General features: G+C 43.2%; 1 protein-coding gene across 6 annotated transcripts; it reads right to left on the bottom strand.

The window, feature by feature from the left end:
• Positions 1 to 32828: 32828 nt before the first annotated feature.
• Positions 32829 to 109869, bottom strand: METTL27 (methyltransferase like 27). 6 transcript variants are annotated; one of them, XM_077480653.1, is made up of 7 exons: positions 109742 to 109867; positions 109334 to 109499; positions 71200 to 71374; positions 54574 to 54702; positions 38397 to 38532; positions 34922 to 35014; positions 32829 to 33256 (listed from the first exon to the last, which is right to left on the bottom strand). In XM_077480653.1, the coding sequence occupies exons 3-7, from the start codon at positions 71317 to 71319 to the stop codon at positions 33027 to 33029; spliced, it is 708 nt and encodes a 235-aa protein (XP_077336779.1). In that variant the 5' UTR covers positions 71320 to 71374; positions 109334 to 109499; positions 109742 to 109867; the 3' UTR covers positions 32829 to 33026. The 6 variants fall into 6 exon arrangements, with proteins under 6 accessions (XP_077336779.1, XP_077336778.1, XP_077336781.1 ...); XM_077480652.1 differs by having other exon boundaries at positions 109730 to 109863; XM_077480655.1 differs by lacking the exon at positions 109334 to 109499 and having other exon boundaries at positions 109742 to 109869.
• Between the last annotated feature and the right edge of the window lie 34310 nt (positions 109870 to 144179).

Genomic DNA, 144179 nt, shown 5'->3' with positions numbered 1-144179 from the left:
AGAGGACTCCGGACCGAATGCCTCAGCTAACCTATGCTGCATGGCCTCCCTGATCCTGCAAAGCCTGCGGAAGGATCCTCGTATTCTTCGGATCAAGGAGACGGACCATTACTGGCTGGCCACTCTCCTTGATCCACGGTACAAGGGTAAGGTTGCCGACCTTATCTTGCCATTGCAGAGGGAGCAGAGGATGAGACATCTCCGGGAGGCCTTGCAGAAAGGTCTGTGCAACGCGTTCCCAGAGACTGGGAGGTTACAAACTCCTGGTCCTGGACAACGTGTTGCTGAGGCATCGGTCAGAAGGAGCGGTGGAGAAGGTGGCCGTCTGACTGATGCTTTCAGATAATTTTTTAGTCCGCAGCCCCAAGGTATCATCGGTTCCAGCAACCATCGCCAGCGTCTGAGTTACATGGTGCAGGAATACCTAGGGGCAAGGTCAGACTTGGACACCTTTCCCACCGAAAATCCTCTGGCTTACTGGGTCTTGAGGATGGATCACTGGCCAGAGCTTGCACAGTATGCAATTGAGCTACTGGCCTGTCCTGCATCCAGCGTTCTTTCGGAACGCACCTTCAGTGCTGCTGGTGGCTTTGTTACCGATCACAGGGTGCGCCTGTCCACCGAATCAGTTGATCGACTGACCTTCATCAAGATGAATCAGTCTTGGATCACCCACAGCTACCAAGCACCTGAAGCTGATGTAACCGAATAATTTTTTTTGAAATATCACATCCCTTCAAGACTGCCTGTGCTGATGCTAAGTGACTGTCCTGTTATGTTGATTGTCTATCCTCTTCCTCCTCCGCTGATATGTTGGAAGAACATTTCTGGTTCTGGGTGATGCCATTAGCCCAATTTTTCTGCCTCTGTTTAACAGGGGCGTTTAAGTACAATTTTTGATGCAATGCTTTGCAGCAGGGCTAATTCCTGCAATAAAACAAGAGTATATGGGAGAGGTTGCAGGGTCGTGGCACCAGCACCAGTGCCTAAGGCCCAATTTTTCTGCCCCTGTTTAACAGGGGCGTTTAGGTACAATTTTTGATGCAATGCTTTGCAGCAGGGCTAATTCCTGCAATAAAACTAGAGTATATGGGAGAGGTTGCAGTGTCGTGGCACCAGCACCAGTGCCTAAGGCCCAATTTGTCTGCCCCTGTTTAACAGGGGCGTTTAATTACAATTTTTGATGCAATGCTTTGCAGCAGGGCTTATTCCTGCAATAAAACTAGAGTATATGGGAGAGCTTGTAGTGTGGTGGCAACAGCACCAGTGCCTAAGGCCCAATTTTTCTGCCCCTGTTTAACAGGGACATGTAATTACAATTCTTGATATAATATTTCACAGGAGGGCCCGTTCCTGTGCCCACCCAGAGTAACTGTGAGGACTTATAGTTTTGTGGCACCAGCACCACAACCACCAAAGGTCAATTTTTCTACCACTGTTCAACAATGGCATGTAATTACAATTCTTGATATAATCGTTCACAGCAGGGCGCTCCAGTGCCCAGCAAGAGTCACTTTGAGGGCTTACAATGTTGTGGCAAAACCAACACCTTGTTCCGCCATTTCTGCAGAGCATATAGGGCAGGCCCCTACTTTCAAACATCCAACTTACAAACATCTCCTACTTGCAAACGGAAGGAGACAACAGCAAGTGAGATGAAAAAAGATGGACGACAAAACAAATTATACAGGGGTGATAACCCTTCCCTATGTTTTCCAAAAAGCTTAAAAATAGTTTTTTTGACTGGAGCTACACTTTAAAAATGTACCAGTTGAAAATTACAAACAGATTCAACTTAACACAACAAACCTACACAGTCCCTGTCTTGTTTGCACGGGCTGTATACTGCTGTTCTGAGTATATAGGGCCTGGGGACCACACGCATTTCCTTTTTTTAATATGGGTACAGGGTTCCCCTTGATATGCGTACAAGACCCAACGGGGCTGGTAATGGGCAGGGAGGGCTACCCATGCCATTTTTCTCAATGGTTTTCAACCATATTGCAGGAACCAGATATAACATTAAAACCGCAAGCAGTTTTCAATGATGTTATTTCTGTTTAATGTCATTTTGTGCAGGGACTGTTCTAAACACGGGAAACACGTGGCACTTCACAGGCATACTACAGACACCCCCCAGGCACCATATTTAAAGGAATATTTCACTTTTTTTTTTCACTTTAATCATCATTAAAATCAGTGCTCCCGCCAAAGCGGCCATTTTTAAAAACATTTTAGGCATTGACCCATGTCCCCTGGGGCAAGAGCCAGGTCCCCAAACCCTTTTTAGGACAGTATCTTGCATATTAGCCGTTAAAATTAGCACTTTTAATTTTGAACGTTCGAGTCCCATAGACGTCAATGGGGTTCTAAAGTTCGTTCGAATTTGGGGTCCGTTCGAAAGTTCTGGTGCGAACCGAACCGGGGGGTGTTCGGCTCATCCCTAGTGTCTGATTAAGTTGGTAATTAAACTCACTTGCTGCTTTATATGCATTTAATTAGCCTCAGAACATGTGTAATTAATATGTGTTCTGGTTTAAATGAATGAGGTGGCAACTCTAGGTACTTAAGTACTGGAGTTGAGAAACACTGATGTCATAATAGTAAAAAATTGAATCAGTTGGATCACTGTCCTAGAAAAAGGGCGCTCCATCTTCTGGTGAAAAGTGACCTCTCATTGCGTCCTTGGGTGAAGGAGTTGCTCTATCTGCCATAGAATCAGATTTCACATTGCCAGCAATTACGTTCCCTTATTTGAAAGAAAAAGCAGTTGTCTTGTAAATCTGTTGATAAGCACTGAAGCATTCCTTTGGCCATTCACCTTTGAATACCGGTTTTTCTGCTCTTTGTTCACTTGCAGCCTGGAGAGGAATTACTATTAAAACCAGAACAAAAGAAGTGCATGTGTTGTTGCAAAAGCATTACTTTGGGCTTGTACTATTGTCATTCCACAGGTCAGTGCAATAGGGTAACTAATGCCGTGTACACACGTAGCCGACTATCCGACGGACTTAGACTGGCGGACTTCCCGCCAGACTGTCCGTCGGACTTTCCGAACGGGCTACTTACCCACACACGGCACTTTTTCAGCGGACTAATACAGCGTACTAAGTCCGCCGTACTATCCGTCCTACTTTTGAAATGAACAGACTCGCCCACACACGCGGAGGAAAGTCCGCTCATTTCGAGTGCGTCTCCAGGTAGGCGGGGCCCGCGAAGGAGACGCCGCTGGCCCCGCCACCTGGTATGGACTTAAAGGGGAACCCCAACGCCGAAAAAAATCGTTGTGGGGGTCCCCCCCAAGTCCACAACAGACCCTTGTCCGAGCACGCTACCTGGCCGGCCAGGAAAGGAGGGGCGAGCGAGCGCCCCCCCCCTCCTGAGCCGTACCAGGCCGCGTGCCCTCAACATGTTGATGAGGACAAGGGCCTCTTCCCGACAACCCTGGCCGTTGGTTGTCGGGGTCTGCGGACGAGGGGCTTATCGGAATCCGGGAGCCCCCTTTAATAAGGTAGCCCCCGGATACCGGCCCCCCACCCTATGTGAATGAGTATGGGGTACAATGTACCCCTACCCATTCACCTGTAAAAAAAAGTACAAAAAAAAAAACAACACACAAGATAAAATAATTTATTGCACAGCTCCGGGGGTCTTCCGTCTTCGGGGGTCTTCTCGCCGAACTCCTCCGCTATCTTCTTGCAGCTCTTTTGCTAGCGGAGGAGCCCGGCATTCTTCTTCGTCGCCACGGCCTCTTCTTCCGACTTCGGGGGTCTTGTCCCCCTCTTTGGTTCTTCTGCCAGGCCACCGCGCCTTCTTATAGCTCTTTTACAGGCGGTGGCCTGGTCTTCTGTCGCCGCCGCTGCCTCCTGTTCTTCTTCTTCTTCTCCTTCTTCTCCTGGAGATGTTGACTCTAAGCTCTCTCCGGCCGCAATGCCAGGGACGCGCTGCGCGGGGACTTATATAGGGACAAGGGGCGGTGTCATCGGTTGATGTCACATGGGTTGGTGTCACATGGTGACCCCGCCCCTTATGATGTCACAGTCCCGGAGAATGCTGGGACTGTCGCCATGTGACATCAACCCATGTGACATCAACCAATGAAACCACCCCTTGTCCCTATATAAGTCCCCACGCAGCGCGTCCCTGGCATTGCGGCCGGAGAGAGCTTCGAGTCAACATCTTCAGGAGAAAAAGGAGAAGAAGAAGAAGAACAGAAGGCGGCGGCGGCGACAGAAGACCCGCCTGTAAAAGAGCTATAAGAAGGCGCGGTGGCCCGGCAGAAGAACCGAAGAGGGGGACAAGACCCCCGAAGTCGGAAGAAGAGGCCGCAGCGACGAAGAAGAATGCCGGGCTCCTCCGCTAGCAAAAGAGCTACAAGAAAATAGCGGAGGAGTCCGTCGAGAAGACCCCCGAAGACGGAGGACCCCCGGAGCTGTGCAATAAATTATTTTATCTTGTGTGTTGTTTTTTTTTTGTACTTTTTTTCACAGGTGAATGAATTTATTAAAGGGGGCTCCCAGATTCCGATAAGCCCCTCGCCCTCAGACCCGGACAACCAACGGCCAGGGTTGTTGGGAAGAGGCCCTTGTCCTCATCAACATGGGGACAAGGTGCTTTGGGGTGTGGGGGCCGTGCGGCCCCCCTTCCCCAAGGCACCCCCCATGATGAGGGCACGCGACCTGGTACGGCTCAGGAGGGGGTGGGGGGGCGCTCGCTCGCCCCTCCTTTCCTGGCCGGCCGGGTAGCGTGCTCGTACAAGGGTCTGTTGTGGACTTGGGGGGGACCCCCACGCCGATTTTTTTCGGCGTTGGGGTTCCCCTTTAAGTCCATACCAGGTGGCGGGGCCAGCGGCGTCTCCTTCGCGGGCCCCGCCTACCTGGAGACCCGCTCGAAATGAGCGGACTTTTCTCCGGGCGGGAAAAGTCCGTTCATTTCAAAAGTACGGCGGACTGGCACACACACGGCCGGATTGTCTGCCGAAATGCGAGTCCGGCGGGAAGATTGGAGTGCAAAACTACTTTCTAAGTCCGCCGTACTTTCAGGTCAAAAAAGTATGCCGGAGGCTACACACGGGGGGATTGTCCGGCGGACTTGAGTTTGCCGGACTTTTCCACCCGCTTGTTTGATCGTGTGTACGCGGCATAAGAAAGCAACTACTACTAGGCCCACAGTCCTAGGAGAAACCTTTCTCTCATCTCCGTCACAGCCAAAATGTTTATTTTTTATTTAACACAAAGTCTGTGGTATAAGAACCTCCAATTTGCAGGCTTGTACATGGTAGGTGTCCAAGAAAATATTGAATTACGCCAGAGAGGCGTTCAGCCATTACAGACCACATATTTCTCTGAGTGTTCATTTATATTAAATATTAAATTAACATTTTGGCAGAACTAGGCAGTTGTAGGAGCTGTGAATTAGCAATAGCAGCCGGAGAGAACTGTGTGTAATGGGACACGGTGCGAAACAATTAACAAAGATCCTAGTTTAGAGTCCCCTATTAGACCTGAGAGATCAGCCCACCTGTCAGAACTGAGAGACCATTGTCCCTGTCAGAACTGAGAGACCATTGTCCCTGTCAGAACCGAGAGATCAGCACACCTGTCAGAACCGAGAGATCAGCGCACCTGTCAGAACCAAGAGATCAGCGTCCCTGTCGGAACTGAGAGATCAGCGTCCCTGTCGGAACCAAGAGATCAGGCCACCTGTCAGAACCGAGAGATCAGGCCACCTGTCAGAACCGAGAGATCAGGCCACCTGTCAGAACCGAGAGATCAGGCCACCTGTCAGAACCGAGAGATCAGGCCACCTGTCAGAACCGAGAGATCGGCACACCTGTCAGAACTGAGAGATCAGCGCACCTGTCAGAACCGAGAGATCAGCGCACCTGTCAGAACCGAGAGATCAGCGCACCTGTCAGAACCGAGAGATCAGCGCACCTGTCAGAACCGAGAGATCAGCGTCCCTGTCGGAACCGAGAGATCAGTGCACCTGTCAGAACTGAGAGACCAGCGTTTCTTTTGGAACTGATAGATCAGCGTCCCTGTCAGAACCGAGAGATCAGCACACCTGTCAGAACCGAGAGATCAGCGCACCTGTCAGAACCGAGAGATCAGCGCACCTGTCAGAACCCAGAGATCAGCGCACCTGTCAGAACCGAGAGATCAGCCCACCTGTCAGAACCGAGAGATCAGCCCACCTGTCAGAACCGAGAGATCAGCATCCCTTTTTGAACTGAGAGATCAGCGTCCCTTTTGGAACCGAAAGATCAGCGTCCCTGTCAGAACTGAGAGATCGCTGATCTCTCAGTTCTGACAGGTGCGCTGATCTCTAAGTTCTTACAGGTGGCCTGATCTCTCAGTTCTGACAGGTGCACTGATCTCTCGGTTCTGACAGGTGCGCTGATCTCTCGGTTCTGACAGGTGCGCTGATCTCTCGGTTCTGACAGGGGCGCTGATCTCTCGGTTCTGACAGGGACAATGGTCTCTCAGTTCTGACAGGTGGGCTGACCTCTCAGGTCTAATAGGGGACTCTAAACTAAACTAGTCTAATAGGGGACTCTAAACTTAGAAAGAAGTTTTGACTCAAAATTGTCTGCCACACTTGGCAGCGTGGCGGACAATCCAGCCGTCTGTGTGCTAGACCGCCGGACTTTTGAAATGAACGGACTTGCCCACACACGGAGAAAAGTCAGTTCATTTTGAATGCGGCTCCAGGTAGACGAGACTAGCAAAGGAGGTCAATGTCGCCGCCTCCATCGGCGAGTTTGACACACCGCCGGCCCCGTCACCTGGTATTGACTTAAAGGGGAAGCCCTACTCTGAAAAAACGGCATGTGGACCCCCCCAAAGTCCATATCAGACCCTTATCCGAGCACGCAGCCCGGCCGGTCAGGAAAGGGGTAGGGACGAGCGAGCGCCCCCCCCCCCCGAGCCATATCAGGCCGCGTGCCCTCAACATGGGCCTCTTCCCGACAACCCTGGCCGTTAGTTGTCTGGGTCTGCGGGAGGGGGGCTTATCGGAATCTGGGAGCCCCCTTTAATAAGTAATAATAATAATAAATTCTGTCAGTTCAGTAATGACCGGCCAACTTTTTATCCATGTAAGGGCACTGTGGTTGAATAAAAATCGATCCACTGATCGACTTCTGTACAATCGCTCTGATAGAAAATGTCCTCTTGCTCAGTGCTGCAGACTATAGCCGGCATCGCTGATCAGTGTACTCTGATGGCGGGGAAGTCTCCATGCTGTCAGAATACAAGGACACGGCGGGGAGGATTCCCCCATCCATCGTAAACGTCGGATGGGGGAATCCGGTCATTTTTTTCTGTTCAACCCACCGGTTGAGCAAAAAAAAACAAAAAAACAACTGGCATGTATATGGCAGGCTTTACTGTGAGATCACAGATGAGTTGTCCACCCTGTTTTGTGAATGCAGCATTTTATTTTTATATCAGGTACTTATATAGCGCTGTCAATTTATGCAGCACTTTACATATATATTGTACATTCACATCAGTCCCTGTCCTCAAGGAGCTTACAACCTGAGGTCCATAACACACATTCATACATACTAGGGCCGATTTTTAGACAGGACCTGATTAACCTACCAGCATGTCTTTAGAGTGTGGGAGGAAGCCGGAGTACCTGGAGGAAACTCACACAGGCACAGGGAGAACATGCAAACTGCAGGCAGATGGTGACATGGTCAGGATTTGAACCAGTGACCCTTTTTGCTGCAAGGTGAAAGCAGTGGCATAGCGTGGCTTGTCAGCGTCCAGGGCAAGGTAAGTAATTTGCGCCCCCTTGCGACCACCATACTACACTACACTGACCACTATACTACACTACACTGACCACCATACTACACTACACTGACCACTATACTACACTACACTGACCACCATACTACACTACAGTGACCACTATACTACACTACACTGACCACTATACTACACTACACTGACCACCATACTACACTACACTGATCACCATACTACACTACACTGACCACCATACTACACTACACTACACTGATCACCATACTACACTACACTGCCCACCATACTACACTACACTGACCACCATACTACACTACACTGACCACTATACTACACTACACTGACCACCATACTACACTACACTAACCACCATACTACACTACACTGACCACCATACTACACTACACTGATCACCATACTACACTACACTGACCACCATACTACACTACACTGACCACCATACTACACTGATCACCATACTACACTACACTGAACACCACACTACACTACACTGACCACCATACTACACTACACTGACCACCATAATACACTACACTGACCACCATACTACACTACACTGACCACCATACTACACTACACTGACCATTATACTACACTACACTGACCACTATACTACACTACACTAACCACTATACTACACTGACCACCATACTACACTACACTGACTACCACACTACACTACACTGACCACCATACTACACCCTAAATGTCATGCCTGGGGCCACGGCACCCCCTGCACCCCCCACGCTACGCCACTGGGTGAAAGTGCTAACCACTAACACCACTGTGCTGCCCCAGCATGCATATGGTTTAATAAATCAGGCCCAATGACTGTTTTATGGGAAAAATAAAAATGTAAAGTAAGAAAGGAAAGAAACCACGAGTATATTCACATCCAAGAAAATGGGACATTACAGATTGTAATGATTGCTCCCTTGATATGTTTTTATTGCTTTACACTGTCATTTAAGAAGGACACTCACTTGATTTGAATAAAATCTGTTGATGTTATACTGTTATTATGTTGGTACAAGAAGCAGTAAATTGTTTAAATGATTACAGTCCTGTGGTTAGCAGTGATAACGTCATGTCCAGCAAATGCTGGACATTTTTCTAATGGACAGAAAAGGGTTTTTCAGATTTTTCTTAGAACTTTTCCTCCTCCACTTTGTTTCAGTAGATCCTATAGCGCCCTCTGCAGGGAGATATCAGAAACTTTGAGCAGGAATTCTATCAATGCTGATAACTGCAGCATCCTGTTCCATCTGACATTCAAATTCAGGTTCTATTAGTTTCCAGACTTTTTTTGTTATATAATTTCATCTGATTCAGTCGTTTCACAAAAAGCTGCCAGTGATTTTCAGTATTAAAGTTAATTCCTATATATCTAATTATGTGTCTTCAGGGCTTGTTCCATCAGAGATGATGGTTCTGTGTCGATGTTAGGTAACCATTAAACCATTACAGTCAATTAGGCATTGCACGATCCTCTTTGATCCCACTACAACTATTTCCTACTCACTGGGCAAGGTAAGTTAATATATGCAATGATGAAACCAGCTGTTTGGATAAAAGAAAGCAATACATGGATGCCTAAAGCCAAATGTTGCATACTATGTATGTTCAAAGTCATAGATAATAGATTAACTGGAGTTTGCATGCCATAGACAAAACTATTTTTTTTTAAGTGTAAGCTTTTGGTACAGCATAGTCCATAAATTATAATCATATGAACAAAAAGCACCATAAAAAAATGTAATTTAAAGAAACAAATTAAGTTGGTAGCTCCCTGTAGAAAAGGACACTTAAAGTATACCTTCAGTAATTTTTTCAACTTTCCATCTATTTAATCTTCTGCCCTTGTTTTTTTAACTTTGGATAGTAAAACATTTTTTTTTTTGCCAGTAAATCCCTTATACAGCCCACTTCCTGTTTCTTGTTCTTACAAGAAGCAGGAAGCTTCTTCTTAATCTTGTGAGAGTTTGCCAGGAAGGGAGGGGCGATGAGTCATAAGAGGACCAATGAGAGCTGCAGAGCTTGGAGGCATGCCTCTGTGTGTAAATCCAGGAAGTGAACAGCAGCAGCTTCAGCTGCTCACAGTTAAAATAGATGCAGCCAGACTCAGTGGAGGGAGATTTCTGCAGCATATTTGGCAAGTACACAATCACAGTGTATATAAAATAATATGCAAAGTGGTTGGAGGGAAGCTTCAGAAAGGCAAAGATGTTTTTGTTACAAATGATGTGAGCGGACTGCAGTTGCTCTTTAATACTTACCTTTTGATGGGATGGTGTGTTACATCCCCATTCTGCTTAAGAGCTAAGGACTTTTAAAGAGATAACCTCAGGCCATTGGTATGCCAAGCATCAAGTGCCCATGATTCAGCTTAAATAGGCGGGTGCCACTGACCACATTGGGAGACTTGCAAATTTCTCTGTATGGAAGTCTACTGTAGGAAGTCTACTGTATGGTCCTTTCATCTAATTGTAGAATCAACCCTGGGGAGCCTGCAATGTCTTTTACTGCTTGGAATTGCTTGAAAATTACACTCTTGCTGTTAATCAGAAGGACTTCCCTATGATTATAAAGCATGTTTCTTCACTGCCTGGGAGCAGTAGGACAGCATTTTTTTTATACACTGCCAGCATTAGATGACCATTATGATACAGTTTGCACCCCTTCAAAGAATTTCTTTGTATCTAAAGTAAATGTGATTGCAGAACAATATAAAATACAATATACATAACCAAGGGCCCGGTTTACTGTCCGTAGGACTTTAGGGGGGCAAAACTCTGGCCAGTGGGAGTAGAAAAGGTTCTGACCTCGGCGGGAAAAAAACAATGCCCCATCGTTGGCGTCAGTAGGAGGAATGGTGCCCCTTCACTGGTGTCATTTGAGGGGGGGGGGGGGGAATTATGCCTCATTGTTGGTGGATGAAATAGTGCCCCAAGGGTCATATAAAATGAAGTAAAGGGCCACAGTTTTGAGACCACCGATCTAAACTACACATATACAGAACAAGTGGTAATTTATGTGTGGTTCAACACAGCACATTGCAAACTATTTGCGTGCCCTGATAAAGATTTACTTCTACAGCTAGACGAGTTTGTCAAGTGCCCTGGAGGTTACCACCTGATGTATAGGTAAATGAGATGCTTCCATTTCAAATACACTTTTGTGCACTGTAATTATTATTACAGATTCTGTTAAGAAGATTACTCCATTTTGCTAATGCTTGACACAGGATAACCTGTCTCTATATTACCTGATGAAAACTACCAGAAATACTTTGCAAATGAACCACTTACTGCACCTAGTTTGAAAGTGGTTAGTTGCCTTAGTGATCCTATTTCTGTGCTTGGTTGCCCGGCAGTGACTGTAAAAAATTTTTAATCAACTAGTGTGCAAGCTGAACTCTGTGTTGTAAAGAAAGGCATCACTATACTAGGCAGGGATCCTTTATCTGTCCTAATTGTACACTTAGTGGAGGGTCACAACAGCACCAGTTGCCCCTGTGCTGTCGGTGTCAAAATTTTCTCTATTCAGCGACACTTCCCTGGGCTCTGCAAATAATTTTCTACACAAAATTAAAGTCCAAAGCTGGCCATACATTATTTAGTTTTTTTTTATTCAACCAGCGGGTTGAACCAAAAAAAAATGACCCAATTCCCCATCCTCATATTCAAGGTCGATGGGGCAATCCTCCCCACTCTGTCTTTGTATTCTGACAATGGGGAGATTTCCCCACCATCTGAATACACTTGAATACACTGATCAGCACTGCAGCCTGTAGCCTGCAGGGCTGATCGAAGTGGCTAAAATCTGACAGGAGGTTGAACAGAAGTCAGTTGGTAGATCAACCCCCTGCTCAACCACAGTGCCCACACATGGATCACGCTGAAGAAGAGGAATTTCGATACATGCATGGGCAGCTTAACTGTTGTCATAAAGAAAAAAAAAAAATCAGCATAAGCGACATCATTTACAATCAATAGGACGTTTCCCTTGTGCTAATGCCTCCTCTGCTAGCTGAAATCCCCCTTCCTTAATGCCCCCCATGCCCGTCACTGTAATCTTTTGGTTAATAGAACTGAGAGAACCGTCTCGTCAAGAGTACCCGCCCAGCTCCCCCATTTATAGAATATGGTTCTACAGTATGTCTATGAATGAATAAAGACAGATTTAAGTTCTTTATACCAGCTGTATTTAAAGTAGTATTAAACCCTCAGTGTTTTTAAGTTTAACACATTGAGCACAATAAAACAATCATTCCCCAGTGAACTGTTTGGTTAAATTCTCGCCCCAGTACTTGCACTTTAAAACTTTCAATGCTTCTGGCTCTTTCACTCTCACTGCTGCTTCCCTGAACTTCCAGTCTTCATAGGAAAGACCTAACAGTGTGCAGTGATCTGCTGCCCTCTATGTGTTTGTAAACAGATTATGCTTGTAATTACTACAGAGTTAGTTGGTCACAGAGAGGTACTGTCAGTCCCTCCTAGTTGGGTCTGAAACTATGATTGGAGGACTGTGATGCTGTATAAAGGGGCTTTTCTAGGAAGTAGACACAGAAAATGTATCCACATGACATTATACAAACACAGGTGCTGTTAAATTTCCACCCAGACCAGAAGCAGAGACTATTAGGCAAATATTCCTATATTCTAATAGTTACATAGTAGGTGAGGTTGAAAAAATACACAAGTCCATCAAGCCCAACCTATGTGAAATGCATGTACAATAAGACCCCTTTCACACAGGGTGATTTTCCCTGTGCCCCCTCTTGCCAGTGTCCCATTTTAGTCTATTGAGACATGCAGTTGCACAGACAGCTTTTGTGTCCCTATATGACATGTGAATTAAGGTCCCCCAACTCACCCTGTGTGCATTCGGGGACCCACATCTCATATAGGCCAGTAAAAGACGGCCCTGCATGGGGCACAAAGAAAACCACCTCATGGGAACTGGGCCCAATTAACCAACCCAGCTGATTCACCACACCGTCAGAGTGTGGGGCATCCAGATGTGAACACACACAAGACCTACCCAAAGTGACTGCTCGGGACTGAACATTCGATTGCCAGGCATGAAAGCTTTCAAGCACAAGGACAAAAATGTCACCCGCATCTACGCTCCAAAAAATGGCAACACTGGAACTTAGATGTGATTGCTGCAGCGGGAAGAAGCATGAGGAAGGCTGGAAAGTATAAACCCCCGTAGATGCGAACAAGGTACAGACAATGAATAGGCAAAGTCACAGGGACTTCAAGTTTCCATAATATTTTTTATTGGTTAGCACTGTCACTCATGTTCAAACTATCTTGTGCTACAACCTTCATCTAATCCAAAGCAGATGGCATTTAAAATGAAGAAAAAAAAAAAACATACAAAAATGTTTATTTGTAAGTGCAGCATATTTTGCAAATACACAAAAGAGATGTGTGCCTACACACCAATTCTATACAATCCCAATTCCAAAAAAGTTAGAACATTGTGTAAAAGTAAACTCTGCAATGTTTTCAAATGGAAAAGCATCATAGATCTCCCTAAATTATAATTACGTAAGAAAGTCAATTAAAATATTCTTGTAAAGAAACCCATAAGTGTCTAGGCTAAGCAAGTGACCGCCACTATCATCAACTAAAACGAAACAATCAGTTTTGGGTCAACATTCTCTTCAAAACTGTTAGATGTTATAGAGAATAGTTTAACCGCAACTGCCAATATCTTCTTGAGTGTGTATCTAAATCCTTGTGACAGATGTATCTCTGTCTTATTGTTTTTATCTCACATGCACAGTGCCAGCTAGGTTTGTGCTACTGTACATGTGGAGTGGTCACCTTTCAGTATATTAGTAGGTGAACCTGTTTATTGCAATAGAAGTTATATGCAGACCCTGTTATTTTAGTTAACAATGTTCCTTCTGGTCTGGGATTCCATAGCTAGTTTTATCTTAGGCTTCAATAACCAGTTTAGGCTAAAGCCATGTTAGGCATCCGGCCGCCATTTCTGGTAGTAAGAGGTCTGACTGCAGGACACACGATCGAATTGTCCGGCGTACTTAGTCCAGCAAACAATCCGGCGGATAGTCCGGCGGACTTTCTACCGAACAGACTTGGCCACACACGGACACACAGAAAGTCCGGTGGTTGCTAGCGCGATGACGTACAGCATATACGACGGGACTAGAAAAAGGAAGTTCAATAGCCAGTAGCCAATAGCTTCCTTTTCGTACTTGCTTCTGAGCATGCGTCATTCTTAGTCCGCTGGACTAGCATACTGACGAACGTATTGTCCGCTGAAACCCAAGTCCGATTGGACTGCAAAAATACTTTCTAAGTCCGCCGGACTTTACGCTGAGAAAGTCCGCTGAAGCCCACACACGATCGAATTGTCCGGTGAAATGCGTTTCGGCGGACTAAGTACGCCGGACAATTTGATCGTGTGTACGCGGCATTAGAAACTACTAGGGATTAAAACGCAGAGTAAATTGGTTGACTCTGAGTTCCAATATCACATAGCGGTTTCTGCATATGAGAATCTGCGATCTGGAACTGGTTGGACAACAGTTGGAGGATCTCCCTATCACCGCTGATCTTGTCTTCAGGTCTCTGATAGATGCCGCTTTGTGATCATCCTCTTGGGCACCTGCAACTTAACTTTGCTGCAACATTTAACTGGAGGTATCTTTACTAATAAATATATGTACCTGGGTATATGTGCAGAATCCCAACAGGACTCCTATCGGGCCCTTTGCTGATAATACCAGTTTGTACATTGGATGTTTGTACTATTATTATTAATAATTTCTTATATAAAACTTGTATTATTTCCATTCGAATGTGCATTTATATAATTATGAATAATGTTATATGCTGGTTGCAGTAGTTCCTCTGCTTCCAATTACTTTGATTAGATTACTGGTTAATTTCTCAGGAAGGGAATCCTCTCTGGTCACAGGCAGGGCTTTTTTTCAGCAGGAAGCAGGGGGAACTCAGTTCCACCACCTCTGGCTCAGGTCTTCTGCTCCCCGCTCACCACTATCACTTGGTAACACAGAAGTCCAGCTTCTGCATTAAGTGATAGCTTATCTCCCAGCTCCCACCTCCCAGCAGCTCCCACTGTGCTGGACAGGCACAAGGAGAATACAGAACAGGTGCCCAGGTTTCAATGCAGTCATGGGCGGGAGAGGGAGCATGGTAGGCTGCACATTCTGTGGTCTCCATTTTTTCCCCAGTGACCAGTTATTGATGCTCCTACTGCACGATCACCCTTGTAAGTGACTGTGGTATAGTATATGATGCTTTGAGGTACTAAAGCTGGATGGGTGCTTCTGGTTAATATTGCAACAAAGGTAAGACATGTGGCAGATGGTGGAGCTTTTAAGGAGGGTGGAGAAGATGAGGGCAGTGGAGGGAGGGGGTTGTATGAAGAGGGAAGAGCTACTATTTGATGCCATTTGGCAAGTATGTATATGTGGCAGGCATGGTTGAGTTCCTGCACCTATTCTCTGAGAAAAAAAGCCCTGGTCACAGGTAATAGGTAATAGGTGGGGGGCACTGCCAATTTTATTATCAAACCTACTCTTCCACCTAGTGAAGGTTCTGGTTCTCTTATTTATCTACAGGTTTAGTGCAATATCCTGCTTGATACCCCCCAAAAAAGAGGGCTACAAATGTATAGTCTGTTTTCTTAGTGACAATGGTCTCTAGTACAAATACTGCAGAATGACGAATCAGCCCAATAGGGACACAGACAGCAAAACAACTTATCAGAGGGCCTAACCCATCCCTACTCTATCCAAAAATAAAATAAAACATTTTTGCTTAAAATTCACTTTAACCACTTGTCTACCAGCAGTAGACCAGGATTTTAAACACAATTCTGGCTGCCCAGAGATGGGCCTTTATATGGAACTGATTCAAGTGGTTATAGGTCTCCTATGTGCTAACAATCAAGTTTATAAAAAAACTAACATATCAAAATCCCCTTGCCCCCACAAACGCTGTGAGTGCACCTACGTATGAGAAAGGCGATTCTGCTATACTTGTTACATATAACCATGAGCTTTAGAGTGAGGGCAGTAATTTAAGGGCCATCGTGCATAGTTAACTCTAAACTGATAACTTTTAAAAGTTCTTAAAGCAATGGGCATTTTTGGGTTCCAAAGTATGTCACTGTTTCATATACGTGTGTAATTTTATAGATTGACATGTTAGCTATCTATTTACTCATTGCAACATCATCTTTTATATTTTTGTGTGTTTGCGTGCAGTAATTACCTTTAATGTATTTTTATGGTTGTGCTGAAATCACTGACTCATGTGTGCATGCACAGGTTGACGTTATCCCCTGCCAGCCAATCAAGAGGCTCAAAACCCAGCACAAGATGACAATGACCAGGAAGGGATGTAACTGCTGCATAGTTGAATGGCTAATGTGAGTATATTCCAGAGTTTAATATCGCTTTAAAGGTTTGAAAAGTAAAGTTTAAAGCTGAATAAACAAGGTTCAAAAAATATGTGGGTCTGAGAAAAAAAACCCCACAAGCTTGAAAAAAAAGGTTTGGAAAAAAACGCGGTTCAAAAACAGTTCTGAAAAATGCAGTTTAAAAAAATGCATGCTTTGAAAAAACAGTGCTTCGCAAAATGCACAGTTCGAAAGAAACTTACTTAAAAAAATAAATGGCTTGAAAAAACGTTTAAAAAAACATGCCATTTGGAAAAAAATGCAGGCCAGAAAATGTGACAAAAATGTTAAAAAATTGCACGGTTTGGGTAAAAAATGCAAAAAAAAAAATGCAGTTGGGAAAAAAAAGCTGTTGAGTGACAAGGAAGGGAATGAAAATTCAAGTAAGAATAAAAAAAAGGGGGATGAAATGAGGTTGGCCTTAGTTGAATTTTTTCAAATTAATAATAACTCAACATCACCTCAGGTAGTATGGGACACCATGAAGGCATTTTTGAGAGGATTATTGGTTAAGGCCATAAGCATCTACAAAAAAGCATGTAGAGAACGGGAATCGCTGTTAGCAGCAGAGGCGCAGCAGAAAGAAGTTCAGTATATTCAGAGTCCTACTACCTCTAATCGTAGGGTGTGGAAGGATGCACAATTATTATATAAACAAACTTCTATGAAAAAGGCTGCACGGTCTGACTTTTTGTCTAGATGTCGCAGATTTGAAGAAGGGGAAAAATCAGGCAGAATGCTATCAGTAATAGCTAAATCCCAAGAAGATAGTAAAATTATTTCTGCTATTCGTACAGTGGAGGGAGATATTACTTATGACCAGAAGGAAATAATGCGATCCTTTGTTCATTTTTATAGTAATTTATATCAAAATAAAGTTAATTGTTCCGAGACAAGATTTAGAGAGTTTTTAGAACCTTTAAAACTCCCCTCTCTTTCTGAAAATGATAAACAAGAACTGGGTGCTCCTCTGACATTGGAGGAATTGATTAAGGCAGTGGAAGAAAGTCCAAATGATAAAGCCCCGGGTATTGATGGGTTACCCTCAGAAGTATATAAACAATATGGTGAGGTTTTGCTTCCAGAATTATTGAAGGTCCTTAACCAGGCTTTGGAATCATTCAGGCTTCCTGAATCTATGAGGGATGCTTGTATTATTGTATTAGCAAAGCCGGGAAAGGACCCTTTGGCTCCGGAATCCTACCGCCCGATATCATTGTTGAACTCGGACGCTAAGATTTTAGCCAGGGTCCTGGCTAAAAGACTAAGTAGACATATGCAGGGATTGATTCATCATGACCAATGTGGCTTTATCCCAACAAGGTCTACAGCTATTAATATAAGGAGGCTTTATTTGAATATGCAAATACCAACTGATAATATTGGGACAAGAGCGATTTTGTCACTCGACGCTGCGAAAGCTTTCGACAGTGTCGAGTGGACATATCTGTGGGAGGTGTTGGGTTTGTTTGGCCTGGGGGACAAGTTTATAAGGTGGATCAGGATGCTGTATGCCACTCCGAGGGCATGTATGCAAATAAATGGCATGGTTTCAGAATTTTTCCCATTATACAGAGGAACAAGACAGGGGTGTCCCCTGTCTCCTTTACTATTCGCACTGGCTCTTGAACCACTGGCCGAGGCCGTTCGACAGGCAGAATCTATTTGCGGATTTATTAGAGGAACGAGGATTGAAAAAATCTCCTTGTATGCTGATGATGCATTACTGTTTCTTGGGGATACAGAAGGTTCTTTAAGCTCCTTAATGTCACTAATAAAACAATTTGGATCGTTTTCTGGTTACATTATTAATTGGGATAAATCCGTACTACTTCCCTTAGATAATCCTAGTCTGTCCAGGTTAAAAGAGGCCCCTCAAGTTAAAATAGTGTCATCATTTAAATACTTGGGAATAATTATAAACTCTAGAATAGAAAACTATTTAATGGATAACTTGTCACCTATTCTTAACAAATTTCAACTTAAGAGCATGGCGTGGACCAAATTGCCATTATCGGTGGTAGGCCGTGCAAATCTCATAAAAATGATCTGGACCCCTCAATTGTTATATATACTCCATAATTCACCGATATGGATAACTTTAAAATGGTTCAAAAAAACAGAATCAATATTTCGTAGGCTATTGTGGAAAGGAAAAACCCCGAGAATTAAGTTATCAATTCTCCAGAGGGCAAGGGATTGGGGTGGATTAGCGGTACCACAGCCAAGACTCTACTTCATAGCCTCCCAGCTTCAGCATTTTGCAGGCTGGGGGGAAAGTAATTGGGAAGACCCCATACAGGTTTTACTGTTAAATAACAGTTTTCGATATAATCTTGTGGCTCAGTTGGAATCCGGAGCCCTGGGTAACACCGGTAGGGGTCTAACAACGACACTTATGAATAGAGTCTGGAAGGAAATGAGGAGTATAATGAAATTATAGTCTCAAAATACTCCCCACTTTGGGGGAATAAGCAATACAAAGAACTATATAAATTGGAGGGATTCGAAAGCTGGCACTCTAAGGGGCTTCAATATATAGAACAGATGTTTACACATAACGTTCTGCGCTCCTTTCAGGACCTGCAAGAATCCTTTCAACTGCCTCCTAGTCACTTCTATAAATATTTACAATTACGGCATGCGATTCAAACTCAGTTTAGAAGGGAAAAGATAGTGATAAAACCTACCCCACTTATAACATCATTAGCAAGGGGGGAGGAAAAAAAGGGCTTGATCTCGTCTTTATATGGTCAATTGATGAGACTATATCAGGATAAAGTTGTCAGCCCGGGTAGAACAGGCTGGGAGAGAGACATAGGGGACATCTCAGATGAAAACTGGCAAATTATTTTGAGAAGGGTGCCCCTAGTATCATTATCACCGGCTCATTGCCTGACGCAACTATTTATAATATATAGGGTATATAGAACACCAGTTAAATTATTTAAGTGGGGCAGACGCGATTCTCCAGAGTGTCCTAGATGTCAAAAGTCTCCAGCGGATTTAATACACATGATGTGGAATTGTCCAAAAGTGGCTAGATATTGGCGAGAGGTGGTTAATACAATCAATGCTACATGTAATACGCATATCGACAGGACCCCTATGACATGTCTACTGGGATATTTGGACGAGGAAGGTTTCTTTCCCAGGGAGGTGATGATATTAGTTACCAGACTATTGTTTATTGCACGTAAGTTAATTGCTCTAAGGTGGATATCTTCGAATGCACCTTTACTTGAGGACTGGCGTCTTCAGGTAAATGAAAACATCTTGAAAGAACAACAAATTGGTTGCAATAGGGGAGAATCCAATAACTGGATTAAAATATGGAAACGATGGATATCGGATCCACGGGTAGCTCCACCCTCATTGGTAATGGGGGAGTCTGTATTGAGTGGTTAGTATAGTTTTTCTTTTTCTGTTTGAGTGGGACAGTAAAAGCAGTATTCAAAGGAAGATGTGGGTATAAACATTCTCCTCCTTTGTCAGCTTGTGATATATAACTCACTATGGAAACTACGCTATGGATTTTTCGCCCGGAGAGTGCGTGTGTTTTTTATATTTTTTTATTTATTTATTTATTTTTATTTTTTTTTGTTTTGTTTTTTGTGTTTATGTCTGTGTGTATGTTTGTAAATACTTGTGTCTAAAGGATGGTTAGGTAGTATATATGATAGTGGCAAGTAAGAATAAGAGAAAAATATAAAAAGTTGTTTTGCACGGATCAATTGAAATAAATAGGAAAACGAGAATATGATGTATTAGCGGTATAAGGAAACAAAACTGTAAAATATATACTGATATTGTAACTTGGTCTGTTATAACTTGTAATATGTCAAATAAAGAAATAAACAATAAAAAAAAAAAAAAGGAAAAAAAAAAAAAAAAAAGAATAAAAAAAAGGGTAGAAAAAATTAGAAATCCAATTTTAAAGATAGAAAAATAGGTAAAAGAGAGAGAAAAATGGGTGAATGAGAAAAAAAAGTGCACCCAGGGCTGCTAATCTGTCCATAGGTTGCATGCATACCACTGCAGCACTTCTTAGCATGTCGTTGATTTCTACAGGCTTCCTGTACACATTGTGATCCCCACTGCAGAGAAACCTTGATTCATGGTGGGGCGAGTGAGGCCTAAAGAATGCCGGTGATTACGTCTCATTCTGCCTAGCTGTCATTCCGGCTCTTTACTCTCAATAGTAAACATCAATAACTCAATTGTTTAGATAAGGACATCTTTCAGCCCCATGCACAATGGGTGTTTAGCCCTGGTACATGGGGCTCTGGCGTTTAGCCATGGAGGAGAGCACAAGTGTGCCCATCTAGCTCCACTGGCTGCAGCCTGTCAAACTCCATGAGAGGATGACAGCTGCTGTGGCTGGACGGGACAGTACCCTCAGTGGTTGCCCAGAATGCACAGATCCCAGACTTTTTGCAGCCCTGAGTGTGTAAGTTAGTGGGGGCTGTCCCAGCTGGGAGTGATGGGATTAATGCTTTTCCCACACTTTTGATCCTTTTTGATGGGTTTTCCTGTCTGAGACTGGCCCACTTGTCTGTGTGATATAAATCAGGCAGTGGTCCGGTCCTAGTAGAGTCCAACACGGGTGAGTCATCAGGGTTCCACAGGAGGTACCTTGTGAGCACAGTACAGCCTTGGGTTGTGAGACTCATAGGGGATAGATAAGGAAGAAGAGACCTGCAGGAGTAGGAGAACATTGTCTGTCATGGCCTGCAATAGAGACATTTAACTAGTAACTAACACTGGACTATGCCTCCGAAGGATGTACACTCATGTGAGAGAACCTGTAAAGGACTATGGACACTGAAATGCACTTTTTTGGGTATGCCGGGGCAGCACATCAGTCTGTAGTTATAGTTAGGGAACTAGGGAAGTATTATATCTTGCCTGTTGGACTGTAACATGTATACCTTCACACCTTTATTAAGTAAAGCATTTAAAACCTTGTCCTTGCCTGCTCTGAGGTTACTAAAGAGGTGTATCATAAGTAACCAGCATACATACTGTACAGTTAACAAATGGGTCTTTAACACATTACGATTAGGGCCCGTGCTAGACTATTTTGCACCCTAGGTAAGACCAGCTACTTGCACCCACTCCACCTAAAAAAAAGACTGAAAATGCAATCTGTTCGGGGATGCTTTCTCACCTCAACAATAACTCTGTGTGGAGACTGCCTGGGGAGCTGGGAGGAAGAGATGTTGCCTGCAGCACAGCTTCTGCGGCACCTCATTGGCCAGATACTTTTTCATGGATTGGCTGACATTTGCAGGAGATGGCTGGTATGTGGAACATCAACACAGTGTGTGGGGAACAGGATAGCCATCAGAAATGTTGGGGCCCTTACACAGGTTTAGGCCTGGGCACCACGGCCTGACCCCCTTACATCAGAGTGTACCCCATTCATTAGGGTCCCAGAAGTTCCCCCTTTACATCAGGGTCCCCAGAGCCCCCCTCCTTTCTTCAGTGTCCCCAAAGTCATCCCCTCTTACATCAGGGTCCAAAGAGTCCTCTTTTCCTTAAAGGGGTTGTAAAGGTACATTTTTTATTTTCTACATAGGTTCCTTTAAGCTAGTGCATTGTTGGTTCACTTATCTTTTCCTTCGATTTCCCTTCTAAATGTTTTTTTTCTTTGTTTTCTTTGTCTGAATTTCTAACTTCCTGTTCCTCCTCAGTAAGCTGTTCAGTAAGCTGTTCTGGCTGACTAACCACCAGCTCGGATGATGGTGAGAAGCTTACTGAGGAGAAACAGGAAGTGAGATATTCAGACAAAGCAAAAAAATATTTAGAAGGGAAATCAAAGGAAAAGGTAAGTGAACCAACAATGCACTAGCTTAAAGGAACCTATGTAGAAAATAAAAAAATTACCTTTACAACCCCTTTAAATCAGGGTCCCCAGAGTTCACCCTTACATCAGGGTCCACATAGCCCTCCTTACATCGGGGTTCCCAGGAGCCGTCCTCCTTAAATCAGGGTCCCTGGAGTTCTCCCGCCTTAAATTAGGGACCCCATAGTTCCCCCTTACATCAGAGACCCCCTTTCATTAGGATACCCAAAATCCCCCCTTATATCAGGGTCCCCAGAGCCCCCTTACATCAGAGTCCCTAAAGTGACCTTAAATCAGGGTCCCTAAAGCAATCTTACATCATGCTCCCCAGAGTCCCCCGTCCTTCAATCAGGAACTCCAGAGTTTCCCCTTACACCAGAGTCCCCCTTTTAATATGATTCCCAAAGTCACTCCCCTTATATCAGGGTCCCCAGAACCCCCTTACATCAGGGTCCCCAAAATCCCCTTACAATATGGTCCCTAGAGCCCATTCACTTTCCATTGAGTCCCCAAAGTTAGAATGGAAGAGCAGAGTGGGGTAAGGGGAGTGGAAGGGGAGAATAGTTGGGGTAGTGGAAGGGGAGAAAGAGTATTGTGAAGACCCCAGCTTACATCAGGATCCACTCCTTCCCATTGCAGCAGTCAGCTACAGGACAGGTGGAAGCTGAAAGGCTTGGTACTGGGACCGGATAGGTTTGGAGGAAGAACTTCCTCCTCCTCTGAATGATGGGGCATGAGGGAGGTGCAAACACGTGATTGGCTGCTAGGACATAGTCGGTCCTAGCAACCAAACCCTATGCTGAGAATGGGGGATGGCAGTGGATGATGTCAGTCACCGTACATTCAGGAACAGCTCTGATTGCTGCACAGCTTACGCTGTTGGTGAGCAGCGTGGCTGTGGCAGCAGATATACTGACTGGGTATTTGAACAGGATGCTCTGGGGGGGGGGTTTGGACCAGCAACAACAGGCTCTGGCTGTGCCCTAGGCAGCAGTGGCTCTAGGCTGCTGCCTAGTTTGTCTAGTGGTAGCTCTGCCCCTGACTGGGGTATAAAGACATGATCATGGATTAGAGTAATGTGAAGACACGTGTAGTTTCCAAAAGTAACAGAAGCATAGCAAGCAGGCTGTTGGCAGCGTGTAACTGTTATAGATGCCATGGCCTCTAGTACCCTCTACACCAGTGGTCTGTGTCTCACAGCAACGGGAGTGGATTGCACCACAGAGATTCCAGAAGTGTGATGTTTAAATTTAGTGCACATTTGGAGCCCTTGTAGAGTGTACAGGGGCCTCTCCACTACTGTGGATTTGTAGTAGACAACGCTGGACAGGTGGATGTGGCAAAAGGCTCGTGTGTCCCTCCTAAATGCAGAATACAGAGAAGGTGTACATTATCTCAAGAGACCGAGAGTTAACTGGAAAACAGTTGCGGCGTCAGTTTACATAGTGTAATGTTAATGGAGAACATGGAGGACGTGACTAACAACCACACAGCAGCTACCCCCTCAGACAGAACAACCCCACCAGCCCAGCCCGCCTGAAAATGCATATTGCCTCAAAAGGACAGCTAGGTGCAGCAGTTCTCATTCTTTCATGCCTACGCACTTCACCTGCAGATAAATAGCAGAGCCCCATGCAATTGGACTAAACGACTAGTGCGTATGGGGCCTTATTATGACTTCCCTAATCTACATGCTTGTTCCTCATCAATGATTCAGAAACCACTGAAGACAAAATGGATAGCATAACAGCCAGTCAAATATGATTTTCTGGAGGAGATCAGGAATACCAGCTCACATATTTCTCCCAATGAGTAATCCTGTAAAGAGATGTTGGTTTTCCTTAAATACACACTTTAATGAACCCTTACTCTACAACTCCAAACACAATGTTTCCCATGTGTGCTGTAATCACCATAGGCTGGAAACCGTGAATAATCAAAGTGAAGAAAATGTCTAGAGGGTCCATAGCTTTATTCCGTGGTCACATGATAACTATATAACAATGTTTCAGAGCCATGCAGGGCCCCTTCTTCAGGCGAGTGACCTAACGAAGGGGCCCTTCATGGCTCCGAAATGTTGCTGTATATTTATATTGTGACCACAAAATAAAGCTTTGGATTTGAGGAATCCTTGGTGTGCTGATGGCATTTTTTTCACTTACTCTACAACTGGCACAGTTTGGACATTGGCTTCTGTTGCGATATTCTGAAATGTTTCTTCCAGGTACATTTGGATCAATATACTATTTACTATAAATTATTGCCACCTCATTTCAATGAATAGTTGAGGAAGTTGTTGGGCATATCTGATAGGAGTGTACTAATCAACTCAGAACAGGACATTCCCTACATCTAACAGACTGATAACGTGGCCGTGTTTATATTTGACAGGGACTTTGGCTTCTGTTCAGATACTAATGACCTTACTGAGTAACAATAAAACATCATTACAGGATATTATCCTAACAGAATCCCAACTTTTATAATGTTTATGTGCCCTAGGGCAAATTCACATTAAACTTTAGGCCATACAAGGAGCAAATTCCTTTCCTGCAACCATGGGTTGCAGGAAAGAAATTTGCTTGATTTCCCCATCAACACAGAGAGTGTTGATGTGGGAATCCCTCCTGCCGAGTCATTGTCTTCTCCTGGCAGGGGGCAGGGGAAGCCGTCCCTGCCGGGAGAAGACAGTGATTATCCCTAGCAACTATAGCAGCCGCTACCAATAATCACAAGAGAATCCGGCAGGCTGGTTGAACCCAAGCTGATTGATCGATCGATCAACTTAGTACATTTAGCCTGCTCATTAACGGTTTGAACCGTGTATGGCTGACCTAAGTGTGGTCATAGACACTATGATCTGATTGTACAGTTTCCACAATTTCCTTTAAAATTTACCAAAACTCTGAAATAAGAGGGCACGTCTATACAATCCTTTCAATGTGTACCCAGTTGGCCCTTACATTACATGGTTGTTGGTAGATCTATTGTTCAGTTTAATTGAAATTGGTCTCCTTTCATTTGTACAAATTGTGATTAATTATCAGCATTTCTCTCTTAAAAAAAAATATTTTTTCACTGTTTGCACCCAGCAGAGAGATCATTTTGGTTTGACACATTCTAAAGGTGACCATACACTATATAGATTGTATAATCTCTGCAGGATCTCTTTTAGATTTACCAAAACTGTTTCTTTACTTTGTTTCCCTCTTCTACCTCCACCAGGCATTTGTGGCTAAAGCTAACCATATATATTAACATAGATTTACTTATCTATGCTAAACAGGGTAATAACAGGGATAGGGTAATTTCCCTGCTGGCGTTTGCATTCCGACAGCAACGATACCCTCAGCTGTCAGCATACCTGAACGGTGACTGCATCTGATCGGCTGCAGTCACTATGCAGTTGAGAATATGTCACCCACCTCCTTTGATATTCATATTGAAGTTTAGCAAGAGAGGAGGTGCCGAAAGATCTCCCACAGTTCAAATTTTGGCTGATTCAAGTCGTAGTTGGCCAGCAAAAATTCAGCAACAAAAATATAAAGCAGACGTTCAAAACCTATGGTAATTCTTATTACAGATCCCTAATATATTGCCCAATACAGGCTATCCCTACACCCCTTTCCCAGACTGTAGAAATCATCATCGTCACCAGTCTTATTAGGTACCAGTAACAGGTCCAAGCATAGGTGTGCGCAGACCATTGCATTGCACCCCAAAGCTCAAACAGTCATGTGTGTGTTTGTATGTATGTGTGTTTGTTGGTGGATACAAGTGGACTGCAAATTCTGGTCCGGAACCAACCCTGCCAAGGTCACTGGTAAAACCCACCCACCGTAGTTCTCTGCAAAGGAACACATGCGAGGTGAAACATAATGTCCATCAATCACCTTGCCTTTTATAATGTCACATATCCTCCCCTCCCCCGCTCAAGCTCCTGCAACTGAGCAGCTGTCCCAACTACAGAGCAGCTGTCCCAACCAGACAATGGACACGGGAAAGGGCATCTGTGTTCTTCTGGCATTAAACACTTGAAGGGCAAGGAACCATCTTGTCACCGACAGTTTTTCTCCTTGTTATCACACATCCATTTAAGAGAGGCATGATCAGTGACTATTTTGAATGGTCTCCCCAACAGGTAATATTCCAGGGCATCTAAGGCACATTTGATAGCTAAACATTCCTTTTCAACAATGGCATAGTTTTTCTCATGTCTGTTAAGCTTTCTGCTCAGGTAGATCACTGGGTGCTCCTCCCTGTCTCTGATTTGGGACAGTACAGCACCCAGTCCTACATGGCATCTGTCTGTACCACAAACTCCTTTGTGAAATTTGGGGTCACAAGCCCAGGTTGTGCACAAAGGGCCTGCTTCAACATTTGAAATGCCTTCTCTGCCTCAGGATTCCACCTAATCATGACCGACCCTCTAGCCTTTGAAAGATCTGTCAGCTGGGCTGATATGGTGGCAAAATTGTGTAAAAAACACCTGTAGTACCCTGTGATCCCAAGCATGCACCAGCATGCACCTGCTTTTTATTTATAGGTTGGGGCCACTTTTGAAACGCCTCAGTCTTGTTGATCTGAGGCTTGATCAGCCCTCGACCAATAATGTAACCAAAGTATTTGGCCTCCTCCAAGCCTATGGAACACTTTTTGGAGACCTGCTTTCCTAAGGGACTCTACTACTGCTTGGTGGGCTGTGGATGACGACATTGTCCAAATAGTTGGCTGCGTATTGGCGATGTGGTCTCAATGTCTTGTCCATCATTCTCTGGAAATAGGCAGGAGCACCATGCAAACCAAAAGGCATACACTTATACTGGAATGACCCTTCAGGGGTAGAAAAGGCCATCTTCTCTTTCGCAGATTCTGTTAAGGATATCTGCCAATAACCTTTAGTCAGATCCAAAGTAGTTATGTATCGGTACTTCCCAATCTGTCAACAAGCTTGTCAATCTGAGGCATTGGGTACACATCGAGTTTGAACACACTGTTCAACTTCCTGAAATCATTATAAAACCTTATAGTGCCATCTGGCTTTGGGACCAACACTATGGGACTTGACCAGTCACTGTGGGACTCCTCTATCACGTTTAATCTAACATGTTCTTTATTTAATTTGAAACTGCTGCTCACCTAGCCTTGGGCATTCTATAGGGCTTTACATTTACGCAGACTCCTGGTTCCGTAATTATGTCATGCTGCATAACACTGGTCTGTCCGGGTAGGCGAGAGAAAGTCTCTAATCTTGCTCACAAACTCTTTAACGTCCTTCTGTTGGGCCACTGACAAGGTTTCAGTTATAGGTACCTCAGTTGTCAGGAGGGCAATGTCCTTTTGCGGGGTTGGCACTGCCAGTAAAGTCTCTCTGTCCTTCTAAGGTTTCAAGAGATTGACGCGATATATTCTCTGGTTTCCTTTTCCCTGGCTAGTAAACTTTGTAGTTTACCTCCCCTACCCTTTCCATAATTTCAAAGGGACCTTGCCACTTTTCTAGGAATTTACTATCAACTGTGGGACTAGTGTCAGCACTCTATCACCAGGGTTGAACGTTCTGCTTCTGGCACCCTCATTATAAACTCTTCTCTGGGCCTCCTGGGCTTGCTCCATATGTTCCCATACAAGTGGCATGACAGCCGCAATCCTATCTTGCATCAGTGAAATATGCTCAATAACGCTTCTGTAAGGCGTGGTGTCTCCCTCCCACGTTTCTTTTGTGACATCTAGCAATCCCCTGGGATTTCTAGCATACAGTAGTTCAAACAGGGAATAACCTGTAGAGGTCTAAGGTACCTCTCATATAGCAAACATGAGGCATTGCAGGAAAAAATCCCAATTTCTCCCATTTTTGTCCACCACCTTTTTTAACATGCTTTTGAGCATCTTGTTCAATCTCTCCACAAGACCATCAGTTTGGGGGTGGTAGACAGATGTACGGAGATGGGAAATTTTAAACAACTTGCACAATTCTTTAGCTACTCTGTACATAAATGGTGTGCCTTGATCCGTTAATATCTCTTTTGGAATACCCACATGACTAAAGCTCTTTGGCAATAGTCTTAGCTGAGGTATTACACAAGGGAATGGCTTCAGGATACCTTGTGGCATAGTCCAGTATTACCAGCATGTGCTGATGGCCACGGCAAACTTTACTACTGGTCCCTCCAGATCCATCCCATATAGAGAAACAACACTCCTACATTAGGTTCAGCAGATTCGCCATCAATCGTTTTAACCTTTTCCTGGCTCTATTGAGGGTGGAGTCTCTTAGTTGTACTGTCCAAAAATCATCACTTCTAAGTCAGGCACCACAGTCTGTCCACTCTTACTATTAGAGTCAGAGATAATTTCTTGTTCATTAACCTCAAGCTAGGGGCTGGATTCCAGCTCCTTCTGCTCCCCAGCCATTACAGAAAAAGAAAAAAGGATCTACCTCTTCATTGGACACACCAACAGTTTCCCTTTCAATTTTGCAATCAAAAGGGTCTGGAGTGAGTTCCAGTATTTCCTCAGCAGGGGAGCTCTGTCCTCCCTTTTATTTTCCCATAAACTCCATAAGTGTGGAAAAACTCTCCCCACTAGGGCTCATGAAGTAGTGAGGGTACTACCCCCACTGAATGTGTTGCAGTGCCCCAAGGGTTATCAATTTCAACCAAAGTAGTCTGGTAGTCACGTGTCACCATGTATAGTGCTAGGGTGTAATGTTGCAGGTTTTACAAAATCACCTTTGACTAATATCACAACACTGCCAGAATCAAGCAGAGCAGTGACTGACTTTCTATCAACTGAAATCACACACATTTGGTTTTTCATGCATCCCTGACCTGATGGAGTACAGGTGCCTTTTTTCAAATAAGCATTATCACATAGCATTGGTTCATCATTTAGGGAACAGGTAGCAGCAATTTGACCTAACGCATGGCAGCGAAAACATTTTATGTGTTCTGTACCCAGTCCTCTAAATGGCCTCATAGACCTTCCTGACCTATTTGGCCAGTCTCCAGGTCCAGGGCCCATACTCTCATTATCTGTAGCAAGCCTTAAGCCTTTGAACCTTGGAACAGTCTTACCGGATTGTCCAGGTGGTTTTTCATCCCTATCTACATTGGGATGAGGCACTGATGGGTTCAACAAGCCCTCAGCAGCAGTATATCCCTCCACCAGGTCCATCAGCTGGTTTACAGTCTTGGGGTCCTCATGGCTGACCCACTTCCTCAAAGTGGCAGGGATCACGTGTAAGTAACAGTCCATGACCACATGCTCCACAATCTTAGGGACTGACAAAGTCTCTGGCTAGAGCCACTTCTTGGTGAGGTGTATCACGTCAAACATCTGGGAGCGGGGTGGCTTGTCAGTACTGTATGACCAATGATGCACCCGTTGAGCCCAGACCGCAATGGTGACGCCCATGCGTGCAAGCATCTCTGCTTTCAGTGTCTCATAATCCTGGGCAGCATCTGGTTTCCAGGTCATAATAGGTCTTTTGGGGTTCGCCTGTCAGAAAGGGCGCTAGCAGTCCTGCCCATTGCTCTTTTTGCCATCCTTCTCAAAAAGCGAAACTATCAAAAGTTTTTAGGTAAGCTTCCAAATAATCTGAAGGTGTCATCCTCTGCAGGTAATAGCTGGCACGCACCATTTTCCGTTCCACCGGTAAAGGACCTGCGAACACTTTCTTTAATTCCAACAGGGCCTCCGCAAACCTGCGATTCACCTCCTGCTGCTCTACAGTAGCCTCTGCAACCTGGCGGTTGGCTTCCTGCTGCTGGCGACTGGTTTCCTGCTGAATCTCCGCAAACTGGCGATTCACCTCCTGCTGATGGCGGTTGGCTTCCTGCTGCTGGGGATTGGTTTCCTGATGGGTTGCAGTGGCCTACAGTAGGGCTTTTAAGACACCCTCCATCTTTCCACTTGTTCAGGAAGATGTCTGCCGACAATTCACCTTATGTGGGGGGTTAGCTCAATGGGGGATCACCTTCCCTGGGAAAAAGGCTAGTCCAAACAGCAGGTTTTCTTAAAATCTGAAATATAGCCACTTTTATTTGTAAAAGGTTGCATGAAAATCAAATAAACAAAAGAGAAAATAAATCCTTGCCATGCAGGCACTAACTAAACAGTTCAGGATCCTAACTCACAGATGAAGGGCAGTCACCCACAAAGCAAAGATAATGCAAACATTTTTCTTTCTCTCACAAAGCAGACATCACATCAGTAGCTCTCTCTCAGGTATGGCTTCCTGATCCCAAGGCAGGGAGCAATTTTTTGCTCCAGTCCTGCTTTATTTATACCACCTGTTGATGAACTTAAGTGGACCACAAAATCTGGTCCAGAACCAACCCTGCCAATGTGGCTGGTAAAACCCCAAACTGGATTCCACCTTAGTTCTCTGCAAATGAACGCATGCGAGGTGAAACATAACGTCAATCAATAACCTCGCCTTTCATAATGTCTCAATATATACAGGCATACCCCACTCTTAAGTACTTATTTACTATAGTTGGAGAGTTCAAAATCAGACTCTCTTCTGCATAAAAACCAATGAGCTTCCAGGTTTTATTACCAAAGCTTAATTGAACAAGCTGTGGTTAGAAGCTCATTGGTTTCTATGCAGAAGTGGGCCTGAAGAAGTTGCACTCTCCAGCTATAGTAAATAAACCCTATTGTGTACTTAAAAGTGGGGTATGCCTGTGTGTGTATATATTTTATATATATATATATATATATATATATATATATATATATATATATATATATATACACACACACACACACACACATACACACAGTGAACCAGTGTGGATGAGCCCTTAATTTTTTTAAAACATTTTTACGTTTTTTACATTAGACCCTAGTGTTAATGAGCACTGGGTGATTAGGGTGTGCCCAGGCACATCTGACACACCCCATGCACAAGGGTCCAAGATTTCTATAGCTTGGTTTAACTTTACATATGGATAGTTAGGAAGAGGACAGCAAAAAGAAAGGTCTTTGCGTAGAGCAGGAAACATGCTACCTCCAATAGGGCAACAAGCTTAATGGTTATAAAAAAAAAAAACACAGCAACTTAAGCGACTTATAGTTTAAATCCTAACTCCACCAAATTTTTTTTTTTTGTTCACATCCCCTCCTCTGTTCGTTTTGGAGCTGGGCTTTAACAGGGCCCTTCACTCATGTCTATACAAACAAAAAATTCAGGGTGAAGAGCTAGTGTTGATGCATTTCACACCAATGGACGCTTAATCATAGTGATTCAGTGCATATTTGTGTGAAGCGCATCCACACTAGCTCTTTATCCTGTGTTTTGTTTGTATAGACATTTTTATACTTTGAAATAAACTTTTGGATCTTATGAATGTCAGTGTGCGGTCCAGTCTTCATGTCTGAACATTATGGCTAAATGGGACACTATAATTTCCAGATTGGACAAAAATAATAAATACAGGTACACCTTCAGTGCCTCTCCAAAAAGCAATTAAACTTCATAACATTCATTTATCAATGAGCAAACATTCCCCTATATGCCTTCACAAAACGGACAGATCATGTCTACAGGATTGGGCCAGCTTTTGGCATATAGATTTGGAATATAGTCCAACATTTCACTTTCATCAATTAGGTGACAACCTGGCTGAAAACAAACTGGAGAGTTATTTTCCCAAAACTTCAGCGACATGCTTTTTTTGTACAATAGATTGGGGTGGGGGGGTCATTGTAGCATCAATGCAGAATATTGTTAAGGGAAAGGGTTTTTTTTTTTTTATATGCCCCTGCATTGAACTTGCATTGATCAATACAGATAGATGCAGCTCAATGTACATGGTGTGAAGGAAGCCTTATATAACTATTCACAACTTCTGCTGATTCATTTACCCCTATGTTGTTAAAAATGTGAATACCCTATGCGTTGTTCTACAGTGGCTTTGCAGGTATCTCCCTCCTATTGGTGTCACAAAAGATACTAATAAAGTGCTATATTAAGAAGAGAATTTATAAAAGAAACAAATTGTGTATGCAAAAAAAGGTTATCAATACCATAAACAAACCCCTTGAAGATTGATATTAAACCCTACAAGCCAAACAAGATTTTTTTCGTGCTGGGAAGACATAAGCAAGAAAAAAAAAGTGCACCAGTCTAGAGTAACAATTTAAACACCCTAAAAAAGAATATTACACTCGCATAGATAAAAGTATGCAGAGCATATTGGGTGTGCAGTATACCGATTCTAATTCCTCTATAGACTTCAGTTGTCAGCGACATGCAATTAGGTCAGAAAAACACCAGCACCTGGAGATGGAAATGTTCAGAGTAACAGTCCAGATTGCAGTGCATGTCGAGCATCAGATGGTGCAACCCATTTCTACAGTATGTCCTAGGGCCGTGATGCGTTCTGGGTACTACTACCTTCATCAGTCTCCAGTCTGAAGATTGGTGTTCTGCAGAAAAACGTGGATCCTGAGCAGAGCCATACTGCCCATCAGGGCAAATGAGTCAACCGCCTCAGGCAGCACTCAGGGTGGCGCGGTGGAGGCACGTCCATACCAATGCATGTTCATCCCTGTGTATATACAGCCTCCAAACCGCACAGTCTCATCAATTGTTATGGTGCTTGCATCTGCCCCTGGCACAGCCCTGTTACTGAGGTTGATGTAGCTGCAGCAGGCGTACTTTAATTTTTATTAAAAGTAAAGAAAGCCACAACACAAAAAGAACAGCCTTTAGATAGAACTTTCAATTTATTTACCAAATCTCACTATAATTCCAATCCATAGTAAGACCTTAAAATGAAATAATTCCTCTAAATCTCTCTAGATGTTGAACGTTCAAAATCTGTTGGCTGTCCAAATATATTTATCAAATAGTGATAGTACAAAAATGTACATCACTGTTTACATAATGCTATTTAAAATCTATGTTATGTCAAAGGTCTCAATTTTTTTCTGTAAATATATATGACACCAGGAATGTAATCAGATTTTGAGGAGACTTCCTTTTCTGATACAGCCTTTTCCCACTGCTCCACTTCCTGTACAGAGATCTGTTCCCAGTGTCCTTTGCTTTCCATATCAGACATGACTTCCTCTAGGTTAGCTTTGTACATCAGGTTAGAGACGTTACTGCGAGTTGTCAGGCATACCAAACCACCTAGACATGACAGGGAAAACATGATAATCAAGAAACAAAATATTTCTAATGAATGAAGACAGTAAGATGCAAAGTATGATAATATACACCAGGAAACCAGTACTTATATTTAATTAGTCTTTCCACAATGAAGTAGAGTAGTAAAGATGATATTCTAATGGACTGCTGTGAGTTCTCAGCATTATTTTTACTGTGCTACTCTATCCAAAACCACTATTTCAGTTTTTAGTAGAAGTTGTAGAGTTAAAACAACTAACATTAGCTATCTCTCTGGGACTTGGTGGTGGTGAGATATCTGTACCTGGATTTCTGGCCTGCTGTGGCCATTATAAGGAGTTCTCACTCTCCTTTTGGATTTTTTTCAATTATTTTATGTTATGGAGAATGGAACAGGAGATGGGACAGGCAAAAGTAGTAATTATAGCAAGGAGACCTCACTGCTAATAAGTCAGGGGCTGACTTACCTAACATGTCCCACCTAGACAAAATTTGGGTTGAATGGTAAGTACCATAGGCATTACTAGCTATACCCAGCTAGTAATTCAAACCTAGGGTTAATTTTTTACCCGACAAGCTTGCATAACGGCAGAGATAGCAGAAAGGCAATATACAGTACTAATACTAATAAAAAGTTTGCTGTGATGTGTAAAAAAATGAATACCCACTCTTTAGCTTGCATGAAATATGTCAAAGCTAACTTTTTGGCTCATATATTCAAAATAGCCAATTGCTAGCACAGTGCTTCCAGCAGTAGAATTATGAGCAATAATAATCACTACCTTATGTAATTTACAAGCAGGGTGTGAAATTAATTATGTATCCCGCTAGATGAGCTTTTATATGACATACAACTATAGCATAACTTTGTGGTTCTACAGGTTACTATACCTCAAACATAGAAAATATATTGAGGGGAATTTATCAAAACGGGAGTAGCCAGAATCTGGAGCAGCTGTGCAACTTCTGTCTTTCATTTTCAATACATATGGCATGTAATACATATAAATACAATACATATGGCATGTAATTTTTTTTTTTTTTAGGGGGTTGGGGGGCAGGTACCTAGTTTTGACAGGTATCCAGCTCCCACTCCCGCTCAGGCCACCTATGCTCACCCGGCTGTGAAGTCGCCAGCTGTCATAGCCGGGTGCCCACACTAGTTATGCAGGTGCCGGGGAAAGGCGGGGGATGGAACCGAGGCTTTGAGCGGCCACATCGATGGATGCGTATATGTTTATTAATAGTCAGCAGCTACACTTTTTGTAGCTGCTGACTTTTAATAAACACAGAAATGGCTGGAACTCCGCTTTGACTGAAAAAGCTGAAAATAAACCGATTGGTTGCCATGCAGATTCTGGCTACTCCAGTTTGGATACATTCCTCCTAATATGTTAATTATACTTACATTCACCTCCTTGAAAACTAATGGGGAAGGGTAAGAATCTGTCCGATTTTTTTTACTGGAGCTCTATTAGCAAGTTTTACCCTCACTGGTCTGTGAGGGGAACTCCAACAGCAACATAGACAGATACAATAAATGATAAAATGATAAGTACTTCTGTGCCCCCTTACAGATTTTACCAGCTTTCATTTGTACAAGAATGGTCTGGTTGGCATTTGTCCTTACCAGCCCTTTTATGGTTAGAATAATACATTAATTCTTACCAGGTTTAGTGACACGAAGCAGTTCCAAGACCACAGACACGGGGACCTGTCCATCACTCAGAGCTCCTACTATAATAACAGCATCATATTTATCTGGTAGAAAAGACAAGGATTTGTAACATTGATTACTGAACCAACCTTACCATCATAATAATGAGCAAAATATTATAGAGGGCAGTGTTAACTGTACAAATCTGTCACAAAATGTAAGGGTCATTTTTTTTAACAGTTGAAATGTAAGGGTATTTTTTTAACAGTTAAAATGTAAGGACATTTAAAATGATTGCACAAATACATAGCATGCAACTGCTACATTCTCACTTGGAAAAGGATTTAGGATAGCTAGATATGACCTAAAAGACAGAAGAAAAAAGCAAAAGTTATGTTTCGGAGAAGGACTCTTTAGAGTTCCGTAATGGGGATGCCAGGAATAGGCACTAGGGTAGACATAAGGGAGAGTGCTGTAGAAGGAACAAACTAGGGATGAGCTTCGAGTTCGAGTTGAACTCATGTTCGACTCGAACATTGCCTGTTCGGGGGAACAGTGAACAATTTGGGTGTTCGCGGCGAATTCGAAAAGCCGCGGAACACCCTGTACAAGTCTATGGGAGAAATCTAAAGTACTAATTTTAAAGGCTAATATGCAAGTTATTGTTCTAAAAAGTGTTTGGGGACCTGGGTCCTGCCCCAGGGGACATGTATAAATGTAAAAAAAAGTTTTTAAAAACGGACGTATTTTCGGGAGCAGTGATTTTAATAATGCTTAAAGTGAAATAATAAAAGTGTAATATTCCTTTAAATTTCGTACCTGGGGTGTGTCTATAGTATGCCTGTAAAGGGGCGCATGTTTCCCGTGCTTAGAACTGCCCCTACACAAGTGTAATTTCTGCAGGAAAAAAAGTCATTTAAAATTACTCGCAGCTATAATGAATTGTCGGCTCCCATAATACAGAGAACACTCATTGAAAATCATTGATAAAAAAAAAAAAAACGTGGGGTTCCTCCAAATTCAATTACCAGGCCATTCAGGTCTGGTATGGATAGTAAGGGTAACCCCACGTCAAAATTTTTTAAAAAAAATGACGTGGGGTTTCCCTTAAATATCCATACCAGACCCTTCAGCTGGTTTTGGAAATTTAAGAGACCTCATACTGGATACTTTGGGGTAAGAAGACTCTGACTGCTCCAATGCTAAATGAAAGCATACAGCATCAAAGGGCACGGAAATGTTTCCTTCAGTTTAGGAGAAATCTGAGTAACAGGTGCATTACCCTGCTTAGAGGGCAATGGGTCCTCCCCATCTGTCACCTCCTTCTCTGCCATTGTGTCTGGTTCAAAGGAAAAATCCAAGACCAATTCAGGAGGGGAAGTCCAAGCCACATTGCTGCAACCCTTGCTCTCTATTGCTTCAATAAGGCTAGAAATTTTGCCCATGAATTCTGACATTGTGGCTGAAAACCCTTCTACAGATGGAAAAGAGGAAGCTGGTGTGGTCGATGGGCCAGCCAAATTCCCAGTAGAAGGCAGGAAGTTAGAATGGAGGAAACCATTAGAGGAAAGGGTACCAGGGGCTTGAACAGATGTTCTACCCCCAAAAAGAAACTAGAAGCTGAGCATAAACTAGCAAGCCCATCCAACCCCCCTTTCCTTGCGCTTGTGATTTTCCATGCTTGTGTACTCACAACCTCCGTAGCAATTTAGCAGGAGGAGTGATGCCTTCGGTGCCAAGGCTGCAGTAATCCAGATGTTGTGAAAATAATTACTAATAATGTGCCCTCTGAGAAGGAAGAAGGAGTCTGGTCTGCAAAGAGTAAGTTATAGGGCAAGCAGGAGCAGTAACTTCCTTAAGAATGAGGTGGCGCAGAAGGTTCTTGGGCCACACAGGTAAATCTCGAAAAGAAACCTAAAGACACTAACAAAAAAACTGAGGCTAGCTGGAAGTGGGAGGGTGTATATCGTGGGATGTCCCTGCAACTTTCCATTTTTTGTCAGTCATTTGAAAGAAACTGCGTATAACTTAGTTGTTGTGATTAAAGAGCCTGTGTCCTCTACAGTAAGACAAGAAAAAGATATTTTAGAGTATATGTCCACCCAGTAGAGTAGAGTAGGGCTAGAACCCCTGTTAATTCTTTTTTTTTGACTGTTGCAGATTTTTCCACACTTCCTGTCTGGCAAAAAAAATAAAAGCTTCTCCATTCTATCCAAAACAAAACAAAAGGTTTTGGCTAGACATGCACATTGAAGTGGACATGGCAAGAAAATTGGAGTTCTACTCTATTGAAAGCTCTCACCCCCAACGTCAAATCACCTTCAAAAGGGGAAAATAATGTTGCTAAAAAACAAACAAAAAAAACACAATGCTGGGATAGCTGGGCACAAGAATGCATCTCAGCCCATCGCAGGAACAATTACTGTGTTAATGTTATTGACAAACTACATTATATATGTCATTTTGATTTTACCCAGAATTCTAGTTTAAAAGTCATAACTTACTATGATATAAAACTGCAAAGAAAAACGTGAAAGACTTCAAATATGCAATAGTGTAGATATAAACTCAAAAGGTTCTTACCTTAAAGCATTTTTGCTGCTTTAGGGTAAACAAAAATGTCCCACTACTTTTTCTGCCCCCTGTCCCTAAACACTTACCTGTCTCCTCACACTGCAGCGCTGTCCCTGGCTCCAGCAGCGCTGATCTCTCTTCTTTGACTTGCATTTTACACTAAGCCCTTGTACACACAGTCGGAGATTCTGACAACCAAATCCGTCGGATTTTGTCTGACGGATCTTGTCCGAAACTGTTGCATACACACGGTCGGACAAAGTTGTCGGAAAAATCCGACGTGATGACGTTATTTCGTTACGACGGGACTACGTTCACGCTAGTAGCCAATAGCTTTGGTGTAGGAATTTGATCTGAGCATGCGTGGCACTTTGTCCGATTGGAATTCTCTACACATGATCGGAGTATGTCCGATCGGAGCATTTTTTGGAAAATTTTACCAACAAGTTGGAAAACTTGGTCCGTCAGAGAATCCGACGGAAACAGTCCGATGTAGACCACACACAGTCGGAATATCCGACAAAACGGTCCGATCGGACACATTCCGTCTGTATCTCCGACCATGTGTACAAGGGCTAAGAGCAACAAGAGCCACAGGCTCCTGCTGCTATCAGTAAAGTTCTGTAAGAAGGAAGCAGGGGGTGTGGCCGAGCTGCACTGTGTGTGTCTTATTTCCACTCTGGTGCCCCATAGAATGTGGCTTGTTATGGGGGTACTTGGAAGAAGGGGTGGGGGATCACAAAAGAAGAGGTAAGGGACTACTCTGTGCAATATCATTGCACAGAGCAAGTATAACATCTTTTTATTACACTAAAAAAAATTAACTTCACTTTCCAAGGTGCATGACTCTAGACATGTTAAAATTGATAACAGTGTATATAACCATTCCTCATCATACAATAATCATTTTACCAGAATCAAATGGCAGGGAATCCTGTCCCAGCATACACAGTTTTAATTCTTGATACAGCTGTTTATTCTTGGCAACTTCCAACATTCCTGCACTACCATCCAAGCCATGAAATAAGGTAAAGCCGAAACGCTGCAGCTGAAAATCATTAAAGCACAATAAATATATATTTTAGGAGAGGATCAAGAGTTAAACATATGCATTATGAAGAGTACATGGCCTATTCATTTTTCTTAGCCCAAGACTGGCTTATTTCTCAAAGTGGTCCTGTTTGACATTTCAGTACAAACCAAAAAACAATTGCACAATTCTCAAAGCTGCCCATAACATTAGATAGCAGTCAGAGGATCAAATTGCTGAACATGCATTTTCGTATCAAGTGTGAAAATGTATATCATGAGCAAATATCCTTTGGTGACTACCTTATCTAGACAGCACAGCAGCAATCATTATGGAAAATCCATTCCAGGTGATTCATTTTTTCCCCATGATTGCTTAACTAGTAACCATCTGAAGAGGTCATAGACTGCTATTAGATATACGTGAATTTTCAATTCTGACTAATTGACTGGATTCGATAACAATGATATCATATTTGGGGCCAGCCTAAAGCCTAACTCAGACATTTTTGGAAGTTTTGAATAGAGCAGAAAATACCTAAAATTAAAATACGGCATTATTGATTTAAAGGTAAAGGGCCGTACACATGGGCCGAATATTGGGCGGCATGGGCCAGTTCAATAGAAACTGTTTGGCCGGCTTCTGTCCAAGGGGCATGACCAAAAAATGTCTGCTGATTGCCACCCAATCAGCACTCTCAGACAAAGGCTGAGAGCGCAGACCTGTGTGTTTTGGTAGTGGGACTGTTCCCCTGTCAAAACACAATAGCTCAGCAGGGAGGATCGCTGTGCTAACATTGAATTGTTAGTACAGCCGTTCCTCCTGAGCTCATACGTTTTTTTTTCGTTCAGCCCGCTGGGTTGAATAAAAAAAAAACAAAGAACTGCTAGTTGTGTACCAGACTTAAGTCTCTGAAGTACAGAGAACACCAGCTTGATTTTCCATGGAGACACAGGAGATCAAATTTGGGGATTTATGTGAGCAAGTCTCTGAAGAATATTTTGATTAGGGATTGTGATGCAAGAAGTTTCTGGAATAAAATGGATAAAGCAGAAATGTTTCCCTTGAGCATACTCAGGGCCAGACACTGGTCAAAGTAAGACTGAAGAAAGGCCACTACTGGTGACAGAGTATTCCCTGGGACTTAGCTTCCTGTTCTCACATAAGGCAAAGTAAGCCTTCCATGTGCAATGGTAAATCTTACAGGAGTTGGATTTTCTTGCATACTGTAAGTCTTGCTAGTCAGAAATACCCCTTTCCTTTAGGAATTGGGTTGCAAAAGCCATGCTGTTAAAGCCAGTGACTGAGAAGTAAGATAAATAGGGGGCCTTGGGCCAGTAGCTCTGGTCTGTTTGGAGGGAGCCATGGCGCATCCACGAAAAATCTGTGCATGTCTGTGACCCACCTTCTTCTGGGCCAAATTGGTGCAATGAAAATCACCAGAACCATTTAGTGTCCTATCTTATGCAGCACTTGAGTTAGGATCTTCATCAGAAGGCTTATACCATAATGAATTAAGTCTAATCATCAAAGCTTGTACTGCAAAAGCTAGTGGATCCCAGGACTTAGCTACAAGATTGTTTAGCTAGTTGTAGAACCTGGAGGCTGAAATTTGTTTTCCCCACCTTTGCCATAGATTTTGAAAGATCTCTGGTTTCAGAAACCACTCCCCTGTAGTTTGCATTGGTGACTATGGAAGTCCATATGCCAAATGTCTACTCCAAGGATATGGATGATCATGAGAGCTGGAATATAAGTTTCTGCTCAGGAGAGTATCAGACTTGTTTCTTTTAGGGCAGCTTGGCTTCTGGTGCCCTCTTGATGGTTTGTCTAATTCACAGCTGTTGCATTGTCTCACTGTATCTGGCTGGGTGACCTTGAAAAAGGGAGGTCCAGTTTTGCAGAGACAATCTGGAGCTCTTAGTTCTAGGATGATAATGGGAAGTTTTGACTCCTATGAAGACCAGGTCCCTTGGAAAGTCAGGGAGTTATAAACTCTGCCCCAGCCTGTAAGGCTGGCATCCACTGTCATTACCTTTCATTGCATGTAAAGGAAAGACTGTCCCAAGTCTAGGGCATTGTGTGATCCAAGGATTTGTTTGCTCCACACTGTGAGTATGTTGGATTAAAGAGTGGAGTGAAACTAGGCAAGAGAAATTGCAGTGAAAGAAGCTTCCATCAAGCCCAGAGCCCTAATGCAAAAGCAAACTGACTGGTGCCACTTTGATCTGTGCATCCTTGCGTGGGACCTTAGGGAAGCAGCCTTCTCTTGGGGAAGGAAAATTCTGGCTTGGGCTGTGTCCAAGTTTAGACCCAGGTACTTCAGACAGTGTGAGGGCTGGAGAACAGACGTTAGAAAGTTAAATATCCAGCTAGAGTATTAAATAAATTGAGTTGTCCTATGGATTTTGTCAGACAAGGTTATGGATGAGGAGTTATTCAGCAGGAGGTCACCCAGGTAACCTGTGACATGATAAGATTTTTGTGAACACTTGGGGTGCAAAGGAGAACTTAAATGGTAATGCTACAAATTGAAAGTGCTGGCCTCCCACAGCAAAACACAGGAAGTAGGGCTCATTCACATGTAGAGTTGGGGGTGATAAAAAAGCAGTATATAATAGAATTATTATTTATTATCATAATTGCAGGAAAGCTGCAGGCACACTGCATTGCCTCCACGGTGTGGGTGAAGCGCAGCACAAAATGTGAAAGCAGCCCTATATGATTATGTACAGTGTATTGCTTCACACTGACCTGAGGATCTCCTCTTTTCTGCTGCTGGCACTACTTGAGAGACCGCTAGCTAGGAAAAGAGATGGAGTGCAGTTGGTATCACTCCTCATGGGACAGGAGCCAGCACTACAGGGGAGGCATCAGCTTATTTGGCTCTTGCTCCCTACTACAGCTCTAACTTTACAAGTAGTCCCTCTGCATTGCACTCTGTTTGATGGTCTGGAATGGCAGGTCAGCAAGCCCAGACCACGATCTACCAGTCACCTGTCCGTGATCTACTGATAGATAGCGATCTACAGGTGGCTGACCCCATTCTAAAGGAACTGGTTAAGCCAATTCTTGTGCCTAAAGTTGGTGCAAGATGGTCATTAAATCTATTTTCTTTTGATCTGAAGCTTACAGATTGGAAGGTAAAAAGCAAGAAGCGGGCAGAGATAGAAACTCAATTTTTTTATCCGTTGAAATGATAGCTTGGACACAGAGGTTTGGGAAGTCTCAAATCCAGACTGTAGCAAATACCAACAAATGTCCCCTCACTCATGGCACCCTTTTATTGTGAGGAGGGCTTCTGGGCAGACAGGATGCACTTTGAAATTCAGAGCTTGTTGTGATTAACCACTTTCAGACCGGACCATTTTGCTGGCTTAAGACCAGACCACTTTTTGCGATTTTGCACTGCGCCGCTTTAACTGACAATTGCGCGGTTGTGCGACGTGGCTCCCAAACAAAATTGACGTCCCTTTTTCCCACAAATAGAGATTTCTTTTGGTGGCATTTGATCACCCCTGCGTTTTTTATTTTTTGCGCTATAAACAAAAATAGAGCGACAATTTTGAAAAAAACGCATTATTTTTTACTTTTTGCTATAATAAATATCCCAGTCATTATAATGAATAGGGCCTTGGATGCACCTAGCCGCTCAGTGAGACAGCAGGAATAAGAACCGTCTTTAATCACAAGGCTTAGCACCTTCTTTATTTACAAGCCCTGGACTTCAAAGTCCACCAAGCCTGCCCAGAAGCCCTCCTCACAGTGAAGGGATGCCCCCACTTTTATGCGCGGGGGACATCTGTTGGCATTTGCGCCAGTCTGGATTTGAGACTTCCCAGACCTCTGGATCCAATCTGTCATTTCAAAGAATATAAAACACAGTTTCTATCTCTGCCTCTGCCTCACATTGTATGTGTCCAGCACAGAGCACTTCCCATTCATTCACAGTCCAGTGCAGCTGAGACTGCAGAGAAAGGCGTGTGTTTGAGCTTTGGGGAGCACACCCTAATGCAATAGGCTGCTCACACCTATGCTGTCATTCTAGTAATTGGGGTCAGTGGCTGCACCTAGCACTTAGAAGTCTCAAATTCAGACTGGTGCAAACACCACCAGATGTCCCCCCACTTATAAGAGTGGGGTCACACCTTCACTGTGGGAAGGGTTTCTGGTCAGGCTTGGTGGACTTTGGAGTCCAGGGCTTGTGAATAAAAGAGGTGCTAATCCTTGCAATTAAAGGAGGTGCTAATTCCTGCTGTGGTTCTAAATAGCTTGGTGTGGCTATGATTCTATTAATTATAATGACAGGGTAACAGCAACTGCAGGTATTCACGAGCTGTCTGCACAGCCAGTGATTAACTCCGGTGATTGCTGCCGGATGCACACAAAGTGTGCAGTCAGCTGCGAATACCTGCCATAACCCGCGACCTGTCATTATAATGAACATAACCGCTAAGAGTCACAGCAGGAATCAGAAGATTCCTGTCGTTACAATTTGCAACCAGCCTAAATCGCCAGTGAGCATGTAGCCTAAAGTCCCGTACACACAATCGGACATTCTGCCAGCAAAAGTCCGATGAGAGCTTTTGGTCAGAAAATGCGATCACATATATGCTCCATCTGACTTTTGCTGCCGGAATTTCGGCCAGCAAAAGATTGAGAGCATGTTCTCAATTTTTCGGTCGGAAAATGTTCCGATCAGAAATTTTGATTGTCTGTACAAATTCTGACGCGCAAACTTCCTACGCATGCTCGGAAACAATTCGGCGCATGCTTGGAAGCATTGAACTTAATTTTCTCAGCTCGTTGTAGTGTTGTACATCATTGCGTTCTTGACGGTCGAAAGTCCAGAGAACTTTTGTGTGACCGTGTGTATGCAAGCCAAGTTTGAGCGGAATTCCGTCGGAAAAACCATCAAAGTTTTTTCCGACGGAAAATCCGCTCGTGTGTACGGGGCATAAGGAGGGCTTCAAAACTCCTATCAACAGAATCCTGAAAAGAGGGAACATCCTCAAAAGCATCTGTAAGGTGTTTTTTAAGAATTGAAATGTCATGATCCACTACAGGAATCGCCCATTTCTTCTGAAAATGATGGCAGGAGGAGTGCTGCAATGTGCATTTTCAGCAAAAAAAGGTGGGTGTGAAGGCATCATTTCCCTGAAACCAAGTCGGGATAGGAGAAGACCGTTTAAATTGTTTGCGCCAAAACAATTAGATACAAAATGACAGGAGTTCCCACTAAAGTAAATAACACCTAAATCATCTGCCCGTAGAACTACATATTATGCTATCACTGCAGATTGTGTTAGTAAAAGCTAGGAATCAGTATAAATACACAGGGGTGCCCTTTATTACCTTATCCGTGGCTTTCAGCCAGGGCCGGACTGGGAATAAAATCCAGCCCTGGAAAAAATTTCATACCAGCCCCATAGCATTGTTATATCAGAGCAACGTCATTATTTTCTTGTTCATGAAGGGGAAAAAACATACATTTTAAAGCACATTCGAAGAGTTTATTATACTGTATATAGATAAGATTTCCGCAGAAAGAATACACTAAGGTAAGGGGGAGTGGGTTACTGATATAAGGGGGAAACCCTTTATATCAGTGCCCCCTTACATTATTGTATTCACTTCCCCCTTACATCAGTGACCCCCCCCTTCAGACTGGCCTGGTGGTGCGGTCACTGACCTCCTCTCAGGTGCACCATGCAGGGCTCAGTCAGTCGGCTCCAGCTTGGTGGCTCTGGTTTTATCCTATAGTCTCCTCTCCACAGTTCACACACATCTGACTTCTCCCACAACCCCATCCTGGCGGCACTCCCACTCTTGACTCCTCTCCAGACTCCCTCAGAGACTGCAGACATGATACAGGAGATGGTCAGAGACTGCAGACATGATACAGGAGATGGTCAGAGACTGCAGGCATAATACAAGAGCTCAATGCAGCCCCACCAGTGCCCATCAAATGCAGCTTTACTCTGCCCATAAAAGCAGTCTCACTGTGCCCATGAATGCAGCCTCACTGTGTCCACCATTGCAGCCTCACTGTGCCCATCAATGCAGGCTCACTGTTCCCATCAATGCAGGCTCACTGTGCCCATCACATGCAGCCCCACTGTGCCCATCAAATGCAACCTTACTGTGCCGTGAATGCAGTCTCACTGTGCTCATCATTTCAGCCCCTCCTGTGCCCCATGTCCCAGTCTGCAGTCCCTGTCTGTGGGAAGGCGTGTTGTTGATGCTTGGTACGGTACCTTGCATGTCAGCAGGATATCCATGATGGCCAGCAGCAGGCAGGGTCTGTTCTTGTTTTGGATGGGGACAGTGCTCCTTAAAGAGGATCTGTTTGCTGTGAGGTGGAGTGGACCCTGGTCACCTGCACCTTCAGCCATCCTTATTTTCCGGCCCCAGTCAGCCTGTCCTCTGGTCCTGGGGAAGTGGAGAGCACTGGGTGGGAGCTGGAGAGAAGGGGGGGCAAAGAGTACTAGCGGGGATGGAGAGCACATGGATGGGGACAAAGAGCAGGGGGAGTGGAGAATACAGAGGTGGGGAGTGGAGAGTGCTGGGGGGAATTTGAGAGCACTGGAGGGGGGCCAAAATGAACAGGGATGGAGAGCAGGGGAGGCTGAGAGCACTGGGGGGGGGGGGCTAAAAGTGTGGGATGGCGAAGAGCACTGGGGTGGAGCTTGAGAGCACTGGGGGGCAGAAAAACAGGGCTGGAGAGCACTGGGGGGGGGGGGTACAATGAGCAGGGGGGAGTGGAGAGCAATGGGGGGGAGAGCTTGAGAGCACCAGTGGGGGCCAGAAAGAACAGGGGTGAAAAGCACGGGGGACTGGAGAGCACTATGGGGGGCGGAGAGCACTGGCGGAGTTGGAGAGCACATGGGTGGGGGCAAAATGCAGGGGGGAGCTTGAGAAAGCACTGGAGGGGGAGCCAAAAAGAACAGGGGTGGAGAGCACAGGGGGCAGAGAGCTCTGGGGGGCTGGAGAGTGATGGGGAGAGCTGGAGAGCACTGGGTAGAGAAAGAACAGGGCTGGAGAGCACTGGGAGAGAAAGAACAGGGGTGGAGAGCACTGGGATGGTGGCTAGAGATGGATGGGGAGACCGGGAGAGCAGGGGGAGGGGGGCAGAAAGAACAGGAGTTGAGAAAACGGTGGGGGGGGGGCTGGATAGTGTGGTGGGGGGAGGAGAGCACTGGGGGGAGCCAGGGAGCACAAGGAGAACTGAGGGGGCAGTAAAAGAAGTTGGATAGGAGGAGAAGCAGGGGATGGGCATATAGAGGAATTGAGCTTTCTATATTCATATATATCTTGATTCTCCTCCTCTCCCTCCTGCAAGCATTCAGCGCCTGCATGGAGAAATATACAAAGCTCATTTTCTCTATATGCCGGTCCTCCTATCCAGGCACATAGGACGGGTGGGCACTGTACGGGTGGGCATCTCCTCCTGTGGATCATGGAGCTTGCTGGGTCTGTGTTCGGTGGCAGTGCCGAAACATGGTCCCGTCCCCCCAGACCAGCTTGTGTGATAGTAGATAGAATCAGTGTTCCGCCTATCACACAAGCCGGTCTGGGGGGGCCGGGACCGTGTTACAGCACCGATGCCGAACACAGACCCAGCCAGCTCCATAATCCACAGGAGCAGGAGAGAGGCGAGCACTGCAGATGCAAAGTGGCCCCAGGGCAAGCGGCCTACCGGGAAATCTCCCGGTATCCCGGTAGGCCAGTCTGGCCCTGCTTTCAGCTGGCCTTGTGCTCTTGCTGGGCGACCAAAGTGTTCCTGTGCCTTTAAGGAAGAGTGGGCCCTCTCCAGGTAAACCTGGTCCCAATTTATCCACTGCTATATGTCCTCGAACTTGGAGACTCTCAAAACTATACATTTAGAACCACAGTATACAGAGGAGCATTGACAAGCCACTGTGGCTTTCATATATATTCTTGCAAACTAAACCCTCTGTCTTTGACATGAACTTTAAGACAGCTAATTTGTTTTTATTTTTTTTGCGGCCTAGCTAGTAAGTGTGCTGGGACATTTTTGATGTTTGTGATGTGCTAAGTCCCTTCTGTGTGCACCTTACTATAAAGGCAAATCTACTACAGGCTGCCGGCAGAAGATTATAGGGATGGTGGGGAAAACGAGACAAGTCACCCTGCACAAGTAGAAAGAGCAGGAACGACTTGTCTTTATCAGAGAATGCTCCTGCACAGAGGGAAAGTTTCAAACTGAATTACTGCAAAGATCTGCAAGAAATACACAAAGCACACCAAAATTCATGTAAGGATACACATGCCTCTTGTATGTAGGCAAAACCTATTTGACTCTGGAGTTCAGCTTTAAGCATACAGATATTAGTAGATAACATTTCATAGTTAAGTAAGGGTAACTGACACATTTTTCAAATGCATATCCAGAGAGGCCCGTAATGGTAAGATGGGGGGGGGGGGAGTACGTGGCTAGGTTTTGTTAGGGCTTTGCTGAATAGTTTAGGAGATATGAGTGGAGCTCTGGGGGAAAGTGAGCTGGGAAGGAAAGGGGGGTGGTGTTTCAGTTGTAGGCGAAGAGCTGAGGAATCAGCTTCCCACCCTCCTGCCCAAAATTTTTGGGGAAAATTGTCGTGTTGTTCGGGGGATTTGAGAGTCCTTGGGAGCAGGAGTTGCACTTGGCGGGGCGCAAGGTCCTTTTAGGTTATATGGGCACTTAAAAAGTATGGTGTAGGGACCTGTATGAGGTACAGCTCTGGGTTGGTATGGGTACCTGCTAGTTGTTTCGGAATCGGTGGTTTTGCCAATGGAGAAGGGACTAGCAGGTTCTGTTTTATTATGCCTATTGGGACCTTGGGCTCCATTATCTTTAATAAAGCTGTATGTTATGTTTTGGAAGGTTATAGACATGTTAATTATTGGTATTTATATTTGGCTAATAAAATAGCTGCTATGGCGAATTTACTCCAGTCATGTGTGGTGTGGTCATTAAATTAAAGGGGTGGGGTTATTGGTATGGCAGATAACAAGTCATGGTTGATACCATAGTCATGTCTGACAGAATAAAGAGACATTCTCACTAGCAGTCATGGGTGGCTTGTTCTGATTATAGGATTCCCTATATGGGAGGGATACTTCATTACATGGGTCAGCAGTCCCTGTTGCTGAGGGCACAGTAAGCAAAAAGTAAGTTAGCAAGTTAGACATTTACACAAGAATTCTCTATTGGTGTTTATTACTTTATTAAAATGCAACTGCATTTATTATGTAGCCAGTAAAATATCAACTGTCTGACTGCATCAGTGCCACGCACCCCTTGTAAAAATATTCTGTGCCAGGTCCGCACATACGCTCTGCATTCTCATCCTGTTAGATACAAGCTCGTACTCTGGATTAACTCTTCCTGGAAAGCATGCTTGGGCCTGGCTGGTGTATAAACAGAAAAAAGAAGGAGAGAAGAGCATCACTACCGAAAGCCTAGTACACACGAGCTGAATGTTGGGTGACATTCGGCCCGTGTGTATGGCAGCCAGTCCGAACATCTGCCGTCTGTCAGACATGCATCCTGGAAAGCCAGCAGCTGACCGGCTCCCGATCAACGCTTAGAGCCATTGGCTGAGAGCGCTGATCAGGAACTGTCAGGTTTTTCTCTTTCAACCTGTTGGGTTGAACGAAAAAAAAACCCCGAATGGTGCGTACTAAGCTTTAGTGTAGTATTTATTAATTCAATAAATATGCACTCACATTTGAAAGACATTAAAATGCACATCAGTAAGTCTCTAGCAGGTGGGAATCTTCCAGGTCGTCGATGGTGAGCAAGCCCCTCCATGTGGATTTGATGTAAGGTGCTTAGAACCAGGAAGTGTATATAACATGTATGAGAACCACCGTCAACAGCAGGGAAGTGCTGCAGGCCCACAAAATGGCTGTGATGATGTCATGTTTGGTGTCGATGGGCATGATAAGCATTTCGGGGCGTGGACCCCTTTTGTCAAACCTTGGGCAGGAAGATGTTGACATGCGGGAATGCAGTGCTGATGAAGTCACACAGCTGATATCTCACTGGATCAGGGGCAGGCGAGTGTAAAAAACAGTGAGCTGGGGGCACTACAAAATAGGTGTGAATGCAACAAAAGTGCAGTTACATTTTAAAATGGTCAGTTCTCCCAAACCTAGTATTTCAAATTTTGTTTCAGAGTTAAAGTATATCTAAAGACAAAACATTTTTAATTTTGTATGGAGTCGTTTTTTTTTTTTCTTTTTTTTTCTTTGCTGTTTGTTTCCCTTTGGGTAAATGTATCTTTACTTGCTACCATGTAGACAGGAAGTGAGAGAAAACTCTTCAAAGTGAGGGAGATCCCCTCTTAGATAGTTGACACCAAAATAAGTGTCCCTATTGGAAGATTTTTCCTCTGATTTCTGTTGTGGTGATAATTCAACATTTTGGATTTCTTCTAGTTTTTAGTCTCAATGACAATGGTCACCAGGACACCTAGAGAGAGTGAATCTGCTTAACAGGGACACAGACAATAAAAAAAAACTGAAAGGGGTTCTAACCCTCCCCATACTCGATCCAAATGGCTTTAGAAAAACATTAAAGTGGTCCTAAAGCCTAAACATATTTTACCTTAAAAGAGAAGTATGGTAATTGTGTTTTTTTAAGCATCATACTTACCTAGATGGATGCCGCATCAGTTCCCTGCCTGCTCTAAGACTGAGAACTGAGTGATCAAACACCACCGAACGCTCGGTTCTCACTGCTCCCAGTGCAGAGAGCTGGTGATTGTCATTCACTGCTGTCTGCTCTGCCCCCTCAAGGTCACTGGAGCACTGGGCTGTGGAGGAGGCGGGAGCGGCCACATCAGGTTCTCAGCAACCCACTGATAGGCTGAGTCGGATGCCGGTCCAGGCATGTGGATGGATCCAGACTTCATTGTCCCAATCTTGCCCCAGCCTGGACTGGCTCTGTGATGTCAGCCGTCAGCGGGCTTCAGCCTGTTGTCTGCTGAAAACAGGTCACAGGAGTGCAGAACGAACTGCACTCCTGTAATCCACAGGAGAAGTACAGCCAAACGAGCTTTGGCTGTACTTCTCCTTTATTGCATTCCATGCATTAAGGTAAAAAATGTTTAGGTAAAAGTATCACTTCCTTACCTGAGCCCTGACTCGATCCAGTGCTGTGGCCATTTGCAGTGGCTCTCTTCTCTCACTTCCTGGTCTTATAGGTTTTGCAGAGGCTACGAGAACCACTGCCTATAAATAAGAAGAGCCGGCAACACAGAAATCATTAAAGTGTAGTTTATTGGTACATCAGTTGCTAAGCATTATTGTTTTACTGTCACTCTGATGTACCAATAAACGACACTTCAAGGATTTCAGTGTTGCCGGCTCTTCTTAACTATTACATTGGAGTGTGATGGGATACATTGAGCCTAGGCACCTGTGAGTGGATCTGGTATATGGATTGGGTTCTCCCTGCAGAGAGCGCTGATACCTTTCTCTTAACCACTGTCTATAGGCAGCGTTAGACATGTGCACACTGAAATATTTTGTTTGGGAATTTTGTTTTCGTCAGAAAAACTAATTTATTTAGTTACTCTCAAAATTAGTTTTTATTTATTTTGTTTTGTTAAAAAATGCATTCGTCTGAAAATCCGAAATAATTAAGGTCGAATCTGTCACTGAAGGCTTATGGTGTCTGTCGAATGTTCTAAGAAGATTCGACGGAGCAGCTAAACTGTACGATGCCGCAATTGTACATTTCCGGTCGAATGTTCCACCTACAAGCTATAGTAGAATTCTAATGTTGTATGACACTAGTAAGAATTATATTTATTAATTATTATTACTAGTCAACCAACATTAGAATTCTTCTATAGCCTATGGGCGAAGCATTTGACCATAAATGTCCACTCGCGGCGACTGCTTTGTCGATTCTTCATGTTGAATCTTTTTTCTCTATGTCGAATAATCTTGGACTAATAGAGTTAGGTTAGGCACATTCAACCCTTTATGCTATTGTCTCTATAATGTTGAATCTTTTCTCTCTATGTAGAATAATCTTGGACTAACAGAGCTAAGGTTAGGCACATTCGACCACAGGTTCGATGGACACAGATCGCTATTGTCAGCGTCATGTCAAATCTATCTATATCAAACTGTTGTCGCAATGAAAACGAAAATAAAGCATTTGTTTATGTCGGATCTTTCGGTTTTCGGATTCTGCGTGTTCATTATCGTTTGTTAAATGATAACAAAAATACCCGAAATTTGGATTAAAAAAGGAATGCACATATCTAGGCAGCGTGGCAAGGGATCAAGGCTGCAAGTGTGCCATGATAGAAAGCATCTTCCTATGGTGGCATACTGAGAAGAGGAGAAGCCAGAAGTGCTGGCAAGGGACCCAAAAAGAGGTTTAGTTACTCAATGCAATTTCATTGCACATAACGGGCAAGTATAAAAGATTAAACCCTGGGATAGATGGAGGCACCCAAAACCCTAATGCAGATGGTAAAAGAACCAGGGTCTATGACAGTTAGATCTTGTGTGTTAGATCAACTTTTGCCCTCAACTTATGAGAGACATTTATCTGCTATTTCATATTCAAAATATCCATAAATTCTGCAACATTCAGCACATTGATATTTCCTCTTTTTATGAGTTCCCGATGAATCCCCTTTTGTTAAATAAACAACACGTAATGGGGGAGATACTGGTGCACACAGAATTTGGAGCAGCTGTGCAATGTAACCAATCGGCATCTATGTTTTCTTGTCAAAGCCTAATTAATGTGATTGTAAAGGCAGACTTTTTTTGTTTTCTTGTCAAAGCCTAATTAATGTGATTGTAAAGGCAGGTCTTCTGTGTACAGCAACCCCCCTCAGCCCCCCCCCCCCAATACTCATCTGAGCCCATCTCTATCGGGCGATGTTGCAGGGGAGACTCGGTTGTCCGGGACTCTCCTTCCTCATGGCTGAGACAGCAGCATAGCGCAATTGGCTCCCACTGCTGTCAATCAAAGTCAGTAAACCAATGAAGAGAGAGAGGGGGTGGGGCCTAGCCATGGCTCCATGTCTGAATGGACACACAGAGCTGTGGCTCAGCTCGGGTGCCCCCATAGCAAGCCAGGAGTGCCAGCAAAGGACCCGAGAAGTGTAGGATCCAGGCTGCTTTGTGCAAAACACCACTGCAAAGAGCAGGTAAGTATAACATGTTTGTTATTTTTCAGCAAAAAAAAAATTGAGACTTTAGTATTACTTTAAACTAGCTGAAGTTAGAAGCAGATTGGATAAATTTGCACAGCGGCACCAGATTCTGTGTGCACCAGTTTTAGTAATTCTCCCCCAATATCACAGATACTTATAGCACTTTGCTTAAATTTTTCAGTCAATGGTTTTCTTTTTGACATTTGATAAAAACCACAAAAAAGGTCAATTTATTTAATTTTATGATAAGGGCTGGTACACACTGTATCACGGTACCGTTTGCCTAATGTTATAAGAGGTGTTCAAATCTCTGTGCTGTTTTGTAACACAATTTGGAAAGACGCTTTCTTTTTTTTTCCATTCTACAGTGTTGTAAAGTCTATATAAGTCTATAGCAGCAGTCATTTCATTTATAATGTATTTTGTGCCTACCCAATTTAGGATGGAACTCATTAACTATAGTAATTTACTTGCTTTGTAATCCTTTGTACTTGGTGTAATGAGCCAGAACAATTTCACGTGTTGAAATAGCAAGTTTGTGTTTCTGGAGAAAGGTGGGGTCCATATAACCAGGACACTTGCTGCTGAAAATTTAAAAAACTATAAAAAAGCAAATCAGAGACTCATTCCATCAGACTTCATCTTTAATGCCGTGTACACACGAGCGGAATTTCCGTCTGAAAAAATTTGGATGGTTTTTCCCAACGGAACTCCACTCAAGCTTGGCTTGCATACACACGGTCACACAAAAGTTCTCAGAGCTTTCGACAATCAAGAATGCGGTGACGTACAACACTACGAGCTGAGAAAATTTAGTTGAATGCTTCCGAGCATGCGTCAAATTGTTTCCGCGCATGCATGTTTTTTTGCACGTCGGAATTGCATACAGACGAGCGAAAATTTCCAATAGGAACTTTTTCCGACGGAAAAATAGAGAATCTGCTCTTAATCTTTTGCTGGTAGAAATTTCCGCCAGTAAAAGTCAGATGGAGCATACACACAGTCGGAATTTCCGACCAAAAGCTCACATTGGACTTTTGCTGGTGGAATTTCCACTCGTGTGTATGGGGCATAAGTGTCATATCACTTTTGGATGGGTTGACTTCTTATTCTGCAAATAGAGATTTTCTGTCTGTTATGCTAACCTAGAACAAATAATGAAGCCAGTGGATTGGCATGGTAGCTGGGCAGCGCACAGCTTGAGAAGAATGTCCACAGTGGCAGCTTCCATATTTCTGTGTCCACTGCAAACTACAATTGCTCCAATTGCAGTTTAGGTCCTCTTTGTTTGTCAGTCCTGACAATAAACTCCCTAGACTACAGTTCAATACAGGGTTAATGTTCCTACAGTTTGCCCTGATTTATATTTATATATAACATACATAATACACACACACACATATCACACACACACATCAGGAAAAAACATTAGAGACTTGAACCCTGTATTAACGGCTTGCCGACCAGACGCCATCATTATACTGCAGCAGGTCGGCACGATCCCGCAAGCCATCGTAACTATACGTCGGCTTGTGCAATTGGGATAGCAGGCATGCACACGCGCCTGCTGCACTGCGGGGGTGCCAATGCTCGTGGCCGATGGTCGTGATGACCACCGGCCACAAGTGATCTTGTACACGAGATTCAGAACAGGGACGTGTGTGTGTAAACACACAAATCCCTGTTCTGTGAGGAGTGACAGATCGTGTGTTCCTAATAGCTAGGAACCATGATCTGTAATTTCCTCTTGGTCAGTCCCCTCCCCCTACAGTTAGAAACACACACAGGAAATACAGTTAACCCATTGATCGCCCCTAGTGTTAACCCCTTCCCTGCCACTGAAATTTTTACAGTAATCAGTGCATTTTTATAGCACTGATCGCTGTATAAATGCCAAGTGTCCGATGTGTCCGCTATAATATTGCAGTCCCCATAAAAATCACAGATCGCCGCCATTACTAGTAAAAAATAAAATAATAATAACAATGCCATAAATCTATGCCCTATTTTGTAGACGCTATAACTTTTGCGCAAACCAATCAATATACGCTTATTGATTTTTTTTGTTTTGTTTTTTACCAAAAACATGTAGAAGAATATGTAAAAAAAAAAAAGATGATATTTATTATATCAAAAAGTACAAAATATTGGGGTTTATTTACGAAAGGCAAATCCACTTTGCACTGAAAGTTCACTTGGAAGTGCAGTCGTTCTAAATCTAAGGAGTAGATCTAGAATGAGGGGAAGCTCTGCTGATTTTATCATCCAATCATGTGCAAGCTAAAATGCTGTTTTTTTTTTTTCCTTGCATGTCCCCCTTGGATCTACAGCTACTTCACTTCCAAGTGCACTTTCAGTGTAAAGTGGATATGCCTTTAGTAAATAACCCCCATTGTGTTTTTTTCAAAATTGACACTCTTTTTCTGTTGATAGTGCAAAAAATAAAAACCACAGAGGCAATCAAATACCACCAAAAGAAAGCTCTATTTGTGGGGGAAAAAAAGGACGTCAATTTTGTTTGGGTGCAACGTGGCACGACTGTGCAATTGTCAGTTAAAGCGACGCAGTGCCGCATCGCAAAAAATGGCTTGGTCATTCAGCAGCCAAATCTTCTGGGACTGAAATAGTTAAACTGTTTACTGTTGGAGAAAGAGAACCTGAAGCTGAAATTGTAGCAATTGTAGTTTTCAGTAGACAGAAAATGTATCGCTATTATTTCAACATAAGGAGGCTTATATATTCCCATGGTCACCTCTACAGCACAAACCACATTGACAGCTGTAGTTAGAAATGAAGTTTAGCAGTGGTAGAAAAAAAACTCGTTACTGCTCCTTGGTGGTTGAAAATTGAATTGCATGCAGTTCATTACCTCTTCAGCTACAAGTCCAGTTCCACATGCCACATCCAGCACCAGCTTTGAATCACAGTTTATATTACACACAGAGGCTAAGGCAGCTGCAGCCAAATGGGGGGCTTTATAATTCAGCACAAAGACATCCTTTAAAAAAAACAAAAAACATATATACAAACAGGTTAAACAACTTTACAAATCTAAGCTTCGAAAATTAGAAAAATACAGATAAATTAGAGTCATGCTATATCTGAAGACCTAAATACTGTATACCATTGTGCTTACATTTTCTACAACCCAAGTGCTTGAACATGCAGCTGTTCACTATTGAAGATCACGCATATGGCCGGAAAAAAAAAAAAAGGACTTTGTTTTCAGATTTGTATTTATGCACATAGTGGACAGTCCAAAAATACCAAATCAAGGTAATTACGGCTCCGGGTGGTATCGATTGTGTTCACATCGTCCTAGTGTATAGGAGATGAAGGGTGCTGGCTCAGCAAAGTCAAATGACACAAAATGGAAAATGGAGCGCCCCACTTGAAAATAATGCCTTTATTAAATAAAACTTGATCCATACATCAGGGCCACGGCCACATGATAGTTGACGCGTTTCACACCGTTAATGGTGCTTAATCATAGCTGTAGGACTAGCGATCGCAATCTGTCTTTTATATACAACAAAATAATGTATGATGGTCATCTGATCAATTGTATCTAATCCAGATAGTGATCAGCTGTGGTCCTTTCACACATGTGGGGGAGGAGTAATCATGGACACGATCAAGGCAACCAATGTATTAGATAATTTCATAAAGGAGTGCAACCGTCCATTACCAAGACCCTTACTGCCCCATCTGATAATCCACTTTGATTGAATCAGTGCACATACACCTTGCAATCTACTGATGATGATATAATTTTGAAGCAATCTTTTCAAAGAATTGGAACATCTGATGGTGAAAGAAATCAAATCCTATTGGGATACAAGATCATTGACAGAATATCTTACTTTAAAACAGATCCCTCGTGGACTTAAATAGGATAAATAGGATAAAAAAAGTTTCCAACATTCGATCTGTTCAATGTTCAAAGATCTCAAAAAAGAATGGATAGACACTCTGTCATCTTGCTCTGCCAAATTGATGGAAATCATTATAAGTTCAAAGAACAAAGAGCTTGAACAATTACAGAGTGAAATGTCCACCATTTAGAAGGATATAATATCTTTGCAGGAACATAGCAGTTTTTTGGAATTGGACAATTGCCTCAGCATCAGGCTAGATAAACTGGAAAAAAATGTCATTAAAAATAAAAAATAAAAAAATGACACGAGATTGCATCGACTACGAGAGTGGCAATGTTTACACCTGGAGAAGGTCGTCAAGACGCAAACCATCCATTAAAAAGCATGTCAGCTTCTTCGACCCCAAGAGTGAATCAACCTATGACACCATGGCTATCACAGCCTCAGATTCATCCCTAGGGATTGCCAAACTGTTCGCCCGGCGGTCGTTTCGCGGAAAATTTTGCATGTTCGCGATTCGTCCGATCGGCAGACTATTGCTGCTGTTCGCCCAGCGGACATATGTGTTTACAGTGTGAAAGAACTTTGACCCATGATGAAAAATCCATCATGGGGTACAGGACAGCCAATTGAGACATTTCAGCACATGGACAATTCGACATTCCCCCTACCTTATAAATAGACCTGATCTGGTGGCCATTTTACATTCTGTCTTATTTCAGTGTAGGGACAGGACACTGTGTGGAGCAGGGAGAGACTGTAGTGTCACAAATCGCTAGATATTAGATCCACAAAAGTCCTTTTAAGGACTGGTATGGTATAGGTGTATTACAGTATATAGGGTTGAGTGCACTGCTGTGCTGGTGATTGCAGCAGCCTGTCTTTTGTCAGTGCAGCAGGGACAGTCAGTTTAATCACTAGCTATTACTATTAGATCCACAAAGGTCCTTTTAAGGACTGGTATAGGTGTACAGTATATAGGGTTGTACACGTATAATATACTTCCAAATATAGAAAGAATATTCGACTTGACTGCTGCCCTATTCTGCAGCAGTCCTTTATCAGTGTAGGGACTGAGGTACAGTCTGCAAATCACTAGCTACTTGGTCCACAAAGGTCCTTGTAAGGACTGGTATAGGTGTACAATATATAGGGTTGTGGTGCACTGCTGCAGATTACTGCCCTATTCTGCAGCAGTCCTTTATCAGTGTAGGGACTGAGGTACAGTCTGCAAATCACTAGCTACTTGGTCCACAAAGGTCCTTGTAAGGACTGGTATAGGTGTAATATTTGGAGGGTTGTGGTGCACTGCTGCAGATTGCTGCCCTATTCTGCAGCAGTCCTTGATCAGTGTAGGGACTGAGGTACAGTCTGCAAATCACTAGCTACTTGGTCCACAAAGGTCCTTGTAAGGACTGGTATAGGTGTACTATTTGGTGTGCAGTATATAGGTGTGTAATACACGTATAAAATACTTGCACATATAGAAAGCATAGTATAGTGCATTTCTACTGTGCAGCATTGTGACTGCTGAGTGGTTCTGCAGCGATACTACAAAGAGCGACAAACGCAATAAAAAAAGTATTATAACTGGTGTGATAGACCAGTGGCCCCCAAAAACAACAGATTGAAGCGGGGTGTTATATACCTTCTTCCACATACATACTGCACTTCTCTAGAGACTTTTGTCACAGGGTCATTTTAAAATGACAGGTGAAGGTGCGTGCGATTACGTCAAAGGACGCACCAGACTTGGTTGAGTGGCTCACTCAGCCTTACTCTTCTGCACCCTCCTCATCCTCTCGATCTACACCCTCTTCTTCACTCTCTGCTATGTGCACCCCCAAAGACACTAACCAACACCAACACCACCATATACCTTCCGCTTGAGTCACAGGAATAATTTTCTGATCCATATCAAGACATTTCCGATGCGCAGCCACTCTTGGCATTGGATCAGGAAGAGGAGGTAGCAACAACCGCCGCTCAGCAGTCTGACGACAGTACCCAGATCAGCCCAAGGAGGAGGTTTGTCCCCGCTGTTGCTGCCTACTCCGAGATCTCTAATTATAGCGGTGGGGAAGGTGACGTCGATGATGAGGTGTCTACTGATGCCACGTGGGTGGCCACAAGAGAGGAAGAGGAGGGGAGTTCAGAGGGAGATATGGACCAGCAGATAGGGAGGAGAAGCGGGAAGAACTTAGATTGCACAGGAGGGACAAAGCAGAATGCAAATGTATCAGGAGCAAGGCATCAACCATGTACGGTCACATCTGGCGCTCCCAGGACGCCAGCACGTGGCTCCGGAGTGTGGGCTTTTTTTAAAGAGAAAGTAAACCCTTCCAAACAACTTGGACCTATAGGTAAGCCTAGATTAAGGCTTACCTGTAGGTCCAAGCAATATCTCCTAAACCTATATGGTTTAGGAGATATTTGCCCGAAAATGGGCACCGCTGTCTACGGCGCATGCGCCGTAGACAGCGGCGCGCAGGCGCACTAAATGCGGCAAATCCAAGAATGGATTTGCCTAATTTGTCGACTCCCGTGCGCATGCGCGGGAGTGACGTCATCGCGGCTTCGCCGTATGGCAGCGGCGGAGCTGCGAGGCGCGACTCCCGTGCGCATGCGCGGGAGTGAAGTCATCGCGGCTGCGCCGCTGTGATTCGTCGGAGCTGCGAGACGCCACCAGCAACATGGATGCGGCGGACTACAGGGGACAGCGGCGACTTCGCTGGCTCCTGTGTCAGGTAAGTGACACATAATGAGCTACTATGCGATGCATAGTAGTCCATTATGCTTTACCTTTGCAGGGAAAAAAAGAGGAAGTAAACCCATCAGGGTTTACTTCCTCTTTAATGTGTCCGCTAATGACAATAGTGTTGCCATCTGCAATCTTTGCAGTCAACGTATAAGTCGTGGTAAGCCCAACACTCACGTAGGGACGACCGCCTTAAGAAGGCACATGAGCTGCCATCACCGAGCCCCGTGGGAGCAACGGAACACACAAAGCCACACTCCAGGCTCTCACCGTCCAGCCTCGTCTTCTACTTCTCCTTTTCCTCTCTCCTCACAATTGTCCTCCACTCCACCTTCCATCACGGCAAGCTCACGTTTTTCTGCAAAAAGGAAGGCTTCTGTGGGTTAAATGTTCGAGCGTAAAAAAATGAGGATGCCGGATAACCCTCTTGCCCAACGGTTGATGTCTGGCTTGTCAGAACTGATAGCCCGCCAACTACTGCCATATAAACTGGTGGACTCGTAGGCCTTTAGAAAATTTGTGGCCATTGGAACACCACAATGGAAGGTCCCAGGAAGGAAGTATTTCTCACAGAAGGGCATCTCAGAGCTATATGGCCATGTTCAGCGGCAAGTGAATGTATCTCTGGCACACAGTGTCGGTGCCAAGATACATCTGACCACAGACACGTGGTCTAGCAAACACGGGCAGGGAAGGTATATCACTTTTACTGCCCACTGGGTGAACCTTCTGACGGCCATCAAGCATGTAACCCGTGGCACCCATTTGGTTTTACCGCCACGGATTGCATGCAGGCCTGGCTCTTCTTCTCCTCCTCCTCCTACTCCATCCTCCTCCCTCTCCTCCTCGGCTGACTCCTCCTTTTCCACTGCTAGCGTCTCTTCCACTGCACCGCCCAAGCTCCCCAGAACCTATTCGACATGCCAGGTGAGACGTTGCCATGCCGTGCTGCGTCTGTTGTGCCTGGAAGCCAAGAGCCACACTGGCCCGGCACTCCTTTCATCTTTGCGTTCACAGGCAGATCAGTGGCTAACACCGCTCAATTTGACAGTTGGTAAAGTGGCGTGTGACAAGGGTGCCAATCTACTTAGCGCATTGAAACAGGGCAAAATTACGCACATGCCATGCATGGCACACGTCTTAAACTTGGTCGTGCAGCGATTTGTTGTCAAATACCCTGGGGTCCAGGATATCTCCATAGAAACCCTCACAAGTCCAGGAAAAATAAGAAAGCATGAAAAGAAGGCGAGGAGGAAAGAAGCACAAGCGGTGTAAAAAATCCCAGTTATCCACTATGGGGTCAAGCATAGCGTTAAAGACTAATGTTCTAAATTTATCATAAAGACCGTTAGATGACCCTGAAATTTCTCTTCTACACAAAGGACTTAATTTATGTCCTACTAAACACTTAGATTTTTTTGGGACTTTATCAGATGTGAATAAATTTGCATATTTGCTGACACTAAAGAAACAACACTTTAATGAGCCAGGGGATTCTGTGGAAGGTTTGCCAGACGTTCCTCAAACGGGTGATTCTCCTCCCTCCCTTCAATTATTTTCTGATGTGTGTGGTCTAAAGGATCTTATTAATTTGGCTATTGAATCCAACCCTCAGATTGAGGACCCCGTAGATAGTAAAACTAAAATATATTTTAAATTAAGATCAGATTTTTACTCCATTGCTTCACGGGGGAAATACCTAGACCTTTTTTAAGAAACTTGTGGAGAGCGATCTCATCCGTTTAGCATATCATAATTTGGGGGGTTCAGTGACATACAACGTTACTAGCTCTGAAAGGTCTGCACTTAAGAGTCTAATGCCGCGTACACACGAGCGGACTTTTGAACATCCAAAGTCCGACGGAATGATTCCGTCAGACTATTCGATCGTGTGTGGGCTGCAACGGACTTTTGATTCGCCAAAGTCTGACGGACTTTAGAATATGGAACATGCTTCAAATTTTTCCGACGGAACTCCGCCGGACCCGGTCCCTCCGAAAAATTCGCTCGTGTGTATGCTATTCCGACGGACTAAAACCGACGCTAGGGCAGCTATTGGCTACTGGCTATGAACTTCCTTATTCGAGTCCAGTCGTACGTCATCACGTTCGAATCCGTCGGAGTTTAGTGTGATTGTGTGTGGCCAAGTCTGCTCAGTCGAAAAGTCCGTCAGAACTCTGTCGGAACTCCGGCAGAACTCCGGCAGAACTCCTTCGGAAGTCTGTCGGACATAAGTTCTCTCGTGTGTACGGGGCTTTAGTGATGACACGAACATCACTATCTGCAAATGAGGGTGGCACAGAGGATGTCCTCAACTCAGATGTCTATAAAACAAAGCTTTGAGGCAACTGACTGACACTAGCACCTACCTCAAACTTAGGGGAACCCCACTGAATCATTCAGGAATTAACTATTCACTCTTTTAGACAGGGCTTTTCTGAGGCATATTTACTCAGAAAAGAAAGAGATATTTTCATTCCATTCATTCCTGATTGCCCGATCACACCAGTGTTCCATCACTTCCCAAAGATCCATAAAGGGTTAGATCCCCTCTTTGGTAGACCAATTGTTGCAGGTATTGGATCACTGAGTGAAGGCTTGGGCCAATGGGTAGACAATCAATTACAACCTCTGGTTAGTGATCTACCGGGATTCCTCAGAGAGACATCACACACCTTTTGATAAAATTGAAAGACCTCACATGGATGCCCAATTACAATTGGGTTACATGTGATGTCTCCGGTCTCTACTCAACCATCTCACATTCCCTGGGCATACAAGCGGTTTCATTTTTCCTTAAAAGATCAGGTCGGTTTTCCCTTTTGCTACAGGAGTTTATTTTATTGAGCCTTGAATTTTTGCTAACACATAACTTTTTTTATGTTTGATGGTGAATTTTATCTCCAGACGTTTGGTGCCTCGATGGGAGCCAAATTTTCTCCATCATTAGCCAATCTGCACATGGGATGGTGGGAGAGGGATCGTATGTTTGGATCGAATAGCCCCCCCGCCGCAAAGATTAAGTATTTTATTGTCGCTTAACAGATGATCTGTTTTTCATTGTTGCTGATGAGCAATTCAGCATGGAAACTTGGTTGGACTTGGTTGGACTATTTAAATGAAAATTATTTGAAATTACAGGGCATCACAGCTCTAGGTCCATCGAGTTTCTGGATGTTGAGTTGCGGGACAGCGAGGTGACCTCTAATTTGTTTAGAAAACCCACTGCGGGAAATTCTTTATTGAGAGCCAGAAACATACAATAAGAGAATCCCGGTCTGCCAATTTCTCAGGCTAAGATGTATTTGTTTGTTTGTATTTGCAAGGATTCTGATTTTATAAAGGAAGCAGGGGACATGGCAACCAGATTTGAGGACCGAGGTTATTCTAAATTCATGATTTTCAGAGCCTTTAAGATTGCTGAGAACACCTCACATTCTCAGCTAATCTCAGACAGGGGCCCTCTTAGCCCTTGTACACACGGTCGGACATTCTGACAACAAAATTTTGTCTGACGGATTTTGTCCGAAACTGTTGCATACACACGGTCGGACAAAGTTGTCGGACAATCCGATCGTTCAGAACGTGGTGACATTATTTCATTACGATGGGACTACGTTCAGGCTAGTAGCCAATAGCTTTGGTCTAGGAATTTGATCTGAGCATGCGTGGCACTTTGTCATCATGTTGTCGGAAAATTTTATAGCCCTGCTCTAAAACTTTGTTGGTCGGATATTCCGACGGAAACAGTCCGATGGAGCCCACACACGGTCGGATTATCCGACAACACGGTCCGATCGGACATTTTCTGTCGGAATGTCCGACCGTGTGTACAAGGGCTTATGCCGCGTACACACGAGCGGACTTTTCAACATCCAAAGTCCGAAGGACCGAGTCCGTCAGACTATCCGATCGTGTGTGGGCTGCAACGGACTTTTGATTCACCAAAGTCTGACGGACTTTAGAATATGGAACATGCTTCAAATTTTCCCGAAGGAACTCCGCCGGACCCGGTCCCCTTCGAAAACTCCGCTCGTGTGTATGCTACTCCGACGGACTAAAACCGACGCTAGGGCAGCTATTGGCTACTGGCTATGAACTTCCTTATTCGAGTCGGGTCGTACGTCATCACGTTCGAATCCGTCGGAGTTTAGTGTGATCGTGTGTGGCCAAGTCCGTTCGGCCGAAAAGTCTGTCATGTGTACGGGGCTTTAGAGCTGTCAATAGAAAAGAGTTCTCTTCCAATGCCAGTGCCACCCCCCGTGTTCTCAAGACCCTTCAGTGTGGAATTTAATCAAATCAAGAATATCATTAACAGGTCCATTCCTGTCATTTCAAGTGGCAGCTCTAGTTGAGGAAGCAGACTTTGTCTAGGTGCAGCGGTGGGTATTTAGGTAAAGGGTGGAAATTTTTGGAATACCTGTAGTTTTTTTGGTACATTCCTGTAATGTTTAATGATCCCATATATGATCAAATCCTGACAGGCAGCATTAAAACAGTTATCTTGCAGAGCTCCCACACTAGGAAGATACCTATCGCCCAGTCTTTATACCAGCACTAGTCCTGGAATCCACTGGTTACAGTTTAAAGGTACCTTTGGATATGGTTGCAGAACATGCACCTATTGCCCCTTCATTATTATTATTATTATTATTATACACGATTTATATAACGCCAACAATTTACGCAGCGCTTTACAATGTATAGGGGGGGGACAACACAATTACAGTACAATACAAAAGGTACAGGAGGGCCCTGCTCGTAGAGCTTACATTCTAAAGGGAGGGGGTAGTGGTACAAAAGGTAATAGCTGCAGAGAATGTCTGTTCTGCTGCAACTGGTAAAACATTCAACATTTCTTCATTTATCAACTGTAACACCAAATTCCTTGTTTATGTCATCACTTGTAGTTTATGCAATATCCAATATGTAGGACAGACTACCCAACGGTTGAGAGATCTGCATGACATTGATAAAAATCATTCCACCAATGTCGCCAGGCATTGGATTGATGTACATCACAAGGATATTTCAGGTTTGGGTACACAGAGCATAGAGAGAATTACCACACCCATTAGAGGGGGCAATAGATTCAGAACACCCTGCAAACAAGAAGTGTTTTGGATATTTCACTTAAATACTAGAAAGCTGATGGGGTTACATTTTGAATGGAATGTGTCTTACGTTTATGATTGAAAACATCAGTTATAGCATATCATTTTTATATATAATTTCATCCATTCACCATTTTACTTGTTCTAGACATTTCCATCTGGATATTCCATTTAAATACGAGAAAGTTGATGGGGTCAAATTTTGAATGGGACGTGTTCTACTTTTACGATCGAAGACAACTATAATATTTAATTTTCACTAGTTCACTCATGGTTTCATAGTTAGTAAGGTTGAATAAAGACACCAGTCCATCCAGTTCAACCTGAGTGTCTACAGTTGTCCCTATCCCTGTACATTACACACTCACATCAGTCCCTACCCTCAAGGAGCCCACAATCCAAGGTCCCCATTCATATACTAGGGCCAATTTTGGACAGAAGCCAATTAACCTACGGTACCTGCATGTCTTTGGATTGTGGGAGGAAAACGGAGTACCCGGCGGAAACCCACGCAGGCACAGGGAGAATATGCAAACTCCAGGCAGGTAGAGTTGTGGTTGGGATTCGAACCAGCAACCCTTCTTACTGCTAGGTGAGAGTGCTAACCACTACACCACTGTGCTGCCTTGTTTCAGACATTTTCATTTTCTGGTATATTTTGGCGGTTTGCCCCTCATTCCCATCTATTTAGTTTCATTTTACCTTGTAGAAACAGTCCCTTTTCTCCCTCACATAGCTAGGTATTATATAGTCATTTTACTTCACTTTGTTCTATTGTTATAATACACTAGGACTATTTTAGCGATACAATCTTGAAGTGACAATGAATATCCTATTTTTACACAAAAACTATGGAGTTATACGGACATATAAATTATGGGGGGCTTCACGTGGCATGTGGCTACATTAAGGTTGTTGAGGATCGATATGCTCTCATTCCATACATTATGTAAAACAGTTTATGTCCCTGACCTGCCTTTTCTATCATGTAAGGGTCCCCATTTACATGTGTGTATACATCCGTGTATGTGTCTATTATCGCCCTATTTCATGGGTGAAGTATTATGCTTTGTTTTGTTTTCATCTTGAACATCGCACATTGGTATTCAGCCACACACATGGAATGATATGTATACACACATTTTTAGAATCTTCTAGCACATTTTTATATTACATGTTTTATTTTGCACATTTATCGATGTTTATACCTCACTTAATGGTTTTATTGGGTATTTGGCAGACACATGAATACCGTCTGTTATGTTTTTGATTTAGAAATATAACATATGTACGGAGTTGCCAAGGAGAGCGATCTGTTGTAGCCCACTAATCTAACATAATCTAACCCTGAATTTATAAGGTCACTCTTATATATGTTTATTATCTAGTTCCCTTTTCTTTTATGGGTTGAAATTATCGAATACATAGGTTGCCTTGATCGTCTCCGTGATCACTCCTCACCCACATGTGTGAAAAGTTTTTGTAGGACCACAGCTGATTGCTATCTGGAATAAAGATACAATTGGTCAGGTGACCACCATATATTATTTTGATGTGTATAAAAGACAGATTGTGATCGGTAGTCCTACAGCTATGATTAACCGCTTGCAGACCAGCCGCCGCAGTTTTACTGCGGCAGGTTGGCTCCACTTTGCCCAATCACATTATTGTATGTGATCTCGCGAGGCTTGGATAGCAGGCATGCGTGCTGACGCAAGCCCAACCGCGGGGCCCGATGTCCACGGGGATTCCCATGGGGATTCCCGCGATCGTCACACGGAGAGGAAGAACGGGGAAATGCTGATGTAAACAGGCATTTCCCCATTCTGCCTAGTGACACTGTCACTGATCCCTGTAATCAGGCATGTTGATCAGTGTTGTGTCACACACAGCCCCACCCCCCCACAGTTAGAATCACTCCCTAAGACACACTTAACCCCTGCAGCACCCCTTTCTGGTTAATCCCTTCCCTAAAAATAAAATATAGATACAGTATACTGTAATCTTACAGATTACATTACTGTATCAAATAATTACACATCCCCTTTGTCCCTAGTGATTTCTCCAGTGTCCTGCATGCAGTTTTATATTTTAAATACTGTTCTTTATGCCAGGAAACTGGAGATTGTCCATAGCAACCAAAAAATGTCAGTTTACATCAAAAGTGGTTATAGACCAGCTAGAAAACAAAGATAATTAATTAGAATCACTCGCAGAATTGAGCGATAGTAATTTGTGAGGAAATTCGTCATCAACCACTAAAAGTAATGACAGTGATAATTCTGCAACTCAGCATATTTCAGTGTTTTTGATTTGATTACATTATTAAATAGTTTTTAATATTAGTATAATATTATTTTTTATAATTATTTATTTTAATATATATATATATATATATATATATTATTATAATTTATGATTTCATGTTTCAAATTTTATCATACCCGGGATGTCTATTAGACTCTTGTTTGGGCGGATTTAAGTGAATTATTTCTAAAGGCCGCGTACACACGCGGGGACTGTTCGCCCAACTTTGTCCGCTGAACAGTGTTTCGGCAAACAGTCCGCTCGTGTGTGGGCTTTCAGCGGACAGTTTCAGCGAACAGTCCGCTGAACAAGGTTTTTCGGAATTTCCGAAAAACTGTCCGCTGAAACCTTGTTTCAGCGAACAGTTCCCTCGTGTGTAGGCTTGTTCGACAAACTAAGTTCTGCGCATGCTCAGAAAGGCTTTACACGCCGAAAGTTATAATGCAGTGTATAGGACGTCGTATTTTTCGTCCCGTCGTACGTGCCGTTCACGTCATCGCGCACGGTTTCAGCAAACTGTTCGTACGTCGTGTGTGGCCATGTCCGTCCATGCTAATTTTGAGCGGACTGTTTGCCGAAACTGTTTGACGGACAAAGTTGGGCGAACAGTCCCCGCGTGTGTACGCGGCCTAAGAATTACAGGCCTACAATATAAAACCCCCAATTTTTCATGCAAAATAATGGTACCGCTTTCAGCACCTAAAATCTGAAACAGGGAGGTTAAAGCAGGCAGATCAGGAGCCTGATGACATGCAGATTTATGCAATCGGAAAGGATAACACAAGTTTTAAACTCTGTCACTGTGTAGTCGCTAAAATTCTGCCGCTTTTAGACCTAGGAACAATCGTTTCCATTTTGGAAACAGCAACTTATAACCATCATTTTCATCCTTAACACTGACTACTCCAACAGCCTACAGTAATACCCAGATTTCCGTGTTGGGTACACTACACCACACACCATAACAAGCACTTGCAAAGTTTTGGATTTTATACCGCTGAAACCGAAGCCAACCTATTAGGACAAGACTTATTTCATGCACTAGGATTTCAAGTTCTGGACAGACAGATGCTCAAATATGCTTGATAGACAGTGGGGGTTATTTACTATAGGAAAACCCACTTTGCACTAAAAGTGCACTTGGAAGTAAAGTCGTTGTAGATCCGAGGGGGACATGAAAGAAAAATAAAGAACAGCATTTTAGCTTGCAGATGATTGGATGATAAAATCAGCAGAGCTTCCACTCATTTCAGATCTATCCCTCAGATTTAGAGTCACTGCACTTCCAAGTGCACTTTCAGTGCAAAGTGGATTTGCCTTTTGTAAATAACCCCCAGTGTGTGTAAAGAAAGACCCCCGTAGGCCTTTATTGGTCGCATTCACACATTTTCTCATAATGCATCGCTGAACCCTCAGATATCTAGTGATGCAGACCCCCTTATCAGTTCGAGCTGCGGTCAAGGGAGAGCTGTAAAATAGGATTACCCAGTGTAACAATTTACTTGGGTAATATGCTTATCCATGCACTCTCTCTCTCTTTGGAGGAACATAATTCAATATTTATTTAAAGTGATACTAAACACATAGGGGTTGATGTACTAAAGGCCAGGGCTTTTTTTCAGCAGTAACGCGGGGGAACGCAGTTCTGGCACCTCCAGCATTGAAAGTATCTAATGGCAAGGGGTGCTGGGTGTGCTGGAGGGTCTACTGATGCTAGATGCTGGCGGATCTATTTTTTGCTTAAGGAGATCTATTTTTGCAGAGGGGTCTATTGCCAGTGGGGGAACTATTGTTGCTGGGGGTGGATTTTTGCTGAGAGGGAACTACTGTTGAGGGAGGGATCTATTGTTGCTGTTGGGGAATGTTGGCTGAGAGGGAACTACTCTTGAGGGAGGGATCTATTGTTGCTGGCTGCTGGAGGGTCTATTCATGCTGGCTGTTGGGAGTCTATTTTTAGGAGTGGGGGGGGGGGGGTGTGTTGTTGCGGCAGTCTATTGGGGAGGGGGGTTCTATTGTTGCTTAGCACCACAAAATTATACTTGGCTCAGTAGTTCCTAAAAGGGGCAGTAGTGGGAGGTGGGTAGGGGTGGAACCAAGGAACAGTGCTGAGAGGTGGGTAGGGGCGGAGCCCTGCTGAAGGCAATAGACTGTGCACTTTCCAAAGTGCAGCTGCACTCTGCAAATGTATATAGTAAATGAGGCAAAACTTCATTTTGCAAAGAATACCCAATCACGTGCAAGGAAAAGAAAAAAAAGAAAAAAGCAGTTTTGCTTGCACATGAATGGATAATGGAAGTCAACAGAGCTTCTGATCATTTACTAAGCTCTGGAGCAACTGCTCCGGCAGGGTGCCCATTTGCCTTTAGTAAATCGACCCCACACTGTTTAATTTACATTGTCTCTTCTATTTCTATATGTGGATGATGGCACTGCAACAATTTTAATGAACAAAAAATTAAACAAAAAAGTATATTTTTGCTAATTGATATACAGCTTTCCCATGACCCAGCTCTTTCCCAGCCTCTCTGCAGGGAAATATAAGCAGGAGGAGCTTCTAGTCCGCTGCTGCTGGTCACATGTTAAAAAAAAAAAAAAACAGCATTTGGAGTACAGAGTAAAAATAAATAAATAATATCAATAAACAGTTTTAAATTGGCATACAAATATATATTTTAAATTGACTCTTTATTATTTTGTAAAATAAGATGGTGTGGATGGAGTTCTGCCAGATACAGGCTGTGTTACGGCTCTCTAGCCTGTGTCTTAGAATAATATTCCAGCCCCCATTGTGTTTAGCTGGTCTTTGGATATGGAAGAGGAAGGAGGGAGGGAGTAGGCTGTCATTTACCTCTGTGTATACTCCCACATGTGTGACTCTATAGTCACATGGGCTGCCCAGATGTGATAGGGAGGAAATCTCAGCATAGAAACTCACTGAAAACTGAGCATGTGCAGAGTTGTCTCAATAGCTGCATAATCCCTAGCTGAATTGGGGACATGAACAGAAGATGGAGATAGACAGCAGCAGGATCAACAAGGTTTTTTGCAGAATACAGGAAAGTAATCGGACAGTGATTGAGTCAGTATAAACAGCATGTACTACAACATTTATTGATAGTTTTTTATGATGTGGGTTTAGTGACACTACATTTTTCACAGTCTGATGGAATAAAACCTCACCCTAAACAACAGAGCTTGTTTCATTTTTATGATTTACAAACTATTATCTAAGCTACTTATGCTGAAATCACAACACCTTTGCATGCCTTACTCTTATTAAAGACACGGTCGGAAATTCAGACGGAAAAAGTCCAATTGGATTATGTTGTTGGAAAATCCAATCGTGTGTGGGCTCTATCAGACTTTTTCCGTCGGAATTGCTGACGGAAAAAGTTTGAGAGCTGGCTCTAAAATTTTCCTACAACAAAATCTGATCAGGCTTTTTCTGATCGTTTGTAGAGAATTCTGACGGACTAAGTGCCACGCATGCTCAGAATAAATTACGAGATGAAAACTATTGGCTACTGCCCTCTTTATAGTCCCATCGTACGTGATTTACGTCACCTCGTTCCGAACGATCAGATTTTCCGACAACTTTGTGCGACCGTGTGTATGCAACACAAGTTTCGGCCAAAATCCGTTGGAAAAAATCTGACGGATTTTGTGATCGGAATGTCAGACCGTGTGTACAAGGCATAAAATAATGCAGAATATCAGTGGACACAAGCCTGCTCCGAGGCTGTATGTGTCCTGAAAAACTGTATAGCATCTGCACCAACAATTTTCTACCAAATGCACCATTTGTCTCTTGTGATATTTCCACTGTTGCTTTAGGTGAATTTTTATCAAACATTCACCAAGGGAACATCCTGTCGCTTTTGCTTCTTGAGCTTTTTTCCTAGCCGAAAAAAATTATTCAGAATGCAAGGCATTGTCCTGTCTATGGGCATGTGAACAGTGGTTATCACTTTCTCTATGGCAAAAATTTTACCCTGAGAACTGATAACCAAACCCCAATTTGCTTGGCGTCATCGTCAGGATCTGGTCACCATTCTTTTTGCATACATACTGTATATGGTCAGATGGTCTGTTTCAGTACAACTTTGACATTTGCTATAGGCCTGGAAAGTTATATCAAGTAACAAATTATTTGTCCGGTGTTGTCCTCAATCAAAAAAAAGAATAGGAACACCAAGAAGAGCAACCACTTAAGATATCCAATTTATCAGTCTTCATGGTTGCACCACAGGACCTGGTGACTGCATCCCAAAGCGATCCTGTGATTCAAGAAATACTGACCTGCTTACATGGTGAGTGGCCATCTGCCTTACCAAGCCATCCTCATCTATACTACCAAGTAAGAACTGAGTTGTCACCTTGCCTTATATGAAGACACAAAGCAGTAATTCCAGTTGAACTGAAACAATCAGTTCTAAAGAAGCAACACAGCAGCTGAAAGGACAACTTAAATTAGGTTACATAACAATGCCCATTTAACCACGTAAAGACCACCCCATAGCAGTTTTACTGCTACAGGGTGGTTCTCCTTTGTTGAATATATATATATATATATATATATATATAAATAATACTAAAAAAATTATATATATATATATATACACACATACACATACACACATATACATATATATACATATATATATATATATATATATATATATATATATATATATATATATATATATATATATATATATACACACATACACATGTATACACACACACACACTAATATTATATATATATATATATATATATATATATATATATATTTCTGCACTCCCACCTGCAGGAACCCAGTGGGCCACTTCTGAATAATTACAGCAGATGCCGATCTGTGGGTGCCGAGCACTGGATGTCTGGCGGCACCTGCCAATCGTCAGTGAAACACATAGAACTTAGCTCTGCCTATGTAAACAAGGCAGATCTTTGTTCTGACAGTGGGGGAGGGATGGATTTTCAAAGCAGGGAACAAAATCCATCGCTTGTCTTAGTAAAAGCACTTAACACAGTACACAAAAACACTGGCTGGGCACAAAGTTAACCCTTTGATCGCCCTAGATGTTTGACCCCTTCCCAGTGCCATTAGTACAGTAACAGTGCATATTTTTAGCACTGATCACTGTATTGTTCCCGCAAAGTGACAAAATTGTTTGATTGTCTGACCCAATATTGCAGTCCTGCTAGAAGTTGCTGATCACTGTCATTACTAGTATAGAAAATATAAATAAATAAAAATTCCCTAAATATTTCCCATAGTTTATAGATGCTATAGCATTTGCGTTAACCAATCAACATGCACTACACACACACACATATTATATATATATATATATATATATATATATATATATATATATATATATATATATATATATATCAATGGTATTGAGGGTATACATTTTTGCAGTTTTTACCTCTTCATACTGGGTGGCCCATTGGTCATAGAACTGAAGCTTTTCAGCTGGGGAACAATCCTTGTGTGCGGAGGCAACCTTATTTCTCACTTGTTGAAGGCTCTTAGTTTTTGATTCCATGTTATAAATCAGGGTTATACAAACATGGGTGTGACTTGCATGTGGATTTTACCACCTAAAATAAAAAAAAAAGGATAAATGTGACACATGCATAATTTTTTTATATAAAATATTTAAATTATGTTTTTTTTTTCTCATTAATATGATCAAAAGACAACTAATAAATTCACTGGACTAAGGAGTTCCTTGTTTGACTGGGAAGAAGCATAGAAAGATTGAGTAAAGTTATGTGCTTGTTTTAGGCCAAAAGAATGTTGTGATGAAAAGGCCTTGAGTGGAAATGAATAAAAGGAGGCTACCATAAGGCCATTGACCTTCATTGAGAAACTCATTGAGGGATGTCTTTCTTAATTTTAAGGGTTGAGGATTTGATTTTAGGGAGGCACGTTTCTTTGCCAGAAGGAAAATATTTTATTGGCGTGGGTCCATAATGAGTAAAAATAAGATATACCAGTGCTCAAATCCCAAAAGCTTCTACATGTATATAATCCATCAGGTGCGAAAGGGGCGTGACCACATTTAACAGTAAACATTTTTGGATGAACCCTCTGCACAATGCTATATACCCTTTTTTACCAAATTTTGCAATACAAAAACAGGGATTTTTTAGCTCACATACTTTGCAAATCATGTTTAAGCTGGCCAATTGCATTAAAGTAATCCCTCTCTGGCCAGTCCCTATTCTGCTCTGCAAAATGCAATATTATGCAAAAATATACCTGTGCTCAAATCCCAATAGCTTCTACGTATATGTACAATACCTTGAAAAAGTATTCATACCCCTTGACATTTTCCAAATTTTCTGATCTTACAACCAAAAACGTAAATGTATTTTATTAAGATTTTATGTGATAGACCAACACAAAGTGGTACATAATCGTGACGTGGAAGGAAAATTATGGTTTTTAAATTTTTTTACAAATAAATGTGAAAAGTGTGCTGTGCATTTGTTTTCAGCCCCCTTTACCCTGATACCCCTAACTAAAATCGAATGGAACCAATTGCCTTTAGAAGTCACCTAATTAGTAAATAGCATCCACCCGTGATTTAATCTCAGTATAAATACAGCTATTCTGTGAAGCTCTCAGAGGCTTAGTTAGTTGGTTAGTGAACAAACCGCATCATGAAGACCAAGGAACACGCCAGACAGGTCAGAGATAAAGTTGTGGAGATGTTTGAAGCAGAGTTAGGGTATAAAAAAATATCCCAAGCTTTGAACGTCTCATGGAGCACTGTTCAATCCATCATCTGAAAATGGAAAGAATATGGCACAACTGCAAACTTAACAAGACATGACCATCCACATAAAAGGACAGGCTTGGCAAGGAGAGCATTAATCATAGAAGCAGCCAAGAGGCCCATGGTAACTCAGGAGGAGCTTCAGAGATCCACAGCTCAGGTGGGAGAATCCGTCCACAGGACAACTATTAGTCATGCACTCCACAAATCTGACCTTTATGGAAGAGTGGCAAGAAGAAAGGCATTGTTGAAAGAAAGCCATAAGAAGTCCTGTTTTCAGTTTGTGAGAAGCCATGTGGGGGACACAGAAAACGTGGAAGAAGGTGCTCTGGTCAGATGAGACCAAAATTAAAATTTTTGGCCTGAAAGCAAAATGCTATGTATGGCTTGAAAATTGCTGTTCACAGACTCTTTCCATCCAATCTGACAGAATTTGAGCTATTTTTCAAAGAAGAATGGGCAAACATGTCACTCTCTAAATGTGCAAAGCTGGTAGAGACATCCAGGGCTGTCTTTAATATTGACTGGACCCTGGGCAAAAATTTTCTTAGGCCCCCCGCCAATGCAGTTTCACTCTCCACCTGCCCTGAGACATAAAATAAATAGCAGCTAGACTTAAAATCAAGTTACTGTATCGGATCAGACAGCAATTGTGATTGGTTGCCAGCGGTTACAGCATATCATTACTGCTTACTGGCTGGTTGCTAGAGGTTACAGCATACATTACGGCTCACTGATTCGTTGCTAGAGGTTACAGCAAATTATTTCTGCTTGTTAATTGGTTGCTAGAGATTATTGTACAATAATACTGCTCACTGATTGGTTGCTAGAGGTTACAACACATCATCTCTTCACTGCAGGGGAGCATGATATACATATGACTGCCGCCTTTATTTACATATCAATGCCGCAGACCACAGCTATTTACTTAGTAATTCTGCCGCTATTTACTTATGAATGCCAGTTATTTACATGTAAACACAGGGTCTGCAGGTGAGTCATCTGTACACAACAATAGGGCAGAGCTGGGCAGCATTAGTACCATCACTTCACACTGAGATATCGGAACACAGCACAGGACTAAAACTTCAAGGGACAAGGGAATTTAAACTGGGATAGTTGGCAAGTATGAGGCAGCTGCTTTGGGCCTCACAACAATGACAGGGCCCAGGGCAGCTGCCCATTTTGCCCTATCTTAAAGACAGCCCTGGAGACATCCCTAAAAAGACTTGCAACTGTAATTGCAGCAAAAGGTGGTTATACAAAGTAGTGACTCAGGGGGGCTGAATACAAATGCATGCCATACTTTTCACATTTTTACTTGTAAAATATTTGGAAAACCATTTATCATTTTCCTTCCACTTCACAATTATGTTCCACTTTGTGTTAGTCTATCACATAAAATCCGAATTAAATACATTTATGTTTTTGGTTGTAACATAACAAAATGTGGAAAATGTCAAGCGGTATGAATACTTTTTCAAGGCACTGTGTATAATCCATCAGGTATTAAATTGATGTGACCACATTTTAACACTGAAAATTATGGATGAACCCTTGGATTTTGGTACTCTGGACAGGTTGGAAAAGAATCCCTTAAATCTGTCCTTCTGAAAAAAGTATTCCTTGGCACAAAAGATGGTTCTGCATCAGTTGGCGGTTGGCTTTCCTGCACAAATCGCCATAGCTGTACGGTGTTGCGGGCAAGCGTGTGCCGCCGGCATTGCATGCTCGCACCTGCTGCATGATGCGGGAGCGTGCCCGTAGGTTGGCTACATACTGGCTATTGATCACTTCAGTGCACAGTTAAAACCTATTAGCCTAGGCCAGCTCTAGAGTGACCAAGGCTGCATTCTGGGTAGGAACACATTATGACTTAATGTATAAGATCCATATAGTGATACCAGGCTCTTATGTTGCCATTGCATATGCTGCTGTCAAGAGTTATGCAGGCCATACACGGTTCGAATTTTGAAAGAATTTTCTTTCGAAAATCGTATCTAAGAATTTTCGTATGAATTTCGCACCATTAGTGGGCTGCAGCAACAGCCAATTTTCGTGCGGAAATAAAATTTGAGGAATCGGACATGTTGGAAATTTTTAGAAAAACTAACGATTTTCTAATCAATGATGGGAGAATCGTGTGAGAAACGTAATAAGAAAAGAAAATGTAGGGAGATAAAAGAAAATGTACAGAGAGAAAAGAAGATTCCCAGCCAAGAAAATTCTTTTCTGTAGCAACATGAGGTGAAATTGAAGGCTTGGTCGGCCGAATTTCGAAAATCAATGGTGGCATCATCGGATCACAAAAAAAACGAATTTTCTGATTTTGAAAAGAAAATTTGTTCGAAATTCGACCGTGTATGGCCTGCATTAGTGACAAACATTCACCTTAGTAAACATGTGCTTGCAATTTACACAGCAGAGTACAAAAGCATTATAGAGAATAAAAAGTTAGGAGTTTATCGGGGTGAAACAGAAACACATGTGGACGCAAGCACATTAACGTTTTTGTAGCGCACATATTATACCCCCAATTTAAAAAAAGTTGTGTAAAATCCACTTAAAAAAAGAATGACATTTTCAAAACTCACAAATTCATATTTTATTCACAATAGAAAATAAAAAATCTATTAAATGTTTAAACCAAGAAAATGTAGCATTTTAAGAAAAAAAAATTTTTTTTAAAAAGTTTGAAGAAAATATTTTATAGAAAGTCATATATTTTGAAATTGATGGCAGTAAGACATCTCAAAAAAGTTGCGACAGGTAAGTGTTACTGACGAGGAAGAGCTGGAAAGAAATTTTCCAACTAATTCAGGTAATTGACAACAGATCAGTAACATGATTGGGTATAAAAAGATTATCTAAAGCCCCTTTCACAGGGCCATTCCGATCAGGTCTGTCTGTCAGTTTTTCAGGTGGACCTGATCGTAAGGGACCATTCATTCCTATGGCTAGGCGGGTGAAAACGATGTAGATTTTACACAGCACCCCAACTTTTTTTAAATTGGGGTTGTAAAGGAAACATTTGCCCTTTGGGCCTGTGCTAATAGAGCTAAACAAAGCACTTAAACCAGAATTGCAGATTTTTTCTAACGCACTGCACCACAGCACACAGTTTGCTCACATCTGTTCATTACAGGGTACAAAGCAAGTGCATTGCATTGTATCAAGTGCTTTGGGGTGCCAAATTGATTAGCACCACAATGCATAATGCTGTGTTTCATATGTTTCTATGTGTTACATAAGTCCTCCTGTCAGAAGTCTTGCCTTGTAATGGCTAGACCAGGCTTTCTCAACCTTTTAACCCTAGAGGAACCCCAAAAATTATTTTCAGGTCTCGAGGAACCCTTACTAAAACCATCTCATTAGGGGTCAATAGGAACAATGCTCCTTATACTGGTGGTCAATAGGAAGAATGTTCCCCTTAAAGTGATGCTCAGAATGCCACCCTTAAACACAGCTAAAAAGATATTTTGTGTCATGCTGCTGGCTTTGCTAAGTGGTGCTGAACCTGGAACTCTCTAGGCACCGTCAAAAAGGTGGTTCATCAGCCACAGCTCAAGGAACCCCTAGCAACCTCTGGAGGAACCCCAGGGTTCCACGGAACCCTGGTTGAGAATGGCTGGGCTAGACAATGCAATGACTTGAGCAGTAATAAAGAAGGCCAAAATGCAAGATTATACATGTGCCCTGCTGTACTTTACAATTATACATACTTAACAAATGCTTGGAGGATGAAGCCTTAGTGGAATGTGTGCCATTGGTTCAACCTTGTACGTCAAGCAGCCAAATGCCATTGGGGGTTATTTACTAAAGGAAAATCCACTTTGCAATGCAAGTGCATAAAGTCGCTGTAGATCCGAGGGGGACATGCAAGGAAAATAAAAAACAGCATTTTAGCTTCCACATGATTGAATAATAAAATCAGCAGAGCTTTCACTCATTTCAGATCTACCCCTTAGATTTAGAGCGACTGCACTTGAAAATGCACTTTCAGTGCAAAGTGGATTTGCCTTTTCGTAAATAACCCCCATTATGTTTTATTAGGTGTCATCACTCAGTACCACTGCTGGCTATATTGAGTACATGCATATTGATATAAGCTCATTAACCGTTCCTTCATATCACATTCCCACACCCATAACCTGTATTTTGGCCCCATATGTAGGATTATTAGCATGCATTTCTTTCCAGTTATGAATCTTTAAATTGGACTTTTGAGCGCAATATTCATATTTTCCTTAAATCACGAAGAAAGATTATTACATTTAAACAATTGCTGAGGAATGGCTCTACCATGCCAGCTCTTTTGTGTCAGCTGCACTAATGTAGAACATTCTCATAGTTTTAGATGGAATTTGGATATTTTCACTACAACACAAAAGAATGAAAAACGCCTTCATAGTGACTGCTGGTGGCTGTAGAGCAGTCCTGGCTGGGACACTGGTTTTGCTGATTTGCCAAAGGTGCGGTCTCTAGAACAGAAAAAAAATATACGACTTTCTATAAAATCTATTCTCCAAACTTTTAAAAAAAATTGTAAAATGAGTTTTCAATCACTAAACAGTTCATATATAGTAAGAAAGAGAAATAAATTGACACGTAATCCTCATATTAAATACTTTTATGGCTGAATTATATTTCACACCACCAGTTAAGCCTCTGTGGCGAGACAAAATTAATATTCCCTCTGGTGGAGAACACGTGCACCAGGCCTCAGTGACATGGACCAGAGTCAATAATGTAATGTAAAAGCTTTTAGATAGTCATGGTGTATAAGCCTAAGCTGGAGGAGGCATAAAAGCAACAACATTTTCTATGTGCAACAAGTCCCAGTAGCCTATTACAGCTTAACATATCTGAAATTAAGCCTTGACCCTCAGAGCAGACTATGTCAGATTTGCTTAGAATCCAATGGTGATTTCAATACGTTAGAGTATCGCTGCTCAACACAGCAGAGAAGAAACGCTTTGTATATATATATATATATATATATATATAAGGATGACATACAGGGTTAACATAAACTTACCACTTGAAATGGACCTGAAAGTGTGCCTTGGTTTAACGTACGGTATACCAAAATAAGGGGGCATACCCTGGATAAGAAATGAGAAATGAAACGAAATGAATATGAAATGAGATGAAATTAGTACTCTTGTGAGGAGTATGAATACCTTGAGAAATGCCCTAAAATGGGGATGGGAATCGCGCACAGGAACCGACGAGGAACACAGCCGGACGAGCTAGTTAAATATCCCTTACAAATTCCTTACACATCACGGCAGAGAAACATCCAGTGTCAAACAGGTTCTGGCCTTTATCTCTCACTGCCATACTGAGCTTGCGCTATCCCACAATACCATGTGTCCAGCATTTCTTGTCTCACCAGGACCCCACAAAACCCTCATTGTTTACGTTCCATGCTGTACGGGCCATTCTACGTGGTATTCAGAAGCTCCAACCAGTGGTCAGCGCCAAACGCCTGCCCATAACAGGAGATATCTTTAGGAGTATGTCAAACATCCTGGCTACTTCACTGTTCGGTCTTCTCCCTAGTATGGTCCTGCAAGTGGCCATGTATCTGGCCTTCTACGGGTTCTTATGACCTGGAGAGTTCACCTGCAACAGCCCTGCAGGCCGAATGCTACGCAAACGCCACTTGATCCGCTGCACAGACCATTTCATTCTACAGCTAGCAGTCTCTAAAACCCAGAAAGTAGGCTCAGGTACGGATATCCATTTCTATAGAACCAATAACAACTGGTGTACAGTCACTACACTCAATCTGTTATTGTCACTACTGCCCGAGTAACCAGACTCTAGTCCACTTCTACCCTTTCCTGCCAAGCCCCTAAACACCACTCAGTTCATGGAGCACATGAGGATACTTCTTCGTAATCTTCATCTCAACCCTACTCAGTACTCCAGACATTCATTCCATATCGGGGCAGCCTCAACAGCGTCCCGCCAAGGGGTCCCGGACCACGTTATCAAAAGACTAGGCAGGTGGAAGTCCACCTGCTTTACCTGCTACATCCCCAATCCGCAAGTGGAAATGGCCCAGGCCTTTGCCAAACTCACACAGTGACTAAACTCAAATCAATAAAGATCTATCCCTACCTGAATGTTTTTGCCCCCTTATTTTGGTATACCGTACGTTAGACCAAGGCACACTTTCAGGTCCATTTCAAGTGGTAAGTTTATGTTAACCCTGTATGTCATCCTTATCCGTATCAGCCATAGGGCTGTAAACCATAAATAAGAATGCCAGTATGGTGGCCTGAATTTATGGGAGGAGCCCGGAGGGGTATTTAACTAGCCCGTCCGGCTGTGTTCCTCGTCGGTTCCTGTGCGCTATACCCACCCTCCCATCCCCATTTTAGGGCATTTCTCAAGGTATTCATACTCCTCACAAGAGTACTCATTTCATCTCATTTCATATTCATTTAATTTCATTTCTCATTTCTTATCTAGGGTATGCCCCCTTATTTTGGTATACCATACGTTAGACCAAGGCACACTTTCAGGTCCATTTCAAGTGGTAAGTTTATGTTAACCCTGTATGTCATCCTTATCCGTATCGGCCATAGGGCTCTAAACCATAATATATATATATATATATATATATATATATATATATATATATATATATATTATACACATATTATACACACAAAGCGTTTCCTCTCTGCTGTGTTGAGCAGCGATACTCTAGCGTATTGAAATCACCATTGGATTCTAAGCAAATCTGACATAGTCTGCTCTGAGGGTCAAGGCTTAATTTCAGATATGTTAAGCTGTAATAGGCTACTGGGACTTGTTGCACATAGCAAATGTTGTTGCTTTTATGCCTCCTCCAGCTTAGGCTTATACACCATGACTATCTAAAAGCTTTTACATTACATTATTGACTCTGGTCCGTGTCACTGTGGCCATGCCGTAGTTTGCGACTGAGCACGAAACGGATTCTGGAGCATGTACTGAAATGTGGCTTGTCCTGGGGCACACCGAGACGAAGTTAGTGGTTAGACGTGACTATATTCATATCGGAGTGAGCCTACGATTGACAAGTGAATCCTGTCTCTGGAGCATGTACTGAAATGAGGCCAAACAACTGGGCACACCGGAGCGAATCGGTGCATCTTTAAATGCGACTGGATTAGAATCGGAGCGTAATAAGTGACAAGAAATGATATGCCATGAGAAAGACAAGAATCAGTGACCAAGCCAACGATTTGACAAGAGAATCCGTCTCTGGAGCATGTACTGAAATGAGGCCAAACAACTGGGCACACCGGAGCGAATCGGTGCATTTCTGAAATGGGACTGGATTCGTACCGGAGTATAATACGTGACAAGAAATTATATGCCTGACAAAGACAAGAATCAGTGACTGAACCTGAACCTGGGAGTGAATTTGTCTCTGGAGCATGTACTGAAATGAGGCTGAAAACTGGGGCACACTGGAGTGAATCGGTGCATCGAAGATGCAACTGGATTTGAATCGGAGCGCGGTACGTGACAGAAATGAATGAAATGATTAGAAATGATTCGAAAAATGCTTTACAGAAATGATTAGAAATGTTTTGACACGATAAGCAATGACTCGCAATGTCTTTTAGAAATGGTTAGAACAATTTGAAATGATTAGAAATGATTAGGAACTATTCAAAATAATTGAAATGTTTGCGAAATGAGTGCCTGATGTGGCATCGACCGATGTGTCACAAACGAGCGACTACGAGTCATTTGTGAAGCGTAGGAGCAACCAGTGTTTGGTTACGAACACGTGCGAATGAGAGGTATACATTTTACGATTATGAAATGTTTGTGAGTAATTAGTGAGCTCTGGATATCACAGTTTAGTGACACAACAAAAATGCATGAAATGAGAAATGGGAGCCGAAGCCCTACCTGCGACAGCCGAACCAGACGCATTGTACGACAACTGCGACTCGAGTGTTACGAATCTCGAAGGACGACAACTCACGAACGCTTAAACTCACGGACACGGATTAACAACGACGGACTCGTCACACAAACTCACGAAGACAGGACTAATGAATACGGGAACTCACGAACACAGAACTCACAACGTATAGTCTCTGACGTAACAGATATCGCGCACAGGAACCGATGAGGAACACAGCCGGATGGGCTGGTTAAATACCCCTCCGTAAATTCAGGCCACCATACTGGCCTTCTTATATTATATTTTATATATATATATATATATATATATATATATATATATATATATATATATATATATATATATATACACACACACACACACACACATATACACACACACGAAACTGTTGAATTATTTAATGGCTATCACATCACTATTGCTAAATTCCTAGACATTACAAAAATTGCAGAAAAAAAAAGTAAAAAATACTTACCTTAGGGTATTTTTGTAAGATTTGGTATGTGGCAAGGCAAAGTCATGTTACTGGTGGCAAGTGGGCCAGAAATCAGGGTCTAAAGTAAGTATGTTGTACTTTTGCTAAAGTTTTTTTTTTTTAGTGAGACAATTTACATAAGGGGGTCCAAACAAAATGAATTGCTATCCAATACCCTACTAAGAAGATTTCACTTCAATACTGACATGGAGACACCGGTTTTGCCACACCATCACAGGGAGAAGTACATTTCTTTTTAGTATTGCAGAGATCGCTTTTAGCTTATTATTGCTGTCTGCATCCCTGTTACAGATTTCCCACCAGTTTCTGTCTGGTGACAACATTCTCACCATAACAGGATATGGGGGATCTCTCTGTAAAACCATAAAAGGGGTTTTAATATTCTCTATCCACGTAAAAAAAAAAAAATATATGAAAAAAGATTTGACTGGAAATATGGACATACACTTTAAGCTATATATGACAGCTACCAAGCTGAACTCCATGCTGACTTCTAATCTCTCTCTGCATGCCGGGTGGTAAAATAACCTCACCAGTATTTCCAATTCACTTTAGCTTCCAGAGCCAATGCAGGGCTAAATTTTGGCACCATACCACCCTTAGATTCTCCATGACGTAGAATCCAGTATGAATGTGGAGTCCAGTAAAAAATAAAGGGGTGGTGGAGTTATCACTAAAGTCTCTAGAAGATAAAAGAAGCAAGTTGGTGATTGAACCCCCAGTTGCCCACCTGAAAAAATAAATGAGTGCAGTAACAGTGGATAATTGCAGTGTTGAAAGATCCAACTCTGTATTATTACTTACTACTATGGTGTCATTGCAAAAAATAAAAAGCCCAAACCACTGACTTTCCACTGTTGAATACACACCAATACCAGCAGAAATGTAAATAGTAAAAGCAGATTTCTGCAATGTTCCACTTTGTTCTACAATGCTGTGATCCTGCATCATATGCTACATATTTGCTTTAGAGAAAGTTGATTAGACGTTAGAAATTTGGACGGTGTTAGAGATTTAGAACATATGCCAAAATTGATCTACAAAATTGATAGCCGCAATGCCATCATTAATACCGCATTAACACAAAATCACAAGCCATATATTACCAACAGGCAAATTGTGATGGTGTCTTTTAAAAAGGAGTTCCAGTGATTGCACGTTTCCCAGATATGACTAAACAGCTGGAAGAGGACCTCAAAGTCTAACTTTCTCTAGTTTCTGGAAGACCATTGATGTGGCTTTCCTAACTCCAGATCAAGAGAACTACAGTCTCTCAATGAAATGATGTGTTGTAAACTTGCTGGCTGCAATTACTCAAATGGGTTACTTCCCAGAACTTCACTTTTTTGGTCTTGTGAATAAAGCAAAACTATTGGTAAGCTCTGCCTGGCCTCTTGGAGACAGTTTATTTTCCCCAGACACCATATTGAAAATATATTTTAATTTAGACGCTTTATATAATTTAAAAGCTCACAAAAACACCTGCCAACCAAGGATTAACTCCAAACAGCCTAGGAGTCTATAGGGATTCAATAATGTTCCAGGATTACCCTCACATCCCTCCCTTGCAGGTGCTGCTTCAATTCTGCCAGCCAAGTATGGATTATTCTGGCTATTCTAGATGATGCCAGATTTGTAGTAGAAGGAAGCAGTGAGCGGTTCTTTAGAATGTGACCTTGTCTGCATCTTGGGAGAACAGGTTCACTTCACTGTGCAAACCCACAGAAATACTACGAGACAGTTAGCCCAAGTAGTCTTATTTCAATAGGATTGCTAGACGATTGTGATGTCTAATATCTCCTTCAGATCCCAGCAGTCATGTCAGGTAATGCATTTCAAGAGGAATAGTGTTTTGCCCAAGATGTATTTTCCCCAGCTGATAGACTAATGTTCTTCCAAAGCAACACTGGTCTGCACACATCTGAGAAAGCACAAAAGAGTGATTGTATGATATAACATGCATGCTTGTCTATGGGCCTGTCAGATGGCCAAGACATCATTAAGCAATTGTGATGTTTGCCAAAATAATAGGTCATAGGAGAGATTTTACAGGGCACTTTCAGGCTCGTAATCTTGTCATTTTCCAGTGCCAGTCACACCAAGATAATGCAGAAATGGGCAACACAGTATTTTTAACTTTGTGATTGCTAGTTGTAAAAAGCACTGTCAGGAAAAGCTTTTGCCTATAATCTTCCTTATTCATAAACCTAATGGCCCATTTACATTGTGGTAATGTGCAGTAAAATGCACTGATTACCACACAGTAATGGAACACATGAATTAAAGTGCATTGCTGTGCCATTCATTTTACATTGCATTGGAGTACTTGGTTGCAAAAAAAGGTACATGTCCATTTTTTATGTGTTAAAGTGTGTTAAAATGTATGTATAGCCAATTTTGTTTTGGATAGAGTTGGGAAGGGTTAAAACCCCTGACAGTTTATATTTTATTTTGTCTCTTAAAATGTAGGAAACTTTTGTCTTAGTTGTCCCTAGAACAGGAAGTATTTAAGTGGCTTTTTGCTATATCTTGGGTTAATTCCAATGCTCCTATGTTTATGTATTTTAATTGAAGTGTACACTATATGTAGTTAATGTATGTGAATTATTAAAATTTGTTTACAATTTTCAAATGCGTCTTTAAAGTCAATTTTTCCTTATTCAAAACAAATCTATTACTAGTGGCGTGCTATTATTCAGGGGTGTAATTGCTACCCCAGGGCATAGCAATTACATTTTCCCTAGAACATGTGTCTTCATTGGAGGGTTTTTCCTACAGCTGGCCACATACTCTTCAAATTTTGGCTGATTCCTGCTGGCTCCTAAATCCAAGCAGCGTATAGCCCTGCTCCATTGGACAAAAGTTGATTATTCAATCAACTTTTATCGAAGGAACCTGTTGTAAATTTGTCAATCGAACAGCTCCTGCATCCAATCAGATCGACGACACTGACTGTCAGAATACAATAACCTGGTATGGGGGGATTTGGCCATGCCCGCTGGTAGCATGGATGGAAGAATCTGGTATATTTCTTATGTTCAGCCTGCAGGCTAAATGAAAAAAAAAAATAGCACTCCTGACTTATGTACTCCTGACCCCTACACTCAGTGATTTATGTATCCTAAACCTGACACTGACAGCAAAACTCTGTGTGTTATGTACCCCCTGACCCTTGCACATTACACAACCCTGACACCTGCGCTTACAGACTTCTACACTATATTCAGACCAAAATGTCTCAACAGTTTCTGGATGCAGTTGCTGACAATTTTTCTGATGTTCTTTTTTAAAGATGAAATCCCTCTGTATATTTTCAGTGTGCATGTTTCATTTCTTAAAAATGATTGTGCTGAGGTTTATACATGCCAGATTCTTGCTTGGGGCACAGCAATCAAAGCATATAGAATGGGTACAAGGAGGCTTGGGCTTTACTTACCCATGCCCCTTTAAGTCCTTCCCACTTAATGCAGTTTGGCAACACCCACTGTTTGCTGTGGCGCATTATATTCACCTCATTATTACTCTCCCTGGGGTGCCTAAAAGGTGCTCCAGGTCTTTTACAATCATAGCAATGCCCCTGAGGTTGTCCCCTAGGACATAAAGAAGGAGAAATCTCTCTGATGCCGCGTACACACGATCAGACTATCCGGCGGACCAGAGTTCGCCGGACAATCCGCCCGTGTGTGGGCTCAGGCGGACTTTTTTTCCTCAAAAGTCCGGCGGACTTAGAAAGTAGTTTTGACTCAAAAATTGTCCACCGGTTTGCGAGTCCGGCAGACAATCCAGCCATCTACGTGCTAGTCCGCCGGACTTTTGAAATTAACAGACTTTCCCGCACACGGAGTAAAGTCTGTTCATTTTGAACGCGGCTCCAGGTAGCCGGGACTAGCGAAGGAAGTCAATGTCGCCGCCTTCGCTGGCCGACTTAGCTGGCCCTGTCACCTGATATGGACTTAAAGGGGAAGCCCTACGGCGAAAAAACAGCGTGGGGGTCCCCCCAAAGGTCCATATAAGACCCTTATCCGAGCATGCAACCCGGCTGGTCAGGAAAGGGGTTGGGGACGAGCAAGTGCCCCCCCTCCTGAGCCATACCAGGCCGGGTGCCCTCAACATGGGGGGGTGCTTTAGGGAAGGGGGGTCCCTGCAGCCCCCCCACCCCAAAGCACCTTGTCCCCATGTTGATGAGGACAAGGGCTCTTCCCGACAACTTTGGCCGTTGGTTGTCGAGGTCTGCGGGCGGGGGGCTTATCGGAATCCGGGAGCCCCCTTTAATAAGGGGGCCCCCAGATCTGGCCCCCCACCCTATGTGAATGAGTATGGGGTACATGGTCTTGTTCCCCTCTTGGGTTCTTCTTGCCGGGCCTCCGCTCCTTCTTCCAGCTCTTTTACTAGCGGTGGCCTGGTCTTCTTTCGTCGTTGCTGTTGCTGTCGCCCCCGCCGCCGCCTTCTCTTTTCTTCTTCTCTTCTTCCTTGAGCTGTTGACTCGACGCTGTCTCTGGCCATAATGACAGGGGCGCGTTGTGCGGCAACTTATATAGGGACAATGGCGGGGTCACTGGGTGATGTCCCCGCCCCTTATGTCACAGTCCCAGAGGATGCAGGATCCCAAGGATCCAGGCTTCAACTGACTGGCAGCTGGGTGCTGCAATACATAGGCCTGCACCTAGTTTCAGCTTCTTTGCTACAGAGTGATCTCCTGCTGGAAATGAGTGCTAGTTCTGGCAGAGGAAGGAAGCGCGAGGGACACAGAGATTGGATAGTTATGTAATCCATTGATGACCAATAACCCTCACTGACACAATGGCCCTCCCTCCACACAGTACCAATGCTCTCCTCCAGAGGCATAGCTTGAAGCTTGTGGGCCCCGATGCAAAAGTTGACCTGGCCCCCCCCCCCCCCCCCCACTACCACCCACCACTTCCACCGTGTGTGCAGATACACCCACCGCACGCCAAGATACTCAAATTGGCTTCTGAGTTTAGAGTTTTCAGAGGTCCTCCTTATATTAGACAGAGATCAACCCTGGAAAATCAGAGGACGGGGATCACTGCTGGAGAATCAGAGGACAGGGACTCCTGGCAGGTAATTTTGCCGAGCTTCTTTCCCATTCCAGCACTGTAAAGCGCCCCCCCCCCTCCCCATACAATACACAGGGCTGAAATCACATCCCTTTTCACACAGTCTATCAGCCTTCACAGGGTGTATCTTGCTTTTATGTTGTGGTTCTGACCTGGAAAATCCCCTGATCGGAACAGCAGTGTAGTTCCAATAGGCAAATACACCCTATGCAGATCATGGCTGAATGGCTGTGTTGTAAAGGAATGTGATTTCAGCCCAGAGGAGGAGCAGTATAGAGTGCTGTCAGGGCCGTCTTTAATATTGATTGGACCTTGGGCAAAAAATTTCTTAGGGCCCTCCTCCCCCCATGCAATTTCCCTCTCCACCTTCTCTGAGACATAAAATAAGTAGCAGCTAGACTTAAAATCAGTTTACTGTATCAGATCAGGCAGCGATTGCGATTGGTTGCCAGAGGTTACAGCATATCATTACTACTTACTGGCTGGTTGCTAAAGGTTACAGCACTCCTTAAGACTCACTGATTAGTTGCTAGAGGTTACAGCACATTTCTGCTTGTTGATTGGCTGCTAGAGATTGCTGTACAGTAATACTGCTCACTGGTTGCTATAGGTTACAGCACATCTTCTCCTCACTGCAGGGGGGCATGATATACCTATGAATGCTGCCTTTATTTACATATCAATGCCGTTGGCCTCAGCTATTTACATATGCATCTCAGTGCTATTTACATATGAATGCCAGTATTTACATGTAAAACACAGGTCTGCAGTTGAGTCATCTGTACACAACAATAGGGCAGAGCTAGGCAGCATTAGTAGAACAGCACAGGACTAAAACTTCAAGGGACAAGGGAATGTAAACTGGGATAGTTGGCAAGTATGAGGCAGCTGCTTTGGGCCCAGGGCCCAGCACAGCTGCCCCTTTTGCCCTGCCTTAAAGATGGCCCTGAGTGCTGTACTAGGAAAGAAGCTCAGCAGCTGGGCATAGCATCCAGGGTGGAGGGGGTGATCAGGGGTCTTTGGGGGGGGGGATGAAACTTATATCTGGGGGGGGGGCAAAGCTATGTGACATGAAATCTGGAGCCTGCAGCCCCTCAGGAGGTGTTAGGGGATTTGTTTTAGCAATAACTGATGGTTCCTCTGTCAGTGTTGGCAGGTGTTGAGGGAAGGTCACCTCCTGGAAGTGCGTGTCTTTTGCCCAGTTGTCAGGGAAGTTGGGAAAGTGGACATCCCCAGGTGGGGGAGGGGGGGTACAGAGAATCCCAGCTAGTGACTAGAAGACACGGAGTGGTATCTTACCTCACCAGTGACATCAGACCCATCGTGGCTACAGGACGGCACACTCCTCTTAACTCGCTGAGCTCAGTTACCATTCCATGTTACCAGCACACAGCACAGACACTTCCCCATCCTAGGCTGTATGCACCCCATGCTCCTCTCCATTCAGGAAATAGCTCACAGCTTCTCCCCAGCCAATGAGAACAGAGGGGAGTGGATTGTGGAAGGCAAAGTGGAAGCCCAATACTGGAGCGTGTCTGTAGGGCCCTAGGGCAGATCAGAGTTGGACTTTGTGGAGGATATGATAATATGACAGGGAGGCTGTAGAGGCCCCCTGGAGCTAGGGGTGGGGTTACGATAGTGCCCCTGCAACCCCTTATGCTATGACCATGCTCCCCTCTCCATACAGAGCATTAATAAGCCTTCTCTCCCACTATGGTGCCCCAGTGCCCCCTCTTTCCCTCCACAAATTACCAGTGACCCCCCTCTCCCTTCTCAGAGCACCAGTGCCCCCTCCCTCCACAGAACATTTGTGCCCTCCATCACTCCACAGATCTCATATGCCCCCCTCTCCTTTCAGGGAGCATCAGTGCCTCCCCTTCCTCCTACAGAGCACCAACATCCATAACCCTAAGCACCCTCCCCCCCCACTGGGGCATTTTTTCACCCACTGAGGCTGTTCATTTTTACCTCACTTTAACAGCCACCACCATGCATTTTTTTCCTCCCACTGGCCCGCCCTACTGAAAATAGGGGAATTGAGACAAGAGGAGGGTAAATACTGGTAAAATATTTATTAAGGTCTCTTTAAAACAGGAAGCAGCAGTACCACAATTTTTTGCACCCCGAACGCTCACTTAAAAGTGCATATACAGACTGATTTTGCTTTTGTGGGTTTAACACTTTAATATTACTACGGTAAATGTTAATAGAGAGATATTTGAATTCAGTTTCATTCTGAAAATGCTAGTCCAAATATTTATACAACTCTGCCACACCACACAGCTGTGTCTGGCAGAAAAGGGGACCCAATTTTTCTCTGCTGCAGTTTCAGTTTTACTTAGAGGTCTCCTTTCCACCCCTCCCCGTGACACTTAAAGGAGAAGTAGCATGCTAATTAGTGAGTCAAATTAAGGGATTTACACTCATTGCATTTGAAGCTAGAACAAGGTTATAATGAACACATTATTAATTTGTGTCTTTTATATCGGCATGGATTTCAGCTTTAACGTTGCAAGATTATTGTTACAAAAGAGCAAATGAGTGCACTTTAAAGGGAGATTTCCACTTAAGTAAATTCCACTAATTGATATCAAGCCCTAGTAAAGGGGGATTCAACTTTTTATTTATATTTATTTGAAGGAAACCCCTTTAAAATCATACAGCTTGGCAGAAAAATTTCATTAATACACAACTATTCTATACAGTACAATCGTGCAGGCTGAATGCTTTTGTAACCTTTGGAACCACATATACTCATGATTGGCTCTAGTGATCATATCATAATAGAATGTTATTATAAACTTTGGAGTTAAATACACAGATCTCTTGAAACAGACGTACAAGGGTCTTAAGTTCAGACTACAGGCCCCATCAGCGACTAATTTGTATATCTGCCAAGGTAGTATCACATTGATTGATATTACTTGGTGTTTTAAACATGGCTATTAAAGGGGAACTCCACATGCATGGGGAGCAGGGTAGGATGAAAAGTATTATTCAATCACTCTCATCTGCATGCTATAATTCCATTGTTTTAAAGTTTAAAATCTTTTGAGACCCATCAACTTGGCTCTAACTCTGGTTGTGCTAATTGTCAGCCGCACACAAGTCAGTGGAAAATTTCCAGCATCCAAACACTGGAGGCAAAAGCTAACAGGTCAAATAAGCCACATAACTTACAATTTATAGCGGTCTGTTTATCTGGAAATGAAATACTCAAAAAGGGATAATGTGTCCCACATTGTAAAAATGTAATGGAGTCCTGTGTTTATTATAGTTGCGCAATGCCTTTCCAACCTCAAATGTCCTTACATTTTATAGTATAGGGCATAGTATTTCCATCACCATTAAAGTGTTGCAATGCATTAACATACCGTTCATTTACATACATTACATAGAAAAACACCACTGTAAAGCCAGAACTAGAAAACTCTTTGTGACAAAAACAGCTCTTTAAATGTTACATAAGCAAGACAATTAGGGCTCATTCAGCTCAGCTGCAGGCAGGCAGCCCATAGAAGTGAATGCGCATGCAGTGGCTGCATGGACACAATCACATGTCAAAGTTTGTCATGTGGACAGGAGTGGGTGCATAAATCTGTATGCATAGTGTTTGGATCCGTGCACCCTCCCCTGCCCGCATTACAGATTTTAACATGTGATTATGTCTGTGAAGCCGCTGCATGTGCATCCACTTGTATGTGCTGCCTGCACACAGAACTGAGGTGGATGTACATAGAGAGCGGAAACTGGAAAATGGAAGATCACTTTACAGCAAGGAGATAAAAGAAAAATTCTCCCAATAGGGGGGCTCAGACTGCAATAATTACTTGAAAGATGGTAACTCTTCAAAATCCAAAACAAATAAAAGTCTTTAGATGGAATGCTACTCTAACCTTTGGATGCAAGGGCTCTCCACTTTTTTAAGGCCAAGGAGGTTTTTGTTGGTATAGCCTGGGACTACTGACATTTCAGCTCTTTTACATTTTTTAATTTATATTATTATTTCTGTAGCATACTGTAGTTCTGTATATATATATCTCCTTCTTTCCCCTTCGTGGGATAAATGGATGGATGTCCCCTTACCTTACTGCTGTAAGGTTACAGCGCATAACAACATATATTGATCACTATGGGGCTTCCTCACTCTTGTATCAGATGACTTTAAGGCAGATGAACCTCATAAAATGCAAGAAACATTGCCAAATAGTGTAGTATTTTGATATATCGAGTTTTATTAAATAAGGTTGTCTGGCTACTCACATTTTATAAGATAAAAACAGGTATCAAATGTAAACAGAACGGTGGACAGCGGGTTTGGACGTCACTTCCGGTGTCTCTCTCTCTCTCTTTCCGCACGTGATCGTCACTGTCACAGCGGTAAGGTAAGGGGACATCCATCCATTTATCCCACGAAGTGGAAAGAAGGAGTGTGGCACTGAATTGCCTGCATGATTTGCACAGCACAATACGTGGATACGTTTTTTACCTGAATGCCACGGCAGCAATAGTTGCACTGATTTCACTTCCAGTTTATGCATTTATGAGATTAATTGCTTGGACTCATTGGCACTTAGCACTACTTTTATTTACTTATTTATACAGATTTTCTTACGGATTTTCTTCTGAGTGCGATTATTTCAGTTGATTATTTCATATATGTGTGCACTAGTCACTTTATTTGATTTTTTGCACTTTAACTTTTAGCACTTGCTATTGTATCACATGTGTAGCACTATGGCACTTTGATCCACATTACTTATTTATTTAATATTTGTTGTTTGATATCAATATTAATTGTTTACTATAGGGTGCATATAGCGTATTTATAGTAGCTATATTTTTATGGTGTAATATTGCTCATACTTGTTATCCTCCATTCACCCCCAGATCACCCACTTCCCCTCCTTTTCCCTTGTCTTTCCCCCTTCCCCCATACAGCGCAGCACTATTACACATTTGATCACCTCTGCGGTTTTTATTTTTTGCGCTATAAACAAAAAAACAAAACAAAAAAAAATATATATTTTTTTTACTTTTTGCTATAATAAATATCCCCCCCCCCCAAAAAAAAACGTAAAAAAAGAAATTTCTTCAATCATAAAAATATATTGATTGGTTTGCGCAAAAGTTATAGCGTCTACAAAATAGGGAATAGATTTATGGCATTTTTATTATTTATTTTATTTTTACTAGTAATGGTGGCAAACTGCGATTTCTAGTGGGACTGTGACATTACGGTGGACAGATCGGACACTTTTGACACATTTTTGGGACCACTGACATTTATTCAGCGATCAGAGCTATAAAAATGCACTGATTACTGTGTAAATGTCCCTGGTAGGGAAGGTGATAACTTTAGGGAGCAATCAAGGGATTAAATGTGTTCCCTTCTGTTTCTAACTGTATGGGGAAGTGACTGACTAGACGAGGAGACATATTGCTGTTCCTACTTAGTAGGAACAGATGATGTCTCTCCTCTCCTGACAGAATGTGGATGTGTGTATGTTTACACACACATCCCCATTCTGGCTCTTGTGCCCGCAAAAGACTACAGTCAGCTTGAGGGACGGATCCAGGGACTTTCTCCTACACCTGCCTTAGTAATGCAGTCATCTTAACCCTGGTTACCTACTCTAAAAAGATTTTCTGGTGATCGTGGCAAATTCAGGACTTTTCATAATGCCTGTGTTCTTTACTTTTCGCTTCAACTCCAGACATTTTCTCATGAAGCCACTAAAGTGGGGTATGTGATTTCTCTTCTACAGGGTGAACCTCAGTCCTGGGCTCACCGTCTACTGGAACAGGATGACCCCTGTCTGTCAAGCCTAACCTCCTTCTTTTCTACTATGGCTAGACTTTACAAGGACCCACTGCAAACTGCCACAGCCGAATCTGCTCTACATGCGCTCCAGCAAGGCCATCGTGCCACCGAGGACTATGTAACAGACTTTAGACGCTGGAGCGCAGATGTTGAATGGAACAGTGCTGCTCTCAATCACCAATTTCATCTGGGGTTATCCAAACCCCTAAAGGATGAACTGGCTCATGTTGGGGTACCTGAATCCTTAGAAGCATGGATCAACTTGACAATTCAAATTGACAGACGTTTGAGAGAACGCAGGGCCGAGAAGTCAGCTGGTCGAGTTCCGCCTCTAGGGTTGTTGCCACGAGACCCTGGTCCACCTAGTCCAGCTCAGTTCAGCATGTCCCGTACTTTCCTCTCGCCAGAAGAACGCTTGTACCGCCAGCATAATTACTTATGTCTGTATTGTGTGAAGAAAGGCCATTTTGTGAGATCCTGTCCTGCCAAACTCCAAAGATGTCTCGACTGTCTCGTCTGCTAGCTAGCCATCACTGCCTTCCAAGTCTCCTCACCTGGCCGTCCAGATTTCACTGCAGCTTCAAGAGAGAGTTATCCAGGTACCTGCCATCGTGGATTCAGGGGCTTGTAGCTGATTCATTGACCTGACTTTTGCCCTCCAACATCAGATTCCTCTGCAGGCCAAGGCCCATGGACTCTATATCCACCTGGCAGATGTCACGTATTAAATCCGGTCCTGTTACCCAAGAGACTGTCCCATTACCTGCTACCATTTCCAGTACTCACAAAGAACTATCACGCCTGGATGCCATAGCATCACCGCTGTTCCCTATCATTTTGGGTATGCCTTGGCTCTAGGCACATGATCCCTGCATTCATTGGGATTCAGGAAGGATCGAGTTCACCTCTCTCTACTGCCAGCAACATTGCCTCTCCAAGCCGTCCTTTCATCCGTTCTCTTTGCTGTGTGTGGACTCCGATACCAAAAATTGTTTGTCTATTCCTGCACCTTACCGAGACTTTGTTGATGTTTTCAGTAAAAAGGGGGCTGAGACACTTCCGCCACATAGGCCATAGGACTGCCCCATCGAGCTCCTTCCTGGGGCTGAAATACCTTTCGGGCAGATCTTCCCCTTGACCGAACCTGAATTTGCTGCCTTGAAAGAGTATGTTGATGACAGCCTGAGAAAGGGGTTTATCCGTCCCTCTACGTCACCAGCCGGAGCTGGATTTTTCTTCATTGAAAAAAGGACCACTCCCTTCACCGTGTGTGGATTACTGGGACTTAAATAAAATTACGATTAAGAATCGTTATCCTTTACCCCTTGTACCGGAACTGTTCTAGAGACTTCGTTCTGCTGTAATTTTTACGGAACTGGACTTACGAGGGACATACAACCAGGTTTGGACATTTTGAATATCTAGTAATGCCCTTTGGGGTTTGTAACGCTCCGGCAACGTTCCAGCACTTTATTAACGATGTCTTCCGGGACTATCTAGACTTATTTGTTATTGTGTATCAGGACGATATCTTGATTTTTTTCCCCTTCTTTAGAAATCCATCAGTCCAAAGGTCCAAAGGTCCTGGTCTGACTTAGGCAGCACAACTTGTATGCAAAACCGAATTTGAATGCCATAGTATTTAGTTCCTGGGCCTTATCCTCTCTCCAGACGGTATTAAACTGGACCCCCAGAAGGTCTCTGACATCCTGGATTGGCCAGCTCCTACGGACAAGAAAGGGGTGCAACGGTTCGTAGGATTTGCAAACTTCTATAGGAAGTTTATTAAGGGGTTTTCTGCCATAATTTCCCCCATAACCTAACTGACAAGACAATCCCAATGGTTCCAGTGGTCTCCCGAGGCGCAAACCGCATTTGAAACCCTAAAGAGTCTCTTTACAGCCGCACCTATATTACGGCATCCAGACCCTGCTTTGCCATTTGTCCTAGAGATGGATGCCTCAGAGACAGCGGTGGGGGCGGTTCTGTCGCAACGCCAAGGGGCCAAATCGTTGCTACACCCTGTGGCATTCTTTTACCACAAGTTGTCCCCAGCCGAAAAAAATTACGACGTGGTAGACCGCTAGCTTCTAGCAATTAAAGCTGCTCTTGAAGAGTGGAGATACCTGCTGGAAGGAGCAGCTCATCCGATCTTGATCTATACCGACCATCGGAATTTGGAGTATTTGCGAGCCGCAAGACGATTGAGACCTCGGCAGGCCAGGTGAGCACTCTTCTTTACAAGATTTATTTTTCACATTACTTACAGGCCAGGATCCAAGAACACTAAGCCAGACGCCCTGTCTCAGATGTTTGGTGTGGCAGACCCTCCTGACACCATCCTCCCTCCCGTAAATTTCCTTTTGCTGCAAGGAGATTTCTTGTCACAAATTAGGCAAGCCTCCAGTGATATCTCACTATTGTCAGAGATGACGCTACAAGCAAGAGATGGTCTTTTATGGCACAATAACAAGATCTTTGTACCTGAAGGATTACGAGTCTCTGCCTTGGGCCTCTGCCATGATCATGCCCTTGCAGGACACTTTGGAGTCCGTAAGACAGCGGAACTTTTACAGCGTACCTTTTAGTGGCCCTGTCTCAAAGAAGACTGCAAAAAGTACATTGAAGCTTGCCCCACTTGTGCCAGAAATAAAACTAGCAGGACAAGATCCTGGGGTCTATTGAGACCCTTGCCAGTCCCGGATAGACCCTGGCAAATGATTTCAATGAATTTTATCGTTGAACTAACCCCTTCTGAAGGCTTCTCCACCATCTTTGTGGTCATTGATCGGCTGTCAAAGATCAATTCTAACAACCAGTTGTTGGAGAAGACCATGGCCAAGGCCCAGGAGGAATATAAAAGGTCCTTTGATAAGAAGACACAAGGAGATTTTATCTTGGAACCTGATGATCAGGTCTGGTTAGCTACAACTAATTTGAAGTTAGCCTGCCCATCTAAAAAAAATGGGCCCTTGGTTTGTGGGACCTTTCAGGGTAAAGAAGAGGATCAACAATGTAGCCTATGAGCTGGCACTTCCAGATTCCTTCAGAATCCACTCAGTTTTCTACATAACTCTGCTGAAGCCTGTTTGCCCGGATCCATTCCCTGAATGGTATAGTAGTCCGCCGGAACCTATAATGGTAAACGGGGAAGAGGAGTACGAAGTCAAAGCGATCATGGATTGCAGGAAGAGACGGAATCAGGTCCAGTATTTAGTCAAATGGAAAGGGTACAGACCTGAAGAAAACTCCTGGGAGCCAGAGGGCAATATCCATGCCAGAAGATTGGTCCAAGTGTTCTGTCTGAACCATCCAGAGAAACTAGCTCAGTTGGGCATCCGGAGGCTGCTCATTGGAGGGGGGCAATGTCAGGATGCTCCCACCAGGAGACAGTCTTATCCTCCCAGAAGACCTCTGAGGAGCAGAAGAATGCGCATTCCTGTTGCACATAGAAACCGGGCTGTGGCGCATAGATGTACGCAAGCGCGAACAGGAGTACAAACAGAAGCCGTCGCGCACCCCCATGAGCGACAGCGCTTGCGCGCACCCGCACTGGCGCCAAACTGCCTATTTAAGTTCAGCCAACAAAAGCAGCAGCTAAAATTGGCAGGATTTTAGCAGTACAGTCAGCTCTGCTGATCCAAAAAGCAGTGAGCAGGACTAGGTGCAGCCAGGTGCTCGTTGAGGAGCTTGAGACTTGTGAGTCAGCAGTGACAGTGTTGATAGCTACTCCTCCTGCGACATCTTCTCATCCCACTGTGGTGCAAGCAGGCATAGCCTACATGAGAGACAATGCTGCTTTTAATTCAGTAGCAGGGCATCAGCGTTGTCCCTTGCCATCACAGTGAGCTACATGAGATGGACGTCAGGATCAAGAGAGACTAAGGGACAACTGTAAGCCCTTGTACACACGGTCGGACATTCCGACAACCAAATCCGTCGGATTTTGTCCGAAACTGTTGCATACACACGGTCGGACAAAGTTGTCGGAATGTCCGATCGTTCAGAATGTGATGACGTTATTTTGTTACGATGGGACTACGTTCGTGCTAGTAGCCAATAGCTTTGGTGTAGGAATTTGATCTGAGCATGCGTGGCACTTTGTCCGATCGGAATTCTCTACACATGATTAGAGTACATTCTGTCGGAATCTCCGACTGCGTGTACAAGGGCTTAGATTTTTTAATGGAAGGCCATAGTCCTACTTTAGAAGTTATTATCTGTGAACTGTCTCTGGGGACTTGACACAAATGACAGAATCGAGAGGGTCAGCATGACAGCTCAGTAACGGCAGCCTCCATGTTTCTCTCTGTTTTATAAAATGCACAATGATCGAAGTCATTCCATGACAATATGAAATGAGGAAGGGCCGCAATTATTTAAGTGTCAAGAACACGGCAAGAGAGCGTTTCCATTGGCACCCTCCGCACAGAAAGCACTTTTACCAGATGCAAAACAATCAACACAGCCTGGAGCAAGCGACTAATGAAGGTAAATGAGCTGCCACAGAGTAAAAAATGGCCCAATGTCATAACTTGGAATCTTTTAGGTAATGCCATCATACCAAATTTCAAGACTATGTCCTGGTATGTGGACTTTTTAAAATGTTTCTGTAAATGAAGCAAAAATACTTTTCATACTATGTAAACTGGTGTTTGAGGTTATGTGGCACATTCCAGGACACCTTAGCATTTTATACTGTGATTACATATTCTGGACAAGGCCAAAACACTGTCCTGTACACACCATTAACCTCAGTGTTCTAATACCATGATGGAGACTTCTACTCGATTGTGTGACAAGCAAAACATGAAAAGCGAGAGGGTTTGGCAGAGGAGTATGCTTGCTTTATTATCCAAAAGACAAAACAAGTGATTTTTTTATACAAGTTTGGCTAAAGAACATTTTTTCAAGGCTGTTATGTACAATGCCGATTTATATAATAAAAAACAGACAAGAAAATATGCGCCTTGGCGTAGAATGAGAGTTGAAAGCCAAAGAAAGACACATAGATTGTGCCTGTTTTCATATATCATAAAATAACGCAGCAAGTGAAAAACAGACCCAAACTAGACTGGAGGACATTTTTGGAAAAATTTACAATGTTGGCTCGTGAAATAGAACTTTGCCAATCTCTAAGTCTCTGGCATTTAAAAAAATAAATAAGAATAGTGTCCCATTTTTTAGCCAAGGAAGGCTGTTTACGATCTCCCATTTTGTAAAAAAAGATAATCCAATTATATATGCATATATAATTATGCACACACACACACACACACATATATATAAAATATATATATATATATATATATATATATATATATATATATATATATATATATATATATTGTAGACATGTCACTGGAGAAGTGATCGAGGGGGTGTACATCTCACCTAGGTTGCTACACAGTGTGAGATGGTAAATCCAGGATGGTTCAGTTTCTCAGCAGTGATATGCTGCTGAATTGTTATTTAATTTTGCCGGGCCTGGGTTTATATGGAATGGCAGGTAGGTTTGGTAGAGGGACCTGTCATTCCACATCCCCCGATCCAGTTCTGGGTTTGGGATCAGGTGAGCTTGGATCCTAATTAGCCTGGGAAGCTAAAGGCTCTGTAGGGTCTGCAGGTGATTGCTCCCAGCCAGGGAATGAACAGCCTGTATGTTGAAGGAAGCTGCAAGCACAGACACTGCTGGAGCTAAAACCCACCCTGCGATATCCAGACGAAAAGACGCTGTCTTTATAAATGTCAGATAGGTGAGAAGAACCTGTTAGTAAGCGCCCAGCCGGGCTAGGTCTTTTGTTTATTTTGTTGTACTTAGAAAGCACGGTGTTGCTGTATGTTTTGTTTGCTGGACTGTTTGTACCACGAATAAACGCCAAGATCTGCTTCATATATTCCAAGTCTGCTGTGAACTGTGTCCAAACACACCCTACCCCGGGAAGATCCCTTACAATTGGTGGAGGTAGCGGGCAACGCGGTTGCTAGGGGCAACGGTGTGGACAGACTTGGCTACAGCTGCTGATGTCCTGGGTGAAAGCTGCAACTACACTCCAAAAACAGTCCAGCAACATGGAGGAGATGCTGAAGCAGTTTATGCAAGTGAGTTTGCAACAACAGCAGGCTCAGACAGAGGCCAATAGACGACATGAACAGTCCATGGCTGAACAACAGCAGATGATGGCTGCACAACAGCAGGCTCAGACAGAGGCCAATAGACGACATGAACAGTCCATGGCTGCACAACAACAGTCCATGGCTGCACAACAGCAGATGATGGCTGCACAACAGCGGATGCATAAGGAAGAGTTGCAAGCTTTGCGCCAAAGCCAACAACAACTTATCGAGCACCTGATAGTAAATCGAGAGGCGCCTGTGGTTACTAATCCACCCACAATGGAGGGAGCCGCTCCAGAGATTTTTTTTGGGAGAAGGACTGTGCAGAAAGCGCTGCAAAAGATGACTGCTGAGGACGATGTTGAGGCCTTTCTAACAGTATTTGAGCGCGTGGCTGAGCGAGAGAAGTTACCAGCTGCTGAGTGGGCAGAGGTAATTGCACCCTATTTAACAGGTGAACCCCAAAAGGCCTACTATGACCTCAGTGAGCAAGAGGTTAAGGACTATACTCGGCTAAAAGAGGAGATACTTGCCCGACTAGGAGTTACTACTGCAGTCCGTGCCCGGAGGGTACGCAACTGGAGCTACAGTCTGGACAAATCAGCGAGGTCCCAGATGTATGACCTAATCCATTTGGCAAGAAAGTGGTTGGAGCCAGACACTTCTACTCCTGCACAAATCCTAGAGAAGGTCGTGATGGATCGCTACCTCCGAGCGCTTCCTACTGACCTGCAACGCTGGGTGGGACAAGGTGATCCTAGGGACGCAAACGAACTTGTCAACCTTGTGGAGAGGTTCCAGGCGACTGAGGACTACCTCCGCGATGTTCCTGCAGCATCTTCACCTCCCCGGAGCGCCAGATCTGTGCCGTCAGCTGGTAAGAGACTTCCATCTGTTGGGGGAGTGTGGAGGGGTGCTGATGGGGGGAAAAGGGCTCAAGTGGTGTCTCAGGGACAAAAGACTGGTGATGGTCCCGGGTGGCTAAGGGGCTCTGAAAAGGACTCCTTGCCAAAGAGACCAGGCCCTATCCAGTGTTGGAGATGCCATGAGGCGGGACACGTGTCTGCCCATTGCCCTCTTACCTCTGAACCCATGGAATGTGACGCTAGCCGGCGTCAGTCGCTATTTGCGGAACCATCTTGTGCTGCAATTCCTGGACTAGAGACTGAACCGCAAATCTGCAACATCACAATCAATGACTTTCCTGTTAAAGCGTTAATGGACTCAGGAAGCCTCGTAACCTTGGTGCATGCTAGTCTGGTGGCTGGGGACTTAGAGCCTAACAAGCATATGAGTGTTGTGTGCATACATGGTGATACAAAAGTGTACCCTATAGTGCGGGCTAAAGTCGGGACTAAACAAGGCACCGTACAATATGAAGTGGGTGTGGTTAAAAACCTCATGCATGATGTAATATTGGGCCGCGATTTTCCGTTATTCTGGGCTCTCTGGGAAAAAAGAGAAATCCCCAAAAGGAGTGAGGATACCTCTAAGGAGGTTGCCTTGTCCGCTGTGAATGATAAAAGTATGCAGGATGAAAATGATTGTTTTCCTTTGCAGGTCCTGGTTGGGGAGGAGGATCCTCCCACTGAGCAAAATATACTAGACTTAGAGGTGTCTAGCGATAATTTTGGGACTGCACAATTACAGGACCCCACTCTCAAAAATGCGAGAGAGCAGGTTGCTGTTATGAACGGGGTACCTCAGGAACCAGATGCTGAAAAAAGATTTCCACATTTTTCGGTGACTAATGATCTTTTCTATAGAGTCAATAAGGTTAAAGATGAGATTGTGGAACAGCTTCTGGTACCTAAGCCGTACCGGCGTCAGGTGCTTGACATGGCACATAACCATGTTCTTGGGGGACACTTGGGGACTGACAAAACGCGAGAGAGGGTTCTCCAGAGGTTTTTTTGGCCGGCCATATATGATGACATTAAAAAATACTGTGAGTCGTGCCCCACATGTCAGGTTAGTGCCCCAGTGTCACATTTTCGCAGTCCTTTGGTTTCGCTCCCTATTATAGAGGTGCCTTTTGAGCGTATTGCCATGGATTTAGTGGGTCCCATTGTAAAGTCAGCTAGAGGACACCAGTATATTTTGGTAGTCCTGGATTATGCGACCCGCTATCCTGAGGCTGTACCCTTAAGAAACACTGCATCTAAAACAATTGCACGTGAGTTGTTTTATATGTTCTCTAGGACTGGGATCCCCAAAGAAATCCTAACTGACCAAGGTACGCCATTTATGTCGAAAGTAATGAAGGAATTATGCAAACTATTTAAAATCTCACACATCCGTACCTCTGTGTACCACCCCCAGACGGACGGATTGGTGGAGAGATTTAATAAGACTTTGAAACATATGTTGAAGAAAGTGGTGGCAAAAGATGGTCGTGACTGGGATCATTTATTACCCTACCTCATGTTTGCTATTAGGGAGGTGCCCCAAGCGTCCACAGGGTTCTCACCATTCGAGTTGGTCTATGGTCATCACCCTAGGGGTCTACTGGACATTGCAAAAGAGACATGGGAGAATGAGTCCACCCCATACAAGAGTGTTATTGAGCATGTAGCACAAATGCAGGACCGTATAGCCACTGTAATGCCCCTGGTAAGGGAACACCTCCAGAGGGCTCAAGAGGCCCAAAGTAGAATTTACAACCGGTCCGCAAGAATCAGGACATTCAACCCAGGCGATAGGGTCCTTATACTAGTCCCCACTGTTGAGAGTAAATTCTTGGCGAAGTGGCAAGGTCCTTATGAAATTGTTGAAAAGATCAGTGAGGTGAACTACAAGGTGCACCAACCAGGTAGAAGGAAGCCTTTCCAAGTTTATCACATAAACTTGATCAAGCCCTGGAAAGACAGGGAATCCTTGGTGGCGACAAATACTGTTAATGATTTGTCACAACCAATCCCTCCAGTCAAGGTAGGTGATACTCTATCAGTGTCACAGAAACAGGAGGCTCAGGAATTTTTACAGAAAAACAAAAAAAAGTTCTCTGACCTCCCAGGGCGTACACACCTCATCCATCATCACATTGAAACTGAGCCTAGAAGCAGAGTAAACCTTAAGCCCTATAGGATACCGGAGGCACGTAGGGAAGCCGTATCTGCCGAGGTAAAACGTATGCTTGCTCTGGGGGTAATTGAGGTGTCACAGAGTGAATGGTCCAGCCCAATTGTGCTAATCCCAAAGCCCAATGGAACTTGGAGGTTCTGTAACGATTTCAGAAAGTTGAATGAGATCTCCAAGTTCGATGCGTATCCTATGCCCAGGGTAGATGAGTTGATTGAGAAGTTGGGTAACGCCAGGTACATAACCACTCTCGATCTCACAAAGGGCTACTGGCAGATTCCACTTTCTGGTGAGGCTAAAGAGAAAACTGCATTCTCCACCCCTGATGGGCTATTCCAGTATGTAGTGATGCCATTCGGGTTACATGGAGCGCCTGCAACTTTCCAGAGGTTGATGGACTTGATTCTGCGACCACATCGTGATTACTCAGCTGCCTACCTCGATGATGTGGTCATTTTTAGCCCTGATTGGGAAAGTCACCTCTGTAAGGTACAGGCCGTGTTGGATGCCATAAGTGATGCGGGGTTGACCATAAATGCCGAGAAGTGTGCTCTAGCCCTAGAAGAGGCCAAATATCTAGGCTACATTATTGGGAGAGGGTTGATTAAGCCACAGCTAAATAAAATTGAGGCAATACAGAATTGGCCTAGACCCCTGACAAGGAAACAGGTTAGAGCTTTCCTGGGTATTACGGGGTATTACCGTAGGTTTGTGCCGAACTTTGCCTCAGTTGCTGCTCCACTAACTGACTTGACAAAGGGCGGAAAGACAGCAATGGTCACGTGGACCCCAGAGGCCGAGAAGGCTTTCCAAAGCCTTAAGTCTGCCTTGTGCCAACCACCTGTCTTAGTTACCCCCGATTTCAAACGAGAGTTTCTGGTCCAGACAGATGCCTCTAACACAGGCTTAGGTGCAGTACTCTCACAAGTAGTGAATGGTGAGGAGCATCCGGTGACGTACTTGAGTAGAAAATTAACCCCGGCCGAGAAAAATTATGCCATTGTGGAGCGAGAGTGTTTGGCAGTAAAGTGGGCCCTAGAATCGTTAAAGTATTACTTGCTAGGCAGGAAATTCAAGTTGGTGACAGACCATGCCCCCCTAACATGGATGAAGTTAAACAAGGAGAGAAATGCAAGAGTGACTAGATGGTTTCTCTCCCTACAAAACTTTAATTTCACTGTGGAACACAGGCCAGGGAAATTACAGGCAAATGCTGACGCATTGTCGAGGGTAAGTTGTCTGTGGGGACAAAAGGCTCAGCCCTCCGGTCTGAAAAAGAGGGGGGGGATATGTAGACATGTCACTGGAGAAGTGATCGAGGGGGTGTACATCTCACCTAGGTTGCTACACAGTGTGAGATGGTAAATCCAGGATGGTTCAGTTTCTCAGCAGTGATATGCTGCTGAATTGTTATTTAATTTTGCCGGGCCTGGGTTTATATGGAATGGCAGGTAGGTTTGGTAGAGGGACCTGTCATTCCACATCCCCCGATCCAGTTCTGGGTTTGGGATCAGGTGAGCTTGGATCCTAATTAGCCTGGGAAGCTAAAGGCTCTGTAGGGTCTGCAGGTGATTGCTCCCAGCCAGGGAATGAACAGCCTGTATGTTGAAGGAAGCTGCAAGCACAGACACTGCTGGAGCTAAAACCCACCCTGCGATATCCAGACGAAAAGACGCTGTCTTTATAAATGTCAGATAGGTGAGAAGAACCTGTTAGTAAGCGCCCAGCCGGGCTAGGTCTTTTGTTTATTTTGTTGTACTTAGAAAGCACGGTGTTGCTGTATGTTTTGTTTGCTGGACTGTTTGTACCACGAATAAACGCCAAGATCTGCTTCATATATTCCAAGTCTGCTGTGAACTGTGTCCAAACACACCCTACCCCGGGAAGATCCCTTACAATATATACATATACATACATACATACATACATATACATACACACATATATATACATACATATATATACATACACACACAGAATCTCACAAAAGTGCACCCCTTACATTTTTGTAAATATTTTATTATTATTTTTTTATGTGACAACACTGAAGAAATTACATTTTGCTATAATGTAAAGTAGTGAGTGTTGAGTTGAGAGGAATCTTAATATAGTGCGGTCTTACCCTAAAGCAGCACAGAGCAGCAGAAGGGTAGAAAAAAAAAAGACTATGCAGGAAACGCCTGCGTGAAAAGCCAAGTCTTCAGTAACCTGTGGAAGACCAGAATAGTGGGGGCCTCCTGGAGCTTGACAGGCAGGCTATTCCATAGTACGGCACCCTGGTGGGAGAAGGCCTGACCTCCACGCCGGATTTTCTTGGGCACCGAGATGTAGAGGAGATCTCTGCCAGTAGATCTGAGTGATCTGACAAGAGCTTGTTTATGAAAACGAGAGCAGAGATAGCTTGGGGCCAGGCCTCTCATAATAACAAGCATAAATGTATAACAGTGTAAATTTGCTGTCCCCTCAAAATAACTCAACACACAGCCATTAATGTCTAAACAACTAGCAACAACATTTAGTACACCCCTAAGTGAAAATGTCCAAATTGGGCCCAAAGTGTCAATATTTTGTGTGGCCACCATTATTTTCCAGCAATGCTTTAACTCTCTTGGGCATAGAGTTCACCAGAGCTTCACAGGTTGCCACTGGAGTCCACTCCTTCATGACAACATCACCGGGCTGGTGGATGTTAGTGACCTTACACTCCTCCACCTTCCGTTTGAGAATACCCCACAGATGCTCAATAGGGTTTAGGTCTGGAGACATGCTTGGTAAGTCCATCACCTTTACCCTCAGCTTCTTTAGCGAGGCAGTGGTTATCTTGGAGGTGTGTTTGGGGGTCGTTATCATGTTGGAATACTGCCCTGCGGCCCAGTCTCCAAAGGGAGGGGATCCTGCTCTGCTTCAGTATGTCACAGAACCCACTATGACTGAACATGCTACGACAGCACCCGCTAGGAGAGAACCATGCTATGACAGAAACACTCCCTGACCGCACCTGCTATGAATGAAACACACTCCGACAGAACACGCTCTGACAGAACAAACCCTGACTGGGACACGCTATGACAGCACCCGCTATGACAGATCATGCTAGGACATAACCATGCTATGACAGAAACATGCTCTGAGAGAACCATGCTATGACAGAAACATGCCCTGACCGCACCCGCTATGACTGAACATGCTATGACTGAAACACGCTCTGACAGAACACACCCTGACCGGAACACGCTATGACAGATCATGCTATGACAGAACCATACTATGACAGAACCACGCTCTGACTGAACACGACCCCACAGTACATTCTAAGCCCTTGTACACACGGTCGGACATTCAGACGGAAAAGGTCCGATCGGACCATGTTGTCGGATAATCCGACCGTGTGTGGGCTCCATCTGACTTTTTCTGTCGAGATGTCCGGCCAACAAAGTTTGAGAGCTGGATATAAAATTTTCAGACAACATGATCCGATCGTTTGTAGAGAATTCTGATAGGACAAAGTGCCACGCATGCTCAGATCAAATTACGAGACCAAAGCTATTGGCTACTAGCTGCAATGTAGTCTTGTCGCAACGACCGAACGTCATCACGTTCCGAACAACTTTGTCCGACCGTGTGTATGCAACACCACTTTCAGACAAAATCCTGAAAAAATCAGACGGATTTTGTTGTCGGAATGTCTGACCATGTGTACAAGGGCTTAGACAGCACCCGCATGATTGAACTTGCTATGACTGAACACACTGTGACTGGAACACGCTGTGAAATACAGACCGACAATAGGAATAAATGGGGTCATGGCACATCTGTGCATCAGGCAGTAAACCTGGCTGGGATGTTTTGCTTACAAAGGTTTTGGCAGGGCCACACAGCAAAGGACAGAGAAGAAGGTAAGCATTTATGGTATATTAAACCCCAAAACAAAGATGTAATATATTGCAGTTTACCAGTCTTTAGATGCGGTGGATGTATTAGTTTCCTTTTTTTAATGCTTTTTTCTCTTTATTTTCACCTGATGATCTTGCCAATAATACAATTCCTGTCATAAGGTGACAACACTTACTCACTCTACTGTATAAGGACAACAAAAACAGGTCAGAACTACAGAATACCATAGCTCCCAACTGTCCCTGATTTGGAGCAATGCCCCTCTGTCCCTCTTTCCTCCTCATTTGTCCCTCATTTTGGTCTGATCTATATAGTTGTATATAAAATGCACTTTTTATCTTTCAAAAAGTGTTTCTCAGTGCTAAAACTTTCATCTAAATTCTAAGTTGCTGCATTTGTAAATTTTATAAGCCAATATAAAGGAATAGGAGTGGTAAAAGAAAGTAATTTAATTGACCTTTTTTTTGGTAATTCTCCTTTAAGGGTGTGTGTCAGGGAAGCGTATCCTATGCCTACATACGTTTGAAAGTTTTTCTCTCTCATTCCCAACTCTAAATTTTTGGGGGTATGGAATACAATCTGCAAGCTGAGGGGATTGGGATTTCTCCATCCATCAAATTTGGGAATGGCTGAATGAAAAAAAGAAATTATGTATGGCCAACTTTATAGTCCTTCTTCTACAGTGGCTGATGTGGATTAACAGCGCGGCAATGCGGGAGACACATGAGATGTGACTTTGTTTGTGAAACCATACCTAAATATGTATGTAAGAATAAATATGGTCAGAAAGATGGACTTCTCTTTTAAAGGACAAGTAAAGCCTAAGCTCATTTGGCTGTACTTCTCCTGTGGATCACAGGAGTTTAGCTCGTTCTGCACTCCTCTGACCCGCTGTTGGTTGAAGCCACAGAGCCAAGACTGAAGAGAGAGACGGTGAAAGGCAGTCACCGGCTCTCTGCCCACGGAGCTCTGAGCGATCAATGGTGTTTGATCGCTCGGTTCTCAGTCTTAGAGCCCGTGTGGGTTAGATGCATCATCGATCTGATGCAGCACCAACCTAGGCAAGTATGATTCCAAAAACAAAATCCATTCCCATACTTCTCTTTTAAGGAAGCTAACAGTTTAAAATAGAACTGAAGGAAAAACTTTACGATGGCCAGAAAGTCAGAGGAATTCCTTCCCTGGTGTCCCCAGAGGAAGATTTCCCCTCTATTCCCGTTCTGTTGACAACCCAAAATTTCTGATTTCTTTCACTTTCACTTGCAGTAATAAGGCCTCATTCAGATGGGTGCTGACACCCGGAGCTCCTGAATGAGCCCCTTGTTTATAACAGACACTGCTACCAATTTGATAGCAATGTGGGTAAGTGGCTCTTAATGCAACTATCTGTGTTCTCAGGGCCAGCCTCCCACATGGCTGTCAAAGTGAGATAAGGAACTGTCTCGATGCAGGCGTTGCATCACAATAGATGCGACCTGAAATGTGATGTACCACAGATAGCACTACAGAGGACTACCGCAAGTGTAAAGTAGTCCTGAAAGTAAAGTAGTCCTTTAATATCTAAAGATCTACAGAGATAAGATTAGGTCTCATCTTAATATTTTCTCCAAGTGAGTGTCCTCCGGGTTCTGGTTTCCTACTCTTTCAAAAACATGCTGGCAAATTAATTGACCCTAGCATGTGTATGTGTGTATGTATGTATGTGAGCTAGGTGCCTTAAAGCGGAGTTCCACCCAAAAATGGAACTTCCGCATTAAGCTCTCCTCGGGGGGGGGGGGGGGGCTTCCTGTCCCACTTCCTCCTTCTGCCCAGGGACTGCCAAGGCGACGCCTCCTTTCGCCTTAGGAGGCCCCTCCCTCTAGGCGATCTCCTCGGACATGTGACAGTTCTTAGGAGATCGCCTGTCCACTCCGGGAGTGCAGCATGACTCGCGCATACACCGTGCGTGCCCAGCCGTGAAGCCAAAAGCTGTCAAGGCCGGGTGCCCAGTGTGCCAATGGAGATGCCAGCGGGGAGAGGAGCGATGCTCCGTTCGGCCACATCGCTGGACCGTGGAACGGGTAAGTGTCTGTTTATTAAAAGTCAGCAACTACACTTTTTTGTAGCTGCTGACTGTTAATAAACATAAGAAGCCTGGAACTCTGCTTTAAGCTGGTCATTCACAGGTAGATTTTCGAATGAACATTTGTTTGAATATTTCCACAGTACATTCGATGATTTGACAAATGTCATTGTTTGCTTATAACATATGATTTTGAAAAGAATATAATTTCCCAAATGCAAAACACATTCAGCCATGGTTCATATTGATGCGATTTGGCATGCGATTTGACATGTCAAATCGCATGCCAAATCTGTGGCAATTGCCTGCAATGGCACCGTCCGAATTGATTCCCAAAAGTAGTTTCTGTACTACTTTTGGTGATTTCGAAACCCGCACAGATGCCTCTGAAATCGACCCCGAAGTCGGGACTGACATACTGGAATAAAATCGTGCGAGTTCAGCTGAAATTTGTTAATTCAAATTAAAAAAAAATTTCCATCCTGCTCCTTTGAATGTTCTCATTACTGTGGTTTAAAATTTGACATTTCATAGATCGAACAATTCCTGAAATTAAAGTTCTGAAGTGTATGGCCAGCTTCAGGGTCCTTTCACATGGGCTTGTCCATTATATGGATTCCGATCAGCGGGGGATCCACTGAACCCCCCCCCCCCCCCCCGGTAAACAGGCAGATGACAGATCCATTTTCTCTACTGTGAAGAGACAGACCTGTCAGAGCCCCGTGACGGATGGAAAATAGGGTCTCCATCTATCTGGATGTCACAGGCAGGATCAGATCTTATATCAGCGGACATGTCACCGCTGATATCCGCCGCTCCATAGAGGTGAATGGAGCGTTCAATCAGGTCGTCCTGAAAAACTGACAGGCGGACCTGATCGAAGCACCTGTGTGAAAGGGGCCTTAGGTGATAAGAAGTTGGGACTGATGTGAATGTACAGTAGGTAAAGTAGGGTTGCGCCCTGTCTGGGATTCATCCGGACAGTTTGGTTTTGTAGTCATCCCTGCGGGTTTCAGACTGCCTGAAACCCGCACACATCATTCAGGCTAGACTATGGCTTCCCAGCAGGGTTGCTTGCTGCTGTTGTGTAAGCTGAGAGTGCCTGTTATGCCGCGTACACACGACCGGACTTTTCAATGGACTAGGTCCGACGGTTTTCCCAACGGACTTTCGGCAGAGTTCCGGCGGACTTTCCGCATGAACTGACTTGGCCACACACTATCACACCAAAGTTCCGATGGATTCTAATGTGATGACGTACGACCGGACTAGAATAAGCAAATTCATAGCCAGTAGCCAATAGTTGCTCTAGCGTCATTTTTTGTCCGTCGGGCTAGCATACACATGAACATGTTTTGTCGATAGGAACCGGGTCCGGTGGAGTTTTCTTGAAAAATGTGAAACATGTTCGATTTCTAAAGTCCGTCAGATTTTTGGACAGCAAAGGTCCGATGGAGCCCACACACGATCGAATTGTCCAACAGAATGCATCCGTTGGACCTTTGTTGTCAAAGTCTGGTCCTGTGTACGGGGCATTACACTCTCTTTCACACTGCCCAAAGTCAGCACTAACACCCCCCCCCCCCCCCCCAAAGAAATGGGAAAGGAAAGAGTGCTTGATCTGCTCCTCTTCCTCCCCCCTACCCCTCTGTGTCTGCCCGCACTCTAATCCCCAGCGCTGTGCCTCAGAAAAGGAAAGTGGGAGCCAGAAATTTGAAGTCCAGCAGCCTCAGATACATCTGCATGAGGGGCTGACTGCCAAGGGGTGATGAGCTCACCATCCATCCCTGTCTGTGACTGGAGTCTCCCCTCTTCTCTCTCCTGCCTCTGAGTGAGTACACTACGACAAATCCGAGTTCTCAGAGCACCCCTTAGATCACAGTTCCCCTTTACACCAGAGGCCACAGTGTTACCCCTTATATCAGAGTTCTCTCCGTACATCAGAGTTCTCAGTGTTCCCCCTACAATCAGTGCAGAGCATCCCTTATGTTAGAGTCCCCAGAGTTCTCCCTTACATCAGAGTCTGCAGAGCCCCCCCTATAGTGAAAGGGAACTCTGTGAGTTCAGATGTAAAAGGGGAACTCTGTGGACTCTGATGTAAAGGGGGACTCTTCTTATTAATTTCATATGATTAGGAATGTTATTTAATAGCAAAATACATCTATAGTTTATACTATAAAAAAAATTGCTGTGCGCCGCTAAAGTGTTTGGGTTTGACTTAAAGAAAAGGTGGCAACCCTAAGGTAAAGCGCTGTGTAATTTGTCACTGCTGTATAAATACCTGTAATAAATAGATCCGTAATGTAGCAAGGAAAAAAGGTACTGGTTCTAATTCATCCTAATACAGAGCTGTGCTGCTGGCACCCGGCTTCGACTGTGCTGGAGGCATCCAGGGCTCAGCTGGCACCGATCTGAGAGGCCATGCCATGTGAAGTGTGCTGAATAGCCTGTAATATAACACAAAAACAACAGAAACCCTTTACAATGATTTGTACATGCATACAACTGAACAGCAGGCCTGACTTATAGCAACATGCTATTCAGCACTCAAGCTATTGTACTAGTTTCCAAGCTGTGTGCTAATGACACATGACTATTAGCTGCCTTGCACACCCCTGCCATCACCCTCAGCAAAAACCTACAGGGTGACTGTACTTTGTATATCAGACATACTTACAGAGCCTTTTACCTTAGCTGCTTCTGCAACAGTTGATTCCACGTCACAGGAAGCAACGTGGTTCGATATACTGCCGGGTTCGACATTTTGTCAGAACACAGGCCTGTGGATTTGTGAGGACTCCACTTCCCACAATGCACCACGACAAAGGAAATCCTGAATTACCCTTCAGGCTAGGTCAGGGTGTCTCTGGCATGCTCAGTTCAGGATATTGCTATGCACGCTGTACGACTTGCAGAGGACGAAGCTTATTATGATCTTTTAGCTTTGGTGCTGACAGAGATTTCTAACACCCCCCAAGAGTGGAAGAAAAAATGCTGATTTACTGTGCCAGACTCTTCTGACACTTCAGCAGATCCTCTCCTCTGTAGCTCAGCCAAACACTTGTTATTGCATTAAGATTGAAAAATAATTGGATGCGCGGAAAGAAATAGAACAGATATAGTCACATATTTTAAATATTTCTTCGGGCTATAAGGAAACAAATGTGGTAAAAGCATGTCACAATGATAACAGCGCTCCTATTTTTAACGCTTTCGAGGCTGCCCTTTTTTCCCCCCTTCCTATCCTTTACATTTTTCGGTCTCCAGCACCGTGATACTCTGACAGTTACTGGGTCATGCAGTACATGAATTTGATATCATTATTCTGAGACGGAGCTTTCTTTTGGTGGTATTTATTAACCACAGCAATTTTCATTTTTTACCATAGAAAGAAAAAAAAAGACAACATTAACAAAAAAAAAACCCCTACGGTATGTAGGCAGGTAGTGGGTATTGCGAAGTTAAGGGTTAACTGCTGGGTTTTTTCTTAGTGGGTTTTTCTTGGGTCAGACCCTCTAGTCTGGAGTGCTGTAAAAAGGATGAAGGCACTGATCCTGAGAGCTCTGGAGGGGAATCTACACACGCTCGGAGAAGAGGGTGGGTGGGGCTCTGGGTATCCCTTTCCTTTCCCGCTTGAGTTATGCGGAGTGGTCATACGGGGCATTTGAGACACATCGGGATTTTGAGACGCTTTTTCTAGTTACGTTTCTTCACATGGAATGCACGGTATCAGGTTTGCATTCGGAAAAAAGGCCTTCCTGTCGAGGTGGGGGTGCAAGACATTCTGGGTGAGGTTGGGAAGATTCGGGGTCTTGAGAAGGACAGGTGGCCGCTGCGGGCCTAGACAAAGGTGTGGAGGAATGTTAGATCTCTGTAGTTGCTGTTTGTCAGTCTCTGGGTGTACATCTTTCTTTCTGTCTTTTCACATCCCTTAGATTTTTATATAAGATTATATTTTTCAAAAAAGGCTGCATGCATGGGTTACATGCGTCATGGTTTCTTAGCCTGAGGCTGTGTTTAGGTGGAGGTTATGGCTTTGTTCAGGTTAGTATTTAGTTTAGTTTTCTTTATGTTTTTGCTATGTTGATGTAAGCTATTTTTGTTTATATAGTTTTAGTTATTTTGTATATATGTAAATATGTTTTTATTATGTTTGTAAGATTTTTAATAAAGAAAAATGTACACACATTCGGAGAGGGATGCTCTGCCTGGTTCCCTTCCTGGGGTCTAGATGGCCTGTATTTCGCCAAAGCCTGTATTAGATTCCAGATATGGACTCACTGTGCAGTGCATACTAGCTCATTATGACTTTTCCCTTGCAGGTCAGAAAAAAAACCAAAAAACGTCAGTGGGTTTACTACCGCTTTAATTTATTAAAAGGGTGCAATGTAAATAACCAGAACATATAGTTTAAAGCTTGGGTCACTAAACATATTGGGGTATTGTGACATCACTGTAAGCCCTTGTACACACGGTCGGACATTCCGACATCAAAATCCGTTGGATTTTTTCCGACGGATTTTGTCCGAAACTGGTGTTGCATACACATGGTCGGACAAAGTTGTCGAAAATCCGATCGTTAGTAATGTGATGACGTTATTTAGTTATGGTGGGAATACGTTCAGGCTAGTAGCCAATAGCTTTGGTCTAGGAATTTGATCTGAGCATGCGTGGCACTTTGTCCGATCAGAATTCTCTACAAACGATCGGACAAAGTCCCATCGGATCAAGTTGTCGGAACATTTTATATCCAGCTCTCAAACTTTGTTGGTCGGACATTCCGACGGAAAAAGTCAGATGAAGCCCACACACAGTCGGATTATCCAAAACACGGTCCGATCGGACATTTTCCGTCGGAATGTCCGACCGTGTGTACAAGGGCTAACAGTTAATACAGTGTGAAGACACAAGTGGTTACCAAGAGTAGCAAAGGTTTTTCTAGCAGCCTATAATTAAGGGTGTAAATGTAGCAGGTAAAATAGCCTCTTGCAGCAAGGGAGATGTTGTTGGCACTCCTTCAGCCTCGATCTGTCTCCCATAGCAACGGGAGCAAAGAGTGAAGTGAAGAACACGCATGCAGTCAATGCAAGGTGCATGGTGGGATCCCATACTGTTACTGAGAGTGAGGTAGAGGTGATACGCTGGACAGGTAGAGAGGGCATTGGGTCTGCGTGTCCCTCTTAAATGCACAAGTGACCGTGTTGGTGTATATAAAATCAAGAGAGGTTACTAGAGTTTGTTCATGTTTATCATCTACCGGGTCATGAACTTAGCTCAAGTAAACATACCCCATGTGTATGGCGGTGATCCTGTACAAAGCGTCTAGCATGGCCCAGAAGAATCCACCTTGGGATAGACCTCTCATGTGAACCTTGCTTGGTGCCCAATGAAGAGGGCAAAATGAAGGCTATAATGGAGTCACTCTGATCTGCCCACAGGTATAGAGCGTATCTAATAAAAATGCCAGAACAGCCCCTTTTTGGAACGTGGACACCCAAAGGTGATCTAATTTTTTGTCCCACATGACCTATGATGACTGGTATGTGCTCCTACCTCCTCAATTCTCAAGTAAGTGAGAATGACATTGACTTAACAAGCCCCTTGATGCACCCCATACGCTGGTATGGAGAGCTCTGATTCTCAACCTGTAGCTTGAGGGTCACATGTGGCTTTTTAGTGCTTGTTGTGGGACCCTTGGGCCTCATCAGCCAATAGTGGTGATGAAACCATTACTATATAAAGGGGCTGTTCAATCCCAATTATGGACATTTTTTGTTATTGCATTGAAATGCATCGTGTTACTATTGTTCTGTAGTATGCTGACATCTAGTGGGGGTTTAGGGCCACTACAGCATGTTTATTTAAGTGTTATTTATCGCTGCCATTTAATCCTGTTTAATGTTAGTTCAATCCTAGCTAGATCCTCCCTGTTCTTTAGAGACACAGTTTAGGAATGTCTTTGTCTTTTTACACTTCAAAAGACTTGAACATCTTCTATATTGCATCTATCTGACGTAAAATTGTGTTGGATTCTGTGCCTTATTGAAGAGTTAAGCTAACTGTGGATTGTACTACGTTAGCAGGTAACCATGCTGTCCAGATAGACCAGGTCTATAAAGGTATGTCAATGCATAAAGCAACATTTGAAATGGAACAGGGGCTGTATTAAGAGTGATCTGATGTAACATGTCCCTAGACTGTAACTGTCTCCATTCACATCCATAGAATGTCCTTAACACTCTGACCATGTCCAAAAGTATCTTCTTCTACCACTTCAGTCCTGAAAGGATTTACCCCCTTCCTGACCAGAGCATTTTTTGTGATTCTGCACTGCGTCACTTTAGCTGACTATTGTGACGTTGTACCCAAACAAAATTTACGTTCCTTTTTTCCCCACAAATAGAGCTTTCTTTTGGTGGTATTTGATCACCTCTGTGGTTCTTTTTTGTGCTATAAACAACAAAAAGCGACAATTTTGAAAAAAGCAACATTTTTTACTTTTTGCTATAATAAATATCTAAAAAAAATATATAAAAAAAATAATTTCTTCCACAGTTTAGGCCAATTTTTATTCTTCTACATATTTTTGGTAAAAAAAAATGCAATAAGTGTATATTATTGATTGGTTTGCGCAAACGTTATAGTGTCTACAAAATAGGGGATAGATTTTAGCAATTTTATTATTATTTTTTTTTTACTTGTAATGCCGGCGATCTGCGATTTATTTTTTTATTTTTTATGCTGACTATGACATTGGAGCGGACAAATCGGCCACTTTTGACACTATTTTGGGATCATTGTGAATGAAAAGTGAAGTAGTGCTAATTAAGCTAATATAGTGAACAGGTGAATAAATAACTGACTAATTATCAACAAGAGATATATACGTATCCATAAACAGTGATAAGTAAGTTCAAAGAAGTGTTAATTCCACAACACGTGATCTAAATCAATATAGGTAAAAATGCAATAAATCCTGATATGAAGAAAAACCAAAAAAAAATTAAAATTTCAATTTGAATAAAGTGCAATATTGCAAAAATATAAAGTGTAATATAGGTGAAATATAATCGAAAGAATATTAGTAATCAAAAGAAAAAATATATATATGATATGATATGAATAGTCCAATAAAGCAGCAATCAAATAGTGAACTAATGCTGTAAAAATGCACTATTAATAAGGTGCAGTGCCTTGTGCAAAAATTGTCATATCATCCAAAAACGAGGATCATATGGATCAAATTGATAAAATAGATAGAAACCAGAGTTCTGTCTCCAAACAGTCCTGCAAAAATGTCACTCTTTACCTATAGAAACAAATGCAAATCAGGGGGAAAAGAGCTGGTGGGGGAGTCCAAAAAAGGGATTCATATAGTTCAAATTGAAAGAATCCAAAGTTCTGTCTCCAAATAGTCCTGCAATAGTAACACTCTTTTCCTATAAAGACAAATAAAGGTGTGAGGACAGGTGTAGGAGTCCAGGAAAAGGGAAATTCAGCAGTCCACTTTGCAATGTAGAAAAACCACATATAGCTTGATACAATCCTCCCCCAGTGGTGCCAGCCCCTTGCCTCACAAAAAGACCCCAGATGGGTCTAGTAGTGCATCAAAGGCTGTTCAGGCAGTGGCTCAGGATCCTTCTCCAACATCCAGAGGGTCGCTGTGCTGGTTCCCGATCTCCAGGATCTCTTGTCTTAATGGGAATGTCTCCAAACACCACAATATCACAGACAAAAGAAAAAAGGAAGGTCCTCCACAGTGTAGTATTGTTCAAAATGTATTCTGACATTTATTAAAAGAAATGGTTTACATGAAAAAATGGCAGCACAGGCCAGACAAAAAACAGCATGTAAGGCAAAAAACACAACAAAAAGCACAACAACCTTGTTTTGGATTTGCTGTCTGGCAAAATCCTCTCCACTGGGTGAGGATTGTATCAAGTTATATGTGTTTTTTCTACATTCCAAAGTGGACTGCTGAATTTGCCTTTTGCTGGACTCTTACACCTGTTCTCTCCCCCTCACCTTTATTTGTCTTTATAGGAAAAGAGTGTTACTATTGCAGGACAATTTGGAGACAGAACTCTGGTTTCTTTCAATTTGAACTATATGATTCCCTGTTGGACTCCCACACCAGCTCTTTTCCCCCCGATTTATATTTGTTTCTATAGGTAAAGAGAGATATTTTTGCAGGACTGTTTAGAGACAGAACTCTGGTTTCTATCTATTTTATCAATTTGATCTATATGATCCTCGTTTTTTGATGATATGCCAATTTTTGCACAAGGCACTGCACCTTATTAATAGTGCATTTTTACAGCATTAGTTTACTATTTGCTGCTTTATTGGACTATTCATATTAAATATATATATATATATATATATATATATATATATATATATATATATATTATATATATATTTTTTGGATTGCTCATATTCTTTGGATTATATTTCACCTATATTGCACTTTATATTTTACCAATATTGCACTTTATTCAAATTGAAAACATTTTTTTTTGTTTTTCTTCATATCAGGATTTATTGCATTTTTACCTATATTGATTTAGATCACGTGTTGTGGAATTAACACTTCTTTGAACTTACTTATCACTGTTTATGGATACGTATATCTCTTAATATACTAATTGGTCAGTTATTAATTCACCTGTTCACTATATTGGTTTAATTAGCACTACTTCACTTTTTATACACTGTTCTTATGGATGTTGGTAACACTTTAGAAGTTTAGCTGCTTTTTATTCCCATTTAGCACTTTATCTAATTATTTGTAATTACCTCTTAGTCAGCATTGATTTGTTAGCGCATTAGTACACACCTTCTGATAATTTTGGGATCATTGACATTTATACAGGGATCAGAGCTAAAAATTGCCACTGATTACTGTATAAATGTCACTAGCAGGGAAGGGGGTTAAACACTAGGGGGCGATCAAGGGCTTAAGTGTATTCCCTAGATGTGGTTTAACTGTAGGGGGGGGGTGGACTCACTACAACATGACAGAGATCACTGCTCCCTATGACAAGGAGCAGTACATCCCTGTCATGTTGCTAGGCAGAACAGGGAAATACCTTGCTTACATAGGCATCTGCCTGTTCTGCCTCTCCTCGCCGCAATCGTGGGCCACCGGCGAACACTGAGTTCACAGGACCCGCTGTGCTCGCCCGCTAGCCGGGATTTGAAAGGGACGTACGGGTATTGCTAATGTAGCGATACCCCTGAAGGAGCTGCTTTTGTTTGTTCTATCCCTTACTTTGCCTCTCAACCTTAATAACAGCCTAAGGCTGCGTACACACGCGGGGACTGTTCGCTCAACTTTGTTCGTCAAACAGTTTCAGCGGACAGTCCGCTCAAAATTAGCATGGACGGACTTGCCCACACACGACGAACGAACAGTCCGCTGAAACCGTGCGCGATGACGTGAACGGCACGTACGACGGGACTAGAAAACGACGTCCTATACACTGCAATGCAACCTTCGGCGTGTAAATTCTTTCTGAGCTGAGACTTAGTTTGACGAACAAGCCTACACACGGGCGGACTGTCCGCTCAAACCAAGTTTCAGCGGACAGTTTTTCGGAATTTCCGAAAAACTTTGTTCGTCAGACTGTCCGCTGAAACTGTCCGCTGAAGCCCACACACGAGCGGACTGTCCGCCGAAACACTGTTCAGCGGACAAAGTTGAGCGAACAGTCCCCGCGTGTGTACGCGGCCTCAGTGTGTTCTCACCCTCATGTCAAGATTCCCAGGTATTATTTAATGAAGGTTGCAGATTAAAAAATAATGAAAATTACCTATTGAATTACTTCATTATATTATAGTTCATATGAGATTTTATTCATTGGGTTTACATATTCTTTAACCGTAAACAAAAGAACACTTGAAAAAGAAGAGTGCTACACATCCTGAAAAAAATAAAATGTGTAATATATATATATATATATATATATATATATATATATATATATATATCTATCATAATATGAAATTTGGGATAGGATCTCACCAGAAGGATTGTCATCTTCTCCAATGTGGAAGTCAAGTAAGGTAGCATATATTATTTCCAACCTATTCTTTTTATTTTAGAACTTACATTTTGAGAGGGGGAAGACCTTATATTTTAGTGGAAATTGTCAATAATTGTTGGTGGAAAAGTGGCCTGGTCCCCTACTCCTTCTCACCTATGGAAATGCAGATTTTACTTACCTGAAGCCACTATCATTTGATCATCTTCTCTCTTCGTCTGTTCACTTTTTATGGACTTTCTAATTGCGTCCTTATCACTACCTACATGATATGGAAACCTCAAACCTGATATGGAAACCTCATATTGGTAGAGGTAACACTCTCTCATGGGTTTTAGAGGCAGGAAAACTCTTGAGGGTTGAGGGTGGTGAGGTGGTGGTGCGGGGTGGCTTATAGCGGAAACTGTGACCTTGATTAATAACACTGCAGGGTGGCTTAAGAGGAGGTGTTTGGGGACTGTTTGCACGCTAATCCTTTGCTGACCTCCACATTTACCCCTCTTGCACAAATAACTTTCCTCCTGGTATGGACATTGGGGCGTTCAAGTGATGGACGGATAAAGGCCTATACTGTATCGGTCACTTTTTTACTCACCATGGCCCCTTCACTCTTTCCCATTGTTCCTTGGTCTTGGAGATGCCTCCAACAGAACGGTTCAGTTTTTAGCAAATAGCGTATTTTTTTACATTCAATCTGGCCCTTAGGGGATTCTCCTTCCCTAACAGCATACAAGCAATGGTGCACTATATACATGTGCCCCTGTCCTTGAGACTCAGTGTTGTACAATCACGGGACCCATCTCCCTCTACCCTAATCTTCTCTCCAGCTTAGATGTCATTGGAAATCTATTTCATTCTGATTTTCACCTTCCTTCTCTCTTTTTGTTTTTCTATAATTGGGTCCCTTGTTGTCCCCCTTTGATATTCATCATGGTATCTTCATTTATATCCTGATAATGGTGACCAATGGTATTTTGTACTGATCAAGAGTACCTCAAGAACGATTTGTTGCATAGGATGCTTAGTGGCAGTACCAAGGACTTTAATACTCATTACCATGGACTTTCTGATTCCAGTTTATGGTTCTTGGTATTATATTCAGGACTCTTATGTCATGACTGTAATTTTGAAGCTACATTCCTGTGTTCTGGATTTATAATACTTGTATAGTTTCAAACAATGTGACACTGCCGCCATGTTGATGTTTTTCTATGTGGAAATCAATACAATTTTAAACTAATCCAGATTGAGGATTAAGGTAATTGATGCAAACTGCAATATTCAAATGTAATGTTTGCCTGTAGGTGGGCTTTAAAATAATACATTTTAATTTGGATCTGTTTCCGAATTATCTGTTTCCGAATTATCTGTTCAGCGCTCCCTGTCTACCTAGGAGTACTTTCTTATAGGTTATTGGAATTGTATCAGATTACATTTTTTTAAATAAAAAATATATATCATGTTGAAACGTTGACCTTAAAATGTTTTTCTATAATATAGAGATGGCACATTACATAGATTTAGTACTTATTCCACCTGCATCTAGAACTATTTAATTGGATTCTCTGTATTACTTTTGGCTGACTAACATGAACAAAGCTGAAGAGAGTTCAGGGAGATGAGTCAATGATCAGACTGAAAAAGGACTATGAAGCTAAAAATTGGAGAGCTGAGTCATTTTGGAGTTCAGATAAATCCAATCTCCTGTCATTGTGAAAGCACTCCACAAAAGTAATCCACACTGGAAGATTTCACATAACACCGGAAAACCATACTAGCAAATAATGTGAAACAGAAATCAGTAAAGTCAGAGGATGAATGAGGATAGCAGGCTATTCTCAATTCATTTTACCTTTAGAGGCAAACCTTTTAGTGAGTTACCTAGTGTAATCCTGGGTGATGTTTGAGTCACTATTGGGCCTACGCTTAGAATAATGTTCTGCTCATTTTTACGTTTATTCTGTAGGTTAGCTCTCTATGAAGCATTGCCATCTATGGGAAACGGGGTAGGTTTCATGTATCAGTATGTTCTTACTAAGAATTAGAACTACCATTGATGAAGAACAACAAATCAGCATCAGACTCTTAGAGGGAAATAACAGTTCTTAGCAAGAGCATGTTAATATATAAGGTATTTATTATGTTGTCAGTAGCCCCTAATATTTAAATAAACCCCTTTCCAGCAACATATACTGACCTTCACTGTCCTTCACAACGTTTGGCCACCAGAAGTAAAGAGAAATACCCATATCTTCTGGGTATGGCAAACAAGTGACTTTCTTCTACGTGTCAGCACTGGTGCTAAGAAACTAGCCCATCTCTGTGACAGCAAGAAGCCCTGTGTAAGATCTAAGTTTGGTTTTCCAGACAATGAGTTCTTCAGGTTCACTTAGCCTTTTTTTGCTACAGCAACTCGCTGTATGGGCCCACACGTGGCCCCCGGATAGGGTTCTCTCAGACTTCTCAGGAACTCAGACCCTCTCCAGCCCCCTCTGTGCACTTGCTAGTCACTGCAGCTTTCTCAATCTTTCTGGAGCCACGTACCTGTCCTGACTCTCGCAGTGCAATGGGCAAGAAGTCCCCCCAATATAGGGCTTTGTCTCCCGAGTATGTCACTCCTCCTAGCTGTAGCACACCACTACAGTGCCTTGCGAAAGTATTCGGCCCCCTTGAACTTTTCAACCTTTTGCCACATTTCAGGCTTCAAACATAAAGATATAAAATTTACATTTTTTGTGAAGAATCACCAACAAGTGGGACACAATTGTGAAGTGGAACGAAATCTATTGGATATTTTAAACTTTTTTAGCAAATAAAAAACTGAAAAGTGGTGCGTGCAAAATTATTCAGCCCCTTTACTTTCAGTGCAGCAAACTCACTCCAGAAGTTCAGCGAGGATCTCTGAATGATCCAATGTTGTCCTAAATGACTGATGGTGATAAATAGAATCCACCTGTGTGTAATCAAGTCTCTTTATAAATGCACCTGCTCTGTGATAGTCTCAGGGTTCTGAAGACTATCATGAAGAACAAGGAACACACCAGGCAGGTCCGTAATACTGTTGTGGAGAAGTTTAAAGCCGGATTTGGATACACAAAGATTTCCCAAGCTTTAAACATCCCAAGGAGCACTGTGCAAGCAATCATTTTGAAATGGAAGGAGTATCAGACCACTGCAAATCTACCAAGACCTGGCCGTCCCTCTAAACTTTCAGCTCAGACAAGGAGAAAACTGATCAGAGATGCAGCCAAGAGGCCCATGATCACTCTGAATGAACTGCAGAGAACTACAGCTGAGGTGGGAGAGTCTGTCTATAGGACAACAATCAGTCGTACACTGCACAAATCTGGCCTTTATGGAAGAGTGGCAAGAAGAAAGCCATTTCTCAAAGCCATTTCTTCTTATGGATTTTTATATCCACAAAAATCCATCTAAAGTTTGCCACAAGCCACCTGGGAGACACACCAAACATGTGGAAAAAGGTGCTCTGGTCAGATGAAACCAAAATCGAACTTTTTGCCCACAATGCAAAACGATATATTTGGCGTAAAAGCAACACAGCTCATCACCCTCAACACACCATCCCCACTGTCAAACATGGTGGTGGCAGCATCATGGTTTGGGCCTGCTTTTCTTCAGCAGGGACAGGGAAGATGGTTAAAATTGAGGGGAAGATGGATGCAGCCAAATACAGGACCATTCTGGATGAAAACCTGGGACGGAGATTTATCTTCCAACAAGACAATGATCCCAAACATACAGCAAAATCTACAAAGGAATGGTTCACAAATAAACGTATCCAGGTGTTAGAATGGCCAAGTCAAAGTCCAGACCTGAATCCAATCGAGAATCTGTGGAAAGAGCTGAAAACTGCTGTTCACAAACGCTCTCCATCCAACCTCACTGAGCTCGAGCTGTTTTGCAAGGAAGAATGGGCAAGAATTTCAGTCTCTCGATGTGCAAAACTGATAGAGACATACCCCAAGCGACTTGCAGCTGTAATCGCAGCAAAAGGGGGCTCTACAAAGTATTAACGCAAGGGGGCCGAATAATTTTGCACGCCCCACTTTTCAGTTTTTTATTTGCTAAAAAAGTTTAAAATATCCAATAGATTTCGTTCCACTTCACAATTGTGTCCTACTTGTTGGTGATTCTTCACAAAAAATAAAAATTTTATATCTTTAGGGTCCGTTCACACAGGGGCAACTTGGGATCCGACTTCAAGTCGCCCCAAGTCGCCTCAGGTCGGACAACATTTAAAAACCAATGTAAGTGAATGAGAGCTGTCTTAATGCACACTACTGAAGTCGCTCCGACTTCAAAAGAAGTTCCTGTACTACTTGAATCCGACTTGTAGGCGACCGGTACCCATTGATTTCAATGGAGGTCGCCTCCAAGTCGGATTTCTGTCTATACGGAGGCGACTTTGACAGAATTATTAGCTCTGAAGGGGGAACTCCACGCCAAATGCTCGTGCTCGGATAAGGGTCTGGTGTGGATCTGGGGGGACCCCTACGCCGTTTTTTCGGCGTAGGGGGTTCCCCTTGGAATCCATACCAGACCTAAGGGCCTGGTATGCTCTCGGAGGGGGAACCCACGCCAAATTTTTTTCAGAAATTTGGCGTGGAGTTCCCCCTTGAGCTCATTCTCTGCTTGGCCACGGCAAAAGTCGCCTGGCCTGGGGCGACTTGTAAGTCGTCCCAAGTCAGGTTGAAGTCATCACAAGTCGTGTTGAAGTCGTCCCAAGTCGCGCTGTGATCTTAACTCAAGTCGTGTCCAAGTTGCCTCACTCAAGTCGCCTACAAGTCGTGTTGCCCCTGTGTGAACGGACCCTTATGTTTGAAGCCTGAAATGTGGCAAAAGGTTGAAAAGTTCAAGGGGGCCGAATACTTTCGCAAGGCACTATATTTTCACTCAAAGGCTGTGTCTCTGAATGGCAGCAACTACTCTGAGCTATCCACAAGCTTTTATTGTAGGCACTGTGTGTACTTGGACACACAGCTGCTAGTTTTCAATAAAACCTGAGCACTGGGTTGTAGATTTCTTCCCCCCCAAGATACTTTGAAACCTCTAAAATAAGGAGCCCAATCCGGGAATACCAAAGTCCAGAGAAAACTGTAAAAAGAGTTTCTTCCACTCATAACCGATACTCCAGAGTCCTGCACTCTGCACATGTGCAAACCCTGTGTCCTTTTTCCAACAATTTTCACAGTGGCAACATTTATTGTAAATTGCCCAGCTTTGTGAAAATACATGCAAAAGTGTAAATGCTATCCTCATCGCTACATTACTGAGAAGTCATCATTTAAAGTCTGTTGAGAAAGAAAGACTTCTGAAACTGTCCCACTCCTGTGTCCCCTGTAGCGCTTTCTGGTTCCTCCTGCTGATCTCTGTCATTACTGTGTCCTGTAATGACATGGAGGTCAGCAAGAGAAATAAGTGAGAGCTGCTTTGTTGCTAGATGCAAAGCTTAAAAAAAGAGTATTTTTCGTAAAATAAGGTGGTTGTTCCTTTCCTGTCCTGTACCCCTTTCCTGTCCTGCACCACTGATCTTTGATTTCTTGAGCTAAACTGGCTGAAACATGTTCTGCATCTGACACTCTTTCAGATGTGTTGGATTCCTTGCCCCTGCTGAACCATGTGGTTGCTTCTGCTGGAATAACTAGAATTTAGGAATTACTGTGGGGGGCAGCTCTGGATTGAAGGAAGGTACAGTGGGTATAGAAAATAATCACTCCCATTTAAAATAATCACAGTGTATTGCTTTGCAGCCTGATATGAAAACATAGTTTTTGTTTTATCCAGCTGTATTTACTCAGTGCAACTTATAACATCCAAGTGAAAGATATAATAGCAACATGTCAGCAAAAAAAGAATTCTAAAACAGAATCACTGAGTTGGTAAACGGATCACCCCCTTGTGTAAGTATTTTATTGAACCACCTTTTGCTTTACTTACAGACTTTAGTCTATTGAGATATGTCTCTACTAACTTTGCGCAAGTTCAGTTAAAGTTGATGGTGACTGTTGTGGACTGCAGTCTTCAAATTATTCCACATATTTTCAATGGGATTTAAAAGAGTTGTAAAGGCAGAAGGTTTTTTTTATCTTAATGCATTCTGTGTGTAGCAGCCACCCCAGCACCCCCTTAATTACATACCTGAGCCCCATCTCTCTCCAGCGATGTCTACTAATGTCTAAGCCATCCGGGACACTCCTCCTGATTGGCTGAGACACAGCAGTGGTGCCATTGGCTCCCACAGCTGTCAATCAAAGTCAGTCATCCAATCAGGGAAGGGGGGGCACTCAACAGGAGGGAGGGCCCTGGAGCAACAAAGAGGGACTTGAGAAGAGGAAGATCCTGGTTTCTCTGTGCAAAACCAACTGCACAGAGGAGGTAAGTATGACATGTTTATTATTTAAAAAAAAAAATCACTTTAAGTCTGGGCTCTGACTAGGGCATGCAAGGACATTCACTCTTTTCTCATTCAACCATTGTGTTGTCATGTAAGGTAAACCTTCCTTACATTGGCAACTTTCTGCCAGAGGACAGTAGATTTTCCTCAATAATTTGATGGTATTTCCCCACATGCATTTTTCCTTCTATCCTGACAAGTGATCCAGTCCCTGCTGTAGAGAAACCCCCCCACACACATACATAACAGGATCTTACCAGCTCCATGCTTTACTGTAGGATTGGTGTTATTTGGATAGTGAGCTGTATTGGATTTCTGCCAGACATATCATTTGGTTTTGGGGCCAAATACTTAAATTTTAGTCTCATCTGACCATAACACCTTTTCCCATGGGACCTCAGAATCTATAAGGTGCGTTTTGGCAAAGCTTAGTCCTGACTGCATGTGTCCTTTCTCAAGGATTGGCTTTTTTCACTCAACCTTCCCATACAAGCCACATTTGTGGAGAATTTGTGATATTGTTGTCACATGCACACAATGACCACTCTTTGTCATAAATTCCGTCAACTTCTTCAGAGTTGCTGTAGGCCTCTTTGTAGCCTCTCTGACCCATTTCCTCCTGGCTCTTGCATCCAGTTTGGAGCAATGTCCTAATCCAGGGAAGGTCTGTGTTGTACCAAGTACCTTCCACTTCTTAATAATAGACTTTACTGTGCATCTAGGCATTGATAAAGCCTTTGATTTTTTTGTATCCATATGCCTTGTACTTGTCCACAACTTTATCCCAGGGATCTTTTGACAGTGCCTTGCCACCCATAGTTGATTGTTTTCTTCAGTTGCACTACCAGGGACTGAAATGCTCCAGGAAAGCTATTTTCATGCTGAGCTAATCAAAAGGAACACAGATGTTCATAGCTGAAAGTCAAATGACTTTGCGTGCCATTGAGAAGATGATTAGCTACAGCTGATTGAGTTTACAAGGCATTTTTAGAAGAGGGGTGATTTTTTTTTTCAACTCAGCGATTCTATTTTTGATTTTCTTCTGACATATTGGTGTCTTTCACCTGGATGTTATAAGTTTCAACAAGTAAATACAGCTGGATAAAACAAAAACTTTGTCTGTCTTCAGTTCAGGCTGCAAAGCAACAAAATGTGATTTATTTTAAATGGGGTGATTCTCTTCTATACCCACTGTATTTCAGCAAAAACGTATTTATAAATGTGAATCTTTAATGGTGTATTTTTTTTTATGAAGTTCTGGTTTAAAACTGCACAAACATCATTATTTGAAAAACATGTAAAGTCTAGCAGAGTAAAACACGCCAACTTCACTCGCAGTCAAAGTCTTGGGCAAAAGAAATGTAAGTAGATCTTATAGAAAAATTTAGTTTATCTTTACCTAAGTTGACACTTTAGAGACTTTACACTTCCTGAGATATATTATCCTATGGAGAGTTAATAAAAACAACAAATGATATCTATTTCCTTATATTTACATGTGTCTTACACCCGGATACAGATTATGAATGAAATAGGGAGCCAAAAAAAAATTGTACATAATCCAAAACAAGTATCCTCGCAAAAAATGAACAAACATAATGAAAAATATTTGGGAAAATAAAATGCGGAATCGACATATAACTTTATTAACTATAAAGCCTGGAAACAAAAATGTTTTTTTCATCAGGGCCATTTGGTTTTAGTCAGTTGAGGCATGCAATAACTTTCTCTAACATTTCTTTCAGCATATATCGCCAGTTAAAGAATTGGTATTGCTTGTTTAATGACCACATGTTCAAATTAGTCTTTATTTGCTATCATTACGTAATTTAAAGCTGCAGGGAATACAGTTCTTATACTTAATTATCACCAGTGCTCATTACCTTAATGTTGGGTTCCTCTTTAAAGACATGTCTGAGGAGCTATGCTCAAGCCAGCTGCATCATTGTGCTGTGGTCACAATGTTAATGGCAAAATCCTGAATAGACTAAGCTGGATTAAATCTGTAAATATCATACATTCTTAAACCATAACCGCACAGGCAATTTTAACATGATTTGTGGAACTGGATATGACTTCTATGATCAGTTGTTCTAGCCTGGTTTTCTGTTGAATTTTGTTGATAGTGCATTACTGTGATCATTCAGTGATCATCCAAAAACAATTACAGAATGTCACAATTAATCATTGGTGATTATGGACAATTTAAACAGTTTGTGATCATCTAAATGTTTATTTCCAACCTTTTTTCAGTCAAGGTACCCTGGGGTACACCAGTCCGTGGACTCGTTTACACAAGGAGGTGAGTCTGAGCGCAAGCACTTTCTTGGGTGTTCTCATGTGTTGCATTTTTTTAATAGGCTGCATTATGTTGATGAAATACGCAAAAAAAAAGGTGTTGCATGATTTTTACACAAAAATGCATGGTACTGCGATACCATGCTGTTGATTTACGAAAGGCAAAACGCTGTAGATCTGAGGGGAAGATCTGAAATGAGGGGAAGCTCTGATGATTTTATCAGAGATAAGGATAAGGAAAATTCAGTGCATAAGTGATCATATGCTTTGAGGGTTCACAATAAAACATTTAACTTTAAGTTTGAGTGTCCTAATATGTGCATCCAGGATCTTGTTAGAATTTCAGGATCATCCAAACACAGAAAAAGTAATCTGGGAGGCATTAAAGTTGTTTATACTTTCTGAATATCTTGGTACCAGGGTGATTGAGGCCTTACAGTCACAAGGGTTGGTCATCTCCTTACTTTTTAGGAAGAATTGCAAGGAATTTCCAACTCCTATACATGGCTCCTTGTCCATTTAGGGACACCTGTCCAATCATGCCCTTAGAAGATCTGTCCTAATTACTATAGTAGCTAGGCTTCTGCATGGTCTTCTTAGATCTGCCACAATGTCTCTCATATGACATTTTTTTACTACCATTAACAGATACTATGTGATGGGGTATATTCACTATCTATTGACAGTTTGATGTAGTCCTTGCATTGTTGAAGAAATCAACACACTCTGTGGTGTAATTTTATAGGCCCTTATTTGCAGCCTGATCATTGTATCCCGGGGTGCCTCAGAGACCTTTCACTACAAGGCTCCTGAGCTCAGTTCTTTGAACCATTTGCCAAAATGCTATGGTTCATTATTCTCCCTTTCAAATGATCCTGCATCCCTCTCAGGCTCCTTCCCTGACCTTGAACCATCTGGGGTACCTGCATCTACTCCTGCCTACATTCTTGTTCACATTCTTCCTTCATCGCAACATGTTTGCCTGTTTTGGGTCCCATGTACAAGAATATATACTGAATTCCTCTGTTGATAGGGCACCCCAACCTTGTTTTCGCAACTTAGGGCACTAGGACTCTCCTCCTCACAATGCTTGGAAGCTTAGCTCTACTACCTAGAGCCTTTTTGCTCTTTATCGCAATAACACATATTTCCCTGGCATTCAATCCTTAGACACGGCTCTGAGATTGGATAAATTCTTCCCTCTTCATATCAGGGTGGATAATTAAAAGTTGCACATTTTATGAGTTAAGAAGCCATTTTTACTCTAGCCTTCTCTAAAAGCTTTTCTCTCCATGTGTGGTCTTATGAGGTACCAAAGTGCTGGAGGCCAATGGAGAGAGGGCTTCCCTTGCAGATCAGTTACAGACCCCCTGGAGGTGAGACAGAAGGAGTCATGCCCAAAGCAGCACAGGTCGTCTGCAGAGTTGCTTGCAAAAAAGGCCCAGGAACATGGCTGATGTGCTGCGGAGTTGCTGCAGGCAGGTGGCGCCTGTGAGATGTAGCAGGTAACCAGGGTCACTGAGACAGAGGGTAGTCAGTACAAGCCAAGTTTCGGTGCCAGGTGCAGAGCAGAGGAGACAAGGCCAGGTGGGAGCCGAGGTCAAGAAAGGTATCAGGCCAAGGAGATCCGTTAGATAAGCCGAGCTCAAGGTCAGAAGGTGGGCAGGAGACAGGTCTGGAACAATCCAGGTCGGTAATCAAGAATCACGGAAAACAGGAAACACAGGAATGTAAGTAACAGCTGACTTCCTTATAAAGGCCTATGTGATGTGCTGGCGGAGGTGCTGGGTCCTAGAGCCCTTCTCTTGCCCTGACAGATGCTAGGTCCTAGAGTCCTTCTGCACATGGTACCCTGACAGAGCCCTACCCTCCGGGCAGCCTCCGGATGCCCAACTAGGCCATCTTTCTCAGATATCTGGAATGGAATTCCTGAAGGAGTCTGGGGCAAGGATATTGATCTTCGGTTCCCAGGAGCTCTCTTCGGGTGGATACCCTTTCAACTTGATCAGATATTGGATTTGCCTACCTTGCTTTCAACAATCCAATGCTGACTCCACCTCGTATTCTGTTTCTTCTCCAACAGTTACTGGTGGCGGAGGTGGTCCCACCCTCCTTGAGAATGAATCCAGAATGGCCAATTTTAGGAAAGAGGCATGAAAAACTGGGTGAATCCTATAAGAATCAGACAAGGATAATTCAGATTGGCCGTTGACAGCCCTACCTCATCCCCAACTTTAAGGGAGGGATTCCCCCTTTTTAATTTGTCGAAAAAACTTTTTGTAATCGGTTCGAGCCTTCTGTATGAATTCTTGGAGGGTTAGGCAGTTTTGCTATATAAAAGCAAGTCTGTCCTGGCACTGTTGATTCCGATATAGTTTCGGACAAGGAAAGAGGGTGGAATCCGTAGTTGGCCCAGAAAGGAAATTGGTTTGTGGTTGAGTGTAGCAAATTGTTATAGGAACACTCCACCAGTGGGAGCAGCGAAGTTTAATTATCCTGGGAAAATGCAGAAAAACAGTGCCGGTACTGCACCAAGGTTTGATTTGTGCACTCTGTTTGACTCTTGCTCTGAGGATGGTAGGCCAATGAGAGGTAAAGTTCTACTTTCAGGGCCTTACAGAGCGCTTTCCAAAACTTGGAAATAAACTACTGGGTAAGCCGTGGAGTCTCACAATTTCCTTTATGAATGTGTGGGCAGTCTCAGTTGCTGAAGGTGTGCCTACCAATGGTAGAAAATGGGCCATCTTCGACAGGCAGTCCATCATCACCGGGATGTCGATAAACCCTTCCAAGGACGGAAGCTTCACAATAAAATCCAGGTAGAACATTTCCCATGGACGGTTGGGAATGGGTAAGGATCTCAACAGTCCTTTGTCTTGCCCCCCCTACCTTGCTACGTGAGCACACTTAGCAGCATTTGACATAGGCTCTAAAGTCCTGACTAAGGTTAGGCCACCAGCAGGACCGTTGAAAGAGCTCACTTGTTTTACAAGCTCCAAAGTGGCCGGTTAACAGGTGGTCATGGTACGTCTTTAAGACCTGAAGCCTTGCCTCCTGAGGTATGAAGACCTTATCCTGCTGCCAGTAATCCATCTTCTTTCATTTACAAGGCCAGTTCAGATTCAGGGCATGAAGCAGAAACTCGATCAATGACCGATTTCAAGCTGGGTTGAATCAATAAAAAAGTTCTGGGCTGAAAGAATGGTGCTTGGGGGAGCAGATTCCGTAGATTTAGGGAACATCTGGGACCACGCGTCTGCCTTCCCTTGGAGCTCAGTTCCAGACACCCTGAAGGTGAGACAGGAGGAGTCAGGCCCAAAGCAGCACAGGTCGCCTGCATAGTTGCTTGCAGAAAAGGCTCAGGAACACGGCTCACATGCAGCGGGGCTGCTGCAGGCAGGTGGTGCCTGTGAGATGTAGCAGGTAACCAGGGTCACTGAGACAGAGGGTAGTCAGTACAAGCCAAGGTTCGGTGCCAGGTGCACAGCAGAGGAGACAAGATCAGGTGGGAGCCAAGGTTAAGACAAGCTGCCGGCTGAGGAGATTCATTAGACAAGCCGAGCTCAAGGTCAGGAGGCGGGCAGGAGACAGGTCTGGAACAAGCCAGGTCAGTAATCAAGAATCACAGGAAACACAGGAACGTAGGCAACATCTGAGGATCAAACGGCACTTCAACCAAGGGCTGACTTCCTTTTTAAAGGCCCATGTGATGCGCTGGCAGAGGTGCTGAGTCCTAGAGCCCTTTTCCTGCCCTGACAGATGCTGGGTCCTAGCGTCCTCCTGCTATTGTTACCCTGCCCGATAGGTGCCTCTGTCTCTATTCGGGTCCAGTCGGGTGACCAGGTATGGTCGGATTGTAGATCACAGAGGCTTGGGAGGATTTGTGCAAGGCGATGCCGAGGTGGTTATTCTGTGGCTTGATCTCTGGCTATCTCCAGCTCTGTTCCTCTGATGCCGGTTTTGATCGTTTTTTTCCCAGCCCCCTTTTGGCTCTTTCTCGGCTTTCACTCAGGTCTCCCTCAAAGTTCCGTGTCCTGAGGTGTCCTATGCTAGGCCACTACTACCATCTACTAGCTGAAATAGGTATCTGGTGGAATCAGCATGAATCGGTTTGGAGGAATCATGTAGATCTGTGTGAGATCTCCCTCAATTGTTCAGCAGTTTGCTCCCATAAATTGGGAAGGATAATCCAAGATAATCCAGCATGCTCCCTCTGGTTACCTCCTTGATGGCCTGACTCACTGATGGTCTGCAAACTCTAGAACCTGAAGTGGATCAGATAAGTGGAAAAAAAAAATCGTAATCTGTTTTGTTTTTTGTCCGCCATACCTGGGGGGCTTTTTTTTTTTTAGTAAGATCTGGGGAATATAGTCAGTATTCAACTTACAGCTTACAACTGGAGACAAGACCGAGAACTATGACAAAAAAAAGGGTGATACATCAATGTTACAGGATACCTCCAGCTCACAGTCACAAAAGACAGTGAAAAATAAAACCAAGGAAGCAGCTGCTAAACTGGAACGGTTTGCCCATAATCCATCTCAAGCTACTGGGAAAATGCAACAATCTAGAACATCCCTATCATCATCTAAAGGGTTAAACATGCAAAATAAGGTGGCCAAATTGGCCGCAACACCCTCCACCCCAACTTCAAGAGGATCACATGATCTCATATTTGAAAGAGGTCTTAAATGCGGTTAATAGGTGTAAATCTGCCTTATCAGAAATGACGAATCATTTAAAATCTATTAAGGAGGAAACGGAATTTGTTAGGCATAATCTTCAGAAGGTGAGCCTCATGCATGTGTCCTGCTTCTTAATATAGGGGGTCAAACATGGCAAGAGTTCGGTGAAAGAAGGGGTCCGTCATCCGGAGATAATTCCGAAAATCATCCTGATTATTCTCCTAGAGCTCCTGCAGCAAAGGCATATGACATAATTGGTCACGATTAATAAAGCAACCAATTTTTGGTCAGAGAAATCATCCTGCTCCTGTTCCTGGACTAGACTTGGGTCAAAGCAATAACTCCAAAGTCAATAATAAATTATTTTATTATCTCTTCTGATTCCGCAACCTGTCTGGTTGACAAATGGCCCTTCAGAAATGAACTGAAAAGCGCGAATCAACCCTCACCAAACTTCTACTAACTTGAAATTAACAGAAGGAGCCCAAAGGGTGTCGCTAAAAAAGCTGAAAAACCATAAAGTACATCACTACATTCATTGCTTGTTGGCCGACAATTGTTTTCCATTTGTATGCAAGACAAAATCCAGGCACAAGCCTTTGGACAAAAGTCTGAGGTTTTGTCTGCGGAAAATACAATCATGTGTACGAGGCTTTACAGTTTAAAAACACTGCATCCAGCAAGGTCTGAGACCAAGGGGTCACACACGGGCTGAATGCTAAAAAATCCGAAATTTGGACCGGAAGTGATGTCACCTAGCTCCTTCCAACATGTTTTCATCACTGAAACGTGACTTTATCAAGGGTTGGAGGCTGGGTGACAATCGCCGGAATTTTAAGTACTTCCGGTTACCATAGGAACCGCATGACGAATATAAGACATTTCCTTTACAAAAAACAGCTACTAAACAATTGGTAACAACTCTGTATATGTCTTAAAGATGTATGAATATCAGAAGTCTTGAAACTATTAGCATTGCAATATGAAGTACATATGTGCAGGCATGTGTGAAATATTTCCAGTTACCGTAGGAACCGCATAACAATGAATATACGGCATTTTCTTTAATAAAAACAGATCTTTAACAACAGAGTCTTCTTCTGTTTTTCTTGAAAATGTAATTTTGCCTTTTGTAGAGCCGCCTTTATTTTCTTCTGCTACATGGGCACAACATTTCCTGGAAACCAGTCCCTCTAGCTTCCTGAGCTCTATCGTGTTTTTTTGCAATTTCACTCCTCCATGTCCTGCTCTAAATGCATGTCAACAGTTTTTACTTTGCTTTATGAGTGGGTCAGGATTTTTCAAAAGTTGTGGGCCCACGACTGGATCCTTTGCTCAAGTTTTTAAACCATTTTCTTGGGTCTTTTGACCATTATTTTTTCCTATGCAGCTGTTGCTGCTGTTTTGGCTGTTTTGTTGTCCACCCATTGATTTATTGCTTGGGGATATCGAATGGTCAAGGCATTAATTCCTGTGTCCTGTACTATAGGATTAAGATAATAGGAGTTTTGATGTACCTGTAAATCCCATATCTTGGAGTATAGTACTCAACACAAATCTCTCCACTCTTTCCTTTGTGACTTCCTTACTACTTGCTAACATCCTGGAGCCTCATGGAGGGGGCAGGGTTATATGGGTACACTCAGTGGCGAAGCTAGACATTCATTCACCCGGGGCAAAGACTCAGTTTGGCACCCCTCACCCATCCAAAAGAAAAGTTTTCCATCCTCACACCCCCCAGCCCCTCACATAAATAAGCCATTGGATGATAATAATAATATATATATTAGGCATTCCAAAAGTCTGGTGATAGTGGCTCACTGAACATGTAGCATGAAGGCCTACCCAATCACAGTGGAAGCCTCACTTCCATAGTGGATTAGGAGGGGTGCCATTGGGAAAGGAGAAGTGAGCCAAGAAGCGTGTATTTAATAAGACGCTCTTCTTTCATTCCCATGGCGCTCCTCCTAACTCGCCACAGAGGTGAGGCTTGAAATCGCCTCATAAAGCTGCTTTCTTCTGGTGTGGTGGATAGGGTTGCTACCCTTTTTTTCAGTCCCAACCCAAACTCTTTAGCAGTGCATGGCATTTTCTTGTTTTTGTAATATAAACTATAGCAGGGATATGCAAGTCCCATCATGCCTCTGCCTCGGGTTGTCATGCTTGTGGCTGTCAGAGCTGTCTTGCTATGCCTCATGGAGCTTGTAGTTCTGCAACAGCTGGGGGTCTGCTTATTGCATATCCCTGCACTATAGGATTGTAAAAGATCTGGGACACCTTTGGGTGTCCATAGAAGAGTAGAAATGTGGTGCACGTAGCATGCCGTGGTGAACAATGGGTGTGGCCAAATTGCTTTAACAGTGGGAGGGGCTAAATGAGACATGGTTAAATAAAACAAAAGTATTTTTGTACCCATATATTCAATTTCACTGTAAAACGATGAACTCAGCCTACCTCAAAAATGGACCGTGTCAGTCAGTAGGGCAGTTGACTGTGTCAAGAGGGCAGAGGATGATGTCAGGAGGGCAGGGCAGTGAATGGTGTCAGCCAGCAGAGCAGTGGACTGTGTCAACAGAGCAATGGAAGGTGTTAGTAGGGCAGTGAATGGTATCAGTCAGCAGGCCAGTGGACTTTTTAGCAGGGCAGGGGTTGGTGTTAGCAGGGAAGTGGATGGTGTCAGTCAGCAGAGCAATGGATGGTGTCAATGGGCAGAGGACAGGGTCAGCGGGGCAGAGGACAGTGTCAGCAGGGCAGTGAATCGTGTCAGCAGGGCAGTGGATGGTGTGAGTAGTTTTCATTTTTTAGGACCCAGGTAGGAGAATTAAGTGGAATCTGGAGAGGAAGGGCAGCATTTACTAGAACGATTAGCTGTATTTTGCTCCTGTCACTGAATGTAGAACGGGAGAGTAAATGCTACCCCCTGCTGCCCCTCCTCTCCAGCTGAGAGCTCAGTAGAGCAGTGCAATGTAAAAAAAAGTATTGCAGCTCCCTGTTCTCCATTAAACTGTGTAGCACAGTCCACATATGAAATCCTTTATAAAGGATAGCTAGCTTCATAAAAAAAATTAAAAATAAAAAAATAAAAAGAAGAGCTGAAAACGAAAAAAAAAAAAATTCTTGTGTGTGAAGCTTTCATTGCTGACAGACAGCAGGCTCCACAAATAAAGGTGGGGGCAGACATATATGCAGATAAGGAGTAGAAGGGAGCCCTGTCATTGGATGCCGATGAGTGGAGGGGTGTGTTAGGGACAGAGGAGCACTACTCCTGCCAATTACCTCCGATCCCTCCCCAGCACTTCGCTGCTCATCTCCTGCATGGAATTCATGATCCCCAGGTGCCAGGATGAGCTCCGTGGCATGTGAGAGATTGATGATCACTGTATCACCCCATCTTCTCTCCCTGCTGCTCCCTGGTGCTTGATCTCAGCGTCTGCAGCTGTAGCACTTGTGATGTGGAGGAGCTCAGGCACCAGGGGAGCAGCAGAGAGAGAAGATGGGATAAGACCGGTGGTGCCCTCTTTTAAAGCAGTGCCCAGGGTAGATGACCTCCCAGCCCCCCCCCCCCCCTTAGTTTGGCCCTAGGTACACTGGGATGCAGACGCAGCAACATTTTTGCCAGTGTCCAATCACCTAAAGATGGTGGCATATGAACTATGGTCTAAGAATTGATTCCCGTGTTCTGTTTTGTACTCCAAGGTATGGAATTTAAAATTATGTCAAAATAAAATTTTTTACGTTTTGGATTGTGTAGGAAAAAACCCACAAAAGATTATTTTTTATATGTGTCTTGCTGGGGAGGTTTCTCTTTACTTCCTGTGTTAAAGAAATATGGCTTTTTAAAAAAAAAAACACTTATACTCACTTAGATGGCCGCAGAACCGATCCCAGCTGCAGCTGTTCCCGCCACCTCTAATTTCTCAGTTCTCTTGATCTTTAGCCTGCAGAGAACTGGTGACTGTCAGTCACCGTCTCTCTGCTCTGACCTCTAGTACTCCCTGGAGTGCCGGGCTGTGGAAGGGGCGGAAGCAGCTGGCTCAGGCTCTCAGTAGCTCTTTGAAAGGCTGATCCAGCTGCTGGTCCAGGCATCTGGGTGTATCCCGACTGTAAAGTCAGTATCTTTCCCAAGCCTGAACTGGCTGAAAATTAGTCACAGGAGTGCAGAACAAACTGCACTCCTGTGATTCATAAGAGAAGCATAGCCAAATTAGCTTCAGCTATACTTCTCCTTTAACCACTTCCCAACCGCAGTATAGTCATATAATGCCTGCAGGAACCCTTCGTCCCTCCGGGCAGATGTCATATAATGCCCTGGGATTCCCTGCGTTATGGAGAGTGTGCGCACGCCCGCACATCACTTGGGCCCGATGCGCATGCCTGATTATCAAAATTAATTTGGGTACAAGTCGCATGACTGCACAATTCTCATTTAAAGTGTGACAGCGCTGAAAGCTGAGAATTGGCCTAGGCAGGAAGGCGGTATGGAAGTGGTTAAACAAAAAAAACTGACCGCTCTGGTCGGAGCCACTGTACTAACAATCTAATGTTAGTACAGTGATCTCCAATGCTGTTCTATTGTGTTCTGACAGAGGAATGGCCCTGAAGTAGAATAATAACGTATCGAACCAGGCAGGACCTCAGTGGTGCGGGTTTATTAACAACAGCTGGGAACATACAGGTTTATGTTCAAAGTATTACAAGATGCAGGTCTAATTTATACAGTTTCTTACAATGCAAGCATATTAGGTACAAAATGATTGGTTGCTACTTTAGTGTAACTAACCATAAATCTGATACCTGTCATACAACCAGTCAAACTTATTCATTCCCAGAATTCCTGTTTATTAAAATTATTTATGGTTTTGTCTTATGGTTTTACCCATTAAAATACTTGTTTAGAGACAGTATGGCACCCAGTATGTTAAATCAAACCCTCCTTGTCCTGATAAGACTTCACCAATTCGAGGATAACAGATTTACAACTTTGGGAAAATGAACTTGCTACAACCCCGCCTTTATGTACTATATGTCTTATTGCTTTTTACTATACAATAATAAATGTATGTATTCATATAGGCTTTAAAAAGGTACTGTATTTTTTATATATATATATATATGTGTATGTGTATGTGTGTGTGTATATGTAGCGCTGGTATTTTTGCCATGTAATGTTGTACAATAGGCAATGATGTTAGATTCGTATTTGGCTCCCTCTACTCGTACAATAAAGAAAGAGACTTGTTTTAACTTTCTTATAACAGCTAAGCAGGAAGTTATTTACTTATTCACTTTGTAAAAGGACTCACCTACCCACAATGCACACTCACCTACCCATGAACACTGGGTGGCTGAACTGCATACTGGGTAGGTAATAAAAAGGCCCGGTGTGGCCATTTTCTGTTTCTGCTGGGACGTGTGGCCTGCCTACAGGGATCTGTGTGTGGGTGTCTAGAAGAGCCGCGGCCTACATTGTGCGGAGCAGAGCAACAACTACAGAGTGGGCCTCATCACAGTGTGCTGGAGCAGCAGTGCGATCTGACCAGAGGTTTCAGAGTGCCTGGCGGAACAAGACGGAGGTCCCGGTTATCTTGCGGAGTGATGCAGTGTGATGGAGCTGACTGGCAGCAGGACTGAGAATCAAAGGAGCAGAGGCATCCATCTATCCAGGCCTGGTGTGGTGAGAGGGCTGTTGCCCAGAAGTTATATAACACACTTCACACAATTAGACTAATCATACGGCATTGCTAGGACCTGTAGTCCCACGGAACAGTTCTTTTCAGTTGAGTTGCACTCACATAGGCCTCAAAGCCTTACTTCATTAATAATTGACTGACGTTGGGAGTACATTCCCAGGGAAGGAGTTCACAAGTATTGTACAATCGAAGTTACTGCTGTATGCCATTCTACACTACATTACTGTTTGGAAATTCTGTGGAATACAAATACTGAAATATAATGGCTAGCTGAAGAAAAGAAGACAAGAGACTATATCCTTTACTGCAAGGCCTTACAGTGTCGCTACTACATACTAGGAACTGCAAGGGGGGACTTTGAGTAATTATACTGCATTATATAATCTTGTTAAATACTTTATAGGATATTACAGATCTTATAGTGTCCACACGGGTGTTGCTGGAAGTGGGAAGGTGCCTTGTGCTGAGATATTATTGCCTGAGCATTAGTCCCACTTGGAGACATGCCTGCAGGAGTAATCTAGGTAACCCTTGTGTGATAGCCATTCACTATTTGCTCATTATTGTGTCAGAATTGTATGTTGTTACGGTTCTTATGTTTAATGTTCAAACCTGTTCCAGTAAACAAGCACAAGCAGACCTTTTTGACCCTGTCAAACTTAATTAATGTATATAATTAAGTGCAGCGCTTCAAAGCACCTATATAAATAAGTGTAAGTAAAATAAAAGTGATAACAATCCTGTGACAAAAAATCCACTAAAGTCCAAAGGGGTGTAAACAATCACAAAGTCAATCTCCATGGACTTCAAAGTGGTGTGTTTAGGACTTCTGAATTAATCAGATGACACTCCTGGAACAATGGTTCTCAACCCTCTCAGACCTCAGAACCTCTCGAGAACGAATTGTATGACAATTAAAGAAGGTGGATACTCTTACCAGATGAGTTGGACACATCCACCCTATAGTAGTGTGTCATAAGGGCTTGTAGGGGGCTCCAATGCCACCCAAGATGCAACCCGCCAGATGGTGGTTCCTTTCGGAATTCCTTGTAGTCTCCAATTAGAGGAAGCAGATACACCTTCCGAACCGTGGATAACTGTGGAACTTGGCACTAGGTATCTCGTGGGAATTCACCATAAGGAGGACAAAGCATAAAAGACACCTCGCATGGTGAAATACAACCAGTGACGGTTTATTGAAAAAAGTCAAATTAAAAATGAAAACAGCAAAGTCGTCTACTGATGCCCCAGTAGACGACTTTGCGGTCGAAGCGCATAGGGCCTGCATTTTTCTGCTCCCCACATTGCAATCTTTTGTCTTTATCACGTGATTTTTATGTATTTTAATTTTAAATTTGACTTTTTTCAATAAACCATCACTGGTTGTATTTCACCATGCGAGGTGTCTTTTATGCTTTGTCCTCCTTATGGTGAATTCCCACGAGATACCTGGTGCCAAGTTCCACAGTTATACATGGCTCGGAAGGTGTATCTGCTTCTTCTAATTGGAGACTACGAGGAATTTCCGAGAGGAACCACCATCTGGCGGGTTGCATCTTGGGTGGCATTGGAGCCCCCTACAAGCCCTTATGACACACTACTAAAGGGTGGATGTGTCCAACTCATCTGGTAAGAGTATCCACCTTCTTTAATTGTCATACAATTCGTTCTCAAGAGGTTCTGAGGTCTGAGAGGGTTGAGAACCATTGTTCCAGGAGTGTCATCTGATTAATTCAGAAGTCCTAAACACACCACTTTGAAGTCCATGGAGATTGACTTTGTGATTGTTTACACCCCCTTTGGACTTTAGTGAACTTTTTGTCACTGTTGCAGGATTGTTATCACTTTTATTTTACTTACACTTATTTATATAGGTGCTTTGAAGCTCTGCACTTATATATTTTTCTGTTTACTTGGTTTGTTTGTGTGCTAGCAGCTTGGCTGTGTTTTTCATAGGAGTATTATAAGTTTAGCTTGACAACATACTCACGTTTTCATTATTCATTATATTAGCGTGGTGTTTTTCCTTTGTATAAACTTAGTTAATGTACATAACTTTCCCATATTCCACATATTTACTTTTAAACCACCAGTATAAGAAGTTTTATCACTTATTCTTGACAATGTTTATTTATTATCCTCAAGGAATATTATCTTATCAGGCTGTAGTTCAGCTGCTGTCAAGGTGTTTCTCTTCTAAGTATTAGCCCTTGTACACACGGTCAGATATTCCGATGGACCATGTCCGATAGGACCGTGTTGTCAGATAATCCGACTGTGTGTGGGCTCCATCGGACTGTTTCCGTTGGAATATCCGACGGACCAAGTTTTACAGCTTGGCTATAAAAAATTTCCAACAACATGATCCGATCGCATCAGTTCCGATCGTGTGTAGCCTAGTCCGATGGACAAGGTGCCACGCGTGCTCGCAATAAAATTTGGAGACGGACGCGCTCGCTCGGGTAAAACTACCACTCGTAATCTATATAGTCCATTCGTCGCGCTGCAATGTTAAAAATTCTTTCATGCAGCGCATTCTCTTTTTCTTTACAATGCTGCAAGAATGAAGTTGTTTTGATGCTCATATTCACACACACTTCTCCCAAACGTATTTCTTTATTATTTTTATTCATTTCAGCAATACAATATTTTAATTCGTCACATCTACCCAATCTTTTTTTTATTTTTATTTATTTTTATTTTGTGGTTGTTTTTTTTAATCAGCATCTCATTTTTTGTTGTCAACTTACCACAACACCATTATTATCTTTTTAATTTTTTTTTGTTTTTTAATCTACAGGGGGTTGTTTGGTGTTAGTGCCCCTTGTTATTCATTTCACTTTGTATTTTTGAAATGTACCTGCCTACTCACAAATAAACTGTCCTTTTTGAAGTAAAACACATACGCAAGTATTTCTTCAACCAAAAAAAAACTTTATTTAGGTGTCAAACAAATAAACAGGAAGGCAACGCTGGAGAAACTGGTCAATTTGGCGAAGCCTTTGGCCCCCAGGGCAAACATGAACTAATTTGAAAATGCAAAATTGATGGCCTGAGGAGTACATATCTCAGGGAGAGCAGTCTGGTCCAGAAGTCCTAGAGATCAGGAAGAGCAGATGCCATCTATGTCCCCAGGCTGTAGTTCTACAAGAGGCTGCATCTTCTGTCAGACCAGACTGAACCCAGGCCATCACTCTCTGATCTTTCTTGGGCACTTCCCGCCAGGCTTCCTTCCAGGCTGTGGCTCGTCTCCTGTAGTTGTGGCAGGAAGAGGAGAAGGAGGGTGATGGTCGACCTCCCGGCTGCCACTTGCCACAGCCTCCTCCCGGCTGAGGTCTTCCTGTGTATGAAAATGGGACATAGTTTTAGTTTTTTTGATCATCAATCACACAATTTTGTGCTCATGACTGTTGCAAATTGAATGTTACCAAATAGAACAGACTATCATTCTGAGCCCAGCATTTTTCATTCTTGTCCCAATCATTTTTGGTCACTACTGTCTATTGAGATGTAAACCACTTTGTTAAATCACAACTTACTGACCAATAATAACATCTAGTTAACATCATTAAATGTACAACAAGAAATATGTTCAACAATGCTATACCTGTCTCAAGCTGGGCCCCTCCACATGTTGCTGCATGGAAGGCCCAGGTTTGACATCGGAAGCCTCAGCTGGGGGTGAAGGAAGCCTTGAAGGAAGACTGGAGAGTGGTGGCGTGGGTTCCCCCTAGTCTGCCATAAAATGCAGCCTCTCGTAGTACAACATCCTGGGGTAATAAATGGCATCTGGATCTCCTGATCTCAGGGAATTCTGGTACATCTTTCGCTCCCTGAGATATATACACCTCAGGGCACCAACTTTGCCCTTCATATAGGTCATGTCTGCCGTGGGGACCATGATCTTCACAAAAGCAAGACGTTTCTCCAGCACTGCCTTCCTCTTTCTTCGGTCATTATAAAATGGGTTGTTCTTCTGCCACAGGCAGGGCACCTCCCTGAGCAGATCAATGAATAGCCCCATATAATTGGAGTTCTTGAAGGGATCCATCTTGTCTGCAAGACACAACACAAGACAAACCCTAATAATAATAATGCTATGCTAAACTCTCCTAATCTTGTCCCAACATAGGCCTATATAGAATCAGTATAGGCTAGTGATGTACCAAGTTAAATATTGTACCTTCGTTTGCACGATCGGCGTGTCAGCTCCTCACTCTGCTCACAGATCGTAAGTACAATACACGCGTGTTGCGCTTTATATACAGTGCGCATGCGTGAAACTCCACCCGCCCCTGACGTTCTTTCTAGACTATTCCTCGCCCCTTCTCTTTCGGCGCAGTGGGGAGAGCACATGGTGGAGACAACGCAGGTGCGCAATCATAGTTCCACTATCGAGGAGGAGGGCGAGGAAAGCCCAGAGCCTGAAACGTCCCGATCCTGGAGGAGAAGATTTAAGGCCTCAAATATGTCTTTTGGAGAGATGTTGGAGATGGTGGACGTATTGAAGAGGACCGACTATGTTGGGAAGTATGGACCTTACCCAAACCCAAATATCAGAAAGGCCAAGATCATGACTAAAGTTGTGAAGAGTCTTCAGAAGAATTTTTGGGTACGACGATCCAAGGATCAACTGAGAAAACGCTGGTCAGACCTGAAACTGAGGGAGCACGATCAGTACAGAAGGATCAAGCGAGTTCTTCAAAAAAGTAAGTCGTTGTCTTGTGTTCATATGATTATTATTGCTTGCATACTGCTCCATGTGCTTTGATTTCATGTTGTACAGTTTAAAATGGCCACTTTCAAGTTCATGGGTTCAATCGTTCATAATAAACAGCGTTCGTTAGCCCAATCCCAAAGCGATGTTTTCCCAAATTACATTTCACTACATTTGTTCACACTGCAGGTAAGTATTCCGGCTAATGTAATGTTTCATATTCCTATTTTTCTGTGTGCTAAGTATTCCTTTTTTACATTCTCAAAGGGGAGAGAAGACTCGGGACGTCTGAGGACACCAGGGACCCCACACCTCCCAAAGAAGGGGAAATTCCAACACCAGAAGCAGAGGAGGAGGAAGGAGAGATTGTTGAAGTTGGACAAATCGTCACAACAGGTGAGTGTTGGAGACCACAGCTTCCGGTAAGCTAATCAATGTATGTCGGCATATTTATAATACATGGTGTGTTTATTTTATTTTTATTTTTAGGTGATGTGGAAGAAGAATCACATTTTACCAGTGAAAGTGCCCATATCCTGATTGGGGAGATAATGGGGTGCAATCGCGATTTAGAAAATATACAGAAAAATATCAATGATCAACCGAAAATGAAGAACATCATTGATGCTTTGGGGAGAGTCTGAAACACCCCAAACTTTGGAAGATGCACACAGTGTGTCAACATGTACTATCTCCCATCATGGGGAATCAATGTACGTGTTTTGTGGAAAGTGGCTGAGATGAAGGGGTTGCACCCCCAAAACATGTACATTGATACCCCATGATGGGAGATAGCACATGTTGACATTAGGCATGGGATCAGGAGGAAAATGGCCACTTTATGATTCTCAATGTGTGTGCATCTTCCAAATTTGGCTTTTCCAGGGGTGACACCCCATGTGATGAAGGCAATATAAGCCAAGTTTGTACACACTCATGTCTGATATTGTCTTCACTTTTCAAAGTTGAACTTGTAGTAAAGTTGTTGGTTTCTGTGGCAATGGGTGGTATTTACTAAAGGCAAATCCACTTTGCACTCCAAGTGCAGTTTCAGGTGCACTTTTGCAGTGCACTTGTAGTGCATAGTGGATGTGCCTTTAGTAAATACCACCCACAGTGATGTTTAACTTTCCCCAATCACGCCATTTTCCTGACCCCACATATTTCTGCCATGGTGCTGAAAAAGAGCAATATTTTTGTCAGTAATGCACTACATACATTATCAACAAAAACAAGGTGTGTGTGTAGCAGACCCACAACATAATAAGATTATCTGAAGAAGAGATTGTCACCTCATCCTGCTCAGAACTTGGGTTTGCACGGTTGTTCAAAAAAAGCCCAAAAAAACTGCAAAAATACCTATTGAGACACCTAAAACAAAGCCAAGCAGTAAATGAAAACAAAGAATATTGGAGTTTCAAATAAAAATGTATTCAAATAATGCCTCAGACATTGTCTGGCATATCAATGGCCCCCCTACCCACAAAGTACTCCATGTATTGGTTTCTGACCTCGCGGGTGCTTTGGGGGGGCAAGCCAGGATGAGCAGCTTCAAGGGCCGTGAGATTGTCATTTTCCGGCAAGTCTGCATCTGGGCCAACTGAGACTACATTGTTTGAGGAATGTTTTTTCAAAAAATTGTGCAGAACACAGCAGGCAAGCACTATGTGATTTAGTTTATATTCCGCCATGTGTATTGGCGTCAAAAATAGGTGGAACTGGCTGGCCTGAATTCCAAAAGTGTTCTCCACGACTCTTCTGGCTCTGGCCAGCTGGAAATTAAACATCCTCTGATCCGGGGTGAGGGTCCTCATCGGGAAAGGCCGCATCAGGTGGTTTGCCCGGGCAAACGCCTCATCCGCAACGAAAACGAACGGGAGTTCTTTTACATTCACCGCTGGGGGATGGCAAGCCCAGACTGCCACTCTGGAGACGCCAGTATCATTCCGTCCGTGCGAACACTCCACCGTCCGACATCCGGCCATTTTGCCCCACGTCGACATAAAGGAAGTTATAGGTCGCTGACACCACCTCCAACATATTAAACCCCTTATAATTATAATAGTAGGACCCTGAGTTGGGGGGGTGAGACGATGCAGACGTGTTTCCCATCAATTGCACCTCCACAATTGGGAAAGTCCCAACGGCTGGCAAAGTGGGAGGCCACAGGTTGCCATTCCTGTGGCGTTTAAGGAAACTGTGCAGTGAAACAAGATTTTTTTTTTTAATTTTGCACATCAACATTGCAAGCAGATTAGACACAAACATTTTTGGACAATATCAGTATAACATTTTGGGAAATTAGTATTTAAAGCCTAAATTACAAGGTTGCCTTATCAGAGTCATTACCCCCCAATATAATAAAACGGTCGGCTGGTCAGAACGGACAACAGAAAGCACCGATTAACAGCAATACCTGAAAGAATGACCTGAAAAGCAGAAACGAGCAGGCAATAAGCAATGCAAATCAAAGCGTACTATACCAAGATATAGTCCACAATGAGCAACAAATGCTTACTGACTACACGCACTGATAAGCAGATACGCACCGACAAGCACAAACTGAAGAGCAGTAATGATCTGAAGCACAAATCTGAAAAGCGCGAACCGTCTCTCACCAAACTTCTACTAACACGCGATAAACATGAGATCAGCAGAAGGAGCCCAAAGGGTGCCGGACGTGGTGCTAAACTTCCCTTTTCTAGTCCCGTCGTACACGGCTTACGTCACCGCGTTCTTGGCAACTGGAACTTCCGACAACTTAGTCCGACCATGTGTATGCAACACCACTTCCGGACCACTTCCGGACTAAATCCGTCGGAATTTATCCGATGGATTTGGTTGTCGGAATGTCCGACCGTGTGTACAAGGACTTAGACTTAAAATCCTAAAATTAACTATCCTAATAAACTTTCACCCAGTAAACTTGTCATGGTCTTATTTTTTATTTAATCTTTATTTATGAAGAACAGGGTATTACCGTACATTTCAATGTATAAAAAAAAATTTAAGGAAAACATTTGCCAAAGGTAGTAATACACCAATCATTCCTTTTTTGTTTTTCACCTGTAAAGGATACACGAACATGAATGGTAAACAGTCACAGTTTAACTTGATGCAGCTTAAGTTATAGAGAAAGCATTTATCAGGTGACGGGACATCGGGATAGTTCCAATCTGTTCATCGGTCTCAGCCCGTTATACCTTCCGTTAAGAATAACACATATCTGTCTCTCTAAGAGGGGTTCTTGCGGGTACTAAACTTGCCCAGCTTTTT

This window comes from Lithobates pipiens, unplaced genomic scaffold, assembly GCF_037356315.1.
Source record: "Lithobates pipiens isolate NorthernLeopardFrog02 unplaced genomic scaffold, aLitPip1_a1.2 Scaffold_16, whole genome shotgun sequence".
Lineage (NCBI taxonomy): Eukaryota > Metazoa > Chordata > Amphibia > Anura > Ranidae > Lithobates > Lithobates pipiens.
Note: the sequence above shows the minus strand (reverse complement) of the source record. Positions and strands in the feature narration are given on the sequence as shown.

Excerpts from the sequence above, each read along its gene's own strand:
- METTL27 (XM_077480655.1), bottom strand. The coding sequence starts at position 71,319 with ATGGAATCAAAAACTAAGAGCCTTCAACAAGTGAGAAATAAGGTTGCC. Across the intron at positions 54,703-71,199 it reads GGGCCACCCAGTATGAAGAG|GATGTCTTTGTGCTGAATTA; the intron begins GTAAAAACTGCA and ends TTTTTTTTAAAG. Across the intron at positions 38,533-54,573 it reads CTGGACTTGTAGCTGAAGAG|CTGCAGCGTTTCGGCTTTAC; the intron begins GTAATGAACTGC and ends AATGATTTTCAG.